General features: G+C 47.2%; 6 protein-coding genes and 1 pseudogene across 13 annotated transcripts; 2 read left to right on the top strand and 5 right to left on the bottom strand.

The window, feature by feature from the left end:
* Nucleotides 1–51,054: 51,054 nt before the first annotated feature.
* On the top strand, nt 51,055–53,754 carry LOC100275547 (uncharacterized). Its single transcript, NM_001149603.2, has 5 exons — nt 51,055–51,576; nt 52,033–52,070; nt 52,257–52,524; nt 52,748–53,031; nt 53,107–53,754. The coding sequence occupies exons 1-5, from the start codon at nt 51,268–51,270 to the stop codon at nt 53,528–53,530; spliced, it is 1,323 nt and encodes a 440-aa protein (NP_001143075.1). The 5' UTR covers nt 51,055–51,267; the 3' UTR covers nt 53,531–53,754.
* On the bottom strand, nt 53,723–56,550 carry LOC100274182 (uncharacterized). Its single transcript, NM_001148556.1, has 8 exons — nt 56,302–56,550; nt 55,861–56,073; nt 55,581–55,784; nt 55,104–55,181; nt 54,875–55,021; nt 54,637–54,745; nt 54,389–54,555; nt 53,723–54,274 (listed from the first exon to the last, which is right to left on the bottom strand). Exons 1-8 carry the CDS (start codon nt 56,542–56,544, stop codon nt 53,900–53,902), a joined length of 1,536 nt encoding a protein of 511 aa, NP_001142028.1. The 5' UTR covers nt 56,545–56,550; the 3' UTR covers nt 53,723–53,899.
* Nucleotides 56,551–59,958: 3,408 nt separating this feature from the next.
* On the bottom strand, nt 59,959–66,790 carry LOC103643309 (golgin candidate 4). 2 transcript variants are annotated; one of them, XM_008666462.3, is made up of 15 exons: nt 66,245–66,790; nt 65,394–65,492; nt 65,078–65,161; nt 64,839–64,982; nt 64,473–64,605; nt 64,304–64,368; nt 64,014–64,184; nt 63,809–63,913; nt 63,426–63,533; nt 62,940–63,236; nt 62,788–62,853; nt 62,403–62,605; nt 60,968–61,022; nt 60,693–60,878; nt 59,959–60,538 (listed from the first exon to the last, which is right to left on the bottom strand). In XM_008666462.3, the coding sequence occupies exons 1-15, from the start codon at nt 66,446–66,448 to the stop codon at nt 60,299–60,301; spliced, it is 2,160 nt and encodes a 719-aa protein (XP_008664684.2). In that variant the 5' UTR covers nt 66,449–66,790; the 3' UTR covers nt 59,959–60,298. The 2 variants fall into 2 exon arrangements, with proteins under 2 accessions (XP_008664684.2, XP_020402291.1); XM_020546702.3 differs by having other exon boundaries at nt 65,104–65,161; nt 66,245–66,584.
* Nucleotides 66,791–69,755: 2,965 nt separating this feature from the next.
* Nucleotides 69,756–80,489, bottom strand: LOC100502509 (Mitochondrial carrier protein MTM1). Of its 4 annotated transcripts, none has more exons than XM_008649562.4 (10): nt 79,994–80,489; nt 79,814–79,888; nt 79,604–79,741; nt 79,444–79,503; nt 78,832–79,002; nt 78,467–78,560; nt 78,238–78,329; nt 77,984–78,133; nt 77,743–77,801; nt 69,756–70,361 (listed from the first exon to the last, which is right to left on the bottom strand). In XM_008649562.4, the coding sequence occupies exons 1-10, from the start codon at nt 80,231–80,233 to the stop codon at nt 70,232–70,234; spliced, it is 1,209 nt and encodes a 402-aa protein (XP_008647784.1). In that variant the 5' UTR covers nt 80,234–80,489; the 3' UTR covers nt 69,756–70,231. The 4 variants fall into 4 exon arrangements, with proteins under 4 accessions (XP_008647784.1, XP_020395078.1, XP_035816079.1 ...); XM_020539489.3 differs by having other exon boundaries at nt 77,743–77,798; XM_035960186.1 differs by having other exon boundaries at nt 77,743–77,798; nt 79,604–79,732.
* Nucleotides 74,400–77,364, top strand: LOC103643308 (uncharacterized). Its single transcript, XM_008666461.3, has 4 exons — nt 74,400–75,165; nt 75,245–76,223; nt 76,295–76,918; nt 76,988–77,364. The coding sequence occupies exons 2-3, from the start codon at nt 75,882–75,884 to the stop codon at nt 76,907–76,909; spliced, it is 957 nt and encodes a 318-aa protein (XP_008664683.1). The 5' UTR covers nt 74,400–75,165; nt 75,245–75,881; the 3' UTR covers nt 76,910–76,918; nt 76,988–77,364.
* A 9,172-nt stretch (nt 80,490–89,661) lies between the features above and the next one.
* LOC103643307 (zinc finger CCCH domain-containing protein 43-like) lies at nt 89,662–97,200 on the bottom strand (annotated as a pseudogene).
* Nucleotides 97,201–100,657: 3,457 nt separating this feature from the next.
* LOC100283067 (beta-1,3-galactosyltransferase sqv-2) lies at nt 100,658–108,941 on the bottom strand. Of its 4 annotated transcripts, none has more exons than XM_020551818.3 (13): nt 108,497–108,941; nt 107,937–108,000; nt 107,788–107,837; nt 107,399–107,592; nt 105,887–105,950; nt 105,743–105,815; nt 105,154–105,277; nt 104,476–104,563; nt 104,315–104,365; nt 104,039–104,110; nt 103,814–103,926; nt 101,363–101,483; nt 100,658–101,137 (listed from the first exon to the last, which is right to left on the bottom strand). In XM_020551818.3, exons 1-12 carry the CDS (start codon nt 108,619–108,621, stop codon nt 101,464–101,466), a joined length of 1,038 nt encoding a protein of 345 aa, XP_020407407.1. In that variant the 5' UTR covers nt 108,622–108,941; the 3' UTR covers nt 100,658–101,137; nt 101,363–101,463. The 4 variants fall into 4 exon arrangements, with proteins under 4 accessions (XP_020407407.1, XP_020407405.1, NP_001149441.1 ...); XM_020551816.3 differs by having other exon boundaries at nt 100,660–101,137; nt 101,374–101,483; NM_001155969.1 differs by lacking the exon at nt 101,363–101,483 and having other exon boundaries at nt 100,711–101,137; nt 108,497–108,909.
* Between the last annotated feature and the right edge of the window lie 33,024 nt (nt 108,942–141,965).

Raw genomic sequence — 141,965 nt, 5'->3', positions numbered from 1 at the left:
TCATCCACACAAGAACATCATGACGACCGACAGGCCACTTGAGCTACTCCACATGGATCTATTCGGCCCGATAGCTTACATAAGCATCGGCGGGAGTAAGTACTGTCTAGTTATTATGGATGATTATTCTCGCTTCACTTGGGTGTTCTTTTTGCAAGAAAAATCACAAACCCAAGAGACCTTTAAGGGATTCTTGAGTCGGGCTCAAAATGAGTTTGGATTAAGGATCAAAAAGATTAGAAGCGACAATGGGACAGAGTTCAAGAACTCTCAAATTGAAGGCTTTCTTGAGGACGAGGGCATCAAGCATGAGTTCTCTTCTCCCTACACACCTCAACAAAATGGTGTAGTGGAGAGGAAGAATAGAACTCTACTTGACATGGCGAGGACCATGCTTGATGAGTACAAGACTTCGGACCGGTTTTGGGCGGAAGCAATCAACACCGCTTGCTACGCCATCAACTGTCTCTACCTTCACTGAATCCTCAAGAAGACATCATATGAACTCCTAACCGGTAAAAAGCCCAATGTTTCATATTTTAGAGTCTTTGGTAGCAAATGTTTTATTCTTGTTAAAAGAGGTAGAAAATCTAAATTTGCTCCTAAGGCTGTAGAAGGCTTTTTACTAGGATATGATTCAAACACAAGGGCATATAGAGTCTTTAACAAGTCCACTGGACTAGTTGAAGTTTCTTGTGACATTGTGTTTGATGAGACTAATGGCTCTCAAGTAGAGCAAGTTGATCTTGATGAGCTAGATGATGAAGAGGCTCCATGCGTCGCGCTAAGGAACATGTCCATTAGGGATGTGTGTCCTAAGGAATCCGAAGAACCTCCATAAGCACAAGATCAAGCTTCATCTTCCATGCAAGCATCTCCACCAACCCAAGATGAGGGTCAAGCTCAAGATGATGAGAATGAAGATAAAGAAGATGAGCCACCTCAAGAGGAGGACAATGATCAAGGGGGAGATGCCAATGATTAAAACAAGGAAGATGATCAGAGTCCAAGACCGCCACACCCAAGAGTCCACCAAGCAATACAACGAGATCATCCCGTGAACTCCATCCTCGACGATATTCATAAGGGGGTAACAACTCGATCTCGTGTCGCTCATTTTTGTGAACATTACTCTTTTGTGTCTTCTATTGAGCCATACAGGGTGGAAGATGCATTAAGAGATTCGGATTGGGTGTTGCCAATGCAAGAGGAACTCAACAACTTCACGAGGAATGAGGTATGGCATCTTGTTCCACATCCTAACCAAAATGTTGTAGGAACCAAGTGGGTCTTCCGCAACAAGCAAGATGGGCATGGTGTGGTGACAAGGAACAAAGCCCGACTTGTGGCCAAGGGATATTCACAAGTCGAAGGTTTGGATTTCGGTGAAACCTATGCACCCATAGCTAGGCTTGAGTCAATTCACATATTACTTGCCTATGCTACTTACCATGGCTTTAAGCTTTATCAAATGGACGTGAAAAGTGCCTTCCTCAATGGACCAATCAAGGAAGAAGTCTATGTTGAGCAACCTCCTGGCTTTGAAGATAGTGAGTACCCTAATCATGTTTACAAACTCTCTAAGGCGCTTTATGGGCTCAAGCAAGCCCCAAGAGCATGGTATGAATGCCTAAGAGATTTCCTTATCACTAATGGCTTCAAGGTCGGTAACGTCGATCCTACACTCTTTACTAAAACCATTGCAAATGATTTGTTTGTATGTCAAATTTATGTTGATGATATCATATTTGGGTCTACTAACAAATCTACATGTGAAGAGTTTAGTAGGATTATGATTCAAAAATTCGAGATGTCTATGATGGGGGAGTTGAAGTATTTCTTAGGATTTCAAGTCAAGCAACTCCAAGAAGGTACCTTCATCAGCCAAACTAAGTACATTCAAGATATACTCACCAAGTTTGGAATGAAGGATGCCAAGCCCATCAAGACATCCATGGGAACCAATGGGCATCTCGACCTCAAAACGGGAGGTAAATCCGTAGATCAAAAGGTATACCAGTCGATGATAGGATCTCTACTCTATTTATGTGCATCTCGACCGGATATTATGCTTTCTGTATGCATGTGTCCAAGGTTCCAAGCTGATCCTAAGGAAGTTCACCTTAGGGCCGTAAAAAGAATCTTGAGATATTTAGTTCATACACCTAAGTTTGGTCTTTGGTACCCCAAGGGATCCGCCTTCAATTTAATAGGTTATTCAGATGCTGATTGGGCAGGGTGTAAGATTGATAGAAAGAGCACATCAGGGACTTGTCAGTTCTTGGGAAGATCCCTGGTGTCTTGGGCTTCAAAGAAACAAAATTCAGTAGCTCTTTTTACCGCCGAAGCCGAGTACATTGACGCAGGCCATTGTTGCACGCAATTACTTTGGATGAGGCAAACCCTTAGGGACTATGGCTACAAATTTAGCAAAGTCCCTCTCCTATGTGATAATGAGAGTGCAATCCGCATGGCGGATAATCCCGTTGAACATAGCCACACTAAGCACATAGCCATTCGGTATCACTTTTTGAGGGATCACCAACAAAGGGGGATATCGAGATTGCTTATGTTAGCACCAAAGAACGATTAGTCGATATCTTTACCAAACCATTAGATGAGAAAACCTTTACCAAACTTAGGAATGAGCTAAACATTCTTGATTCTCAGAATTTTGATTGATACTTTGCACACATAGCTCATTTATATACCTTTGATCATATCTCTTTTATGTCTACGACTAATGTGTTTCCAAGCGTTGTCGGGGACCATAATTAGGGGTACCCCCAAGACTCCTAATCTCAGCTGGTAACCCCCATCAGCACAAAGCTGCAAAGGCCTGATGGGTGCGATTAAGTCAAGGCCCAGTCCACTCAAGGGACATGATCTCGCCTCGCCCGAGCCCAGCCTCGGGCAAGGGCAGCCGACCCCGGAGGATTCACGTCTCGCCCGAGGACCCCCTCAAACAACGGACACACCTTCGGCTCGCCCGAGGCCCAGTCTTCGCCGAGAAGCAACCTTGGTCAGATCGCCACGCCGACCGACCGTATCACAGGAGCATTTAATGCAAGGATGGCCTAACAACTTATCCTGACGCGCGCTCTTCAGTCGACAGATCCAAAGTGACCGCAGTCACTTCACCGCTCCACTGACCGACCTGACAAGAAGACAGCGTCGCCTGCGTCGCTCCGACTGCTGTGCCACTCGACAGAGTGAGGCTGACAGCAGCCAAGTCCGGCCTCGGGCGCCATAGGAAGCTCCGCCTCGCCCGACCCCAGGGCTCGGCCCCCGTCTCGGCCTTGGACGATGGACTCCGCCTCGCCCGACCCCAGGGCTCGGACTCAGCCTCGACTCCGGAAGACGACGAACTCCGCCTCGCCCGACCCCAGGGCTCGGACTCAGCCTCGGCTCCGGAAGACGACGAACTCCGCCTTGCCCGACCCTAGGGCTCGGACTCAGCCTCGGCTCCAGAAGACGACGAACTCCGCCTCGCCCGACCCCAGGGCTCGGACTCAGCCTTGGCTCCGGAAGACGACGAACTCTGCCTCGCCCGACCCCAGGGCTCGGATTCAGCCTTGGCCTCAGACGACGGTCTCCGGCTCGCTCGACCCGGGGCTCGGACTCGTCCTCGACCTCGGAAGACAGACTCGACCTCGACCTCGGAGGAGCCTCCGCCTCGCCTGACCCAGGGCTTGGACCGACCACGTCACAGGGGGGGCATCATTACCCTACCCCTAGCTAGCTCAGGCTATGGGGAACAAGACCGGCGTCCCATCTGGCTCGCCCCGGTAAACAAATAATGATGGCGCCCCGCGTGCTCCATGACGACGGTGGCTCTCAGCCCCTTACGGAAGCAAGGAGACGTCAGCAAGGACTCGACAGCCCCGACAGCTATCCTTCCGCAAGGCTCCAGCGCTCCTCCGACGGCCACGACATCACATGAACAGGGTGCCAAAACCTCTCCGGCTGCCACGATGGCATGTACTTAGGGCTCTAGCTCCTCTCTGCTAGACACGTTAGCACGCTGCTACATCCCCCATTGTACACCTGGGTCCTCTCCTTACGCCTATAAAAGGAAGGACCAGGGCTCTCGTACGAGAAGGTTGGCTGCGCAGGAGGACGGGACGACGAGTAAAGTCCCTCGCTCTCTCCCACGCGGACGCTTGTAACCCCCTACTGCAAGCGCACCCGACCTGGGCGCAGGACAACACGAAGGCCGCGGGTTTCCCCTTTTGCATGTCTCCCTTTTTTCCCCCTTCATGCTCCGTCTCGCGTCGACCCATCTGGGCTGGGACACGCGGCGACAATTTACTCGTCGGTCCAGGGACCCCCCGGGTCGAAACGTCGACAGTTGGCGCGCCAGGTAGGGGGCTGCTGCGTGTTGACGAACAGCTTCCCGTCAAGCTCCAGATGGGTAGTCTCCAGCAACCTCTCCAACCCGGGACGATTCTCCGTTTCGGGAGTCTTGAGTTCATGTCCCTCGACGGCGGCTACGACATGATACTCCTTCCTCCGCCGTGCGACAGCGACAATGGCGGCCGTCAGCCCGCCCGCCGGCGGTGGAATCGACGACGTCTTCCCCACGTGGCGGAAGAACAACATCCGGGTTTGTCCCGTCACCTCCCCCGCCGACGGAGGAGGAGGCGGGGCAACCATGGCCAAGCAGGAGGCGGCACCTCGTCGGCTGTCAAGTGAGTCGACGGCGCCGGCGCCCCAACGGGGGACACATCGGGCGTCGACCTCGCGTCTGAGACGAAGACGAGCGCCGTTTCCCCGCAACACGCCAACTCCAAGCGAACGAACGACGCCAGCACGCTCGCGAAGGACTTGCTGGGCATCACCCTCGTACCTGAGACGACGGTGCAGTCTGCCCCTGACGCGACTTCGTCACCGCCCGTTGACCAAGAGGTACCGACCGATTCCCGTCTCATGCCTTTTAGATCCAGCTGCGACCCACCGAGCGACCCCGCTTTGGTGGACGCTTTCACAAAGGCACGTCCAAACCCTCCGGGGTACCGTATGCGGTCACCCTGGGACCGGCTGACGGTCGTCTCGACCTACGGACCCTCGGGTTCCGAGGAAGATGACGAGCCCGACTTTTGTTGGGATTTCTCCGGGCTCGGCAACCCCAGTGCCATGCGGGACTTCATGACCGCATGCGACTACTGCCTTTCCGATTGTTCCGACGGTAGCCGCAGCTTCGGCGACGAGGACTGCGGCCCAAGTCGTGAATGTTTCCACGTCGATCTAGGGGGTCCCAGCAAAGGCAACCGTCTTGGTATACCGGAAAACGGCGATCCCCCTAGGCCTGTGCCTCGCGTTGACATCCTTCGGGAGCTAGCTGTGGTCCCAGTCCCTGCGGGGGTGTCACACCCGGTTTTAGAAGGCAAACCGAATGCGAACCATGTACGTGCCAGGATCAGCAATTCACGTACACGGCAGTTACATAACATGGACATCATCACACATTGCTCAAATAGTTATAAAAAGGGAAATAATAGTCGATTACATCATGTCTGAGACATCCACATAGTCCTTACAATAAATCAAAGTGCGAAAACGAAACGTAGATAAACGCGGCCTTCACAGGCAGCCGACTGGGGGTTGCCGCTAACCCACGCCTAGAACTCGTCGTAGTCTTGGAACTCCTGGAAGTCTCCTTCCACAGCTTCATCTTCGCCTGAGCAGTGGTTGCAATGCTGACAACCTGGGGATGGGGGGTTTGGTGTGTAGAGCAAGGGTGCCCTTAGCTGAATAATTAGAGGATCCGGGGTGTAGTTCGCTTAGCCGTCGTGCCGTCAATGGGGCTCGGTGTATGCGGCTCGCTCTGCCAAGCTTGGGTTCGCCCCTTGGGGAGGAGTGCGGTGCATTTAGGAAACCTAACGGGTGGCTACAGCCCCGGGGAATCTTTGTAAAGGCTACGTAGTGATGCCCTGCTGGGTCACCTTGGTAGTGATCAATGGAGAGTCATGATCTCCGGGCAGAAAGGGAATCACGGCTTGTGGGTAAAGTGCACAACCTCTGCAGAGTGTTTGAAAACTGATATATCAGCCGTGCTCGCGATTATGAGCGGCCAAGGGAGTTCCAGTGATTAGTGGTACTTGATCAGAGACATTTTGGTTTACAGGTGGCAATGAGATTGATGGTTCTGGTTATGACTATGGTGCTGGTAAGTGGTATTCTTTCCGTTTGGAAAGGGTACATCGGGCTAATAACTTGGGTTAATGCTAAAACCTGGCTTTCTATTAGTAAATAATAATCTGACCAATTAAAAGCAATTGCTTGACTTACCCCCACATAAAGCTAGTCCACTACAGCCAAACAGGATACTTGCTGAGTATGTTGATGTGTACTCACCCTTGCTCTACACACCAAACCCCCCATCCCCAGGTTGTCAGCATTGCAACCACTGCTCAGGCGAAGATGAAGCTGTGGAAGGAGACTTCCAGGAGTTCCAAGACTACGACGAGTTCTAGGCGTGGGTTAGCGGCAACCCCCAGTCGACTGCCTGTGAAGGCCGCGTTTATCTATGTTTCGTTTTCACACTTTGATTTATTGTAAGGACTATGTGGATGTCTCAGACATGATGTAATCGACTATTATTTCCCTTTTTAATACTATTTGAGCACTGTGTTATGATGTCCATGTTATGTAACTGCCGTGTACGTGAATTGCTGATCCTGGCACGTACATGGTTCGCATTCAGTTTGCCTTCTAAAACCGGGTGTGACATAAGTAGTATCAAAGCCGTGATGACTGTAGGACCGCTAACCTAGAGTAGAATGGTCATTCTAAGGACTATAGACCTCTGTCCCTGCCTTGACTTTGATATCCCTTCAAAAGTTGGTCATACCGACCAAACCTATGTTCTACTATATATTATACCTTGCTGAAAATTATGTTTTATTCTAATCCTTCATTTATTTATGATTCATTACTTGCTGGTCATATTAATTCTGTTCTCACTCTTTTGCTTGCGGTGTCTTTTGTAGATGGCTCGACTTAGACAGACTGCACGAAAGTTCGTCATCCCCTTCTTACCCTCCCGCCTTGCTGAGCGTCCGCTTCGCCAACCCGTGGCCGGTCAGTCCAGCCACTTGGAGAGGCTGCACCACCGCCTGCACGAGGAGCAAGAGCGTCGACGACAGGAGCAGGAGTAGCAGGGCTCTTCCTTCTCGCTCCAGCAGGAGATAGAGTCCGTGAGGAGCTGCTCCCCTGTGCTTCCTCTGGAGGCGCCCCCTGCACCACCACTGGGCGCCCCAGCCTCTGGAGTAGCTGCTGGAGGAGACCCAGACGACGGAGGTGGCGACGACAGCTCGAGCCATGACACCGACTTCTCTGCTGACCAGGAGCCGGAAGGATGGGTCGCTCGACCCATCACTCGCGACGCTGCTCGCGGGTGTCACTTCCACGATGCGCTCGACACCCTGCTACGTCGGGCACTTAACCGGCGTACTTGGTCTATCGAGTATCGCTGTGTGGTCTACCAGCATAGTCGCGGGGTCTACCCGGACCGCTGGGAGGCGACCTGCTTGGTGCGTCGTCTGGAGAACAGTCTCCAGGGTGCGGAGGCCTGCTCAGAGCACTATTCTATCTCTGAGCGGGACTCAGCTGAGGCGGCCATGCAAGATGCTGCACGGCGTGCGCTTTCGCACTACTGCTTGGTTCTCGGTGGGGTAGCTGACGGTCTCAACCTGAAGTATTACCCTCGCCGTCCATCTGGCAGCACAGGAGGCGTGATTGTCTCACCTGTTGGTGAGGACAATCCTAGGTTAAGCAGCACAGTCAACCTAGCCGCCGTGCTAAACACGGAGCTGGACCATGCACTAGACGAGCTGAGTAGGGCTCGTGCTGAGATCGCCCTGCTGCGGGCTGAGCGCGCGGAACGTCGTCACCTGGATGATGGTTCCCCCGCCCCCGTCGGGACTCAGCACCCGTACCACTCACCTCGGCGTGGACGCCAGTCTTATGACAATCCCGACTGCAAGACCAAGATAAATCTAGAACCATAGATCGTTAGAGTTGGATCTTGTAATTAATACAAAATATATACGTAGAAGCTACAGTCTTAGCGTTAGTCTCGCTTTTAGTTAGTTTTAGTTAGACAAGGTACTTTGCTATATCCCGTGCATGTATGTTTGTCATGATGAACTATGTTTGATTTGGATCTTTGTAATGACTGTCACCAGAGTGTGGGTACCCCCTACATTTTGGTTTACCTATTATGTTAATGGAGTTAGTTAGCTAGTTGGGAAGCCTTTTATTCCACTTTCCTCTTTATCTGAGAAGCTGTGTTGGTCTGTGTTGGAGATCAGTGAAGATGCTCATCTGTTCAGTGTGGTGGAAAATTCTATACTCTCTTCTTATGCTGCAAGATTTGCAAGATCAGTTCTGATGTGTGGTTGCATTCTGCAGATGTCAGAAAACAGGCGCAGAGGAGGAAGGCGTGCTCAGCAGGAGCAAGCCGCTCAGCAGGAAGAGGTACCCCAGCAACAGCAGCTGCCACCCCCGCCCCCGATGTCCATCGAGCAGATGTTCCTGATGCAGACTCAGGCAGTCCAAGCCATCGGTCAGACTCTGGCCGCCATTCAACAGCAGCAGCAGCAGGCACCACCCTAGCCTCAGATGCCTAGAGACAAGCGTGCTGAATTCATGAGAGGTCATCCACCAACGTTCGCTCATTCTTCTGACCCCATGGATGCTGAAGACTGGCTGCGCACTGTGGAGCGGGAGTTGCATACCGCTCAGTGTGATGACAGGGAGAAAGTCTTGTATGGTCCCCGTCTGTTGAGAGGAGCAGCTCAGTCATGGTGGGAGTCTTATCTCGCCACCCATGCCAACCCCGACACCATCACCTGGGAAGAGTTCAGAGGTAGCTTTCGTCAGTACCATGTTCCTGCAGGTCTGATGACAGTGAAGAAGGAGGAGTTCCTGGCCCTCAAGCAAGGGTCATCGTCTGTCAGTGAGTACCAGGACAGGTTTCTGCAGCTGTCTCGCTATGCTCCTGAAGATGTCAACACCGACGCCAAGCGACAGTACCGTTTCCTGAGAGGCTTGGTTGATCCTCTGCAGTACCAACTGATGAATCACACCTTTCCAACATTCCAGCACCTGATTGACAGAGTAATCATGACAGAGAGAAAGCGTAAGGAAATGGAGGATCGTAAGCGCAAGATTAGTGGACCCCAGCCTGGAAGCAGCAATCGTCCTCGTTTCTCAGGCAATCAACCTCAGCAGTTCAGGCAGAACCAGCGTCCACCTCAGCAGCATCAGCAGTTCCAAAGGCAGTATCCTCAGCACCAGTATCAGAACCGTCAGAGCAACCAGTCAGGAGGTCAGTTTCAGAGGCAGAATCAGCAGGCACCTCGTCTTCCTGCCCCAGCAAACCAGCAGAACAGTCAGACAGCACCAGCTCAGGTTGGAAACAGAGCATGTTTCCACTGTGGAGAGCAAGGCCACTGGGTGATGTAATGTCCGAAGAAGGCAGCCCAGCAGCAGTCAGGCCCCAATGCCCCAGCGAAGCAGAATGTGTCTCAGCCTGGATCAGGCAACCGCTCTCAGCCGCGCTACAACCATGGGAGACTGAATCACTTGGAGGCTGAAGCAGTTCAGGAGACCCCCGGCATGATAGTAGGTATGTTCCTAGTCGACTCCCATATTGCAGAAGTGTTATTTGATACTGGAGCAACGCATTCTTTCATTACTGTATCATGGGTAGAAGCACATAATCTTCCAATTACTACCATGTCAACCCCCATTCAAATTGACTCAGCCGGTGGTAGAATTCGAGCCGATAGCATTTGTTTGAATGTATGTGTGGAAATAAGGGGGATAGTGTTTCCCGCCAACCTCATAGTAATGGGTACTCAGGGAATAGATGTCATCCTAGGGATAAATTGGCTAGATAAGTATCAGGCAGTTATCAGTTGTGATAAGAGGACAATCAAGTTGGTGTCCCCACTAGGAGAGGAAGTGGTGACCGAGTTAGTCCCGCCTGGGCCGAAGAAAGGAAGTTGTTATCAGATGGCTGTCGATAGCAGTGAAGCAGACCCAATTGAGAGGATCAAGATTGTGTCTGAGTTTCCAGATGTGTTTCCAAAGGACTTACCGGGTATGCCACCAGAGCGGAAAGTTGAGTTTGCCATAGAGCTTCTTCCTGGAACCGCCCCCATCTTTAAGAGAGCTTACAGAATATCCGGACCAGAGTAGGTTGAACTTAAGAAGCAGATTGATGAGCTGTCAGAGAAAGGTTACATCCGGCCAAGCACCTCGCCTTGGGCCGCCCCTGTCCTATTTGTGGAGAAGAAAGATGGCACCAAAAGGATGTGCATCGATTATCGAGCTCTGAATGAAGTCACGATCAAGAACAAGTACCCTTTGCCCAGAATAGAAGATCTGTTCGATCAGTTGAGAGGAGCCAGTGTGTTCTCCAAGATTGATCTGAGGTCAGGTTATCATCAGCTCAGGATCCGACCTTCGGACATTCCGAATACAGCATTCATTACCAAGTATGGTTTGTATGAGTTCACTGTGATGTCTTTTGGTTTGACCAATGCACCAGCCTTTTTCATGAATCTGATGAACAGTGTATTCATGGATTATCTTGATAAGTTTGTGGTGGTATTCATTGATGACATTCTGATTTATTCTCAAAGCGAAGAAGAGCATGCAGATCATTTGAGGATGGTATTGCAGAGATTGCGAGAGCACCAGTTGTATGCAAAATTGAGCAAGTGCGAGTTCTGGATCAGTGAAGTTCTGTTCTTGGGTCACATAATCAACAAAGAAGGATTGGCTATAGATCCTGTTGGGCCTATGCTTCGTCACCGAAGGTCTTACAGGGAGAAGCAGTCTTCGGCGGAAGCTGTTTGTATAAAATGGCCGAAGGTTCCTTTTTGTGAAGCTTCGGTATTGCAAACCGACTTAAAGATAGAATGACCTTTTAGTCCATAAAGGTCTGAGTCAATGTTGTAAGCTTTTATAAGGGGCTTACTTGTAATTCCTCACAGGCTGCGTCCTGTGCCTATAAATAGTGAACAGTATTCCATTACTGTTCACGCATTCGAGTTATTGCAATTGCATCTTCTGGAATCCAACCTTTTGCCAAGGCAAAGGTATTATTGTATTCAATGATTCAATACATTAAATAGATACAATGTAATTTGTCTATGATGTATTTATCCTTTTTATACCTTTTTATGTTATCTTATAATTTTTACTGAAATTTTGTTACGAAGACTTAAACTTCGTAATTATGCTCTTATCAGCCTTCGTCCAAGGCCCATTATCCTCAAGGGAATAATGTTTCATGGACGAAGGACATTGACATTTAACACTTTATGTTGTCTTGTTCTTAATTCATAGCATTTGAGAACAAGTCCCCAACATTGGCGCCCACCTCCGGTGAACTCACTTCCACTTTTTTGAGCTAATGGCTTCGTTCAACGACCAAACTGGAGCTGCTTCGGACCCGAAGCTGGTGCTCCCGATCACAGGTGGCTCGTCCTCAGAGCCAGCTAACAAGAAACAAAAGAAGGAAGCACAGAGAAGGGTACAACATGTTGGAGTGCAAGGACCCTTCATCAAGTCAAGATGGTCTCACATTCCTATTACCTTCTCCCAAGAGGACCTTCAGCTCAAAGATTACCCACACAACGATGCCATGGTTATCTCTTGTGTTATCAAAGGATTTCTGGTCCACAATGTCTTGGTTGACACAGGCAGTGCAGCTGACATTATATTTGCTAAGGCCTTCAGACAAATGCAAGAGCCAGAAGATAAGATTCATGATGCTACACATCCTCTCTGTGGCTTCGGAGGAAGACAGATTGTAGCACTGGGCAAGATCACCATGTCAGTGACCTTCGGGTTCATCAACAACACTAGAACTGAGCAAGTTGTGTTTGACATTGTTGACATGGAATACCCTTACAATGCAATTATTGGTCGTGGTACCCTCAATGCCTTCGAAGCAATCCTTCATCCTGCCTATCTTTGCATGAAGATACCTTCGGATCAGGGACCCATTGCTATCCATGGAAGTCAGGAAGCTACAAGAAGGGCCGAAGGCAATTGGACTGACTCAAAAGCAATCCATAACATAGATGGAGCTGAAGCTTGTGAACAGTACAAATTCAGAAGGGAGAAAGCAGCTTCAGCAGATCAGCCGAAGCCTATGCTCTTATGTGAGGATATAGCAGAGCAGAAGGTGCTGTTAGGCTCTCAATTATCCGAAGAGCAGGAGAAAACCTTGATAAGGTTTTCGTTCAATAACAAAGATGTTTTTGCATGGTCAGCCAATGATCTCTGTGGAGTTAATAGAGATGTTATTGAGCACTCGCTCAATGTCGATCCATCCTTCAGACCCAGAAAGCAAAGGCTTCGGAAAATGTCAGATGATAAGGCCGAAGGTGCTCGCAACGAAGTCAAAAGACTCCTCAGTGCAGGAGTTATCAGAGAAGTGAAGTACCCAGAATGACTAGCTAACACTGTTATGGTAAAAAAGGCCAATGGCAAGTGGCGAATGTGCATCGATTTTACAGATCTTAACAAGGCTTGTCCGAAGGATGAATTCCCACTACCAAGGATAGACTCTTTAGTTGATGCAGCAGCTTCTTCAGAGCTCATGAGTCTGTTAGACTGTTATTCAGGCTATCACCAAATTTGGATGAAGAAGGAAGATGAGCCGAAGACTAGCTTCATAACTCCAAGTGGCACATATTGCTATCTTCGGATGCCTGAGGGGCTCAAAAACGCTGGAGGGAGTTTCAGCCGAATGACTGCGAAGGTTCTCCAATCTCAAATAGGCAGAAATGTGCTAACTTATGTTGATGACATCATTGTAAAAAGCACGAAGCAGGAGAATCATATTGCTGATCTGCAGGAGACCTTCGCCAGTTTCAGGCAAGCTGGCTTAAAGTTAAATCCAGAAAAATGCGTCTTCGGAGTAAAGAAGGGGAAATTTCTTGGATGCTTGGTTTCAACAAAGGGAATTGAAGCTAATCCAAGTAAAATTGAAGCTATACTTCGGATGGAGCCACCAACTACAAAGAAGGGGGCTCAAAGATTGACAGGAAGATTGGCATCTCTCAATAGATTCATATCCAGATCAGCAGAGAGAAACTTACCATTCTTCGAAGTGCTGAAGTCAGCCGAAGTCTTTCAATGGGGACCAATCCAGCAGAAGGCTTTTGAAGAGTTGAAACAGTATTTGATAGATCTAACAACATTGACTCCACCAATGCCAGGGGCTCCTTTATTATTATATGTGGCAGCTTCGCACTCAGCGGTAAGTGCAGCGCTTGTACAGGAGAAGCTTGATGGTCAAGTCAAGAGGCAGGCCCCAATATATTTTGTTTCCGAGGTTCTTAGTTTATTAAAGAAAAATTATACAGAGTTGGAGAAGGTACTGTATGCTGTCTTGATGGCCTCCAGGAAGCTTCGGCACTATTTCCAAGCTTACAACATAATTGTTCCTTCCTCACAACCTCTGAAGGATATTATGAGGAACCGAGAAGCTACTGGAAGGATTGGAAAATGGGCTGCAGAGCTCAATGAATTTTGTATTGAATATGTTCATAGATCTTCGATTCAGTCCCAGGCGTTGGCAGACTTCATTGCTGACTGGACGCCAGGGGCTCAGGAGGAAGAAACGAATAAAGACAACGAAGCCTGGACAGTATTTTGTGATGGATCTTGGGGAACCTTCGGAGCAGGAGCGGCTGCTGTGCTGGTTTCACCTTCCAAAGTCAAAACTTGTTATGCGGCAAAGCTTGATTTTAGTTGCACAAATAACATTGCCGAGTACGAAGCATTGCTTCTAGGTCTTCGGAAGTTAAAAGCAATGGGAATCAGAAGGGCCATACTTAAAACTGATTCCCAGGTTGTTTCGGGTCATATTGACAAAAGTTGCAAGGCTAAAGATCCGAAGCTTGAAAAGTATTTGGATGTGGTTCGAAGAGTTGAAGCTTCTTTCGAGGGATTTTCTGTCAAAAATATCCCTCGAGGACAAAATGAGCATGCTGATTTGTTAGCTAAGTCAGCAGCGCAGGGGCTGCCCTTACCTTCGGATGTGTTCTTCGAAACAATAAAAGCACCTTCGGTGGAACTTCTTGAAAGAGCAGTCCTCAGTATATCTCCTGTTTACAGCGAAGATTGGAGAACTGAGATCATCTCTTACCTTCAGGGTAAATTCCTTTCAGATGACGAAGCTTATAACAAGAGGATAGAGGCAAGAGCTCGTCCATATGTCATAATAGAAGGGGAGTTGTACAAGCATGGAGTTTGTGCTCCGCTACTCAAATGTTTATCCAGAGCCGAAGGTATAGAGTTAATGAAAGAAATACATGCAGGCCTGTGTGGATCTCACATCGGATCTAGGTCGTTACTTGGAAAAATTTTCCGTCAAGGATTTTATTGGCCGAAGGCAGCTTCGGATGCAGCAGAGTTGGTTCAAAAGTGTGAAGGTTGTCAGAAATGTGCAAGAGATCAAAAACAACCTTCGTCCTTAACACAGCTCATACAACCCACTTGGCCATTGCAAAGGTGGGGCCTTGACTTGTTAGGTCCATTACCACCGGCCCAAGGGAACCTGAGATATGTTATAGTAGCTGTGGAATATTTTTCTAAATGGATTGAGGCGAAGCCTTTAGCCACAATAACTTCGGCCACCGTCCAAAAGTTTTTCTGGCAGAATATCGTTTGTCGTTTCGGGGTGCCAAAGGCTATCACTGTGGATAATGGGACACAGTTTGACTCCGAAGCTTTCAGGGATTTTTGTGACCAAATTGGTACGAAGATCCATTTTGCATCAGTTAGGCACCCGGAGTCAAATGGACTCGTTGAAAGAGCCAACGGCATTATAATGACAGGAATAATGAAATTAATCTTCAACCAACCCAGGGGAAAATGGCCAGATCAGTTAACCAAAGTGGTGTGGGGCCACAACACAACAACATCAAGGTCTACAGGCTTTACTCCATTTAAGTTGTTATTCGGTGACGAAGCAATAACTCCGGAGGAAGCTAAAACCGGATCAATAAGGATATTAGCTTCGGCAGAATCAGATTCCGAAGCTACTTATTCTATAGAAAAAGATGCTTTAGAAGGGATCAGACTGCAAGCCGTGGAGAATATCAATAAATATCAAGCCGAAACAATCAAATGGCGGGATAGAAAGGTTCGGCTAAAAAATATTGAGCCAGGGCACTTGGTGCTTTGGAGAGTGGCCAACCCAGAAACAGTGGGCAAGTTGCAGTTGAAATGGGACAGACCTTTCTTAGTAGCATCTTCGTCAAGACCCGGTTCATACAGATTGAAGGATATGGACGGCAACGACATTCCTAGGTCTTGGAATGCGGATGAGCTTCGGCGATATTATGTATAACTCGATGTAATTTTTCATATTTTTTATTTTTTCTTTCATGGCACCCTTTTCCTTTCCGAAGGGGGAGAAAGGTTTTTAATGGGGCCAGCACATGTAATTTCCTTTTTTAGTTCTATAAGAGCAAAATCCCCCAAGGAATGTAAATGTAAAAGCTGAGAACGCACCATCGAGTGCCAAAAAGTAAAGGCGAAGAAGCTCCAAAGTCGTTCCTAAGGGAATGCAGAGCTTACAGCGAAAAGTCAACGCTGATTCCGCCGAAAGTAAAGGCGAAGAAGCTCCAAAGTCGTTCCTAAGGGAATGCAGAGCTTACAGCGAAAAGTCAACGCTGATTCCGCCGAAAGTAAAGGCGAAGAAGCTCCAAAGTCGTTCCTAAGGGGATGCAGAGCTGAGGTGTGATTGTTTTTAAGGAAATAATGGCTATGAGTATGGCTTGAAGTGTGATTGTTTGGCCATTCATTTGCACATCGCATTACATCATAACATTTGCATTCATAAACATTCATCCAGGCATATGTAGGATAATCATCTTCATAGCATAAGCGGTTGCTTCGGCAAGTAAAAAAAAGAGAGCTTCGGAAAGAAAGGGCTTCGTATACAAAAAGGAGAGCTTCGGAAAAAAGGAAAATGTTGTTTTCTATGCTTTGTTGTGTACGAAAAGAAGGGAAGGTGTTTTTTCGCCTTCGGCTCAAAAAAGAAAATTTCGTCCACATCAAAGCATTTCTCATACATCAATGAAAGGATAAGGATATATTACAAGGTATGAACAGAATACATTAAAAACAAGTTTTGTTTACATTTACAAAAGTTATCTCAAAAGTTTCTCAAGTACTGTCTACAGTCTACTATTTAATCCCCAAGGAGCTTCGGCTTCGGCGTCATTCTTGATCTTCGGCTTCGGCTTCGTCATCCTACATGAATAAGGTCGTTGTAAGTCAAAATCAAGCTTACAAGAAAAGGTAAGCACAAGGTATGGTTTCTTACTGGTTCAAGGTGGCTACGAGCTTCGTCTCCAGCCTTCTCTCGCCCACCTTTTGTCCATATCATTTTTACAAATCTGTTCGAGATACTTCGGGCAAGGTCAGGAATGTCGTCCAGGATTGATGGTGTTAAAGTGAAATTTGGCCTATTAACAATTTTTCCATGATCACAGCCAGCCTTCAGGAAAGCTGCAGCAGTCCCTCGAGAAGCCACCCAGGCACAGAAGTCACCATGCCCAGCTATGACTTCGTCGAGCTCGTCAATCTCCCCCTCAATATGTTCGAAGGTCTTCGGTAGATCTTCAGCTGAGGGGGTGAATTTTTCACTGCTGTCTCCAACTGAGTAAAAAATCTTTCTTAATCGTTGAATGCACTTGCTGCTAAATTCCAAGCATTTTTCTTGAAGACTTGTCAATAGTTTTCTCAAATCTGAATTTTGTTGAGCTTCGGCTTCAAGTTTTGCATTAAGATCTTGTTTTTCTAGTTCGAACTGCTCAGACTGGCGGAGAAGCTTCGTGTTCAGTTCTGTTATTTTTGCTTCAGCTTCCGCCAATAAACCTTCGGTTGCCTGGAGCTCAAAGTTTTTTTCTCGAAAGCATCTGATTGTTCCTTTATTTTGCTTTCCAAATTTTCAATTATAACTTCATGCTTTTTATCTTCAAAATCTTGTTGCATTTGCAAGGCTTTGCTCAACAGCATACTCTGCACGAAAACAACCTTCGTCAGATATGTTTTTATTATTAGAAACAATAAAAGTTAAGGGACAAGTAGTTCACCTTGAAGTTGGAATAAAATAAACTACCAACGACATGTTGTCGTCGGTAACGGCTGATGTCTGTTTCTAGCTTCGGGAATCCGATACTCTTGGATAGAATACTGATAACTTTGGCTCCTGTTTGATCTCGAATGCAATCTATTTTTTCATCATCAACGCCTCCGAAGAGGAGTGCCCCAGGTTTGTATCCACAGGATTTGGCATACTCTCTAAGCTCTTCTATTTCAGCTTTTGATAGTTGTTCTCCAATTAAGTTCTGGAACATGAAGGTTTCATTTTCTGAAGCTTCATCAGCAATTTCTTTTCCTTTCCCCGACGCTGCGGTCACGGCCTCTTCGGCGGCGGTGGTAGCTTCTTCTGCAGCCATGTCTAGGAGTATTTGGTCAATATGTTCAATTGTGCTCTCCAGATTCAACTCTTCAGCTGAGGCAGCTTCGGCAGCTGCAGCCTCCGAAGGTGTAATTTCAATATCTGTCCCCTCTGCAGCCGCTTGTGTTTTCTGGGCTGAAGTTCTTGGCGGCGTCTTGTCAATTACCTCTGTTACAGTGATAATTCTTTGTCTCTTTGCTTTGATTGTTTTCTTCGATTTTTCGGGCTCCTTGTCCTTCTGAAAAAACTTTGTCAGATGAGGGCCCAGTGGACTTAGCTTCGCAGGTAAGGATTCAGTCATTACCTTCAGAATTTCCTCAACGACAGCAGCAGAAGGTGATGCGGGGGTTTCTTCTGCCTCGGATATTTGTTGCTTCGGAGAAGAAGTTTTCCTCTTCTTCGGAATTTTCTTCTTTGATGGTTCTTTTAAGGCTTCAGTTATCCTTTTCCTTTTTTGGCCTCCGGCACCTTTGTTCAGATTTTCGTAATCAGGGTATTCGAAACCCAGGGCGTCCAGCACTCGGTTTAGTCTTCGCTTCGGACGGGTGCCGAAGGCCGCGGTCATCAATTGATCTTCTTTTTTGGAATAGTTCCCAAGTATTTCGTTGCACATTGCTTCAATTGTTTCCAGCCACTCTTGGCAAGGTGTTTTAAAGTATTTCTTAAATTTGTAATAGTAAGGCAAACGCACAAGTTCACCTTCTTTCTTTTTCCCCTTCAGCTTCGGCATTTCCCATTCTTTTAAGCTAGGAAAAACTTGGAAAGCCAAGAACTCCTGAACCAGGTCTCCTGTACTAATATGATCTGCAACAATTCTGAATTCATTCATTGCTTGTTGTGTGGGACCGTCTACTGACATGTTGCAGAGAGGTCGGGTTTCTCCGAAGATTAGTTCGAGCGGACTTTGCACGAGCTTCTCCTTGTCATCATTAACCTTGACATAGAACCACTCAGACTTCCACCCTGCTGCCCATTTACTCCGATAGCTGATTACAGGAAACTTCGTAGTTTTCCGATAAGCAAAATTGTAGCAACCAAAATTGTCATGCAATCCATCCTTTCTAGCCTTCGTCTGATAATGCAGCTCGTGAACCCGGCAAAAGCTGTCCGCAAATGGCTCCACTGCTTGGCTTCGGAGTGCCCAGATATAAACACTGAGCCTAACGATAGCGTTAGGGGTCAGCTGGTGAAAATAGATACCGAACCTCTTCAGCACCTCTGCAATAATCCCATGAAGGGGGAATCTTAATCCAGCCTTTAAAAAGCTCTTAAAAATAACAATTTCATCCTTTTCCGGCTTCGGGGTAGTCTCTTCTCCCCCGAAGCGTAATAGCTTCTTCTGATCTTCATTGAAAAAGCCTGACTTTACCATTTTGGAGAGATCAGCCTTCGAAACGGTGGATTTTCCAAAGTCCAAGTGGCTGGGCTTACTTGGCATGGCAATACGATAATCGTCTTCGGGATCAGTTTCCTCAATAACTTCTTCTTCTACTCCGGCAGGTGCTTGTTGTGCTTGTTCTACATCTTCACTAGGGATCTCTTCAGACACTACCAGCCCGGATCGTTGCATGGCTTCGGAGATGGGAACAGTCTCCGAAGCTTCAGTTTCGCCTCCCTCACGCTCAACCCTGGCAGTAGAACGCACTCTGGCCATTTAATTATGAATATGTGGAAATTTAACACTTTCTTCTTCCGAAGTTTTTTCTGACGAAGCAGGTTTCAAACTGGAGCTTCGTTCGATTCCGACAGACAAGCTTCGGCGACGGTTAAAAATTTTGGCAGCAAAACAGTGCAAATAGCAATGAATGCTGTGGTAACTTCACACCTACTCGTCTGTTTATATAGTGCTGCAGGTAAGCAGGCGAAGCGCCAGAATTTTTACACCAGGCGGACACCCGCTCGCACTCGCTGCGTGGTGGACCGCAGAGACCGAACAGTAACTCTGCAAAGTGGGGCCGCTACGCGCTGGGAGATTGAATCGTTTCTCGACAACGAGCTCAGGGAAGGTGTTTTTTAGACCTTCGGCACTCCGAAGCTTAAGAGACTTTTTTCACGGATCAAGCTCGTTACGAAAAACGATCTAGCACCGCGAAAGGGGCTACTGTTGGGCCTATGCTTCGTCGCCGAAGGTCTTACAGGGAGAAGCAGTCTTCGGCGGAAGCTGTTTGTATAAAATGGCCGAAGGTTCCTTTTTGTGAAGCTTCGGTATTGCAAACCGACTTAAAGATAGAATGACCTTTTAGTCCATAAAGGTCTGAGTCAATGTTGTAAGCTTTTATAAGGGGCTTACTTGTAATTCCTCACAGGCTGCGTCCTGTGCCTATAAATAGTGAACAGTATTCCATTACTGTTCACGCATTCGAGTTATTGCAATTGCATCTTCTGGAATCCAACCTTTTGCCAAGGCAAAGGTATTATTGTATTCAATGATTCAATACATTAAATAGATACAATGTAATTTGTCTATGATGTATTTATCCTTTTTATACCTTTTTATGTTATCTTATAATTTTTACTGAAATTTTGTTACGAAGACTTAAACTTCGTAATTATGCTCTTATCAGCCTTCGTCCAAGGCCCATTATCCTCAAGGGAATAATGTTTCATGGACGAAGGACATTGACATTTAACACTTTATGTTGTCTTGTTCTTAATTCATAGCATTTGAGAACAAGTCCCCAACAGATCCGAAGAAAGTGGCAGACATTCTGAACTGGAAGGCGCCAACAGATGCTCGAGGAATCAAGAGCTTCATTGGAATGGCTGGATATTATCGGCGATTCATCGAAGGGTTTTCGAAGATTGCGAAGCCAATGACAGCGCTGCTAGGCAACAAGGTCGAGTTCAAGTGGACCTAGAAATGCCAAGAGGCCTTTGAAGCGCTGAAGGAGAAGTTGACTACAGCGCCTGTCTTAGTCTTGCCTGATGTGCACAAGCCCTTCTCGGTGTATTGTGATGCTTGTTACACAGGTTTGGGATGTGTGTTGATGCAAGAGGGAAGAGTTGTGGCTTACTCGTCCCGACAGTTGAAGGTTCATGAGAAGAATTACCCAATCCATGATCTAGAGTTGGCAGCAGTGGTTCACGCACTGAAGACATGGAGGCACTACCTGTATGGACAGAAATGTGATGTTTACACAGACCACAAGAGTCTGAAGTACATATTCACTCAGTCAGAGTTGAATATGAGGTAGCGAAGATGGTTAGAGCTGATCAAAGACTACGAATTGGAGATTCATTACCATCCAGGTAAGGCGAACGTAGTGGCAGATGCTTTGAGCAGGAAGAGTCAGATCAATCTGATGGTCGCTCGTCCGATGCCTTATGAGTTGGCCAAGGAGTTTAACAGGTTGAGTCTCGGATTTCTGAACAACACGCGAGGAGTCACAATTGAGTTGGAACCTAACCTGGAGCGGGAAATCAAAGAAGCGCAGAAGAATGATGAGAAGATCAATGAGATCCGGCGACTGATTCTAGATGGCAGAGGCAAAGACTTTCGGGAAGATGCAGAAGGTGTGATATGGTTAAAAGACCCCTTGTGCGTTCCCAATGTCCAGTCTATTCGGGAGTTGATCCTTAAGGAAGCTCATGAGACAGCTTATTCGATTCACCTTGGCAGTGAGAAGATGTATCAGGATCTGAAGAAGAAATTCTGGTGGTACGGAATGAAGAGAGAAATCGCAGAGCATGTGGCTATGTGTGATAGTTGTCGAAGGATCAAGGCAGAGCACCAGAGACCAGCTGGATTGTTGCAACCGTTGCAAATTCCCCAGTGGAAATGGGATGAAATCGGCATGGATTTCATAGTCGGATTGCCTCGCACTCGAGCCGGCTACGATTCCATTTGGGTAGTAGTGGACCGCTTGACCAAGTCAGCCCACTTCATACCTGTCAAGACCAACTACAGCAGTGCAGTATTGGCAGAGCTGTATATGTCTCGGATCGTTTGTCTTCATGGTGTGCCAAAGAAGATAGTGTCAGACCGAGGAACGCAGTTCACCTCTCATTTCTTGCAGCAGTTTCATGAAGCCTTGGGCACACATCTGAATTTCAGTTCAGCTTATCATCCGCAGACAGATGGTCAGACCGAAAGAACCAATCAAATTCTTGAAGACATGTTGAGAGCCTGTGCGTTGCAGGATCAGTCCGGATGGGATAAGAGATTGCCTTATGCAGAGTTTTCCTATAACAACAGTTACCAGGCCAGCTTGAAGATGTCACCATTTCAGGCGCTCTATGGAAGGAGTTGTAGAACTCTGTTGCAATGGGATCAACCTGGAGAAAAGCAGGTGTTTGGGCCAGACATTTTGCTTGAAGCCGAAGAGAACATCAAGATGGTCCGAGAGAATCTGAAGATAGCGCAATCAAGGCAGCAAAGCTATGCAGACACAAGAAGAGAGCTGAGTTTTGAAGTCGGAGACTTTGTCTATCTGAAAGTGTCACCGATCAGAGGAGTCAGAAGATTCGAAGTCAAAGACAAGCTAGCACCCCGCTACATCGGTCCGTATCAAATTCTCGCAAAGCGTGGAGAAGTGGCCTATCAGCTCAGTCTGCCAGAAAATTTGTCTGCTGTGCATGATGTCTTTCATGTGTCTCAGTTGAAGAAGTGCTTGTGTGTGCCAGAAGAGCAGTTGCCAGTGGAAGGTCTGGAGGTCCAAGAGGACTTGACCTACACAGAGAAACCAGCGCAAATCCTTGAGATTGCAGACAGAGTCACCCGAAGGAAGAACATCAGAATGTGCAAAGTCAGGTGGAATCACCACTCTGAGGAAGAAGCAACCTGGGAGCGTGAAGATGATCTGTTGGCTAAATACCCAGAGCTCTTTGCTAGCCAACCCTAAATCTCGAGGGCGAGATTCTTTTAAGGGGGATAGGTTTGTAACGCCCTGAATTTGGGGGTAGATTTTTCTTCTTTTCCCTCACCAAATTCAGGCGTTACCCTTTCCTTTTCCCTTTTCTCCTCACTAAACCTTGATCTTTTCCAAAGTTATAGCGGGATTCGGCTTGGGATCCCGTGTAAAGCAAAACCCTAAAATACTTTATTTTGTGTGATGCACCATGCCGAACCATGCATACTTTTTGATTGTTTAAAATGTAAATGCATTCATCAAGAGAAAATAGATTTTTAGAAAAAGGAAAACCTTTTTCTTCTCCCTTTCCCCCCTCCTTCCCCATTTTTGGCCCAGCCGCCCCCTACCCCGCGCGCCCGGCCCAGCCGCCCCCCCTCCCCCGCCATGGGCCGCCCCAGCCGGCCCAGCCGCCCCCCTCCCTCCCCCTTTGGGCCCAAGCGGCCCAGCCGCCCCTTCCCCCCCCCCCCCAAATTCTCTCTCTCCCCTCCCCTGCGGGCCCCGCCCGTCATCCCCTCCCCTGCCCTAACCACGCCCCCCTCCCCTAGCGCCGCCGCCGCCTCCCTCCCCCAGCGCCGCCGCCGCGCCGCCCTCCCCTGCCGCGGTGAGGCCCCCCCTCCCATCTCCTCCCCCTTCCCCCTCCCCCTTCCCCGCCGGGCCGCCCCGGCGACCCGCGCCGCCCCGTGCCCGGCCCCCGTCCCGGCGAGCCGCCCCCACCCCGCCCTCGCTCGTCCCTCGACGAGCCGCCCCGCCCCCGCGCCCGCCCGGCCGAGCCCCGCCCCTCCCCGCGCCCGGCCGCCCCCGGCGAGCCGCCTCGGCCCCGCCCCGGCGAGTCCGCCCCCGCCCCGCGCCCGGCCGCCCCGGCGAGCCGCCCTCGTGCCCGGCCCCGCCTCGGCCCCGGCCGCGCCGTCCCGCGCCGCCCGGCCCCCGTCCCGGCCGCGTCGCCCCGTGCCCGCCCCCCGCGCCCGGCCGCCCTCGCCCCGGCCGTGTCCCCGCCCCGCCCGTGCTTCGCCCCGCCCGTGCGCCGTGCTCGCCCGCCCGCCCCGGCGTGACGGCCCCGGCGCGGCCTTGAGCTCGGCTAGCGCGCGGCCTCGACGTGCGCACGGCTAGTTCGTGGCGTGTGCGTGTGGCCTTGCACGCGTGCTCGCGTAGTGCGCAGTGCCTTGGCACGGCCCGTCGTGCCTTCTTCTACCCCCAGACGTCCCCGTCTACCCCCCCCCCTTTTATATTTTATGCGTGCTAATCACATTGTTCATGTTAATAAGATAGGAGTCTCAATTTAGAAATTGGTTACGTTAGTTAATTTGTATAGCTAATTGTCTATCTCATTTAACGTTAATCTACTAAAAGTGGTCACGTTTCCATTAGTGCATGTAGCTAATCCTTATTATTGGAGCTAAGTAGAAATAGAGCACGTAACGTTAAGTTATTCGTCTACCCGTAGTGCGCCTCGAGCATAAGTTTTAACCCCTGCGAGACCTTTCCCCATTTCTTTCTAACCAAGGTAAATGCAATATCGCATGTCATATTCTATGCATGTTTAATCTACTTGTTCTCTTGTATGGTGTACTGTTGGTTTCCTAATTTCAATGGATGGATGTATGTATGTTTGCAACCGCATAGAGAACGATCCGGTCGAAGAGCCCGAGGAACTCGCAGGAGAAGCCCCTGAGCAGCAATCGGTTGGTGGAGACAAGTGTCCCTTGACCTATCTCTGTCATATTCATTCTTTAATTCACCTCCCGCATTACACATTTATGCCTAAGGATTTACTAGCTTTGTTATCCATGTCCTTGTTTACCTATTTGGGTTGGATTATTATTGTTTAGCTTTATGCTATTGCTCAACCATAATCAATGAACATGATGAGATTATCTATGATACGCTGTTTTCCCTTTTGATTATGATGATGGAACTTGTGGCCCTTAAGGGGACTCGAGCGGTTTCTCGAGTGCCTCTCCGTAAGGACCTGTTCTTTGGATGACCGTCCGGGAAAACAGTGCAACCATGAGGGTGGAATGGGGTGCCCTTAGCTGAATAATTAGAGGATCTGGGGTGTAGTTCGCTTAGCCGTCGTGCCGTCAATGGGGCTCGGTGTATGTGGCTCGCTCTGCCAAGCTTGGGTTCGCCCCTTAGGGAGGAGTGCGGTGCATTTAGGAAACCTAACGGGCGGCTACAGCCCTGGGGAATCTTTGTAAAGGCTACGTAGTGATGCCCTGCTGGGTCACCTTGGTAGTGATCAATGGAGAGTCATGATCTCTGGGCAGAAAGGGAATCACGGCTTGTGGGTAAAGTGCACAACCTCTGCAGAGTGTTTGAAAACTGATATATCAGCCGTGCTCGCGGTTATGAGCGGCCAAGGGAGCTCCAGTGATTAGTGGTACTTGATCAGAGACATTTTGGTTTACAGGTGGCAATGAGATTGATGGTTCTGGTTATGACTATGGTGCTGGTAAGTGGTATTCTTTCCGTTTGGAAAGGGTACATCGGGCTAATAACTTGGGTTAATGCTAAAACTTGGCTTTCTATTAGTAAATAATAATCTGACCAATTAAAAGCAACTGCTTGACTTACCCCCACATAAAGCTAGTCCACTACAGCCAAACATGATACTTGCTGAGTATGTTGATGTGTAATCACCCTTGCTCTACACACCAAACCCCCCATCCCTAGGTTGTCAGCATTGCAACCACTGCTCAGGCGAAGATGAAGCTATGGAAGGAGACTTCCAGAAGTTCCAAGACTACGACGAGTTCTAGGCGTGGGTTAGCGGCAACCCCCAGTCGGCTGCCTGTGAAGGCCGCGTTTATCTACGTTTCGTTTTCGCACTTTGATTTATTGTAAGGACTATGTGGATGTCTCAGACATGATGTAATCGACTATTATTTCCCTTTTTAATACTATTTGAGCACTGTGTGATGATGTCCATGTTATGTAACTGATGTGTACGTGAATTGCTGATCCTGGCACGTACATGGTTCGCATTCGGTTTGCCTTCTAAAACCGGGTGTGACAGGGGGGTCAGGACGCACAGCTCGAGCAAATCCGCGAGGTGCAGGCCAGGCTCGACGAGGGAGCAGGACCGCTTGAGCAGTTCTGGCGGAACACCGGGCAGGAATGGGCAGACCGAGCTCCGGCCGGAGAAGCGCGTCATCTGCCCCAGGGCATCCAGCTCCGCATTGCCGACGACGTCAGGGCAAGGCCGCCACCGGCTTCCAGTGGGGTCGGCCAGAACCTGGCTGCGACAGCAATACTACTCCGCGCGATGCCGGAACCATCAACCACCGAAGGGCAGCGTATCCAGGGAGAGCTCAAGAATCTCCTGGAGGATGCCACGGTTCGACGGGCCGAAAGCTCTGCCTCCCGAAGGCAGGGGTACCCCTCGGAGCATCGCGCCGCGACTTCCCGGTTCATGCGGGAAGCCTCAGTCCACACTGAGCGCACGCGCAACACAGCACCTACGGCCCCGGGTCGCCTCGGCAACGAGCACCACCACCACAACCGTCGAGCCCACCTCGACGAGAGGGTGCGCCGAGGCTACCACCCCAGGCGTGGGGGACGATACGACAGCGGGGAGGATCGGAGTCCTTCGCCCGAACCACCCGGTCCACATACTTTCAGCCGGGCCATTACGACGGGCGTCGTTCCCGACCCGGTTCCGAACCCCGACTACCATCACAAAGTACTCGGGGCAGACAAGGCCAGAACTGTGGCTCGTGGACTACCGACTGGCCTGCCAGCTGGGTGGAACGGACGATGACAACCTCATCATCCGCAACCTCCCCCTGTTCCTCTCCGACACCGCTCGAGCCTGGCTGGAGCACCTGCCTCCGGGGCAGATCTCCAACTGGGACGACCTAGTCCAAGCTTTCGCTAGCAACTTCCAGGGCACGTACGTGCGCCCTAGGAACTCCTGGGATCTCCGAAGCTGCCGCCAGCAGCCGGGAGAGTCTCTCCGGGACTACATCCGGCGATTCTCGAAGCAGCGCACTGTAGCATCCCAAAAATTCAAATCTTGAAATTTTCTCAAACTTGCTCTAAATTCAAAATGAATTTCAAATTTCATTTCAAAATGTTTGTTTGCGAGTTGATATCAGCAAATAAATTATAGTGGTCTATATTCTCTCCAAAATCCTCCTCAAAATATCCTACAAATATTTCCTCAGTGACCCCCCTCAAATTTGTTCCAGAAATACTGCCTAGATATTTCCCCAGTAATCCCCATCAAGTTCTTTCTAGAAATACTGCCCAAATATTCCACCGATAATTCTCCAGGTATTTTCCTCTTGAGAAATACCTTCAGAATCATTTTTCAAGTCCCTACAAATATTTTCTTCATAACTTTCCTCATGCTCATACGTATACGTATGCCTCCAGTGTCATACGGTGAGCTCTACAAGCAAATCTCACTTATACAAGGCAAATACATGCTAATCTCCCACTAATCATCTCATCCTCCCACTAATCCTCTCATCCTCCCACTAATCCTCTCATCCCTCCCCCTAATCCCCCCACCATGGCTATAAATAGAGGGGCAAGGGCCTCCTCTCATCCCACCCCAAGCCATTTCATGGCAACTCTCTTCCCTCCCCCCCACACACACCCACTCCATGTTCCACACAAGCACACACTAGCACAAGGATCGTTCGATCGTTCTTCGATCGTTCGTCCCCTGTTCTTAGTTTGTTCGTTTGTTCGTCCGATCGTTCGATCGTTCGTCCGATCGTTCATGGTTCGTTCGTCCGTTCGTCCGATCGTTCGATCGTTCGTCCGTCCGTTCGTCCAAATAACTTTTTTCCTACCGTTATGCTGCCGAAATTCCGATCGTTCGTTCGTTCGATCATTCGATCGTTCATCGTTCGTTCATAGTTCCTATTCATCGTTCATCGTTCGTTCATAGTCCCTATTCATCGTTCGTTCATAGTCCCTATTCATCGTTCTTCCAGATAATCTTTGTCCTGCCGTTATGCTGCCGAAATTCCGATCATTCGTTCGTCCGATCATTCAATCGTTCGTCCAAATAATCTTTTCCTGTCGTTATGCTGCCGAAATTCCGATCGTTCGTTCGTCCGATCATTCGATCGTTCGTCCGTTCGTTCATAGTTCCTATTCATCGTTCGTTCATACGCTATTTCCTGTTACTATTCACCATTACTATTCACCGTTACTATTCATCGTTACTATTCACATACACTATTCATCATCATTACTATTTATCATTACTATTCATCATCGTTACTATTCATCGATGATACCTATAATTACTTTTCCATCGCCACTATTCATCGTTACTGTTCATTGATTAGCCGATCACCCCAAATTTCAACTACTCATACATCATGCTGTCCAGTCCACCTAAGACCAGCCAGACCCATATTCCAGTCATACGAACTCCGGTGACTGTGATTTTCCTTCCAGTAGGGAACTTCCCATCTGGTCACCCATCTCAGGTTTCTCCGAGTTGAGCACGCTTAACTTTGAGATTCCTTCGAACCAGGCTCCCAAACTCATATTCCAATAATTCTCGTTTCTAAATTTTTATCAAACTATTCCCTATCCAGCCATGTCATCCCTTAAGCATGGTCCATATTCCAGAAAACTCCTAAAATACTCTTGTCCCATATTCTGCATATAACTCTCATGTTCATACTAAGTCAGATGATTCATTCGTCACTATTCTCACCTACAGTGAACTTCACTGTGCTACACCACATACACCCAGCTATAAATACACCCAGCTACCCTCTCCCTCTCCACACACACTCAACACCCTCAACCAAGGCAAACACCCCACCCACTCAGTTACTCTGCTCCGCCGGCTACACGCATAGTGTCGCTTCGCCTCTAGTCCACCCTCCTGGTAAGCACCTCCGCTCCACCACTAGTAGTATCTCAACACCACATGACACAGATTCTGCTCAAGACTCTACCCATCCATATATCTCTATTTTTACCACTATACTAAATATTTGTTGGTATACTTGCTTGTTTGTATGTTTGCTTGTTCATGTCGCATAGTTATCGGAGCGTTCGTGCCGTTTCGTGGAGGCTAGATCTGCAAGTCTACGCCAGGCGGTGGAGCCAGAAGCCAGTTCCGCGAGCTCCCCTTCCCCCTTCGCCGGATAAGCACGGCAAGCTCACTGGATCCCTTTGATGCATAAATTACCTATGTTTTACAACCACAACCCTCAGCCTGTTATTTTATGCATGATATGATTTTGAGACAAGTTATTATGGCCACCCAGCCGCTTGCCGCAATCAATCCTTGATATATTTGTTCCAAATGATTTGAGAAAAGGTGTGAGTTTTCAAAAGAAAATGCTTTTCAAAATGTGTATGATGAAGGGTTTTCACCCTTATCACCTTTGAGTAGGGATGATTAGGGACTCCCTGGTTTAGGGGAGGGCCTAAGGTGATGGCTCAGCTGGTTTAGGCGTGAGCAGAAGGATTGTCCCCTCTTATAAGGACCGGTTTGTCATCTTTCACTACCTGTACTCATGATAAGTACAACCACTCGAGACTGTGTGGGCAGTCACTCAATCTGAACTCGTACGGTCCAACCCCAGGGTTATGAAGGCTAGGGAGCACCGGGAGGATAAGGAGGGGGAAAGTTTTGTCCGGTTTGGACATGGTGGTGGCCTGACTCCTTCCGGATAACCATTAAGGTTAGGACGTGCGAGGAAAGAAAGAGATTCGGATTCGGGTCTCACTAGCTATGAGATCGCAGAGCCGGACTAGTGGGTAAAGTGTACACCTCTGCGCAGAGTTTGAAAACCTATTCGAATAGTCTGTGTCCACAGGAATGGATGAGTCTGGTATGGTATGGCAATTAATGTTTTGTTTTCCAAAAAAAAGGGCGTTTGAGAAAAGTGGTTTTTAAAAGGTCCGGCGGTTGAGCCGTGAGCTATGGTGGACGGGAAGTCCAGTAGCTGTTTTTGAAAATGAAAACCAGTGGGAAACTGCTGAGATACCTGGATGGTTTAGTCCAGGGGATTTTGTTATAATACCGAAAAACTTCCTGCTCCTTTTGGAGAGGATGCGCTTTGCAAAAATACAAAATGTTTTTCAAAACAACTCTGCATAAAATATTGCTGTTTCTGCAAAATATCCTGAGCTCCACATATTCCATGCATTATATCTGATTTCCCCATTCCGCGGGTGAAGGTGGGCTGCTGAGTACGTTTGTACTCACCCTTGCTTATTTGTTGTTTTTCAGAAAAAGGAGATCGGGTAAGAGTTACGACTGTTCCCAACCTTGCCTGTGGCTGTTGGACCGCTGAATTGCTTCACTGCGTATATCGGGCTGCTTCAGCCCCACTCTGATGATATGTCCCGAGTTGTGGACCAACTCTTAAAGTTGTTCGCCACCTTTATAGGTTTGTCTCGTTTAAGCAGATCTGGAATCATCTGATGTATAAATGTGTTTACTAGCCTCCTGGGACTAGTAATTGTATCACATTTGAGTCCCAGAGGATTGGGACGCTTCAGGTGGTATCAGAGCTGTTAGGTTGGCCGCAGGACGTAACCCTTAGCCTGATCAAAAGTTTTTGAGTCAAAACGATTTTCTTAAAAAATTCTTGCTCTCATCCCTTCATTTCAAAAATGTTTTCCCCCTTTCCTTCTCTCAGAAGTCAGATGGAGGTTCAGTGCCAAACCAGCTTCTGCCAGAATGAAGATGGTTTCCCCAAGTTGATGAGAGCATGCACAGTCTGCCTTGGAATCAGGAGCCAGCCAGAGTATGATGGTCGTGAATTCATCGAGCATGGCACAGAGAAGTGTGTCGTGACTGTATACATTGGATCCAGTCCGCACCATGCGGAATGGAGTGTCACTACTGCTGGGCACAGATTCAAAGACACCTGCCAAGTCGTCGCTCGCAAGGCATTGAGGGCCCTGTGTCAGATCTATGAAGAAGAAGTGGCCGACACCCTGCTCAGATTCTTTCCGCCCTTTCAGAGAGACCGTCCAGTTTGGATGGCCAAGATGCGTGCATTGGAAGAGCAGCAGCTGCTTGAGGACGACCCCACAGTCGTGTACCTCACTGCATACCTGCTCACCCTGGATGCCCAGTATGATTTCTTGGCCTGGCACCACCGTCAGATGATTGCCCGAGCAGAAGATGCAGAGAAGCTCAACCGTAAGCTCCATGTGGATCTCACCACAGCTCAAGCCCGTGTAGCTGCCTTAGAAAGTCGTGAAGTCATTGCTGTTGAAGCCCTGAAGCAAGCCAAGGATGAGCATGTCCAGAAGCTGATGGAGGCCTACTTGGTAACCCATAACCAACGTAGAGCCCTGCGGATCCAAGAGCCCGCTCCATCCAACCCAGTTCAACCCAGGAGAGCTGAAGATCCCCAGATTCTTGAAGGTCACCCGGTCTCTATCAGAGGAGAGAAGAAGGCTTGGGAACTCCCGGAAGGAACCATAGTCTTGGAAGGAATTCCAGTCTCCCCTAAGGCTATGGATAAACAAGAGCACCCTGAATCCTCCCAAGATCCCCCGCCAGAGTTGTTTGAGCCCCTCACCATGAAGAAGATTCCAGCACAGTCCCTTGAGGTCAAGGAAGAAGCTGCAAGCACCCCGCCAGCACCGCCGCCCTCAGAGGAGCTACAAGAGTCAGTCCAGCTTGAAGAAGAGTTCGACCACGTCTTGCCATCTCAGTCGCCGCCAGAAGAAGTCATCAACATCAGCTCCCTGTTGACCCATCCAGGAGATATCTCAGATTGAAGTTGTGCGTCAGCCTTGCCAGAAGAGAAGCTGCCAGATCTGAGTTAGTTATACCCAGTCCTCTGCGTGCATTGGGTAGTGAAGTTTTTCTTCACTTTGGCTAGAGCCCTGCATGTATGAGAGGTAATCATGTAGTCCCGTGCCTTGAAAAACTCTATTTGTGTGGCCCTAGGGCATTTCAAAATGAATTTCGCTTGATGTTTTCTCCCCTTTTGAGTGCATATGTGATGCTTTAACGTTAGTGCTCATAAGTTGCATTTAGCATAGTTCTCAATTCAGGAGCCAAGCAATAGTAGTTATGCTTAGCCCCCGAATCTGAGTAGCCCGTGCTTTGGAAAAACTCTATTCTTCCCTTATTCAAAACATTTGATTTATTTGTGCTTATCATTGCTGAGCTTGTGTGTTTTCTTTTCGTTTTTCTTAAAAAGGTTTTCTCTAAAAACATAGATCACAAATTAGAGCTAATCCTTACCTTATGCTTCCATTCTCATCTTAACCCATCTGAAGAAAAAAGTGCCTTACCCAAGAAGACACCGGGAAGCTCACCCTTGAAGCCTGTAACAAGCTACAGAAGAAACCAGTCCAGTCGCTCAGTCAAAAGGACCGACCGTGGGAATCAAAGCACTGCCCCTGAGTCAAAGTAAACAGGAAAAGAGGACAGAAGGAGTTATTACCATACAGAGAGGCAAAGATTCTTGGAACCAGAGACCACAAACATCAGGGTCATTGACCCCACCACTCACTCGTGCCCCTCGCACGCATGCCCGCCTCCATGCGCACTACCACTGCCCCATGCCCCCCTTGCAGCGCACTACCGCCGCCCACGCCACCTTTGCAGCGCACCCACCGCCACCATCATCGCCGGCAACACCAGACCCCCCCTCCCCTTGTCGCACCTGCTGCCTCGTGTCACCTGCTCCATCACTACCACTCCACACCCCCCGAGCACCCCCGCTCGCCTATAAACCCCCCCCCCCAGCTCCCTCAACTCCCATCCCAAGCAAAGCACACACACCAGATAAAATACCCTCTGCCAAATCGCAAGCAACTCAATTTTCCACTCCCTTGCCCCTAAGATCACAATGCTTGGTAATTCTTGGGTTGAAGACTGTTGTATATGGTTCAACATCTTTGGTTTCCTCCTCTGTATGATGGTAATACTCTTTGATAGAATCCTCCAGTGGGAAGAGCAAAGAGAAAGAAAGGAGCAGTGAAAAGAGAAAAAAAGATAGCGAAGAGAAGATAAGAAGAAGGTTCTCCCAAAATCAACCCTGTGTCAGTCATCTCTCCGCAGCCTGCTCAAGCAGCAACAACAGAAGAAGGCCCCGTAACACCCTTGTTATGAGGTACTTCAAGGAGTTCAAATCCCCAAGATTCAAGAGATCTACCCTCATTCTTTTTAAGAGGGGTAGTATTCCAGTAAGGTTCCTGCTATGGAGAAAAAGAAGAAGGCTTGTAGTAAGCTTGTGGAGGACCAGATCATCGAAGCTTATAAGTTTCTGGATGAGAAGTGGTTACCCAAGTTTTGTTGATGAAGCACCAGAAGACCAATCAAGGAAGGAATCCATGTGGGAGTTCGCAAGAGAAAGGTTTGTGTGTTGGCATCGATGCTTCCTCAATAAGCTAGCTGCCAAGCGAAAGCTGAAGCCTGAAGATGATCTTTGAGTAGCCAGAATCAACATTTGCAATCAGCAACCGGATGCTCCTCAAAGGCCGGATTTTGTTGAAGTTCCATCTCCTCGAAGAGTTGCAAAGTGAAGATATGTAGCTGAAGTAAAGCTATACCCATAACCCTTCTAAGCCGAATCTCGAGGACGAGATTCCTTTTAAGTGGGGTAGATTTGTAGCATCCCAAAAATTCAAATCTTGAAATTTTCTCAAACTTGCTCTAAATTCAAAATGAATTTCAAATTTCATTTCAAAATGTTTGTTTGCGAGTTGATATCAGCAAATAAATTATAGTGGTCTATATTCTCTCCAAAATCCTCCTCAAAATATCCTACAAATATTTCCTCAGTGACCCCCCTCAAATTTGTTCCAGAAATACTGCCTAGATATTTCCCCAGTAATCCCCCTCAAGTTCTTTCTAGAAATACTGCCCAAATATTCCACCGATAATTCTCCAGGTATTTTCCTCTTGAGAAATACCTTCAGAATCATTTTTCAAGTCCCTACAAATATTTTCTTCATAACTTTCCTCATGCTCATACGTATACGTATGCCTCCAGTGTCATACGGTGAGCTCTACAAGCAAATCTCACTTATACAAGGCAAATACATGCTAATCTCCCACTAATCATCTCATCCTCCCACTAATCCTCTCATCCTCCCACTAATCCTCTCATCCCTCCCCCTAATCCCCCCACCATGGCTATAAATAGAGGGGCAAGGGCCTCCTCTCATCCCACCCCAAGCCATTTCATGGCAACTCTCTTCCCTCCCCCCCACACACACCCACTCCATGTTCCACACAAGCACACACTAGCACAAGGATCGTTCGATCGTTCTTCGATCGTTCGTCCCCTGTTCTTAGTTTGTTCGTTTGTTCGTCCGATCGTTCGATCGTTCGTCCGATCGTTCATGGTTCGTTCGTCCGTTCGTCCGATCGTTCGATCGTTCGTCCGTCCGTTCGTCCAAATAACTTTTTTCCTACCGTTATGCTGCCGAAATTCCGATCGTTCGTTCGTTCGATCATTCGATCGTTCATCGTTCGTTCATAGTTCCTATTCATCGTTCATCGTTCGTTCATAGTCCCTATTCATCGTTCGTTCATAGTCCCTATTCATCGTTCTTCCAGATAATCTTTGTCCTGCCGTTATGCTGCCGAAATTCCGATCATTCGTTCGTCCGATCATTCAATCGTTCGTCCAAATAATCTTTTCCTGTCGTTATGCTGCCGAAATTCCGATCGTTCGTTCGTCCGATCATTCGATCGTTCGTCCGTTCGTTCATAGTTCCTATTCATCGTTCATCGTTCGTTCATACGCTATTTCCTGTTACTATTCACCATTACTATTCACCGCTACTATTCATCGTTACTATTCACATACACTATTCATCATCGTTACTATTTATCATTACTATTCATCATCGTTACTATTCATCGATGATACCTATAATTACTTTTCCATCGCCACTATTCATCGTTACTGTTCATTGATTAGCCGATCACCCCAAATTTCAACTACTCATACATCATGCTGTCCAGTCCACCTAAGACCAGCCAGACCCATATTCCAGTCATACGAACTCCGGTGACTGTGATTTTCCTTCCAGTAGGGAACTTCCCATCTGGTCACCCATCTCAGGTTTCTCCGAGTTGAGCACGCTTAACTTTGAGATTCCTTCGAACCAGGCTCCCAAACTCATATTCCAATAATTCTCGTTTCTAAATTTTTATCAAACTATTCCCTATCCAGCCATGTCATCCCTTAAGCATGGTCCATATTCCAGAAAACTCCTAAAATACTCTTGTCCCATATTCTGCATATAACTCTCATGTTCATACTAAGTCAGATGATTCATTCGTCACTATTCTCACCTACAGTGAACTTCACTGTGCTACACCACATACACCCAGCTATAAATACACCCAGCTACCCTCTCCCTCTCCACACACACTCAACACCCTCAACCAAGGCAAACACCCCACCCACTCAGTTACTCTGCTCCGCCGGCTACACGCATAGTGTCGCTTCGCCTCTAGTCCACCCTCCTGCTAAGCACCTCCGCTCCACCACTAGTAGTATCTCAACACCACATGACACAGATTCTGCTCAAGACTCTACCCATCCATATATCTCTATTTTTACCACTATACTAAATATTTGTTGGTATACTTGCTTGTTTGTATGTTTGCTTGTTCATGTCGCATAGTTATCGGAGCGTTCGTGCCGTTTCGTGGAGGCTAGATCTGCAAGTCTACGCCAGGCGGTGGAGCCAGAAGCCAGTTCCGCGAGCTCCCCTTCCCCCTTCGCCGGATAAGCACGGCAAGCTCACTGGATCCCTTTGATGCATAAATTACCTATGTTTTACAACCACAACCCTCAGCCTGTTATTTTATGCATGATATGATTTTGAGACAAGTTATTATGGCCACCCAGCCGCTTGCCGCAATCAATCCTTGATATATTTGTTCCAAATGATTTGAGAAAAGGTGTGAGTTTTCAAAAGAAAATGCTTTTCAAAATGTGTATGATGAAGGGTTTTCACCCTTATCACCTTTGAGTAGGGATGATTAGGGACTCCCTGGTTTAGGGGAGGGCCTAAGGTGATGGCTCAGCTGGTTTAGGCGTGAGCAGAAGGATTGTCCCCTCTTATAAGGACCGGTTTGTCATCTTTCACTACCTGTACTCATGATAAGTACAACCACTCGAGACTGTGTGGGCAGTCACTCAATCTGAACTCGTACGGTCCAACCCCAGGGTTATGAAGGCTAGGGAGCACCGGGAGGATAAGGAGGGGGAAAGTTTTGTCCGGTTTGGACATGGTGGTGGCCTGACTCCTTCCGGATAACCATTAAGGTTAGGACGTGCGAGGAAAGAAAGAGATTCGGATTCGGGTCTCACTAGCTATGAGATCGCAGAGCCGGACTAGTGGGTAAAGTGTACACCTCTGCGCAGAGTTTGAAAACCTATTCGAATAGTCTGTGTCCACAGGAATGGATGAGTCTGGTATGGTATGGCAATTAATGTTTTGTTTTCCAAAAAAAAGGGCGTTTGAGAAAAGTGGTTTTTAAAAGGTCCGGCGGTTGAGCCGTGAGCTATGGTGGACGGGAAGTCCAGTAGCTGTTTTTGAAAATGAAAACCAGTGGGAAACTGCTGAGATACCTGGATGGTTTAGTCCAGGGGATTTTGTTATAATACCGAAAAACTTCCTGCTCCTTTTGGAGAGGATGCGCTTTGCAAAAATACAAAATGTTTTTCAAAACAACTCTGCATAAAATATTGCTGTTTCTGCAAAATATCCTGAGCTCCACATATTCCATGCATTATATCTGATTTCCCCATTCCGCGGGTGAAGGTGGGCTGCTGAGTACGTTTGTACTCACCCTTGCTTATTTGTTGTTTTTCAGAAAAAGGAGATCGGGTAAGAGTTACGACTGTTCCCAACCTTGCCTGTGGCTGTTGGACCGCTGAATTGCTTCACTGCGTATATCGGGCTGCTTCAGCCCCACTCTGATGATATGTCCCGAGTTGTGGACCAACTCTTAAAGTTGTTCGCCACCTTTATAGGTTTGTCTCGTTTAAGCAGATCTGGAATCATCTGATGTATAAATGTGTTTACTAGCCTCCTGGGACTAGTAATTGTATCACATTTGAGTCCCAGAGGATTGGGACGCTTCAGGCACCGAGCTGCCCAACGTCACCGACTCGGATGTCATCGGCGCGTTCCTCGCTGGCACCACCTGCCGCGACCTGGTGAGCAAGCTGGGTCGCAAGACCCCCACCAGGGCAAGCGAGCTGATGGACATCACCACCAAGTTCGCCTCTAGCCAGGAGGCGGTTGAGGCCATCTTCCAGAAGGACAAGCAGCCCCAGGGCCGCCAGCCGGAAGATGTCCCCAAGGCGTCCACTCAGCGCGGCACCAAGAAGAAGGGCAAGAAGAAGTCACAAGCGAAACGCGACGCCGCCGACGCGGACCTTGTCGCCGCCGCTGAGTACAAGAACCCTCGGAAACCTCTCGGAGGTGCCAATCTCTTCGACAAGATGCTCAAGGAGCCGTGCCCCTATCATCAGGGGCCCGTCAAGCACACCCTTGAGGAGTGCGTCATGCTTCGGCGCCACTTCCACAAGGCCGGGCCACCTGCGGAGGGTGGCAGGGCCCACAACAATGACAAGAAGGAGGATCACGAGGTAGAGGGGTTCCTCGAGGTCCACGACTGCTTCATGATCTACGGTGGGCAAGTGGTGAACGCATCGGCTCGGCACCGCAAGCAAGAGCGTCGGGAGGTCTGCTCGGTAAAGGTGGCGGCGCCAGTCTACCTAGACTGGTCCGACAAGCCCATCACCTTCGACCAGGGCGACCACCCCGACCGCGTGCCGAGCCCGGGGAAATATCCGCTCGTTATCGACCCCATCATCGGCAACGTCAGGCTCACCAAGGTCCTCATGGATGGAGGCAGCAGCCTCAACATCATCTACGCCGAGACCCTCGGGCTCCTGCGGATCGATCTGTCCTCGGTCCGGGTAGGCACGACGCCTTTTCACGGGATCATCCCCGCGAAACGCGTCTAGCCCCTCGAACAACTCGATCTACCCGTCTGCTTCGGGACTCCCTCCAACTTCAGAAGGGAAACCCTCACGTTCGAGGTGGTCGGGTTCCCAGGAACCTACCACGCGGTGCTGGGAAGGCCGTGCTACGCCAAGTTCATGGTCGTCCCCAACTACACCTACCTCAAGCTCAAGATGTCGGGCCCCAACGGGGTCATCACCATCGGCCCCACGTACCGACACGCGTACGAATGCGACGTGGAGTGCATGGAGTACGCCGAGGCCCTCGCCGAATCCGAGGCCCTCATCGCCGACCTGGAGAGCCTCTCCAAGGAGGCGCCAGACGTGAAGCGCCATGCCGGCAACTTCGAGCCAGCAGAGACGGTCAAATTTGTCCCTCTTGACCCCAGCAACAACATCTCCAAGCAGATCCGGATCGGCTCCGAGCTCGACCCCAAATAGGAAGCAGTGCTCGTCGACTTTCTCCGCGCGAACGCCGAAGTCTTTGCGTGGAGTCCCTCGGACATGCCTGGCATACCGAGGGATGTCGCCGAGCACTCGCTGGATATCCGAGCTGGAGCCCGACCCGTGAAGCAGCCTCTGCGCTGATTCAACGAAGAAAAGCGCAGAGCCATAGGCGAGGAGATCCACAAGCTGATGGCAGCAGGGTTCATCAAAGAGGTATTCCATCCCGAATGGCTTGCCAACCCTGTGCTTGTGAGAAAGAAAGGAGGGAAATGGTGGATGTGTGTAGACTACACCGGTCTAAACAAAGCATGTCCGAAGGTTCCCTACCCTCTGCCTCGCATCGATCAAATCATGGATTCCACTGCTGGGTGCGAAACCCTGTCTTTCCTCGATGCCTACTCAGGGTATCACCAAATCAAGATGAAAGAGTCTGACCAGCTCGCGACTTCTTTCATCACACCTTTTGGCATGTACTGCTACCTTACTATGCCATTTGGTTTGAGGAATGCAGGTGCGACATACCAAAGGTGCATGAACCACGTGTTTGGCGAACACATTGGTCGAACAGTTGAGGCCTACGTCGATGACATCATAGTCAAGACGAAGAAAGCCTCCGACCTCCTCTCCGACCTTGAAACGACATTCCGGTGTCTCAAGGCGAAGGGCGTAAAACTCAATCCCGAGAAGTGTGTCTTCGGAGTCCCCCGAGGCATGCTCTTGGGGTTCATCGTCTCCGAGCGGGGCATCGAGGCCAACCCGGAGAAAATCGCGGCCATCACCAACATGGGGCCCATCAAGGACTTGAAAGGCGTACAGAGGGTCATGGGATGCCTTGCGGCTCTGAGCCGTTTCATATCGCGCCTCGGCGAAAGAGGCCTACCTCTATACCGCCTCTTAAGAAAGACCGAGTGCTTCACTTGGACCCCAAAGGCCGAGGAAGCCCTCGGGAACCTGAAGGCGCTCCTTACGAACACGCCCATCTTGGTGCCCCCCGCCGCCGGAGAAGCCCTCTTGATCTACGTCGCCGCTACCACTCAGGTGGTCAGCGCCACGATCGTGGTTGAGAGACGAGAAGAAGGGCATGCATTGCCCATCCAGAGGCCGGTCTACTTCATCAGTGAAGTATTGTCCGAGACCAAGATCCGCTACCCACAAATTCAGAAGCTGCTGTACGCGGTGATTCTGACGCGGCAGAAGTTGCGACACTACTTCGAGTCTCATCCAGTGACTGTGGTGTCATCCTTCCCCCTGGGGGAGATCATCCAGTGCCGAGAGGCCTCGGGTAGGATTGCAAAGTGGGTGGTGGAGATCATGGGCGAGACAATCTCGTTCGCCCCTCGGAAGGCCATCAAGTCTCAAGTCTTGGCAGACTTCGTGGCTGAATGGGTCGACACCCAGCTCCCGGCAGCTCCAATCCAACTGGAACTCTGGACCATGTTTTTCGACGGGTCGCTGATGAAAACAGGGGCAGGCGCGGGCATGCTCTTCATCTCGCCCCTCGGGAAGCACCTCCGCTACGTGCTGCGCCTCCATTTCCCGGCGTCCAACAACGTGGCTGAGTACGAGGCTCTGGTCAACGGGTTGCACATCGCCGTCGAGCTAGGGGTCCGACGCCTCGACGCTCACGGTGACTCGCAGCTCATCATCGACCAAGTCATGAAGAACTCCCACTGCCGCGACCCGAAGATGGAAGCCTACTGTGACGAGGTTCGGCGCCTGGAAGACAAGTTCTACGGGCTCGAGCTCAACCACATCGCCCGATGATACGAGACTACGGACGAGCTGGCTAAGATAGCCTCGGGATGGACAACGGTTCCTCCCGACGTCTTCTCCCGAGACCTACATCAACCCTCAGTCAAGACCGACGACACGCCCAAGCCCGAGAAGGCCTCGGCCCTGCCCGAGGCACCCTCGGCTCAGCCCGAGGCACCCTCGGCCCCCGAGGGGTGAGGCACTGCGCGTCGAGGAAGAGCAGAATGGGTCCCGCCTAATCGAAACTGACAGACCCCGTACCTGCAATATCTCCACCGAGGAGAGCTGCCCCTCGACCGAGCCGAAGCTCGGCGACTGGCGCGGCGCGCCAAGTCGTTCGTCTTGCTGGGTGACGGGAAGGAGCTCTACCACCGCAGCCCCTCAGGCATCCTCCAACGATGCATATCCATCGCCGAAGGCCAGGAGTTATTACAAGAAATACACTCGGGGGCTTGCGGTCATCACGCAGCGCCTCGAGCCCTTGTTGGAAACGCTTTCCGACAAGGTTTCCACTGGCCGACTGTGGTGTCCGACGCCACTAGAATTCTCCGCACCTGCCAAGGGTGTCAATTCTACGCAAGGCAGACCCACCTGCCCGCCCAGGCTCTGCAGACAATACCCATCACCTGGTCGTTTGCTGTGTGGGGTCTGGACCTCGTCGGTCCCTTGCAGAAGGCACCCGGGGGCTACACGCACCTGCTGGTCGCCATCGACAAATTCTCCAAGTGGATCGAGGTCCGACCCCTAAACAGCATTAGGTCCGAATAGGCGGTGGCGTTCTTCACCAACATCATCCATCGGTTTGGGGTCCCGAACTCCATCATCACTGACAACGACACCCAGTTCACCGGCAGAAAGTTCCTAGACTTCTGCGAGGATCACCACATCCGGGTGGACTGGGCCGCCGTGGCTCACCCCATGACGAATGGGCAGGTAGAACGTGCCAACGGCATGATTCTGCAAGGACTCAAGCCGAGGATCTACAACGACCTCAACAAGTTCGGCAGGCGATGGATGAAGGAACTCCCCTCGGTGGTCTGGAGTCTGAGGACAACGTCGAGCTGAGCCACGGGCTTCACACCGTTCTTTCTAGTCTATGGGGCCGAGGCCATCTTGCCCACAGACTTAGAATACGGTTCCCCGAGGGCGAGGGCGTACGACGACCAAAGCAATCAGACCAACCGAGAAGACTCACTGGACCAGCTGGAAGAGGCTCGGGACATGGCCTTACTACACTCGGCGCGGTATCAGCAGTCCCTGCGACGCTACCACGCCCGGGGGGTTCGGTCTCGAGACCTCCAGGTGGGCGACTTGGTGCTTCGGCTGCGACCAGACACCCGAGGGCGGCACAAGCTCACGCCTCCCTGGGAAGGGCCATTCGTCATCGCCAAGGTTCTGAAGCCCGGGACATACAAGCTGGCCAACAGTCAAGGCGAGGTCTACAGCAAAGCTTGGAACATCCGACAGCTACGTCGCTTCTACCCTTAAGATGCTTTCAAGTTGTTCGTACACCTCATTCACATACAAAGTCTAACCATCAAGGAAGGGTCAGCCTTGCCTCGGTAAAGCCCGACCCTCCCTCGGGGGCTAGAAGGGGGCACCCCCTCTGCGTCAAAATTTTCCTCGGAAAAAGTCTTTCCGCCAGAACGTCTTTTGTGCTTTTTGACTACTTCGAAAGTGGGATCCTGAAAACGACGGAGTACACGTAAGCAGCCAAGGCCAACCGAGCCGAGGGACTCCTACGCCTCCGGGATACGGATACCTCACTCATCACCTTCTGCGATAAGTAACTCACGCTTGGATAAGCGATTCCGCTGACCGAACAAGTCTTAATGCTCGAAAACCTTTCTGCCGAAATGGTTTTTCGGGTTTTCTCGACTACATCGATAGCAGAATCCTACGGACGAGTAAAGAGTACACGTAAGCGGCAAGGCCGACCGAGCCGAGGGACTCCTACGCCTCCGGGATACGGATACCTCACTCATCACCTTCCGCGAAAAGTAACTCTCGCTCGGACAAACAATTCTGTTACCGACAAATAAGTCTTGATATTCGAAACAAGAGGAAAAGAAACGCAGTTTTACAACACAACGACAGTATGTTTGGGCCTCGGCGGCCGCAGAAAACATACGCACACTACAAGATAAACCGATCCTGCAGGCTCAGACCTTGACGGAGGGAGAGCAGCAGCACCCTCGGCGTCAACTCCACCTTCGGCGAAGTCCGACCGAGCCTCGGACGGCAACACGGTCGGAGGATCTCCGCTCCGAAGGACGACGTCAGCACCGCGCCCGGGCCATCGCCGCCAGGGTCTCCTCCAGGAACCCGGCCCGAGCAGACGGCTCGGCCGGCCGCCCCGAAGCCTCAGCCAGCTGTCTCCCGAGGACATCAGCCCGGCTCATGGCCTCAGCAACTCAACCCCGGCGCTGGTCCCGCTAGTGGACAGCCCGGCCAGGCTCCGGCCGACGAAGTCTTCTTTTTGAGCCAACTTTGCCTCTGTCCACACTGACACCGCTGCCTCCGGCTCCGGCTCATCGAAGAGCGGCCGAGGGTTCCTTTAACTAAGCAAGTGAAGCCTCGGGCGGCAAGGCCGACCGAGCCGAGGGACTCCTACGCCTCCGGGATACGGATACCTCACTCGTCACCTTCGCACGAGGCAACTCACACTTGGTTAAGCGGTTCAGTTAGCCGATAGGCGAGTCCTAGTGCTCGAAATGAGGAAAAAACATGGCTCCGTGCCGAAAATACATACATGTTTAGGCCCCGACAGCCACAATGAATAGACACCAGCACTCAAGGTGCCATTACAAACGGAACTCTGGTTCCACCCCCACGGGTATGAACAACCTCCACACTGGAGAGCCTGCGGGGCGACAAGCTCCAGGCGACTCGCCAGCGACCTCTGCAGCAGCAGCCATGGTCCCAGGACGGATGCAGCCACCGGAAGGCTCTCGTTCGCGTCCCCACTCAAGGGACGTGAACCAGACATTAAAGCCAAAGAGCCGGAGGTCAGTCCGTAGGCAGCGCTGACGGCCTCGACGGCGGAGAAGCTTTCTCCAGCTGCCACCACGTCAGCACCAACGGTGGCGTCCGCCTATCTACCAACGCCGCACCAGCGAGCGCAGGCCGCTCCAAAGCGCACCGGCAGGCCCTCACTCCCGTCCTCGCCACGAAAGCGAGGACAGAGGACGAAATGTTGCATCCTAGCTGGGCAGCAACAGTTCGCCTTCCCCGGCATGGCTGGAGGACGCCTCCTCCATAGAGCTGGAGGATGGTTTCCACCACCAAAAGCTGGGAGAAGAGGTGGCCAGCCGACCCGTGCGGGAGGTAGAGCCCCGGCTCACCTCGCTCTCCGCCCCAGCAAGGATGATGAAGATCCTTGAAGCTGAGGGTGGGGCAGAGGCCGCAGCACAGCTCGCTTCTCCCCACCCTGGAACTGGTGGTCACCGTCTTGGGTGACCACCGGTGAGGGGATGCAGTCGGGCTGCCTAATGAAAATCCTTGAAGCCGAACGATGGCTGAAAGGTACCAACTTCCGCGAAGTTGCGTTCCTCCAACGACGACAAGACGGAAGAACCGCGGGCGCTCCCCATCCGGGGGCTCGGAAGGTGGAAGGACGCGAGGCATGAAGGGAGTGCGAAGACATGGTTGCCTTCCGAGGGGGTCACCCTCCTTTTAAAGGCAACTCTCCCCACTTGCGTCCTCAGCCGTCACGGGCTGAGTCTTCTCCAACACGCTCCAAGGTCGTCCCCCTACGACACGGGGGCTGGGCCCCACGCGTCATGCAAACTGGCCCAAGGCGGAAGAAGCCAAACCACCGCGCACGGTGCGTGTAACTGCCCAGCGGTTACAAGCGCTTCCCCACTTTCGCCTAGACCAGCGGGTGAAAGAGCGGACCGCCATGCAGGCGGCATGCAACCGCACCAAGGGGGCGCACCCTTTCGACTTCGACGCGTCCAGCATGGAGGCCCAAGCCCACACGTCATGTGACCGGCGCGCCGGTTACTACGTGCGAGAAACTGCACTGCCACTCGCGCCAGTGCCGCGCCTTCTCAACTGCGGAACCGGTGCCGTGACTCGAGGCGACCCTGCGCATGACCCGACAGTGCCAACCGAGCACATCGGTCACGGGACAGTCAGCCGCGGGAGAAGGCGCGACGGTCGATACGACCAGAAATGGACCGGCAGTAATGGCGGTGGCAGGCGGGCAGAAGCAGCGGTCAAGTCGTCACCAAGCTCGCGTCCCCTCCTGGGACAGCGAGAGGACCCTCTCCCACGACGTGAAGACGACGCGCCCGTGTTCCATTCCTCGAACGGCTCGCGCACGCACAACGGCTGCCCCGCGAACCACTCGTCCCGTCGCATTAACTCTGCGACAGGGCAGGCGGCACCTTTGGCAGGCGAAGCAGGCGACGCTTCACCTCCGCCATGATGACCGCGTCAAAAAAAAGGTGTGCCACGTCATTCGATTTCGTATCCTTTTCCACTTCCTCTTTCTCTCTCTTGCCACAGGGACCGGGAAAGGGGACACTCCGAAAGGGATCCTTCTCCACGAAGGAAGCGGGCCCTGAGCCCCCCTACTGATCAGAGGTTCGAAGGCTGGCCCCTCGGAAGGGTTCAACAGCCGCCTCAGAGCACTCGGGCTCCACGCCCACTACTGGTCAGAGGTTCGAAGGTTGGCCCCTCGGAAGGGTTCAACAGCCGCCTCAGGCCACTCGGGCTCCGCGCCCACTACTGATCAGGGGTTCGTAGGCTGGCCCCCGAAGGGTTCGACAGCCGCCTCAGACGCAGAGCGAGGGATGACCCTGGGTACGTTCGATACATAACCAAGGCTCGGGCTACGCTCCCGAGGTACCCTAGGACATTTCCGAGACCAACGGGAACGATTTTGTAATGGAATCCCACCAGAGGGAGGCATAGAGCCCTCGGACCCCGTCAAAAGGGGACCGGGTCCGGCAAATCACCCGCATGTACTTTTGGAGCGCGCCTCCAGGCCACTAGCCGACCCCTAACGAACGGGGCACGGGTGTCCACTCGGATTACCCGTTAGCAACTCACTGGAAACACCATGTTCGGCGCCCTCCGAGGGCAACATGGCGCCTTCCCCCCCCCCTCCTCCTTGCGGAAAGGCGACGCAGGGGCGTATGTAAAAAAGCCAAGTCTGTCCTTGACCGTCCTCTCGCTCTGTGCGGAGGCTCGGGGGCTGCTCTCGCAAACCTAGCTCCGACCAAACCGTTGACAGCGTCAACATACCAGCCCGAGAACTTGGGACTCGACTATGCACCTGGGCTACGGCCAGTTCGCATGAGGGAACAACCAGACCGGCCGAAGCATCGCGAAATGCGCTAAGACCTCGAAGGAGTCAAATCACTCCTTCGAGGCCTCGGGGGCTACACCCGGCGGGTGCGCTCGCGCGCACCCACCGGAACGAAACGCAACTGAGAAAGGCCGGTCCCCTTGCAAAAAAGTGCGACAAAAGCCTCCAAGCGAGTATTAACACTCCCTTCAAGGCTCGGGGGCTACTGTCGGGGACCATAATTAGGGGTACCCCAAGGCTCCTAATCTCAGTTGGTAACCCCCATCAGCACAAAGCTGCAAAGGCCTGATGGGTGCGATTAAGTCAAGGCTCAGTCCACTCAAGGGACATGATCTCGCCTCGCCCGAGCCCAGCCTCGGGCAAGGCCAGCCGACCCCGGAGGATTCACGTCTCGCCCGAGGACCCCCTCAAACAACGGACACACCTTCGGCTCGCCCGAGGCCCAGTCTTCGCCGAGAAGCAACCTTGGCCAGATCGCCACGCCGACCGACTGTATCGCAGGAGCATCATTTAATGCAAGGATGGCCTGACACCTTATCCTGACGCGCGCTCTTCAGTCGACAGAGCCGAAGTGACCGCAGTCACTTCGCCGCTCCACTGACCGACCTGACAAGAAGACAGCGTCGCCTGCGTCGCTCCGACTGCTATGCCACTCGACAGAGTGAGGCTGACAGCAGCCAAGTCCGGCCTCGGGCGCCATAGGAAGCTCCGCCTCGCCCGACCCCAGGGCTCGGCCCCCGTCTCGGCCTCGGACGATGGACTCCGCCTCGCCCGACCCTAGGGCTCGGACTCAGCCTCGACTCCGGAAGACGACGAACTCCGCCTCGCCCGACCCCAGGGCTCGGACTCAGCCTCGGCTCTGGAAGACGACGAACTCTGCCTCGCCCAACCCCAGGGCTCGGACTCAGCCTCGGCTCCGGAAGACGACGAACTCCGCCTCGCCCGACCCCAGGGCTCAGACTCAGCCTCGGCTCCGGAAGACGACGAACTCTGCCTCGCCCGACCCCAGGGCTCGGACGCAGCCTTGGCCTCAGACGACGGTCTCCGCCTCGCCCGACCCGGGGCTCGGACTCGTCCTCGACCTTGAAAGACAGACTCGACCTCGACCTCGGAGGAGCCTCCGCCTCGCCCGACCCAGGGCTCGGACCGACCACGTCACATGGGGGGGCCATCATTACCCTACCCCTAGCTAGCTCAGGCTACAGGGAACAAGACCGGCGTCCCATCTGGCTCGCCCCGGTAAACAAATAATGATGGCGCCCCACGTGCTCCATGATGACAGCGGCTCTCAGCCCCTTACGGAAGCAAGGAGACGTCAGCAAGGACTCGACAGCCCCGACAGCTGTCCTTCCGCAAGGCTCCAGCGCTCCTCCGACGGCCACGACATCACATGAACAGGGTGCCAAAACCTCTCCGGCTGCCACAACGGCATGTACTTAGGGCTCTAGCTCCTCTCTGCTAGACACGTTAGCACGCTGCTACATCCCCCATTGTACACCTGGGTCCTTTCCTTACGCCTATAAAAGGAAGGACCAGGGCTCTCGTACGAGAAGGTTGGCCGCGCGGGAGGACGGGACGATGCGTAAAGTCCCTCGCTCTCTCCCACCCGGACGCTTGTAACCCCCTACTGCAAGCGCACCCGACCTGGGCGCAGGACAACACGAAGGCCGCAGGTTTCCCCTTTTGCCTGTCTCCCTTTTTGTTCCCCTTCGTGCTCCGTCTCGCGCCGACCCATCTGGGCTGGGACACGCGGCGACAATTTACTCGTCGGTCCAGGGACCCCCCAGGGTCGAAACGCCGACAAGCGTATTCTTATGCTAAGTCATAGATTGAAAGGGAAATGGAGTCTTCGGCGAAGACAAGGCTTCCACTCCACTCTACCGGTATCATTTACCCTTCCCCGTCACTCCGCGTCACTCTCCACTTTGGTATAATATTCACTCATATTTACTTGTACCATTGAGGAGAAAGTAAAAAGGGCTCTAAAGCCTCCGTTTTTGGCGTTTAATGCCAAAGGGGGAGAGAGTATAAGCCCAAAGCAAAAGGACCGCACCACCACGCCAATTTCAAAAAATTTCGAAACAAAGTTGTTTTCAATTGGTATCTTTGAAATTAGTATTCCTCTAAGAAATTCTATCTCAATTGGTATCTATATTTTAAGGAGGAGTTTTTCAAAAATTGGTATCCAAAATATTTTGATCTTCCTTCAATTAGTAAAACCCTCTTGAACAATAAGAGGAGAATTTTATTTAGGGGGAGTTTTGTTTAGTCAAAGGAAAAGCTTTTGAAACAGGGGGAGAAAATTTCAAATCTTGAAAATGCTTCTCGAAATCTTATTCATATACCTTTGACTATTTGCAAAATGGACTTTGAAAAGATTTTCCAAAAGAATTTGCAAAAACAAAACAAGTGGTGCAAGTGTGGTCCAAAATGTTAAAAGGAAGAAAGTAATGCATGCATATCTTATAAAAGTTTAAAATTGGTTTAATTCCAAGCAACCTTCGCACTCACCTTATGTAAACTAGTTCAGTTCTGCACTTATATATTTGCTTTGGTTTGTGTTGGCATCAATCACCAAAAAGGGGGAGATTGAAAGAGAAATAGGGTCAAACCTTTTCCTAAATGATTTTGGTGGTTGAATTGCCCAACACAAATAATTGGACTAACTAGTTTGCTCTAGATTATAAGTTCTACAGGTGCCAAAGGTTCAACACAAACCAATAAAAAGGTCCAAGTTAGGGTTCAAAAAGAAAGGAGCAAAAGAAACCGAAGGCTGCCCTGGTCTGGCGCACTGAATTGTTCGGTGTGCCACCGGACAGTGTCCGGTGCACCAGGGTGGATCAACTCCAACTTGCCACCTTCGGGTTTCTGGAAAAGCCACTCCGTTATGATTCACCAGACTGTCCGGTGTGCCACCGGACCGTCCGGTGTGCCAGCGGAGCAACGGCTACAGCGCAACGATCGACTCCAATGGAAACCTGAAAAGGGCTATAGTGCGTGGACAGTCCGCGCAGAAGTCAGAGCAGCACCAGAAGGCGCACCGGACAGTGAACAGTGACTGTCCGGTGCACCACTGGACTGTCCGGTGGCCCAGGCTGTCAGAGCTCCAACGGTCGAACCCTAACGGTTGGGTGACGTGGCTGGCACATCGGACAGTGTCCGGTGGCGCACCGGACTATCCGGTGCGCCCATCGATAGAAGCCCAACCCCAACGGTTGGTTTGGTGGTTGGGGCTATAAATACCCCCAACCACCACCACTTCAAGGCATCCAAGTTTTCAACCATTGCACTCAATATAAGAGCTCTAGACTTCACTCCAAGACACAAACAAGAGATCAAAACCTCTCTCAAGTCTAAAATCACTCCAAACACTTAGTGGCTAGTGAGAGAGAGATTTTCGTGTTCATTTGAGTTCTTGTCGCTTGGATCACTTTTCTTCTTCCCCATTCTTGTTCTCAACACATTTGTAATCAAAGCAAGAGACACCAATTGTGTGGTGGTCCTTGTGGGGTCTAAGTGACCCATTTGATTGAGGAGAAAAGCTCACTCGGTCTAGGTGACCGTTTGAGAAAGGGAAAGAGTTGAAAGGGATCCGGTCTTTGTGACCACCTCAACGGGGAGTAGGTTTGCAAGAACCGAACCTCAGTAAAACAAATCACCGTGTCATCCACTTTCATTTGCTTGTGATTTGTTTTCACCCTCTCTTTTGGACTCGACTTTATTTCTAACGCTAACCCGGCTTGTAGTTGTGCTTAAAGTTTATAAATTTCAGATTTTCCTATTCACCCCTCTCTAGGCGACTTTCAATAATCATAATACGGAAAGGATGACAATACGAATTGAAAAGAGAATGAACATCGGCTCTCACCGGCAACGAACAAAACATCAGCGAGGTGCTGCAACAGGGAGAGGCATAGCCTGGCTGCAACATCGGCGCGAGGAGGGGAACATCGAGACTCTAGGCTTGGGGGCGAGCTCGACCATGGGGTTGAGGGCAGCCATGGGAGCAACCGTGAGGGGGATGCCTTCCTGGTGGCCGATGTGCAGGAGGCTAGAGATGGCGTGATGGTGGGGGGGACTGCAGCATGCCATCAATAGAAAGGTGGGCTGGGGAAGAACAAAGGGGGCGCCATGGCTGAGGGCAGGGGCGAGCTCGCTAGGAACCGAGCAGCGAAGGCGCGAGTGCAGGGGCTATACTCGGCTACCAGGGAGGGAGAAACGCTGAGCACCACAGGGATGGGTGCCGAGCACCATAGGAAGGAAGGGAGACGAGGCCGCTGACGTACTGTAGGAAGGAAGAGCGGCATCCATGGCTGATCTGCCAGAGGGAGCCGAGGCGAGCTCTGGGGAGCAGCGAGGACGAGCAGAGGCGCGGTCACCATGGCGGGGAGGGTCGACGGCCATGGAAGAAGAGAAGGGAAGCACACGATGGGATAAGGGATAGGGAGTTAGACGGTGGAGAAGATAAGGAGAAATGCTGATTTTTCTTCTCCAAGCCTTAAACAAAAGAAAAATGTAGATATTTTAGGGTTCTGAAATCTGGGTCTAAAAGAGGTATGAGCAGGTCGAATCAAACAAAACCGACGACAAAATTTGAACCAGGTTTGATTCAATTTAACTTGAAATCTGATAATTCATCCGCAGTCTGAACAGAGAAACTGATAATTACGAATACTCAATATCGGCTCTAATTATCTCGGTCCAATTTAATCTCGCATCAACACTCTTGTCGCCGAGCTTCTAATAAAATTTTACTAGGGTCAAAAATCACAAGAGTGGGTCGAGGTTCCAAATTCGTATTCGCTTAATCGATAAATTTTAATTAGGCACAAGACTCAATAATTCAGAAGATTAACTAAAGTCTGAATTTCGCGAAATTTTTTGGGTAGTATAGATTCATGGACAAAAATGATTAGAACTTAGCGACCTTTATATTCATTGATATCCTGTGCTTAAATTCATACTCGTTGTCGGACGAGAAATAAACACCTGGGGTGTTACAGGTGCAGTCCATGCGCTTCCACATGGTGTCGTTGGAGTGATCGTTGTCGGAAAGCACATGGTCAACGAGCGCATAGCGCTCAAGAGTGTTGAGGAAGAGACCACGCCATCGGTTGTAGTGGGTCGACGTGAAGTCGAGGACGATGGGGACGAGAGACTTGGCGTTGAGGATCGCCGCGACTTGAGCATGAAGTGCGGCAGTAGCCACGGCAACCTCACCGGCGACGACTAGCGCATGGGCATCGGCGTTACGTCTTTCCTGCTCCAAGCGTGCAGCCTCCCGGCGCTCGGCCTCAACGCGCGTAGCCTCTAGGTGTGCAGCTTCTTGGCGAGCAGCCTCACGATGTTCTTCAGCAGTAAAGGCAGCAACACGCTGCTCCAAGGCACGACGAGCGGCGACAACAACATCATCGTCGGCCATGGCAACGAGGTGGCGAGGTAGCGTGGCTAGAAAATGTGGAAGTTGGTTCGGAACGAACCCTCTGGTACCATGAAAGATTAATAATCCATATGTATTCTGAGAACCAGCCAACTAATCCATATGTATTATAAGAACCAGCCAACGTAGATTTGGCACAGCTTATTTTCAAGTTCTTCGTAGATTTAAGCAGAAGTTGTGCTAAACAAGCAGCTTCTCCAGCAACTTATTAGTTTAGCTGCTTCTCATAATGAACTAAAAGCAGCCAACAAGCAGAAGTTGTTTTTCACCAGCTTCTCAGATAAGCTGCTTTTCTGTGCCCAAATATAGGCAGGCTAGACTATATTTAGATTAAGTGGGCTTGCATGCCACTATTGCTGCATACGTAGATTGATCCTTTTTTTTGGTGTAAGGCTTGCATGCCACTAATCCTGGGTGCGTGCATGTCCATGGTTAGATTATCCTAATCAGACAATCATCTCCCCGATATACCGGAAACTGTTTCTATAAATCAGTTGTCTACTGAAGGAGTCTAGTCTGCCTGTATCTACGTTGGCTGGTTCTCTGAATACATATGAATTATTAATCTATCAAAAAGATATATAGCTGAAGATTGTCTCAAGTATTAATCATCTTATCGTTGTTAATTTTCAACCGGTAATATAATTGTTAGACAAGGACCAAACAGGGTCTTATTCACGTCGTATATGATATAACAGTGTTTATAACGCAGTAAAATCGGTGCACTACACTACTGATTTATAGACTGCCACGCTGCCGAGCGGAAACGTTTCCTAGGCGTTCAAGAGGTCGTGGCCTCGCGCCAGCCAACCAAACAACCTCGGTGGGCCTACGTCTCGGTTATCTTCCTGGACGGAGAGACAGGGGATTAGGGGAAGGCCGAGGCGAGGCAGCATCCAGCAATCCGCCACGCTCGTCGCTCGCCCGGTCGCCCCCTCCACCCACTGCCGCTTCAACTCTCTCGCTCCCTGTCTTCTCCAAAACCCTAACCGCCGACGGCGATGCTCTCGACGGCTTCGGTGCCCTCCACCTCGTTCGCCGCCGCTTTCCTCTCCTCCCGCGCTCGCCGCCGGCGCCGCGCCCCCTGGCTGCGGTCCGTCGCCGCAGCCGCCACGTCCGGGGTGGGGGACGGAGAGGTGGAGAGGTTCGCTACCAGCAGCTCCATCACCGACTACCTCCGCTACCGCCGCCCCGAGCTTGGCTGTGCCGGAGGGGCAGGCGGAGGCGGGCTGCCAGGCGGGGAGCTGCAGACGGCGGTGGTGCGCTTCAAGAAGCGGTTCCCGTGGTCGCTTCTCCACCCCTTCCTCCACGTGAGTCTGCCGGCTCCTTGTGCGTGTGTCGCTCGCCTGCTTCCTTCGACACTCAAATCCGATGTGCTAGCGAGAATTGCACAAAAATGTTTGTATAAAAAAAATGCACAAAATGGATGTTAATCCCCGCCGTTTAATTGGTCCTCTCAACTTCCCTGCAGAATTAGTAGTCATAGTGAGGAATTTCCCGCGTTAATGTTATCCTTTAACAATAAATAGGGAGACTGGCTTAAATGCTGTTACCACTTCAATGCCTGGATTTTGTGGGCTTCGCATTAGCAACACTCTGATGCCCACTTCGCTCTGGAAGTTTTAGCACTTTCATAAGTTTTTTGATTGCCACTTAGCTGATAGAAGAACCCAATAGGTGCAAAACAGTGTTGAGTCAATGTCCTAGAACTTTCTAATGAAATTTCTCTAGCTTTTATTCAATTGTCAACTCCTGTTATGCTGCAGGTTGATTTGGTTTCTACAGTCCACATTGCAGACAAAGAGTATGTACGCGTTTCCTCTGTTTCATGTTAAAGTATTGTTTTCTCGCATTAAGTTTTGCTGTCATGTTGATGTGCATTCCCTGTGAATTATCATCATTCCCTTGTTCAAATGTCCTGCCATTCATGAATGTTTATAGCTACTATTACTATAGAGAATTAGCTGAGATCTTCAGTTTTTTTCTTCAGATACTTTGATAGACTGCAGCGAGAGCTTGAAGATTACGATTGTGTCCTGTATGAAATGGTTACAACTCGGGAGAATTTGAGCAATCCGAAAGGTCCAATGGCTGCTAAGAAGATGAAATCTTCACGCAGAGGATTTAGTATTATTGGTTTCATACAGAAACAAATGGCTCGGGTCCTTTCGTTGGATTATCAGTTAGACTGTCTTGATTATGGCAATGAGAAATGGCAACATGCTGACCTTGACTATGAAACATTCAAACAGCTTCAGGTAATTATTTCATTTAGTCATGTCATTAGTCTTTTGCTTTTTGAAATGTTTGGTCACCACCACATTAGTAGGAAACTAGTGTCACATGGTACCAACTGTTTTGCTGGTCATACTAGGTATGGAGTATGAACCAGTTAGCACTCATGTTCCCTGACTGTACTACCCTGGCCATTCTTATTAGAGTATATTTTAATTACAGTGTTTTTTCTTCTTCTTCTTCCAGAGTGAAAGAGGTGAAAGTATTCTCACGTTTGCCATAGACATGACACTGAAATCAACCAAAGCCTTGGTGCAGCCAAGTAACATGCCAGATGGCCTTAACTTTTGGAGGTCGAAGTTACTATGGGCCTCGCGTGTGCTACCAATGCCACTTGTTGGGCTACTCGTCATCACTGGGCTGTGTCTGCCAGTGGAAAAGCAAGATGGGTTTCCAGAGCTGGAGGCATTGTCCAGGCTAGATTTTGGAGCTGCACTGAAGATTTTCTTGGCAAAGCAACTGACATCTGAGTGAGTAATCTGAAACCAATCAGGCAATTGAGGTTCTTAGTATTCGCTGATTTACTTCTCTTTTTTTTATTAAAGATTCACAGCTGTGCCTACACCCGTTGAGGAGAAATCAGTTATCATTGGGGAGAGGAACAGAGTTGCTGCCGAGAAGATCCAGGAAGCAATAAACGGTGGGTACAAGAGAATAGCGGTCCTCTACGGCGGCGGACACATGCCAGACCTGGGAAGACGCCTTCGAGAAGAGCTGGACATGGTCCCGGCCGATGTGCAGTGGGTCACCGCGTGGTCAATAAGAAGCCGGGAGATAGACAGCGAATCCCTCCCCTTGTTGAAGACGCTGGCTGAGGCTTCAGGCTGGCCTTTGAATAGATACGAGACGCTCGCCCTGCTCATCTTCTCTTCGGTTCTCGCGGTGGATCTTTGGTTCTGGGAACTCTTCTTTGGCACCGCGGTTAATTGTGCATCTCTGGCTGGTTCCTGGATTGGCCAGCTAGCTTAGCGGCACACTACTATATATAGAAATGGCAGTATAAAGAAAAATAGAACCCCCCCAGTTTAGTTTTGATTTGTCCAGCTGTTGCTGGAGTACTGCAGCAAACCATTGTAGATAAGACACTTCATTTCGATCAAAGTTGAAACGAGATTGACTGCTTTCTCTAGTCATGTGATTGGGTTTTGCTGAATGATGCATGTTTGACTCGGCAGATAATGTTTACTACTGCAGATTTGCCATTGTATTTAATTATTTATTTATCTCTTCTTATCAGGATGATCAAGAGTGGTAGTGGGGGTAGGGGCCTTGGGATGTTACACAAAGCGATATCATGGTTTGGTTGCCCGCCCTTGCATACTCCTCCGTTGTAGCTAGTTACATAACATCACTGTGGGCTGAGGCTGTTTCGTCCACAGGCACCTGCTGGCTGCGCCCCAGTGCAGCAGCGCAGGCGCCCACAAATGCCGCGTTGATGTACGTTGCCGGCTCGGAGTGCGTGGAGTCCTCCCTGTTGTCGCCGAACTGGTCGTTCCCGTCGGGCCCGCCGACGATGGCGCCGACGTGGACGTTGGGGTTGGGGTTGGCCGTCGGGAACCACGACGAGAAGCCCTCGCTGCAGGTGACCTTCCGGGGGAGGACCTTGATGGACGGAATGGAGGAGCCGCGGTGGTGGATGCGCCTCGGGAACTTGGAGCTGAAGCCGACCATGTAGGACGCGCTCCTGGGGTTGTCTCCCAGGATGTAGTCCACCTGCAGGAAACGAAAGACCAAGACGAGAGTCCGATCGATGAGCGAGGTTCGTTAATTAGCTGGCGCTGCATGCAAACTGTGTATATATATGCTTTGCTTTGCTTGCTTACGTACCTGTGACGTCGCAAATGAACTGATCTGGTCCGGAGAGAAGGTCGCGGCGCTGCACTGGACTGCTCCTGCTGCAGAAGCGAGGAGGGCCTTCGCGTAGATCGACAGCAGCAGGGTGGCGGTGGTTGTGTACTGCAGGTTAACGGAGTCGCGGGTGAAGAGAAGCCCTCCTGCATGCGGTGTCGTGTCGTGTCAATCAGATCATCAGGTTGCAGCAGCAGATCGTTATTTACGGCCGGACGACGACGGACCAGGGGTGGTGCGGATCTGCGTGTTGCCGCTGTTGGGCATCACGGCGCAGACGAACGAGTCCAGGCCCCTCTTGTAGCCTTCCAGCTCTGTCCTTCCAGCCAAGTACTCCTGACGACCAAGGATAGATGATGATGATGGTTCATGCATGCATATGCGTCAAGTTAGTACACGTGGTTTCTGAGTGATATATATATGTATATGGTTCATGTGCATGCAAGATCGATGGCCGGGGGTGACCTGTGTTGCAAGCAGCTGAGCTCCGGGATACTTGTTGTCCCAGCTGAACTCGGTGGCGCTGCCGCCCTGGTTGTTCTGCAGGAAGTCGAGGTACTTGCTGTCCTTGGTTGCCCGGTAGAGCCATGCCGACGCCCACTGGAGCTCGTCCTGGTACAGTCACAGAGGAGAGCCGAGGAGCTGAATTAATAAAGCCTAGTACGGATCGATGTTCTTGCGTGCATGGTCCAACCTGGTAGCCTGAGTAGGAGCAGTAGAATGGGCAGGACAACTGGTAGGATCCCCTGTAGTCGTTTGCGAAGTCGAAGAGCTGATGTATATCGTACGTGTTTTGGTCAGCATGCATGCATGGCCAAGATTCAAAACAAATTCAAAAGGAAAAGAAGTTCAAAAGTGCAAAGGCCAAGATTAATTCAAAACACACTGAGAGAGAGAAGAAGAAGAAGAAATGCACCACAGGCCAGATCGATCGATTAATTAGCAGTGCGCGCACGCAACGCAATAAGATGCTGCTGGATCCCTAGTGGGAAAGCTTTGCTCACTCTGGTCACGTGTTATCAAACAAAAATCAGACGAGACAACACACTATGCAATTAAAGGAAAATCCGGATATGTGCGTGCATGCATGCATGGATCGGAGAGGAGCCAGCATGGAGTGGCGGGAAAGGAAAAAAAATAAAAGATGAGGCGTAACGTGACGACGACGCACGGATCTGGACGCGGCCAGGAGCTGCGTGGCTAAGGTCTTGTCCCGGTCGTCCCTGAACACCAGGTACGCGGCGGCGAGCGCTGCCGCCGCCTCGCCGGCGGCCTCGGACCCGGGCGAGCTCCGGGTGATCTTGTACAGCGTCCGCGGCGTGTCCATGTCCTCTGGCCGCTCCCAGCATTGGTGGTCGGCGTTGCCGTCGCCAACCTATAGAAAAAGAATGGAATTCATTCATCAGCTGTACTATACGTATATATATATGATGACTGTACCGTACGTATACCTGAGTGTAGAGGGTGGTCGGCGTGGTGTGGGCACGGAGAAGGAAGTCGGCGCCCCACTGGATGGCGGACCGGAGGTGGCGGAGCTGACCCGCCGCCGCCACCTCGTCGCGGTACTCGACGGCGCTCCAGCTCAGGAGGGTGACGCTGAACGCCATCGGGAAACCGAACTTGACGTTGTCTCCGGCGTCGTAGTAGCCACCCGTCAAGTTCACCTACATATGGAGCAGCAACGACGACACGAACACAATGAGCTTCAATTCTTCCTTCTTTCTTTTTGAAAAAGAAAAAAGAAAAAAATTGTCAAAAAGGTCCGTCGTCAATATAATGCATGCATGCATGCGTCCTAGCTAGCTTCCTTGTGTAAATTTATTAGAAAAATATGGCAATAATAATCGTCGATATGCTAATAGTAATAAAAGAAAGAGCGAGAGCTAGTGCACGTTTTCGGGTTGGCCGTCGGTGAGCGCCGAGTCCCCGCGCCACCTGACTCTCTGGTTTGCCGGCAGCCGCCCCGACCGCTGCCCCTCGAAGAAGAGGATGGCCTTTGCCAGGGCGCCGCGGTAGTTGGGCGAGCTCAGACGACAGCGGCTAATAAGGCGGCTGCCGCCGTCGTCGTCAGCTCCAAGCCCTACACCAGCGCACATCATCAGTGCCACGGCGAACACCCACACCTTCACCGCCATGCTAGCTTGATCGATTGCTTGTGATGCGAATTTCCATGGCTAGGGCAGCGTATTTATAGTGTGAAAAGGCAAGCTAAGCTGACCGTATATGTAGTACATGTTGCGTCGTTCTACAGGAGCTAGCAAAGCAACGAGGGCAGCACTTGTGGACCATTAATCTGCCTTTCTTCTAGCTGATGATGCGAACAGTTGATCTATCGATCGACGACCCTCTCACATGTATGACAGTTGCCCATACATACATATATACATAGATACAGAACAATTGCGCCCATATATACCTACGCAAGTTAGGCCGAGCAATGGATCGATCTGATATTCATTCACGCTACAAGCAGGTTTTATATTTGCTGCTGTTGTGTAGTGTAACTATGTATGTAAGAGAGAAAAAAGATGGCTGTCAGTGCCAGATTAATGGTCCCCTAGTCGATCCCACAGGCGCGGCGTCGCTGGGCAAGGCTTGATCACTTCATCTATGTGCATGTGAAGCAAGCAAAGCATCTTTGGCTTGCTCATGCAAAATTTGCTTCGCACCTATCGTTTCCTTTGTTGCGGAACACATGGATATCACGTACTGCTGGGCGCTGGCTCGAGGTAGCAAGAGATATGAACTGGCGGTTTCTGGCCATCCAATGGCGTATTGGGTGCGGCCTGTGTCGTCCTGTGCAATCATTGGCGATAACAAACCGTGACAGCATTGGATTTATTTATACTATAAGGGCTACTAGGGCTACTTTGGGAACCTAAAATGCACTTCGGAATTGGAGGGGATTGTGATGGAAATGAACTAATTTTCTCTCCAATCTCTTTCAATCCCGAAGGTGATTTAAGTATCCAAACTAGCCCTAATCGGTGAGCAAGAACCTTAGTGGGCGTTTGGCAAAGCTTTTATAGCTCCGCTCCCAGCGAGAATCACTCCTGCCGAGCCACTATATCAGCTCTCGAAATCACTCGGAATCACTATATCAACTCTCGGAGCTAGAGAACGCTACAGCCCTTAGATTTTACACGAAGCTACTGTTAGGTTAACTCAACAAATAAATTAAACGCCATCTCTATTTTCTTATTAGAAATGAAGATATCACTACTGCATAAATGCGTTTCAACACGAACCGGGAGTTTTTTTTTATAGAGTCGGAGCTGAATTGGTCAAAACCGAGCTGCCTCTAAAAACACGTACATTTGTAGAGAGAGAGAGGGCTGTTGTTGTTTCTAGACGCCTCTATAAATGACTGTCGTTTTTATAGGCAAATATTTCCGGTCACATCTAAAAATCAAGATGTCTCAGCTGCTGCATGCTTCTAAAATTAGGAGCGCTAGCTGTACAGTATAAAAAAAAATAAACTTTTTTTAAATGGCCATGAATAGAGAAATAATCAAAACCGAAGTTATTAAAAACTTATACAATAACTTTGTAATTGATAATATTTTCACCGAAATTCATTCATTAGGGTCTCAACTACGTACTAATTTCGAAATCAGAACAAGCTAGGCAAGTGATTATTGATGCATGGATGTAGTGGTTTGAGGAGGTATAGATGCACATGAAGCCGCCTGAGATCGCAGAAAATCATATGACTTGTGATATCGTGTGTCTCTGTGGCTGCCTAGCAAGTGAAGTACCGATTTTTGGGGCCCAGGTTTGTGATTTCTGGACCATGGTTTTATCTCGCGACCGGCAATTTATAGATATGATGACTCATGTTTCTAACTGGCTCTAAAAAATATGGTTTATAGAGACAGGTGGATATATAACAGTCGTCTCTACAGATACATCCATCCAAAAAAACATGAGTGTGCTAAACTAAACAAAAAAGACCGGCAATCTATAATCAAATCAATGAGTAGCGCGAAGATTCCCTCCTTGTAAAAGACCGTCACTTGATATGACAACGGAGGGAAACGAAATTACGGCCAGGTGTCGCACACGCACCATCCTTATTATTATTATTATTATTATTATCTCTTGAGATTGATTTTGATTTTCCGTAGAATTAAACCAGCGCGATGTTTCAGTCTTTTTTTTCTTCTTCCTCTGTGCTTGTTTGCTTGACTTGATGCTGACCTAGTGATGGTCTTTTACAAAGAAGGAAATGTCTGGATCTAGTGATGGTCTTTTACAAGGAGGGAAATGTCAGGCTGGAAGAATCCTTTCTACTGCTCATTGATTTTTTAGCACACTCGTGTTTTCTGGATGCATATGTAGAGAACACATGTCCGATGACCGGCGGTAGGGGATGGTAATGGATCGTGATTCAAATACTTCTTCATAGAAGTGATAGAACCTTAAATAAATTTTAATTAAAAATAAATATAAATAGGATCTGATCTTAATCCGATTCGATTTTTAAATTTTATAATATAAAATTTAGAGCTCATAGTCACCCCAACCGGCAGTGGACATCACTGCGAGGAAATGCATACAACACACGAGCCAAGGAAGTGCGAGATCCAGATACAAAGTGGGATGTTGTAATACACGCATAAGCAAATCCACGCAAATCGTAAATTCTAATAATGAAGGCTTGTTAATTACTCAGGTCACAAGTCCATGCAGGCATACGTAAGTGTGACTGGAAAGGCAGCCTGCCCAACATGCTGAAAGTGCCGATGCAGAGGACAAACAATTGAATCGCACAGGACTGGCCGGATGCAGATCTATCATCTATCTCTGTACACTGGCATATATAGGGGCGTCTGTATCCGTATCTATAAACTTCGATCGAATGTTTACAAGACGTATGATATTTGCTTGTGCAATGGACCAAACGGCGACAGACTTTTCATCTCCTATTTCAAACTTCACTCTAAAAAAATCCAGTTTCATTAGAAAAAAGATATCTCGAACTAGAAAAGACATTTTGACGAGCTGGAGCCGCAAGGCAAATCAATAATAACAAACAAGATCATGAAGAGGACACATGTTTTGAAAGCTGAACAGGACAAAACGAAATGTTTGACAAAGAAGAAGGTCGCTGGCTGCACTGTACCCAGGTCATCTACTCTTCTCCCTTGGCAAGGAATTCACATTTTTGCTGTAGTACTGATCCCGATCCATGCGATTCCGATGGTTTGTGTTTCGGCAGCATGCACGTGATGGCCTTTCTGGGAGGGTTTGTGCAGTCGTGCTGGTGTAGGAAATCACGCGGCTTCTCATAAATTGCAGTATGGCCATAATTTTAGGGAACACCACACGCAAGCTCGGACACACGGATTAGTGGTTGTCGTCCTATCCTACATACCACCATGTCGACTTGAGGAGCAGGAAAAAGATCACATGACTCCATTAAAAAAATTCAGACGGAATTATATATATATATATGTGTGTGTGTGCCGGAGATCGAACCCGGGCCATCAGCGTGACAAGCGGGAATATTCGGTAGCAAGTATAGAAAGAAAGTATAGCAGTTTGGATGCAGATCAAAATTCTTACTTCAAAACATACGTATAACCAACTCCCATTTTACCTCCATCTGTTGTCGAGGGTAGGAATCCATTTTACATATCGATCTCTTTACATGCTCCAGGAAGGAGGCCAATTTTTGAATCTACTACTATCATCATCGCATTGTCAACGAATGGAACAAATAGCCTTGGCGTCCGCATGCGGGATCACTCCCAGCACAACAAAAAGGTATCCGATACTGTACAGTGTGCACTTGATTTCTACTCCATAAAAAGAAAATTGGCATCGTCGAGTATCATCTTAGAGGTGGTCTTGGGGATGGAGCCAGCACGGACGAGCATGATGATGCTAGCGGAACTGTTGAGGATTCCGATTCTGGGAGACCCAAGCGGTGTGTGGCATTGTGGATGGGCCAGGTGCAACGTTTGAGGGGTTGTGCTGTGATGGCTGTTGGATACTCGACGATGTACTTGGACCGGTGGTGGTGTGGCTCTCTTGCTGTGATTGCCTTGCAGCTTCTGAGGCTTCCCGTTTCTCCCTTTCTTCCGTCTCCTTGAGCAGGAAGTCCACCCATAGGTCCGCGAAGGACTGCACATGATGTCACAGGGAAACCAATACCAACCGTCAGGTTGTAGCATAATGCAAAGCACAGCTTAGTGCTTCTTGTTGTCTGCTCAACTTCAGAGGTGAAAGGAATAGGATCATGAGAAGAAAAAAAGGGTATCAGGCATAAAGATCCCACCTGGCTATCCTGGGACGATTGAGTAGATTTGCCAGATGGACCTCCACCAACGATTCCTCCAACTAGGCGTCCCGGGAGACCCAAAACACCACGAACGACACCCCTACCAGCATTACTTTGTGCAAAGCCAATCCTTTGCTTGTCTTCCTCGGAGAAGCCAAGCATGCGCACCATGAGATCCAGAACCTGCCGTTATCCAACATCGGCAAACTATTTTATAACAAAACTTTATTTTGCGTGTATATGGCACTAATTGATTTGGACGAGCCACACACCTCTTTGCTGTGATTTCGTTGGAAGTAGGTGACTAGCAGTTTTATCACAATGCGCCTGCAAGCAAAAGTTTGATTATTTTGTAGATGTAGCATACCCTGATATGTCGGATGAGGTGATAAAAAGTGCACGAACAAAAGAAAATTCTGTTACAAGATATATCTTGTGAAACGGAGAACTTTGGAATAGAGCAGGATGGTAAAAATTGGAAATGTTAAACTGCAGATAGCATGCATCTTTCAAAAAAACATAGAAAACATGGCAAAACCGTGTATTACCCAGCAGTCAAGTTTTGACCATCAATTCTTAAATCAAAAGAAAAGGAGAAAAAGTGCAAACGAGAGGAACAGAAAACACAATTGGGCTTTTTTTATCGTACACACAGGAGGGAAAGCTGCACATCTTTATAATAAGCTGATGAAAAAGGGGGTTAATGAGTCCCAACAAAAGAAAACAAGACCACACTCACGCATAAGGGGATGATAAGCTACAATTGCGGCTAGGGGTGGATATCGAGCCAACCACACTTTTTTTAGCTTTTTTGGAAATTGACATAATCTTATTTATCAGTCTCCTGGATTGTTTGAAACCCAGCTTCATGCTCAGCTTAATGAGCTGAGCTGAAGTCAAAAGTCATTTTCATTTCAAAAGAAAAATGAGTCCAATCAGAACACTTCTGAAACGAGCCACCGAGCCAACTCAGCCCTAATTGTGGCTTTTACTACGTAAGAACAAAACGACCACAAACACGGCCGAGGCCTGAGCTAAACAGCATCAAGAAGCGGGGCAATCAATGAATTGATGCCAACGCCAAAACATTTCACACATCAGGTACAGCCCCATCGAAGACACATCTTTTGTGTTGATTCCAAAGGAGACCAAGGTCTAATATTCTACTTCTGGTATCTTGTTCTTGTGTAAAGAGTTGGGAATGAATGAATGACCATGGCCTCATTTTGAAAAGTCATTTCAATTATTACTCTTATCATGTATTGAACAAAAGCCTTTGCCAGATAACACATAGCTACATCATTGGTACCAAGGTTTTTTAGGCCTTGTGGTGCTAGTAGTACATGCCTGAATGCTTAGATGCCTAAGCAACATGCTGTAACTAAAACCTTGTGGTGGCCAGTGGTGCATGGGATATGCCTGGACGCCTATGCAATGAGTTGGTACAATTGTTTTTGAGGCATCGTGGCGTCCTGTAGCGCTAGGAGTACACCTGAATGCCTAGACGCGTTCTAGGCGATGCCTAAGCGATATGGTGTGACTAAAACCTTGTGGTACCCTGCAGCGCTTAGGGTATGCCTGGACACCTAAGCAACATACCAAGTGATGCTTCAAAAACCATGATTGGTACATAATTATATAAACCAGCTATCATCTATAGATGCATTCACTAGAATTATTACAGAAGAAAAAGTAACCATTACCAACCTGTCAACGGAGTTATCTGAATCTAGTGACATCCTATTCACAGTTGTCATGCTTTGTTCTAGCGCTCTTCGCAATCTTGAATTGTCATCCTCAAGCTTCTGCATGGATCGTTTCCCATCTGCCAACATCCTCTCTGCTTGTGAAAGTTTGGTAGCCATATCTTCCTTTTCCCTTCTTGAAATCTCAATGGTTTGATTTGCCACCTGCATAAAAGAGATATGCCTTAGGAATGTCACTGGGCACTATCAAAGACACAGTATGTGGGCACACCATATGTTTAGACATTCATGAATCCAATAATCCAATAAAGATAAGAGGAACAACCATAAATACTGAAGTTGGTCAATGCTTGCACAAGCATCAATAAGGTATGCTCTGTTTTTACCTTTAATGACTCTGACAATTTAGACAGTTCTTCCCTAGCAACAGCTAAATCACCTCCAAGTCGGTCCTAGATACAAATTGAAGACCACAATCAATCTGACAATTTGTGAATTCGTAAACTTCAAATAAATAACACCCCAAGAATTCAATCACCTTGGCTTCACTCTCAGCATAGTACTGTCCAAGGGCAGTCTGAAGATTTAGCAGCTCCACATTTTTTGATTCAAGTGCACTCATACAGCTTGCAAGCTTGTAGTTCAAATTTTCTATTTGTTCATTTGACCTCTGGTGCTCTTCACTTATGACCTTTTTGTTCTCCTCCTGCTTTGCCATCTCGACCTTTAAAGCCCTCTCTAACTGCATTATATGAGCCCTTTGCTGCTCGCATACTACCCGCAACTCTTCAATGAGTTTACTATCTTCATCCATCTTTTCTTGGTCTTCAAGATCCTAATGGAAGTGAATTGTTAATCAATTTGCACATCATATTGTCCAGTAAATAAGTTATCATGTTAAACACAAAGATATTGCACATAACTTGTATGTAGGTAGTATAAATGAAGAGACCACATGATATTTTGCTTGTCTCACTAGTACAACAAAAATGCAAGAAATGACAAATACCAATATATGGGTTACCTTATCTAACAAATGCTGCTTCAGCCGAGCCAGATCCTGCACTGCTTTGTCTCTCTCACGAGAAGCATCCTGTAATGCTCTTTTCAAAGAGTCCATCTCTTTCTTAACCTTCACAGTAGAACTACAAGCACATCAGTACTTTTATTCACTTTGTCATTAAGTAGTATCACAAGTAATATATGCTACAAATCCTTGTTTTGTTGGCCTATAACTCTTAGGTAAAAAGTAATCCATAGTGAAATTTACACTCTATGATCTTGACAGTTTTCAGATGACTCAAACTAGCAAGAGCTGTGGAAACTTATTTCAGCACATTAAGCAACATATAATGCAATGAGGTATTGATTTAACATCAAAGTTCTGAATAAAGAGCAAGATCGTACCTTTTCCAAGTCAGAAATCTTGTTAGCATCTAATGTACTGTCAACAGTTTTTTGTGAGGTACTCTTCATACTCTTGAGATCTGCATCAAGCTTGACTTTCTCTATCTGCAGAAGCAAATATTATGTTGTCAAAATCTGTTGCGACATTTACATATGATCATTGTATTAGCACTATTATTACAGTATATGCATGATCTATTGAGACCTTTAGGCTAGAGTTCTCCTTCTGTAAAGCCATCAACATATTTCTTAGGCTCTGAAGAGATCCGTCCGAGACGTGCTCCTTGTCCCTTTTGCTTTGCTCATCCTGAACACGTCTAAACTCTGATTTCTTCTCACTCAGTTCCTTTTGTAGCTCTTCCATGCTAGTTGTCATCTGCAGAAGTACATAAGAAATAATTTTCACACCCATAGAGTCAAATCTATTACCTTAAACATGTTGATGACAGTGGATCAAGATACACAGGAATGTCCTACATAGGTAGAAAAACTTACCCTCTCTTTGTCCATCTTGAGCTCATTTAGTTGCTGCTGAAGAAATTCACTCCGCTTGGTTTCATCTAAAATGTGGAAACAGAAAATTTAGAAAAATAAAGCTCACTGAATTTTAATATAGGCTGCTAACTGTTTAAGATCTAACAGTTTGGACTTAGATCAAGCATACCTTCTAGCCTCCTCCTAATTTCAGTTTCTTTCTCAGAATTATTGCTGAGCTGCTGTTTCAATTGTTTGATTTCATTTTCAAGACTAGCCTGCTTGGTAGTAAAGGATGATCTCTCTTCCTCCGATATACTTCCCTGTAAAATGATTTAAATTCAATGAAGAGTATTAATTATTTTATCTAAGTAGTAAGTACATGGTTTCTTTGCATGTAAAAAATAAATATATTAAAGCTGTTCTTTTGAACACTTAAACATAGGACAAAACAATCACATCGACAGTTTTTGAGTAGGATGAGGGTGGAACACAATACAAACTAGTAACATATAATATACGCAAATAAATGAAACTAATTATAAGTAATAACTACCTTCTGATAACCTGCCATTGGATGCAGACCATTTGTCTGGGTACTGTGAGAAGAACCACCACCATATCCGTTCTGCTTGGTGAGATTCAATGAATTTTCCTGAACTGCATTCCTTTGCACTCTAGGTGATCTTTCCAAAGTGCCCTGTAAGATCTTATGTTAATAGTTTATCATGGTAGCATGTTGCATAATAGATGACACACAGTAACACTATAAAAGTGAATAAAACACATGATTACATTAGAATTGGCTGAAACTGCCTTACAGCTCTCCAAGCTTCTTTTAAGAGACCCATTTTCTTCACGAAGTTTTCCCAGTTGCTCCTACAAAAAAAAAACAATACACCCCAAATATAAGCAAACTTGTAAGCCTGCCACGTAAAATCAGTAAAATTGTCTATGTTTTAATGAAATAAAAATTGTACATACTAACCTTATTATGATGTGAAAACCTAACTAAAATTGATTATGGCATTCAAAACAAGGTATCCAGTAAAAATGATCTGGCAAGCAGATAAGTGAGAAGGGAGAAACAGGGACTTTAAAGAAGGCATACCTCTTTTTCCTTCAACATTGCAGCATAATTGAAAGATAGTGCCTTTATTTCAGCCTCAGAAGCTTGAAGCTTTTGAATGTCATCCCTCAGTTTAGAAATCTGCAAAGGAAAATGAAATTACATCAATTCATACTTATTACACTGCTTTCACAATTTGTCATGTGGGAATGGAACCAGTAAGATCTGTTCTTAGAACAAGTAGAACCTCATGCAACATACCAAATAATAGTTCACTTTACAGTTCAACATTTTGACGGATTGACAGACAATCAACAAGTTTCTTATAGTCCACCAGTCCCCAGGTACAGCTTCTGTGCAATATGCGTTGTCTAAGATCACAAGTAACCAGCCCCGTTTTTGGTTGCATGCTATCCCAGGAAAGAGTTTACTTCTCACTGCTTTTAACCATCTATTAGAACAGACTCTTGATATAATACGCAACATTTCTGTTTGAAGTAGCATCGGTAAACTGATATATCATCAGTTTACCAACTTAGATGAACTTATGCACCCTAACTCGAAGCCACGTTAACCACAGGATCAATTAATCGGAGGTAGAGGCTACATTAACCTACAATGATACCTTACCCACCTCGCTATCAGCACCCCCTTAAACCCGGATATCAACACTCTATATACTGGTTTTTCTTCCAACATCAACATCCTGCTCATCAATGTGAATTTCCCGTAATAACTTGGCTACACGCGCTGGTTGAGTGATCGAAACCATACTATCTAAAAGGCGTCGGTAGATGCACTCTCAAAAGGATCCCGAGAACTTACCAGGCACACCTGAACCTCTATTTGAACCAATCCACCTGAGAAATTTGCGGCGGGGAATGGGGGTTTACCTCGTCGGGCTCGGTGGCATCGGAGCCGGGGCCAGGGCGGGAGTACCGTCGGCGCCTTCCCGACGACGGTGGTGTGGCGGATATGTCGACGCCCCTAGCTGCCGGGGCGAGCGGCGGCCCAGGGACCTCGTCGGCAGCGGCGTCGTCGACCTCGCCGGCGAGCCGAGACAGGCTCTCCCGGTAGGTCGCGATAGAGCTCCGCATCGACGCAGCGGGCGCCACCGCTGCTCCTCGTGGCGTGAAGCCGAGGTCTGACCCGATCCAACGAGGCGGGGATAGGGTTTGGGGGCGGTGGCGACACGAGACGGGGAGGGGTGGGGAGATCTGAGAGTGGTGGGAGGAGAGTAACGGAAGGAGGCCACGCGACGCTAGGCTGGGTTAGGGACGAAGACATTTTTTCCCATTTATTTTATTTCGATTTGATTCTTCATTTAAAGTTTTCCGGTCTTTTCGCCGGCTCGACTTTGTAGCGCGAGCCATGGTGGATCCGGATCTCGAGCATGGAGCCATGGACTGCTCTTACTTTCTTCTCTTGCATCCTCTCCTAAAAAGCACTGGATTGTTCGCTTCAAATTAAACATAGTTGTTTAAATTGGTGCAGCTACAAATATTATAAAAATAGTAAAAGTCGATACAAATTAAAGACAAGCGAAGAAATTAACTAGTTCTATCATTTCTAATCAAGCTCCAAGTAGGGATGAAAACGAACGAAAACAGTCGAAAAAACCCCTCACATTTTGGTTACCATTTTTTACTGAAAACGGGAGCGAGAGCGGGAGGAGTATAGCCGAAAACAGAAGGGTTACGGTTACACGAAAACGAATTAAAACAAACAGATGTGCAACAAAAATGGACTGTAATCAGTAGGGTCGTTCCTATGGAAGTGCAACCGGTTCAATAGAACATGGGGCCCAAATTCTAATAGCCCTTAGGGATGAAAACGAATAGGAAAAATCTCGTCCCATCCCGCACAGTATTCTCATATTTTCCCAATCATTTTCGTATTTTCGCGAAAATATGAAAACGATACGAAAACGGGATGAGAACAAACGGAAACGGGTGCGAAAACAATTAAGATTGTTTCTCGTCCCTATTTCCGGTATCCCGTTTTAGTGGGTATTTTCCCATTTTATTCTGGTTTATATTAGCAAGGAAATTAACTTGTCTGGCCCAAAGAGGCCACGCAGGCCAGCCACCGAGCAACAGCAGAGATGAAAACGGTTGAAAACGATCGAAAAACAACTAAATTGTTTTTGTTTTCATATTTTTTTGACGACGAAAACAAACACGGAAACCAACTGTCGAAATACGGGATTGAAATTGTCGATTGTTCAAAAATGATAAACTCTAGTCAGAAAGATAAATATATTGTAGTTTCCATAAAAAACAATGGTTCAAATCACTAGATAACCATCTCTCTTACTTCCTCAAATCCAATAAATAATATTATTTAGATCATCTATCATCTCATCTCTCTCCCACACCTGCAATCTCGCCGCCCCCAACCTCGCTCCCTTCCCTTCACTTATGCCGCTGCCATCGCAGTTGTCAACCCATCCCATCCTATCGTGCCGTCGTCATCGTCGATCTCTCTCCTACTTTTCGTAGAATAGTAGCGTTATCATGAAATATATGGTAGTACGAGAAGTGGAGGTGATTTGCCTGCAGGTTGTACATTGTGCACACAACACACTGCTCACTACGCCTGCTCCCTGCACAACACAGGTACGATTTGATCATTTCTTTATTGGTTCAATTCTTCAATGTTGTCCCTGTTATCTTACGTACACATAGTAATACATGTGCATAATGCAGTGCTTCATATTTCAGAATTCAAGCCATGTCTTCTGCAAATTGGTCTAGAAAATATGACTCGGGTTCTCAAAAGCGTAAAAAGAGGTAAAGAATATAGGAGTTAACTCAATCTCAAAAAAAGCTATGGATAGATATATTAGAAATGTGTTGGGCACCATTTGTAGCACGGGGCATAATCGGACAGTCCGCCATTAGATCAGATCAGGCGGATTAATTCTTATCTTCACGCGAGTTTATCTCTCTAAAATCATGGGAGTTGTTGGAGGACGCATAGAAACGGATCCAGACCCCCCTTATATATTTGAAGATGTACGACCGATTGAAAACCAACAATCAAACCAAAATCAATATATCTTCTGTTCATTTACTTTTGCCCTAAGAGTAGACAGTAACATAGTCTTTTTCACCTCTCTACAACTCTACGTCGTCTGGAGACGTCTTGGGTGGACTGTCGATCCCAAGACAAACCCTAGTATCTCTCATCCCTAACGGGGTCCCTCCTAGAGGGTCAGATCCAGATGTTGTTAGCAAATGTCGCCGCCTCTGCACACACACAGACCGTTTGGCTTGGCGCAAAGAAGACTCAACTCCTGTTGTAGGTCACAGACCGTCCGGCCCTAGGCTACGGACCGTCCGCGCTACCGCAGAGGGCACCGCTGTCGGCACACTTCGCGGCGATTGGCGGCTACATTGACGTCAACATACTTTTTGGCGACTCCGCTGGGACATGCGCGAGGATCCATCAGATTGATTCTCAATGGCCAGTTCAAAGGATAACTCCAATATCTCTCCCAACGACATCATCGAGTCGACTATGGAGACTCTGACAGCTAAAGATCAGCAGGAGTTCAACGAACACAAGGAGCAGCTGATCAAGAAAGCACAGGCGAAATTCCTGGCCAACTTTAAAGTGGACATGAATCACATGGTCGTCTTGCAGCGGGTGACTGATCTTGCTTCGCTCCGACCTACTGCAGCTACCCCAAAGTAAGTGAAACAAACAAAATTCAATCTTTTAGATCTTACATAGATGAGCAACGAGAACAAATGCAATAAATCATATGAGGTATGCAAGATGATTACAAAAGGTTAGCGCGTGCATTTGATAATATGTGGTTGCTAATTTCCCTACACAAGAGGTTGAATCTATAGGGAAAATGCATAATTCATCGGCTGCAAATTGACACGACCATCCCAACCACTTTATGGGATGCCAATGAACACATATTCCGAGCAACCACAATCTTCTGCACAAATCGGAAGTAAATCCAACGATCTACGCACAGACAGATGAATCATGCAGCCTAAACCCTAAACAAAAGCACATAATGACACGGGTTTAGGGTCTACGGATGCCAAGTTGTCAACAAAAAGACTTTCCGTCCTATATTAGTATCCGCTTGTAATTTAAATTTAGAACAGATAAAGTAACAAAATGATATATTTTGGAGTAAACTTCCGTAGCAATTTGAAGGCGTCACATGAGCTGGAGGTCCCCATGCCATTTGCGATCAGAGAGATCCCACAGATACCAAAGGCCATTAGCTGAAAGTCACATGAGCTGAAAGTGCTAGTTTAGGAGCCACAAACAAAACCGGCTCCTCTCCAACCCTCCTCCGGTCCGGTTTTGTGGCTCCCAGACTGTCCTAAAAACTTCCAAGCCACCCGTGCAAAGGTACTTTGCTGCAAACGCTTCTTTAAGCAATATAAACTTTGTTGAACAACGATCGTACACGCATATAACATCTAACCGACAAAATAACCTAGTTGCAAACTTGAAACTAAGACATGGTTGGGAGAAAGCATCAGACTAGGATGTGCAAGATTTCTTCTGTAGTTCCGAGGGTATTATTATTTGATCAGCGTATGCGCTACTACACCTTCAATTACAGAGACTACCTAACAAGTTAAACAAAGCAGCTTCAGATCCGCCCAAACATAAGATTAGGCAATGATCCAAAACCTGCCAGGCAAAACTGATATGTTATCCTCCACCGAGATGGACATTGTCGACGAAAAAGGCTGTTGAGTCGACTGTTGAGCACTCTGATGTTACACCTAGCCCTGACCGTCCAAAAGGTCAGAGTAACGAGGCCTACTTTCGGAAACCGGGGTCGGTGTTGTTTTTACAAAGTGAAAGGGCTTCCATCCCTTTTTCAACTAAAAACTGGATCATGAGGTGTGCCTTTGATGAATAGCATACTTGACAACCTCGTAGAAGGAAACGACGATACCAACTGATGGACCAGCACGTGCAACACGTGGGCCGACGCCGGTGAACAGCCCTTTCAAGCCTCCAGACCTGCCACAGACAACAAAAATATAAGCGAGCAGCAAATCAGTTACGAGTATATTATATATCACCTTTATCTATACCACTATATAATCTATCAGTTAAAACTTTGCAAAACCCACCCAACCCAAAGCACCCCCACGCCCATAACCTCCACTAAATCCAACAAACAAATTACACCTAGACTTAATACACCATCAAAACTAGACCTGTTCAAACGTCGGGTCGGGTTCGAGTCGGGTCAAGGTCGTGGGCCATTTATCATTGCCCATACCCAACCCGTGTCGAGTGTCGGGTTGGCCCGTGTCTCCTGTTTGACGTGTCAGGTCGGGGTTTTTTCAGATTGGATCGGGTTTTTTGGCTTTGGGTCGGGTTTTTTCGGGTTGGGTTAGGTTTTTTGGCTTTGGGTCGGGTTTTTCGGGTTGGGTCGGGTTTTGGGTCAAAAATCATGGCCCGTGAATTATTACGGGTAAAAAACTATGGCCCGTACCCGCCCGTTGCATTGGTCGGGTCGGATCGGGTGGCCTATAATCAGATCTAATCAAAATCAACGGTTCAGATCGCTAGATAACCCCCAAGTTGTAAGACATATCCCTCAGGGTCCGCTGATTTCATGCTCCACAGCAAGCGCGCATTCGTGCCGACATAGCTCAACTTGCGCCAACAGATCCTTGTGTTGGGGCCCATACTGCTAACCATGAAGGATAAATAAGACTCTATAGCGTCTGCTCGTGAATTTCTGCATCTCCGACGATCGAGCACTCATCAAAGACTACGTCTATGTGCGCACCACGTGCAAGCGCAACAAGACGCCGACCTTGTAGTCGATCAGTCTCCTTTAGTCGCACGACGTGTCATCCTAGGTGTGGGCTAAGATCTCGATGGACTTCATTGAGGGCCTCCCAAAGGTCCACGAAAAGTCTGTTGTTCTCAGGATCTGTTTGGTTGGGTTGTGACTGTAAAAAAAGCTATTGTGGGTTGTGAGCTGTGAAAAAAGATGTTGCGAGTTGTGAGCTGTAAATGCTAAAAAAACGTTTGGTGAAAGCCGCTAAAACCACTAAAATTTCTTCCATATATATTTGCACAGTTCCATCCAAAGTCGCTAAAAGCAGGTCCAGAGGTGCTTTCAATTTTCACTGTGCGAAAGCTAACTTTTGGAGAGAAAAAAAACTGCTTCCTAGATTGGGCCGTTTGGTTTGGCTTTTCGCTTTTGGAGGAACAAAAGCCAAACCAAACACACCCTCAACGTCGTCGACCGCTTCTACAAGTACATGCACTTCACCGCCCTCATCCACCCATTGCCCGCGCCTTCTTCGAGGCCATTGTTCATCTGCACGGCTTCCCCACCTCCATCATCATCAACCCCAACCCGGTCTTCACCAGTCACTTGTGGCACGATCTCTCCAAGATGACCAGCGTCAAGCTTCACTTAAGCACGGCGATCCACCCTCTAACAGACGATTAGTCAAAGGTTGTCCACAAAGCGGCTGATTGGTTGGACTGTTGCCCGTGGCCTGCCTCAGGCGAGCATGGCCCGTGCGAAACAGAAGTTTAGCGTACCCGCCCATGCAGCCTGAAGAGATATTTTTTTGCCAGCGTTGCATCTGCCGGTACAACTTGATCTCGTTTTATATGCACTTAACCAAACAAAGGCTAGCGTCGGGTCAACGCACGCGCTCAAACGGGACGGACATGTGCAGCATACCAATCAGAAGGAAAGTGATGGTCATGTATCTCCATTGCGCCACGGGGGACTGTTCGTGCACCTAGATTGACAGGCTTCCTTCGGTAAGGTATTGCTACAATACTTCGCTCCACATGGAGCTACTCAAGTTATTTTGCATGGGATCCTCCGACAACTCCATCACTCATAACGCCCGTACAAGACCAACGACTACGGCCAGTGCCAGAGCATGTGTTGCGCACCCAACTACATCGAGACACCTTGCACGTCCTCTTTTAGTGGTGTGGCCTGCCCAACAACGACACCACTTGGGAGCTACTTTAGCACTTCAAGGACCTCTACCTGAGGTTCATCCCGAGGACGAGCTGCTCGGAGAGGCAAGCAGAGATGTGATGACCGACATCACATATAGGTGTCGAGGCCACGCCGTCAGTTGGGGTGAAATGTCTAGGATTTTCCTTAGATATGTTGCTTTGTTTCCATAAAAATGAATCATGATTGATTCTTGTTAGGGGAGGACAAATACCTCTAAATAGTTTTGGGATAAGACAAGCAAGGCAATTATCTTGTTTGGCCTTAAGGATCGTCTCCCACGTCTCTCCCTCTCTCGCTCGCCCGCTCCATGTGCACTACCACGACTCCTATGCGCCGCCGAGGGCACAAGCCACAGCCATCATACTCGTCCAACCTATGCAATCAGTATCACGATAGGATCCTAGATTGTATCACATAGTCAATGATGAGTTCTAAAAGAATTCTAGTCTCAGGTCAACCTATATGCAAGGTTTTAAAGTCGGCTAGTCGACTCTAGTCGCCTGAGCACCGATAAGGTACTAATCGTGATTGATCGTCGATTTGCTCGATTAGTCAAGCCTAGTCGACTTCTAGTCGTCCTATAGTCGTCCACCTATAACAAGACCATATGCGTGTGTATATCAATATATATATGAATATATATAGTTGTAGCTGCCTAGCTGGACTGCAAGACTGCATGAACTGTATCAGTGTGACTGCCATCGTTCTGGGGCTGGGGCAACACAGATTCTGGAAAGATGACTTCAACATTATTACACCACCTCCTATTCTCATCTGTAGTGGCACAACAATCAAGTGAAGCACAACTCAAGAGGAGGCCAAGGCGGGCAAAATACTGCTCTTTAAGTGGACAGAGAACATTGAACAACCAAAATATCAGAGCAATTACCGTCTTAAGAGGTCCTCAATCCTCATCTCGGTCTCTGAATTCTAAACAGAGGAGTGATCGCCTACTTGCATGTTCAGCCGCTGAACAGACAACAGAGGAGGACGGGAGCGCGCTGGAGAGGGCCTCTGCAGACTATAGTCGCCGCGCGATGGAGGGGGCGTAGTTGCTGCTCGAGCAGAGGGCCACCAGAGCACAACAGGGCGGCAGGAGATGACGGCGTTGGTGATGAAGAAGGGATGACGACACTGGAGAAGGGGTGGCTGCGATGGGGAAGAGTGCACACGCATCAGTGCGTACCGTATTGGTACAGGCATGGGTGTAGGGCAAAATAGTGTTTGTGATGTGTACAGATCGTGGGCCGACCCACATAATATAGGCCGGATTAGTGGCCCAAAATAGGCATAATTAGTCGACCATAACCCCTAGTCGGACGAATAATCGCGATTAGTCGGCGACTAGGATGACTAATCACTACCTAGTCGCTCTAGTCGAGTCAGAGACCCTAATCGAGCTCGGACTAGCGATAAGGCCGACTAATCGTGATTAGTCGGACGACTTTAAAACCTTGCATATATGTCATATACCTAGGGTTTGCAAACTGAGCTATAAAAAGAAATCAATTAGGTGGTTGGCAGCGATTCTATTGGGGCACGGTGGACAACATGGTAAAAGCATGATTCATATACCCAATTGACTAAGGGGATGTTTGGTTTATTGCCTAGGGCGCCACGACCTAAGATTAGGCATGCCACACTGTCTTGGTCATGTGTTTGGTGTTTCCCTAAGGTTAGGCCGCCACAAATTCTTAGGCATGCGCCACACCACTCGCCACACCAAAAATTCGCCACAACTGCGGCGTCCAAATCGAGCGCCTCAACTCTACGCCAGACGCTGCCGCAAAAATCTGCTCGTCGCTGCCACAGGTAACTGGCGATTCCTCTCATCTCTCCTCTGAGTTCGTCGCTCCTGTGCTTGGGTTTTTGAGGGGGGGGGGAGAGAGAAGGCGAGGGACGGTCACCTGGTAGGAGCTGCGCGGCGGCAAAGACGAGGCCATGGTGGGATTACTGGTGGGGATTAGGGGGTATAGCTGCTAGATTTTTCTTGTGCGCGGTGGGGGAGGTGGAGCTTTCTTGGTCGCATGGAACTGGAGTTGTTCCGTTGGTCTGGATCCGTCGCTCCTGCGCATGGTCTGCGCATCTCATGCTTTCTTGGCCTGCGCATGGCCTGCGCATCTCATGGAACTGGAGCTTTCTTGGCCTGCGCATGGTCGCCGCTCCTGTGGCCATCGTGCCTGGGTGCCATGGTCCCTGGGTGGCTGTCGTGCCCCTGGGCGGCCAGGATGCCAGTGCCTGTACCAACTTCTTGGATGCTGATTTCAGGACCAAAATTGATGTATTGTGTTAGCTGTTTCAGGGCCAAGACTCATGTAATGTGTAGCTGTTTTTAGGACAAAAAACTCATGTACTGTGTTGCTGTTTTGTGGACCAAAATTCATGTAATATGTTGCTGTTTTCGAGTACTATTTCAGATTGCTTTTATTTCAATTGTTGCAGCTAGACAACATGATTTTTTTGCTACAATAGATTTCTAGTTACAGTATAGCATATTTAGTAGGAGACCATCATTAATATTTTCATCATCTTTTTTAGGGACTTGTTGCAAGCTGAGGGCACTAGGAGACCATCATTAATGTTGTTAGAAATGTATTGGAGCACTAGATGGCACACATATACCAGCATGGGTTCCTATTTATATGCAAGATAGGTTCAGGGGTAGAAAACACTACCCAACACAGAATGTATTAGCTGCGGTGGACTTTGATCTTAGGTTTACGTATGTGTTGGCTGGATGGGAAGGATCAGCTCATGATTCCTTTGTGCTCCAAGACGCATTGTCACGCCCTTCGGGCTTAAAAATTCTTGAAGGTATTAGTAAAGTCATAAATATATATATCATATTTTCTCTTTTAAATGCATAGCTAATTATAGTAAAATCCAATTGTAGGTCATTACTTTCTAGCTGATGCTGGTTATGCAGCAAGACCTGGTATACTACCCCCGTACCGTGGTGTTCGGTACCATCTTAAGGAGTTTCAGGGTACTAGACGACCAGAAAATCCAAAGGAAGTGTTCAACCTACGTCACTCATCTCTTAGAACAACAATTGAACGGGCATTTGGCACACTTAAAAATAGATTTAAGATACTAACAAGTCAACCATTCTTCCCTTTGAAAACTCAAGTGAAGATAGTTTTGGCTTGTTGTGCATTACATAACTTTATAATAGATGATGGTCCTGATATTTATGTATATGATGATGAGACCTGGTTTCAAAGCCTTCCAAGAAGCAATCGTTCCCATGTTGACATGAATAGAGACAACCAACAATGGGCTAACATGCGTGATCAGTTAGCTCAACAGATGTGGGACGATTTGGATCACAATTGATGTATTTGTGTGGCTGCTTTGTAGTAATGTATTTCAGACCTATTTTTTGTATTGTGTCGTTGTTTGTATTGTTGTTTTGGACCTTAAGCAGTTGTTTTGTATTGATATTAAGACCTAAAGTGCCTATTTTGTTATTGATATTTCCAATCTTAAGTGGTTAGTTTATACTGCTACTATATTGTTGATGCCCACAGATGGGCAAAGGGAAGGATAAGGTTGACGGTGACAACTGTACTCGTGAGAGGACCATTCTATGGGATGAGGATCAAACAAAGTTCATGCTTGGTTGGTACATGGACTTCATAAAGGATCAACATGCCGGTTTTAAGGTTAAAAAACAGCACCACTTTAAGTGTGCAGAATCATTGAATAGACAATTCAATATGGGGGTAACAGCAACTCAAGTGGAGAGACATTTTAGGCATTACAAAGAAAATTGGAAGTTCATTGCAACAGCCTTAAACAAGAGTGGTAACACTTTTGACACAACAAGGTCTATGGTAATCATATCAGAATCAGAGAAGGAAAAACTAAAGGTATTCTGTTTTAATTTTATTTTCACAGCATGGTCCATGAATATTACTAACAAACATATAACCGGATGCAGGATAGAGCAAGGAGGCTCCTTTCAAAGCCCATCAAATTCTTCAATGAAATGCAGGAGTTATTCCTTGACAGTAGTGCTGATGGATCTCTTGCCATGGATGCTACTACTTGCCTAAATGAAAGTCAACCTGTCGATGATAATGATAATGATGATGACATATGCAATGATGTCTCCAACTATGGTCAACCTGAGGATGACCTAGGTGATGACTCTGACACTTTACCATCTCCTAAAATTCCATCTCAAGTTATCGATCAGAGCTCATCTAGCTCTGGAATCAAGCGTCCAAGAGGAGATGCCATACCAGTCAAAAGAGATGTGAGACCACGGAGCCGCATGGCAAAGATAGGAGATGAAATCAACACTACTTTGATGGATCTCCGGAACGAACTTAAACAACCACCACCTCCACCTATTATACCTTCTTTGAACTCTGATGCCGAATTATGGCAAAGGCTTGAAAAAATGACATTGACTACTGATCAAAAACTGATAGTTGGGACATTTCTAGCATCAAAGGATCAAAAGGGCATGCGTGGTTTCTTATCCGCTTCAGCTGAAACAACATTTCAGTCATGGGTATTCAAGTTTTTGAGTGATTCAACACTACTGTGAAGTGATTAGGTGATTCACATATCATTAGTTTTATTGTTTCAACTTGTACTTAGCTGATATGTTTTGCACTTGTTTTAGGCTCAACCAGGTACTCTTTTGTGGATGGAAGGGTGGTGTTGTTGGCTGGCTGTTTTGGTGTGAATTCCTTAGGTGGTTGCCTGTTATTTTGCTCAGTGGCCAGGTGATGTTTATGGCGGTGGTGATGCCTGATTCTTTTGCACGTCTTCTAAGCTGATCAATAAGGCTTAAGGAGATAGATGGTGCTGCTCATAGCTGAATGTTTAGCACCATTATATATACATATTTGTGTGTGTATTGTAATAGCAACTACCTCAGACTGTTTCGAATCTATTTTAGACCTATTAATCAGCTGTAATGAACATGTTGTGGAGCTATTATGAACTGATTATTAGCTTATCATGCGCATGTGATTATAGTGGTGTAAGTTTTTTATATTCTTATATATGTGTTCATGTGATGCACCTGTTTAGTTTATGTGGCGTGAATGGAGTTTGGTGAACAACCAAACAGCTGCCACACATTGACATGTATGCCTAAGTTTAGGCGTGGCAATAATCCAAACAAGTGCCACAGTTTTTAAAGTCAAGCCTAATCTTAGGCGAACACATGAACCAAACACAAGCTAAGCTAAGGCAGATTAGGCAAGCCACAAATGTGGCAGCTAACTAAGCTTAGGCGTGGCATCCTAGGCATAGAACCAAACATGCCCTAAATCATTAGTGTTCAAAACTGAAACCAACACAACCACAATAACAAATGTACAGCTCATTGAGCATGCTACTTTATCTTTTGGGAATGAGGAATTTCCTTACCTCCATATCTCAGTTAACGTTTGCCTTGTAGTCATCCTCATTGCCTTTTCAGTATCCTTCTGAAATTTAAACAGGAAGGAACAAAAAATAGAAACACGAAAAAGAAATGGCAATAAATTAAAAAAAATAGAAAGAGGGACAAGAAATGGCAATATATGTAGAGTATGCTCGCATAAGGAACAGGTAACAGGTGAAAAATAATGGAACGTGAAGTATACAGAGTACCAAATAATACACAAACCTCTATCTGTCTCCTTGTTTTTGCAACATCCAACGGGCATGTAGCACCAGCAGCAAGACTGCCTGCTACAAAACCAGCAGCAAAATTTGCACCCAATACACTGGCTGCATTGCCGTCTTCTCCAAGAAGACCAAGCAGTTGTCTTCGAATCTGCACATGGTGTTAGCAAAGTGAGATCGATGTCATGGAACTCTGGAAGTGATGCATGGATTTAACAAATAGGAGTTTCCATGACCAAGAAGGCAGAAACTTACAGGCTCAAGAGTTGACCAGCATATAGCGGAGAAAGGAACATCTCGAGCCAGTTGTGCACCCACCCCAGTCCACAGAACACGATAATTTTGTACTGTTTCACCAATCAAAACAATAAGCCGTTAGAACAAAGACAAGAATACGGGAAGTTGACAAGTGCCAAAATGGCAAAGATACGACATGTCATCCAAAAAAGATATGAAGATACAGAAACAGTTAAAACCAACATACCATTCTGACTAGAACCTGCAAGTGGTGGGAGAACACCAACCAAGGTTTTCCACATTCCAGGAGGCTTTAATCCAGGACGAAACTCTTTATATGCCTGTTACCATAGACTAGTGACTACTTGATATTTTGATTTCAAATGGAGGAGAAAGAGTTACACAAGACTAACTTGTTTACAGAAACGATGATCTGAGATGAATGCATTATAAGACATAACTAAACTATAAACTATATATAAGGCAGAAAAGTTACATAAGACTAACTTGTGTGCAGAAATGATGATCTGAGATGAATGTGTTATAAGACATAGCTATAAACTATATATATGGCATGAACCCACATACAAAACACTTCACATGGAGATGTACCTGCATACGCGTCCTTGCCAACTCAATTGGAGAACAAGCAATGCATGCTAACGAACGTGCAACTGATCCTGCTACTAGTGGGGCATATGGTGTCAAGCCAGGAGCATTACTTCTTGTGAAATCCTCAATGCCGTTGCGGAATATATCATAACAAGGCAAGTATATCCCAACCTGTTCGTGATCAAAGAAATTAGTAACAGGTGCGATTGGTTTAAACATGCAAAGTGATATGGATTTAATATTACGTTGTACAAAAGGGAAAAATAGAAAAATGGAGATGTCAAATTATACAGAATTGCTGGGAGGGATATGGTTAAAAACTCAAGTACTCAACACAAATTATAATACTACAGGCCTCAGTTAGACAGGTGCAACTTAGTCCAAGAGGTAAACCCCATAAAGCTTCTTCTACAAACAATGAAACATACATATCTCATCATACAAAAAACAAAATAAAGTGATTTTGTTTTCAAAGCTAAGTGAACATTATATGAATACTTCAGATAGCACAAATTGAAGCTACTAAATAGATGTTCTGCAAGCAACAGAGCAGTATAGAACATTTAAAAACAAGATAATGACCACAAAAATGGAGTGTAGCAGATAACTTACAGTGGGTACAGCTAATGCTAAGCCTGCATTTGTTCCTCTCCATAGTCTACTGAAACCCTCCTAAAACAACCAATTAAGCACTGCTGTGAGTTTATCTGTCCATCATATACTGCCACTTGCTTAAAAGACGAGGTACCAAAAAGAATGAACACTTAGCTACCTGTCTAACCACTTTCAAGAATACATCAAGTGTTCCCTTGTACTGGAAGCAATCAGGAGGACAAACTGGCTCACTTCCTAGTAAGAGACCACGTGTGCATGAAGGAGAACATCTGAATTCAGACAGGATCTGGAAACACTGAAAACACATCAGCAGCAATCCTCAAGTCTAATAAACTTGAAGCAGGACAGAATGAACCGGATTTCTCACTGCATCGGGGCCGAGCGCCGCCATCTGGGCAGGCTGGTGGTACAGCACCCCTGCGGCCTGAGCCTGCAGCCTCGTCTGCATCGACACAGGAAACGCATTAGACGCCGAAGCGAACGCATAACACTCCACTCCCGTGGGAGGAGAGGCCTGCATGAGTGAAGGAGTGCCCCGGGAACCGACCTTGGCAACATCGAGAGGGTTGACGATGATAGCTGAGACGAAGGCGGCGCCGGCGGCGGAGAGCGCGCGCTCGAACAACCCAAGCTGCTGGTCCGCCCCCGCGGCCGGAGCGGGACCCGAGGAGGAGTGAGGTGGAGAGGGCGAGCCCTGGTGCGAAGGCGTTACGCCGCCAGAGAGGTCGACCCGCGCGGCGGCGGCGGTCATCCAGGTGGGGAGGGAGCCCCTAGAGCAGCCCACCATGGCGCCGGCCTGGCTCAGAAACCCTAGGCCACGTCCGCTCCTGTCTCGATCAAGGATTCTGCCGGCGTAGGTGGCGGTGCTGCCGCGGCTGTGGACCTGTGGTCCCTCTTCACCTCTAGAAGACTCCTGGAATAGAGGAGGCGTGGCGGGCGGAACCGCGGGAGGGAGAGGGAGAAGACTTTGGTGTCGCTTTCTAGAGAAGTCCTGTGATGGCGTTAGGTTTCCTTTTTCTCGTGTGGAGAGGTTGTGTTGTCGTGTGTTGATTTCCATCTTCGGTTTCGACAAAACAAAAACGCTTTTGAATTCCTACGACTGTTCTATTCTCACAAGTCAGACTTGTCAATTTGATATCTTATTAAATTACATGTACCAATCAATTTAATCTAAACGATTAAATTGATAAAAAATAACTATTCATTTATCTTGTATTCCAATAACATAAATCTTCAACTAGGGATGAAAACGAATGGGTCGACGAGATAAACCTCTATCTCGTTCTCTTATTTCACGTCTTATTTAAAAAATGGGATTAGAAACAGGGCCATTGAAAATAGATAAAAAATGAAATTAGTGGGGTGATGAAAATGAACAAAACCAACGAGACAAATAGATAACGAGTCAAAATCGAACGTACATGCGAAAATATCATTGCATAGAGTACAAAAATAAAGTGGTATTGCAATCAATTAAGGCATCTCATCTAGACATGAAAGCAATATATTATAATATACATTGTCAAAGAAAAAAATAGTTATGATTTAGTTTGTTGTGACGCGACATAGGCATCTATAATTTATTTATTATATTATGTAAAACAAGATAATATATACGAATAAAAATGAAATATGTCGACTAAAAAAGAAAAACCGAAAACGGTCAGAAGGTAATTATATTCTCAATTGTTGTACACAGTAAAAACAAAGCAACACAATATTAAGAAGGTAGTTAATCTTCGTCCACAAACAGTTATCCCTTCGAAATAACTCCTTCGGGGACAAAGGTTGAGATTTTGATCGAATAAATCATACAGAGGTATAAAAGTAAATATACAAGGAATGTAGAGGGGTCAAACATATTAACTCATCTTCAATGTCTTAACATTCCATTTCTCCCCTTTCATATAATGCATTTACAATCGTACATTCGGCTCTATGGAGTGAGTTAGAGCAAAGGAGCTTCAAAGAAAGGAAAAGAAGAAACAATTATCCAGCTCCCCTAAAAGGTGCTTATGCAGGGCACTATTCATCTATTTATAAAGAAAAGTACAGCTTCGTATGAAATTATAAATATGTCCACAAAGCCGATACATATGATTTTTAAAATAATGCGAGGGCAATATTGTCTTCTGCCTTTAGTGCTTCGGCCACATAATCATGTGGACACCTTCTCCTGGCTTCGTCGGTCATCTGTCCTTGTTTTTTTGTTGTCATGACGAAGCTGACATCTTCGTCTTTCTCTACACATCCTGCTCCGAAGGCATCCTAGCGTCGAAGCTCCTGCAATACTTGAGGATATGTTTGTCGGTGTTTTGGGTCCGATCGCACACCCGGGGTTGCCCCTCTAGGTGTTTTAGGAGTAGGACGGTGTCGCCGACTGTAGCAAAATGGTTCGTGCCAGATGCACGAGGGACAATGGACAATGTTTACAGGTTTGGGCCGCTTAGAGATGTGTAACACCCTACGTCCTGGTGAGTATGCTTTGTGTAATGGGTTACAAGGTAGCTCTCTAAAGCGAGAACGTGGGGAGTTGGGGTGGATGGCTGAGTGATGGTATCGATCGTTCTGAAGGGGTGCCCCCTAGGCCTTATATATTCGACCGTGGGGCGATACACGTGGATATGATAACAATGTGCACCTAAAAGATAGTGAACTGTTTGAGTCTATCTTCCTATGATTCTGCCGACCTATCCTCGCCTGGTTCCGCTGCATGGGGCTCCAGCGCGGGAAAGTCGGATCTTCTGTCGTGGTCGCTTGCTCAACGCTGTGGGGTCGTCCGGGTTTGCGCCAACCCGGCCTTATGTCGATCTGCTTCACTGGTCGTTCCTCCCCAGGCCCATGAAGGAGTGACCTCACGAGCTATTAGGCCCTTGGGCCTTTCGTGAGGTCTTTTATCCTCCCAGTGGACCCGGGGGATATCTGTCCCCCACAAGCCCCCGATCTTCGGGCTGATTTTGAGATAATCAGCCCAAAGATCCTAGGTCCAGCTTGCGGTCTTTGTTTGTGATAAGAAATGCTTTCCAAGCAGTCTGGTAAAAATGATTTTTTACTGTCTCCTTCTGCTTTGATCACTCGTAAACTGGAGCTTTGTTTCATGCTTGTGCCTTAGAGGTCGGCATTTTAAATTGTAGGACCCTAAACTTCATTGGGTGCACCGGGTGTAGCCCCCGAGCTTCGAGTAGATTTTGGAAAATAATCTGCTCGAAGATCTTCATCAGAAATTATTTTTATTTTACTCTTGTACTTTGGTTGAGGGCCAGCCTTGTCTTTAATCTTGTCTTATGCCTTAGAAGTCGGCACTATCTTGACTTGAAATGGTAATTCATGGGGTGCACCGAAGGTGCACCCAATGCGTGTAGCCCCTGAGCTTCGAGTGGATTTTTGAGGATAATCCACTCGAAGGTCTTCCTTTCGTGTCTTTTTGTTGGAGGTTATCTTTTCTGCCTTAGAAGTCGGCATTATGTCATCCACATTATGCTTTAGAGGTCAGCATTATGTCATCAATATTATGCTTCAGAGGTCAGCATGTATTTTGTCTTTTGCAGCCGAGTTCGCGATCCGCCCATATCTTGCTAGGTGGTGCAATTTATTTGCTCTGCGACTGATTGGGCATTTGATGGACGTTCCCTGGCTAGTCTTCACGTCGCTTCTGTCGGTTAGATTTTGTACTTCCCCGGCTATATTTGGCTTTCCTCTGATACTTACTGATATCTCATTTTTGTCTTGAGGTATTCATTACATGCCCTGCACGGATGTGGCAGTTTTGAAAAATATACTGATAATTCCTGGGCGTCCCCCCCAATGGGTGTGGACAAGGGACGGTTTGGTACGCTGAGTATTTTAGCCGGCTGCTTCTGAGTAGTAATGTGATGCGACAGCGGGCGTAATCATATCATCCACGCTGTTGACTGGAGTCCCAATGGGTGTTGCGTTGCGTGAAACGGCGTCAGCCGCCTGACGTGTCTTCAGACGGGTTGAAGTGTGTATTGAATGCTTCGCGACTGTTCAGTGACCGTGGTTGGAGGTGATCGGTTGCCTTCTTCTTCTATAAATAATGCCTTTGTCTCTCCGGTTTTTTCACATCTCTTGCTGTTCTCTGCTGTTTGCTTTCTTCTTCTTTCTTTACTTCCACCATGGGCAAGAACAACAAGCGCAAGCGTGAGCCGACTCCTCCATCAGAGGACTTCGGTAACTCGAAGTACTTAGAGGAGGAGTTCTCCTCTGAGTCCGAGGGGTCTCCGGCTTCCATCCCTCTGCGTGAGTCGTCTGACGATTCAGACGACTCCCAGGGGCTTGCGGCGGAGGTCTGGACTTACATCCGGACCGTCGAGCGCTCCGGGCTCGAGGGCTCGGATGAGTCGGAGTACTCCTCGGACGAGGAGGACTCATCTGAGGAGGACGGTGGCGGCGATGGCGAGGACGACGACGACGACGACGGCGACGACGAAGGCGGTGGCGGCGATGACGGTGACGGCGGCGGCAGGGGCGACAGCAGCGGCAGCAAGGATGGCGACGGCGGCAGCAGCAGGGGCGGCAGCGGCGGCGGCGGCAGCAACAAGGGCAGCAACAAGGCCAGTGGCTAAATGCCACTGGTTTTTAGATATTAGTATAGATTAGAAGTAGTATAGTGAAATAATGTAGTAGTATTAGTAGTGTAGAGTAGTATAGTGTAGCGTAGTAGTAGTAGTAGGGAAGTATCAACTCATAATGATTTGATTTGTAAGTATTGTTACTTCCCTTTAATGAAGAATGATGTTGCCTTCTCTGTGCCGATTGTTTTGCTTCGTAATCAGTTAATTTTTGCCGTGATATTCACTGCCCATGATGTTCTCTATCTGTTATGTTTGTAGCATAACTTAGAGTTCTTGAATCATTCCTCCGCCCACCTTATTTGTGAAGTTGATTCTCTTGGAATAGTAAGTAAATAACTCGGGCATCATATCGACGCTTTTAGAGGTAGCTGCCGAGTGACTTGAAGACGACGTCGGAGTTTTAGAGATAACTGTCGAGCGACTAAAGACGACGTCAGCGTGTTAGAGGTAACTGTCGAGCGACTGAACACGATGTCGGAGTTTTAGAGGTAACTGCCGAGCGACTGAGGACGACGTCGGAGTTTTAGAGGTAACGCCGAGTGACTTGAAGATGACGTCGGAGTTTTAGAGATAACTGTCGAACGACTAAAGACGACGTCGGCGTGTTAGAGGTAACTGCCGAGCGACTGAACACGATGTCGGAGTTTTAGAGGTAACTGCCGAGCGACTGAGGACGACGTCGGAGTTTTAGAGGTAACGCCGAGTGACTTGAAGACGACGTCGGAGTTTTAGAGATAACTGTCGAACGACTGAAGACGACGTCGGCGTGTTAGAGGTAACTGTCAAGCGACTGAACACGACGTCGGCGTGTTAGAGATAACTGCCGAGCGACTGAAGACGACGTCGGCGTGTTAGAGGTAACTGCCGAGCGACTGAGGGTAACATCGGCGTTTTAGAGATAACGGTCGAGTTAGAACGGGCTGTGCCGGCCATGTTGAGGGTAATAGCCGAGTGATGATGTGGAAGTGACCGCCGGGTGACAACGTGGCGCGCTGGTGTTTTGAAAGTAACTGTCGGGTGCTGACTGGGCGCTTTTAGAAACGGTATCTGACTCGGGAATATCCCATAAGTACTGCGCTTTTAGCCGCCTCTGCTTTCCGTGCCCTAGTTCTTGCTTTCCTGCCTCCAAATCCTCTCTGCAATTTGGCTCCCGCTCTGTTCGCTAGTAGAGTTGAGATGGCGCCCAAGAGGAAGGCCTCGAGTTCATCCGCCGCGGTGATTCCCCCAATCGACCCCAACAGTCAGTTGCCTTTCGCAGGTAACCACATGTCTATTGTCTCCGAGCCCGACCTTCTCCACCTCGTGTCCATCGGGGTCCTTCCCCCGAGGGAGCTCTGTTCTTGGCGGGTTTGTCATGGGGTCACTGTCCCGACAGATGATACCCATGAATCCGTAATTTACGTTCCTTTTCTTCACCGCGGTCTCGGTCTTCCCATTTCTCCCTTTTTCCGCGGCCTCCTTGATTTCTATCGCCTTAACCTGACCCATCTGAATCCCAATTCCATTCTGCAAATTTCCATTTACATTCATTTGTGCGAAGCTTTTCTTGGCGTGCTGCCACATTTTGGATTGTGGAAGTACTTGTATCACTGTCGCCCTGGGATGGCCGGGGGGCAGCATCAGCTGGTTGGGGGTGCTAGTTTAGAGATGCGTCGCGGGAGGAAGACTGAATATCTTGAAATCCCTCTCAAAGACAATATCAAGGGATGGCGCTTGGAGTGGTTTATTGTTGAGAACCATGGAAATTCTCTCCCCCTAGGTCGGGAAGACAGCCGGATGTTCGTACTCCAAGTTGGACCGAATCCCCCACTGATCAGGAGGTAGCTGAGGCAGGTGCTTTGCTAGCTGAAGTTGGGCTGTTGAAGGAGAGGGGTCTGACTGCTGAGGCTGTGGGTGCTGATTTTGTTTTTAAGAATATTCAGCCGTTGAAAGACAGGGCATACCCGGCTTATCTGTACCGAGGCCTAGCTGACTCAACTCGGGTTACCAACAGAAAAATTCCCTCTGTAGACTTGGTGAACCGACTTGAGATGATTCTTAGAGGGAAGGTGTCAAATGCTGGTGCCCCAGTGGCATACTCAGCCTGGACTTTGCCTCCTCCCAAGGCCTTCACTCTTTTTGTGTCGAATCCACCTGTCACTGATGGCAGTTTGGGCCTTAGAGTGCGACCCTCTGCTGAAGAAGTTAGCGTCTTGGTTGCCTCGCTCGGGGAAATTCCTGATGATGAACGACATGTCCATTTTGAGGTGCCTTTGGATCCTAGTGACGCAGAAATAAGTGCTATGCTTGATTTGCTGGCTGAAGACTCTTCTGATGCTGCTCCTGCTGGGACATTGGTGGTGGCGCCTCTCCCAGAAACTGGTACAACCTTGGATATCCAGAAGCCTGTCAGTACTCGCCCGAGACGCCCTTGCCGAGCCAATCAACTTGATCCTTCCGCAGATGAGCAGAAAAAGAAAAAGAGACGCCTCCGGCGAGTATCTAGTTTGGATCGGGACGTTGGTACTTCGGTTCCTGCTGCTGAAGAAGTGCTTGTGCCTGAATTTACTGACGCTGGCCCCGATGGGTGTGCTCCATCTGTTGCTGATCTCAATGGGGGTGCTCCATCTGTTGCTGATTCTAATGTGGGTGTTGTCTGTGTTGCTGGTGAAGACGACGGGGAGGAAGAGGACGAGGTCCCTCTGACTCGAAAGAACAGTCGGCAGTACGTCGCCAGTGGTGAAAGTAGTGGAGTTCCTTCTCCTGCTTTGTCTGCTCTCATTGGTCTGCAAGAATTGTCCCTTGCGAATTTTGATCAGACTCTTGAGGATATGGTTCCAGAGGATCTGTTATCAGAGCCAGCAGATGATGGTGTGATGGAGGTTTGTGCTGATGTGCTCGATGCTGGGTTGAGGTCATCCCGTGCCTCATCGACCTTAGAACGCGGTCTTGAGGGTCAGGAGACTGACTTGGATCATCTTGGTCCCATGGAAGTAACTGAGGGTCCATCAGCCTTAGAGGCGTCTACTACAGAGAACTTGGTCCTCAAGGACGGTGTTGACACTTGCCCAGCCCCCGAGGATGTTGCCGGGGGTGACTCGGCTCGGGGGGGAAGCGCAAGCCACTGCCCAGCCCCCGAGGGTACTGCCGGAGATGATCCGGCTCAAGTGGGCAGCGCAAACCGTGACCCAGCCCCCGAGGGTGTCCGAGTGGGGTTTCCCTCTTGTACTTCCATGGACGTTCATGCGGGATCGCCTCCGCACTCCGGCTGTATGGTGGTAGCCCAAGCTTTGGACCAGGGAGTCGCTTTAGAGGGCAGCGTCCCCGCTGACCAAGTTTTGGGCTCTGTTGATGGCACTGAGTTGGTTCCTGCTGGTTCGTTGCAAGCTGCTTCGAGTGGCGACCTTACGCCCGGTCATCAATTGATCTCTCATGATTTGGGAGTCCCTTCGTTCTTTTCCAACCTCCAGGTACTGTGATATATTTTAGCTTGATTTTTACACCGCATGAACTGCTATCATTACACTCATCTGTTCTCCTTATCAGGCTTTGGTGGACGGGATGGCTAGCCAGCTGAGGTTGCAGGGTGCTTCTGTTCCAGAAGGAGCTTTGTCTCTTGCACGTTGGAATCCAGTGTTACTTCAGTATCGTGTCTCTGACTTGGAGGCGACCAACGCTGGTTAGTGCTTTTTTGCTTCTCTTTGTCTTCATTATTGAACTACCTTACATTCTGACCCCTTTTGTTTGATTGTCTCCTGCTAGATATGACTCGGCAGATTTCCACTCTTGAAGAAAAACATTATCGAGATCAGGCTGAACTGGTCCAGCGGTGCTCTGATTTTGAAGAAAAGTATTCTCAAAGCCAGACTGAACTAGCTCAGGTCTCTGCTGCCCTAGATGACGCCAATGCACTGAGCTCTTCCCTTCGCACTCAGCTTGATTCTGAAAAGGTGACTTATGGAACTGTGCCTCGCATTACTGTGTTCCTATTGCTTGCTTGATATTTGAAGGAGTTGATTTTTGTTTGCAGGAAGAAAAACGTACCCTTGCTGCTTCTCGCGACAATCTTGACAGACTGTATCGCGACTCTAGCAACTCGTTGACCATCCTGGAGAGGAGTCATCGCTTCACCATGGAGGAGTTAGACAACCATCGCTGTAAGCTGCAGGAGTCCACAGATGAGGTGATCCGGCTCAAGCAATTGATATCGGCGAAGGATGCTACTATCAAAGAACTCCGTGCTTCCAAGAAATCCATCGCCCAAGAGCTAGAAACCGCTCAGTTGGCTGCCAAGGTTGCTGAAGAAACTTCCATTACTCTGAGAGCCCAGTGCGACAGAGCCATGGATAAGGCCATTCGGGCGGGGCGAATCTTGATGAGGAGACCTGGCGTGGTTGTTCCTGAAGATATAAGGGCTGATGTGAATGCTGCTCCTGATTCCTCAAGTCGCCCTTCCTCGTCGGTTGCTCTTGAGAAAGATATCGCGAAATAGAGAAATATTTTGCGTGCTTTGAGCGCGCGGTTAGCATGGTCAGACATTTGTTAGAGGACACCAGTTTAGCACTTGAATGATATTGTTATTCTCCTATTGTTTCAGAATTCGATCAGTACGTAAACTTGCAGTAGTAAAATGATGTGTAATGGTTTTGAAACTTGTTTGCGGGATATAGAAGTCATCCCTATATGAGTAATCGTAAGCGCGTCAGATCGCCTTAAGTTGCCGCTGACTTAAATCGGTTGCTTCTGTTAATAGGGCATAGTGGTCACCCCGAGTTACGTAAGCGCGAGCATGTTGCATCGGCTTAAGTCGCTGCTGACTTTAGCCGATTGCTCTGTTAGCAGGGCATAGTGGTCACCCCGAGTTAAGTAAGCGCGAGCATGTTGCACCGGCTTAAGTCGTTGCCGACTTAAGCCGATTGCTCCGTTAGCAGGGCATAGTGGTCACCCCGAGTTAAGTAAGCGCGAGTATGTTGCACCGGCTTAAGTCGTTGCCGACTTAAGCTGATTGCTTCGTTAGCAGGGCATAGTGGTCACCCCGAGTTAAGTAAGCGCGAGCATGTTGCACCGGCTTAAGTCGTTGCCGACTTAAGTCGATTGCTCCGTTAGCAGTGCATAGTGGTCACCCCGAGTTAAGTAAGCGCGAGCATGTTGCACCGGCTTAAGTCGTTGCCGACTTAAGTCGATTGCTCCGTTAGCAGGGCATAGTGGTCACACTGAGTTAAGTAAGCGCGAGCATGTTGCACCGGCTTAAGTCGTTGCTGACTTAAGCCGATTGCTCCGTTAGCAGGGCATAGTGGTCACCCTGAGTTAAGTAAGAATGCAAGTCGACCATGAACAAACTGAGTATTCTTGAAACCTTTTTTATTGATGACATATTTCCCACTTTACAGAGTACATTATTGTCCCGATAGCTTTTGAAATACAGCTAGGGATAAAACTTCCTGAGGTGTTCTATATTCCAGGAGTTCCCAATTTCTGTACCGTCCATCTGAGTGAGGCGATATGATCCTGGCCGAGTGACTTCTGCTACTATGAAGGGTCCTTCCCATAAGGGCGATAACTTGTGTCGTCCCTCCCCCGTTAGAATTCGGCGGAGGACGAGATCTCCTACTGAGAAGGATCGTTATCGCACGACCTTGTCGTGATAGCGTCTTAGAGTCTGCTGGTATCGTGCTGATTGGATTACTGCATTCAGTCGTTCTTCCTCGAGTACATCAATGTCCTCCATCCTAGTGGCTTCGACTTCTGCTATGCTTTCGAAGATCAGCTTTGGTGCCCCGAACTTGAGGTCGGCGGGTAACACTGCTTCTGACCCATAGACCATGAAGAAAGGAGTGTTTCCATGCAGAGCTCGGCTAGGCTGGGTTCTTAGGCTCCAAACGACGTAGGGCAATTCCCTTATCCATTTTCCTGTGAACTTTTCATTTTTATCGAACACCTTTTTCCTGAGTGCCTCCAATATCATCCTATTAGCTCGTTCAACCTGCCCGTTGGCTCTCGGGTGTGCTACAGAAGCATACTTGATCTGAATGCTTTTTGCTCGCAGAAATCGAAGAATTCTGAACTTGTGAAGTTGGATCCTAGGTCAGTTATGATGTTGTTTGGTATCCCGAATCTGAATATTATGTCTTGTATGAACTCCACGGCCTTAGTTGAGGTTAAAGAAGCAATGGGTTTGAACTCTATCCATTTAGTGAATTTGTCGATTGCTACCAGTACGTGAGTGTATCCTCCTTGAGCTTTCTTGAAAGGTCCAATCATATCCAGTCCCCAGCATGCGAAGGGCCAAGTCACTGGTATGGTCTGCAGTTGCTGTGCTGGTAGATGTTGTTGCTTTGACAAGTACTGGCAAGCTTCGCACCTCTGAACTAACTCGGCTGCGTCATTCTTCACTGTTGGCCAATAGAATCCTGACCTGAAGACCTTCCCGACTAGTGTCTTGGATGCTGCGTGTATTCCACATTGCCCAGCATGGACCTCATCCAGAAGTCGCTTCCCGGTAGATGAGAGAATGCACTCCATGAAGACGCCCGATACACCCCTTCTGTATAATGTCTCCCCAATGAGTGTGTAGTGAGCCGACTGTCTGGCGATACGCTCGGCTGCATTTTTGTCATCTGGTTCCTCTTCATTCTTTATATACCTGATGATTGGCCTTCTCCAGTCATCAGAGTCTGACTCTGGTTGATTCACGATATTACACTCTTCTGCTTGATCCATTGAGATGCTTGGCTGTAGTATTTCTTGCACAAAGACTCCAGGTGGGACCTGAGTTCGACTGGATCCTAGCTTGGACAATACATCGGCCGCCGTGTTCCGATCTCTTTCTACATGATGAAATTCCAGACCTTCAAATTTATCCTCTAGTATTCGGACGGCAGTGCAGTACTTTCCCATTGAATCGCTTGAACAATCCCATTCTTTGTTTATCTGGCTTATGACTACCAGAGAGTCTCCGTACACCATCAGTCTCTTAATGCCCAATGATATGGTGATGTTCAATCCATGGATCAGAGCTTCATACTCGGTCGCGTTGTTGGAGGCTGGAAACAGCAGCTGGAGGGCATATTTGAGGTGCTCGCCCCCAGGTACGGTGAAGAGAATTCCTGCTCCTGCTCCCTGTAGCTTCAGCGAGCCATCAAAATACATTCACCATACTTCTGCAGTCTCTGGGTTATCTGGTACTTGTTGTTCAGTCCACTCTGATACGAAGTCAACCAATGCTTGAGTTTTGATGGCAGTGCGAGGTCGAAATTCGATGTCATGAGATCCTAGTTCGCAGGCCCACTTGGCTATTCGGCCAATGGCTTCCTTGTTGTGAAGAATATCCCCTATTGGAAAACCAGTGACTACTATGACTTTGTGGTCGTAAAAGTAGTGACGTAGCTTGCGGGCAGTTAGAAGTACTGCATATAATAGCTTCTGAACTTGAGGATACTTTTTCTTCGAGGGACCCAGAACTTCACTGATGAAGTAAACAGGATGTTGCACTGGGTAAGCATGTCCTTCTTCTGCTCGCTCGACTACCAACGTCGTGCTTACCACGTGAGTCGTGCAAGAGATATACAACAGCAGATCTTCAGCTGGTTGAGTTGACGTGGCTCGCCGTGGCGGCTTTAGTACTGGTGGTGTTGTCAAGAATTTTTTCAGTGCATCTAGAGCTTCCTGTGCTTCTGAGGTCAACTGAAACTTATCCACTTTCTTGAGTAGCTTGTAAAATGGTAAACCTTTTTCTCCCAGCCTGGATATAAATCTGCTCAGAGCTGCCATACATCCAGTAAGTCGCTGAACCTTCTTTTGCGATCGTGGTGCTTCCATTTTCATGATAGCTTCAATCTTATCCGGATTAGCCTCAATTCCCCGGTGGCTGACAATAAATCCGAGTAACTTTCCTACTGGTACCCCAAAAACACATTTTTCGGGATTAAGCTTCCATCGGTACCGCCGTAGACTGTTGAAAACCAGCTGTAAGTCTTCAATGAAGTTTTCCGAGTTCTTCGTTTTGATTACCACATCATCTACGTATGCTTCCACACACTTGCCCCAGTGATCGGCTAAGCATGTTTGAATGGCTCTCTGATAAGTTGCTCCAGCGTTTTTGAGGCCAAACGACATGGAGGTGTAACAGAAAGCACCAAACGGAGTGATGAACGCTGTTTTTCCTCGTCTTCCCTCGCCAGGCTAATCTGATGGTATCCGGAATAGCAATCCAGGAAAGATAGCACAGAACATCCAGCGGTGGAGTCTACCACCTGATCTATCCTTGGGAGCCCGAAGGGATCCTTTGGACAATGTTTGTTGAGATCAGTATAGTCGACGCACATGCGCCAATCCACTTTATTCTTTTTGAGTACAAGAACAGGGTTGGCTAACCACTCGGGGTGTAACACCTCTCTAATAAATCCAGCCGCGACCAAGCGAGCTAGCTCGGCGCGAATGGCCTCTCTCTTGTCGGGCGTGAAACGACGTAGTTTTTGCCGGATCGGCCTTGCCTGGGGATAGACCTTCAGTTTATGCTCGACCAGTTCTCTTGGGACTCCCGGCATATCCGCAGGTTGCCATGCGAATACGTCTCGGTTATCTTGCAGAAACTGGACGAGCGCGTCTTCCTATTTGTCGTCCAGGCTGGAGCTGATGACGGCAGTCTTGCGCTCATCAGCGAACCCCAGGTTGATCCTTTTAGTTTTTTCAGTCGGCCGCATAGAGGTTGTGGCCTGAGCTTCATTCGTCGGTGCTGCAAGGTCCTCCTCAGGCTTAGAGTTCGCCTGTGTTGAAGAGGTCGTCGACGGCTTGGTGGTGAGGGCCGCTTGGATGGCTACTCGGAAACACTTTGCGGCGCCTTGGAAGTCAGCGCGCACAGTTATGATTCCTTGTGGTCCTGGCATCTTCAGTATCATGTACGTGTAATGCGGAATGGCCATGAATTTTGCCAATCCCGGCCTCCCGATGATGGCGTTGTACCCGCAGTCGAAGTTCGCCACTTCGAACCTCAGGAACTCGGTTCTGTAGTTATCCGGAGTTCCGAAGGTGACGGGCATGTAGATGTGGCCCAGCGGGTATTCTCCTTCAGTCGGCACGATGCCGAAGAAAGGAGTGTCGGACTCGTGGAGCTCTTTTAGGTGAACTCCCAAGCCTTGGAGTGTCCGGGGGAAGGTGACGTTGATGCTGCTCCCCCCGTCCACTAACACCTTCTTCACCCTGCTCTCTCGGATCACCAGATCGACGAGGAGCGGGTATTTGTCTGGATGGTCGAAGTTGAGCCATTGATCCGCCCGAGTGAAAGTGATCGGGTGCTCCGACCACCGGTATGGGGCGGGAGGACCGGTGGTCGCCACCAATATCTGGCGATCGTTGAGCTTTTGTTGTCTTCTATTCTCCTGCGATCCGTGCCCGCCGAAGATGACGTTGACCTCCCTGTCAACGCGCGGGAAAGCTCCTCCTCCTCCCTCCTCCTGCTGCTGGGGTTGTCGTGGTTCTTCTGGCCCTCCCCTCGGCGGAGGAGGAGGTAGAGGTTGGAAGGGTCGGTCGTGCCCGACGGAGTGCTTGAAGTCCCGACAGTTCCGAAGAGTGTGGCGCATGTCCTTGTGGTACGGGCACTGAGCGTCGAGGATGTCGTCCAGCGTGCGCTCGCCTCCGCGAGGTCCTCCCCGGGCGCGAGAGGCTGGTGGTCCGGCAGCGTGTACTTCTTCGCGAGGTCTCTTCTCCCAGCGTTTGTCGGGTTGCTGGTTCGCGTCGCGTCGTGGTGCTGCCGGTGCGGGCTTCGCTCCTCCAATGAGGTCCTAGGCTCGATCGTCGGCGGTGATGTAGAGGTCGGCTTCCCGGAACAGCTCCTCGGAGGTAGTCGGCGCCTTCTGCAATATGGCTCGGACGAAGGTCGAGTCATTGGATCCTCTGTAGAAGTCCTCGATCACGGCCGCCTCCGTGACCTCAGGGATACGATTTCTCATGGTCTGGAACCTTTTGAGGTATGACCGGAGAGTTTCGTCCCCCCGACGCTTGATGGATTTGAGGTCCCACGGTCGCGCCGGTTTGTCGGAGAGGGACTGAAAATTGGCGGTGAAGCGTCGACTGAAATTGCCCCAGTCGTCGATGCAGTGTCGGGGTAGATGTCGCAGCCATTGCAACGCGTCTTGCCCGAGGACAATGGGTAAGTACGCGGTCATCACGTCCTCGGACGCCCCGACGGCCCGAGCAGCGGTGGTGTAGACGGCTAGCCAACCCCCTGGATCCTGCTTAAGTTCATATTTATCGACATTGGATACCTTGAAGTTAGGGGGCCATTGGATGTCCCTAAGGCGTAGAGTAAGAGCAGACACTCCACACGTGTCCTCCTGTCGTCGGGGATGATGTCTGTCCCGGGGAGGGGAGTAGTTGTTGTGGTTCCTCGACCGTCCCCGGGTAGTACCGCTAGTTGAGGCCGTTGCCGACTCAGTCCTGGTGGCCTGACTCCGAGCCGGATGCCATGATCCCTGTCGTACTCCTCCCGGCGGCGGATCTCGTTCTCATGCCGTCGTTCACGCGAAGCATTGATGGAGCTTCGCGCGTCCCGACGGCTATTGATAGCGTGTCGTAGATCGTTCGGCGGGTGAGCAAGCGGTAGAAGATGGTTGGCCGCCTGAGTGAACAGTCGTCGATAGCCCTCGGCGTCAGGAGTCCGAGGGAGTCCATCAGCTATCCGAGCTAGTACTCCTCCGACTTCACTCGGCGTGTTCATGGCTCGGGCGAAGTCGGGATTCAGGTTGCGCCCGAAGAGTGGATTCTCCCGGCGTTGCCTTGCATCTTGCTCGGCTTGTTCCTGAGCCCGGCGGCGATCACGTCGTCGGGAGTTCCTTCGTTCTCTGAAGACGCGTTCCTCCGGAGTTTCTCCTATCTCTGAGACCTCGTCTCGCGAAACAGGTTGCTCCGGATCCCGTTCTCCGGCCTCGTGGTGTCGCCGAATGTTTCGGCGCCGGTTTCTCCGTCGGCGGGATTCCCTCTGAGGTGGTTCTTCTCCGGGCGCGGTCGGCTCGTCGTCGGAGACGGGGGGCGACTCTACTCTCCTGATGAAGAGGATGTCGGGGTAGAATGGTACGGCGGTCGTGAGGATCTTTTTTCCGTTCTCCTTTGAGGGCGGAGGAACGGAAAGAACAACTTGCTTTCTCCCGGCCTCTTTCTTCCTCGCGACCTGTGTCCATTCTTTCGTCGGGGAAGTAGACAGTGGAGTTCTCCGGGTCAGAGGGCCCTCAGCCCCTGACTTTCTGAAGGCGATCTTTCTTCAGAGAGCTGGAGGTTGCGCTTCTCCGGTATTTTCAAAGTTTGTTGGAGGAGACTTCTTTTTCGGCGGATCTGCAATGCGGTGTAGAGTTCCCTCTTCATCTGCTATGGACGAGATTGTTCCAAAGCAGAATACGGATCCGGGACAGAGAGTGATCTTGTTGTGGAAGGTGACGGCCATTGAGCTAGCTTGGATCGTCGACACACCCCCTACCTGGCGCGCCAGCTGTCGGTGTTTTGGGTCCGACCGCACACCCGGGGTTGCCCCTCTAGGTGTTTTAGGAGTAGGACGGTGTCGCCGACTGTAGCAAAATGGTTCGTGCCAGATGCACGAGGGACAATGGACAATGTTTACAGGTTCGGGCCGCTTAGAGATGTGTAACACCCTACGTCCTGGTGAGTATGCTTTGTGTAATGGGTTACAAGGTAGCTCTCTAAAGCGAGAACGTGGGGAGTTGAGGTGGATGGCTGAGTGATGGGATCGATCGTTCTGAAGGGGTGCCCCCTAGGCCTTATATATTCGACCGTGGGGCGATACACGTGGATATGATAACAATGTGCACCTAAAAGATAGTGAACTGTTTGAGTCTATCTTCCTATGATTCTGCCGACCTATCCTCGCCTGGTTCCGCTGCATGGGACTCCAGCGCGGGAAAGTCAGATCTTCTGTCGTGGTCGCTTGCTCAACGATGTGGGGCCGTCCGGGTTTGCGCCAACCCGGCCTTATGTCGATCTGCTTCACTGGTCGTTCCTCCCCAGGCCCATGAAGGAGTGACCTCACGAGCTATTAGGCCCTTGGGCCTTTCGTGAGGTCTTTTATCCTCCCAGTGGACCCGGGGGATATCTGTCCCCCACAATGTTGATAACCAATGGTTAATTTGTGTTCTTGAGGACCTTCAAAAGACACATATGATGAAACAAAAAATAGCAACAAACAAAGAGTCTTTAAATGAAAGATACAAGTCATAACCATGACCACCTCTAATTGCCATATTTGGCTATATATTTCATTTAAGCCAGTTGAACCTAATATCAATATTAGGCAAGGTCATAACATCTCTCTTTGCTCCTTTTTGACAAATAATTTAGTAGCAATGAAATGTTCATTACTACCATAGTTAGCACCACAAGCAAGCATTTGTTCCATCACTTCGTCAATATCAAATTTGCCCGCTTTTTTTGCAGCAAATGAGCTAGCTGAAGTAGCCATAGATGCTACTGCTTCTTGTATGATAAGGGCAGTCCATGTTTTAGCCTTTTTTGCTTTTATCTTGAGTGAAACTACAAGGTCTCTTGCCATTTGCTGCATTGACCGGAGAAACTTCTTCACATTCATTTGTACTTCCATCTTCTTGTATACCTGCTCTTGTGTCTCAAAGTTCAATGCTCCTCTTGTGTACCCCTCTAGTCTACATTGATTGAAGCATTGGCCATATGAGGAGACCATGGTCCATACTAGTATTAGTGATGCTTCCAAAATATCATTCTAGTTCTTCTTTATTTTTAAGACCTTGTTTTCCGAACTTCCCACAACCAGGAATTTCGTGAAAAGCAATAAGTACACATGTTAGTAAAATAAGTAATGCGAAAAATAACACATAATCACATAAAGCTACACTTACAGCTTTAGCTTTCTTCCACCAGTCATCAACCATAACGATAGTGCCTTTTATTGGGCACCATCCAGTTCCAGTTTGCCTCATCATTAATTTCTTCCATGCTTTGAAATCTTCTTTCAATTTGTCCCACTTATTCTTGATTTGTGTTTTGTTTAACTCAACACCAAGCACTTTCATTCCTTTTTTCTACTTCGGCATACCCAACCGAATTCCAAGCAAGTGTTGGGACGAAACCCACTTGCAACTTATTCGTCAAATAATTTGCAAAGGATTTGTGTGTTCTCAGCATTCCAATCAATCTCAACCATCTATAACAGCTCACAACAATGTCTCAGACAATATGCAATTTTCTAGACATTATGCAATGTCTCATACGGCCTATGCAATTTCTTCATAACAAAAAAGAGAGCTCACCTTGGCGGTCTCTAGTCACAACGTCTTAGTTCTTCAGAGAATGGCGTTCGATCGTGAGCTCCATAGCAGGTGAGGACTGGAAATGACAAAGAAGGAATAAATACACTGGAATGTAGTATTACTCTATTCTACAAATATTACTTCAACAATTTAATACCACTGTTTTCTAAAAAAATATATAGCAGTCTACAGTACAAACAAATAGAACATTTGTCTTCCAATATACTAACACGTACTGACAGCAATTTTCAGCGGCAAGATCATTCAAGTTCTTCTTGTCAATAAAATAGATATAATATTATATTTAAGGGAAATTTGGATCATACCATTAAAAGATTACCACTTTGAATCCATACCATTACTATCTCACTTACATGTGGGTCCACATGAGTTAATGACATGTGGGGTCCATGGTATATATCTAAAGTTTGGATCTTTTAATGGTATAGATCCAATTGTTCCTATATTTAATGAATGACCAATCAATACAACTTGACGAGAGTGCTACTATAAAATGAATTTACCCGCAAATGTCATTAGTTATGAGATAACTTTTCGTTTCTATTCTATCACAACATCGTGTACCATCTCCGCTAACCCTGTCGCCGCTATGAACAGGGAGTCGGCAGCCAAGGACGAGCGCTGCACCCGCGTTGACTCAGTTCTCACCGCCCGTCCACCCATCGCCTGAGGTTGAGTGCTACATCATCCCCGCCGCAACTCCGCTACATCAGTCATCGTCCTCCGTCTGAGCTAGAAATTTTCAGTCCCCATTGCGACTCTATCTCCGTGGATCCGCACCAATTCGTAGGTGAAGATCGAGGTCGAGTTCCCCGTGAAACCGCACCTATCCCGTCTGTTCTATTGATGTCGTGAGGTAGTTGTGATGGTGCCGCGAGTTCAGTCTGCTGACGTCGCGAGGCAGCTCTGCTGATGCACAACCAACTATGCTGATGTCGCGAGGTAGGCTGGCTAGAGAATGAAGCCATTTGTGGGGACTCGGCTGGTAGGCCTGCAAATGGGATGGGTGTAAATGAGTATTTTAGGTGGGTTTAAGAAATGGTTTTGTTTTGGTGGGTTATGATGGGTTTTAATTATTAACGGGTTGGGTTGGGTGGGTTTATTTTATATTGCGGGTCAAAATAGTGGATACCCATGTGTATAAATGGATTTGTATAGGTATGGGTTTCCATGGGTATTCACCAATCAGACTACCACCTTAATCAGTACCATTTTATTTCAGGTTTAGAGAAGTCTTTGATTTCTTTAGTCACACACAGCACACTATACTATACCATTTTATCAGTACTATTTTTTTAAAAAATGTGACCAACTATAAAGTTGCATAACTTTTTGATATCTATAAATTCTATTTTAATAGTTTCTACATCCGAGACCGTTTACAAAATTTGAATTTTAAATTTGAAAACTTTACACGAATTTTTCAATGATAAGATGATTTCAAATAAAAAAGTTGACAATTACAAAGTTTCATAACATTTCAAGACATACAACTTTTATTTTGGTGGTTTTTCCATCCGAGGTAGTTTGAAAAATTTAAAATTCAAACATAGTTTTGCATGGCAAGATGATTTCAAACCAAAACATTGTCAACTACAAAGTTTCATAACTCTTAAATACCTACAACTTTCATGTTGGTGGTTTTTTCTTTCGATGTTGTTTTCAAAATTCAAATTTTACATTTTTTAAATTCAGGCATAGTTTTCGTTGACAATATGACTTCAAATGAAAAGTTGTCAACTAAAAACTTCTATAACTTTTCAAGATCTACAAAGTTTATTTTGGTTGTTTGATCATTTGTTCATCTCACATGATAGTTCTAACAATATGCACAAATTTTATACATATCTCTCGTAGTTCCATAAACTATGAGAGAGAGATAGGTTTTATGAACAAATTTATTTTTAGTCTATCATATGAAGAAATGTTCAAAATATAAAATGTACATCATGATGAGTTATACAAATTTGTAGTTGAAAACTTTTTCATTTGAATTAATTTGCTGCTTTAAAATATGTATGCAGTTGGCTTGATGTGAGACAATAAGCTAAACCCACGGGTTTTCCATGGGTTTCCACCCAATTACGGGTTGGTTTGGGATCAATAATGTTATTGGATGGGTTGGGTTTAACTTCCCTCTAGTATTTTTGGTTGGGTGTGGGATGGATATCAAAGTAATTAGATTTGGGTATGGGTGGGAGTGGATTGGATTTTTTGCCATTTGCAGGCCTATCGGCTGGGCAACTATGACGCCGTTTAGCACAGCTCCGGCTCCTTTAAAAATGACTAGGGCTCTGTCCTCTCTTCAAGAACAGCTCATTTGTAGGAGTCAGTGTTTTTTTAACAAATCGTTTGATAAAACGGCTCCTCTTGACACGAGAGAAACACGAGAGAAGGGGAGTGAGAAGAGGAGCCGCTAGGACCTAATTTTGACCTAATTTTTTTAGCTTCGGCTCTTCCCTATAAAAATGGCTTCGACTAAATGGCTTCGGCTCGTCGGTGCTCTTTGTTGGGAACTCTTTCAAGAGTCGGTTTGTGATAGAATAGAAACGAAAAGTTATATCATAACTAATGACATTTGCGGGTAAATAATTCAAAACTCCACATCTAGATTTGTTTTGACTGTTTTTGGAGCAAGAAAAGAGGTAATCTAGTTTTCTATACTACAGTTCCAAAAACTCTGCGGAGTTCTTTGCTCTAGAGTTGTAGTGTTTGGGTAGAAATTTTTTACTCCAACGTAAAGTTATGTTCCAGAGCCATACTAAACATGTCCTAAATGGAGTTAAAGTTATGCTCCAAAGTCATGCGAAACATATTCTAACTTGACTTTTCCCTTGTCTATTTGCTCTAACAAAGACTTTTTTTCCTTCCCTTGTCTATTTACTGCGCGACGCCAATGCAACTGTCAGCCGCAGGAACACCGGACCAACCAAAAACCCCTATAATTTATTCTTTATGTTTTTAACAAAACCTCCTATAATTTCTTTTTGGTTTTCAGATCCACGTCACATGTCGGGTTCAAAATCGTATAGGATTTGGCTAAACTCTACAAGAAATAGTTTTATTTCCACAAGCTTAGGGGATAATTCCCGATTTGAGTAGAACCTTTGAACTATTCCACTTCTTGTTAAACGTGCTTCGAAAATAAGAACATGTCAATGATGAGAACTCTTTTCCCCGTCAAAAAAAAAAATGGCGAGAATTTTTTGGTCGCCATGCATTTAAGATGAAGACTTCCATGCGATACCATCTACAATAATGACCTGCATGGACTATAGGACTTCTTCTGTAAGCTCAAAACAACCAGAGAGTGTACATGGCAGATTCTTGACTTCAAGAGGGCATCATTATGTATGTGTCAAAAAATCACAACCATGGCAACAGGTCTGAAGACACGCATTACGCATAAATGTATTCTGGAGCAAAGTAATCTCCCGAATTGCTATTGATTTCTGTCACTCCAACAATGGCAGTGTCTGTCAGAAAAAAGAATGGTAAAGGGTGGGGCATCTACAAATGGCACGCGGAACAGGATACAATCTGCAGAGGGCTTTTCGTCAGAACTCATGATTCTAGTGTAGTGGCCTTGCAAAGAAAATATGCAAGACCTTTCCTTTGGAAAAGAAAAACAAGATATCCGATCCAGTAATCAGTATGAACTGGCTCGTACAAGCCTCCTCCAAAGGACTACACAAGATGGCAGAAGAAAACAAAATTTTCCCAATACCGATTCGATCCAACAGGCACAGTGTTTGCAAAACTCTTCCTCATTAAGCATTGTTGCTCGTTATAGCGCTGAACATAACGCACCTGCAAAAATTATCTTAGTGGTTAGCCCTGCAAAATATCTAGGAATTTGTGGTGAAATCCAGCAACTCATTACATGAATAATACACAAGCAAAAATGTGTTCATTTCTCCAATCTCAGAAGTTCAATATTCACCATCTTTGGTTAATCATATCATTTATCCACCAATATTTAAGATTTAATAAAGGTGGTAAGCCATGGAATAGATTGAGCGAAAGATTTAGAACCTAAACAGGACCTTGATCAGGACCAGTGAGGAACCTCAGGGCATGTTTGGATGCCACCTATGTATGTCGTGCCAAAGTTCAGCGGAACTTTGGCTGCTGATTCAGCCGTTCCGAATCAAGCCTGGGAGGGGCATCAAATTTGAAACTGGAGATTAGTCATAGCAGTCCGATAACCCAAAAAAACAGCACACATCCAAAAGCGGCAGAGCCTCCTCGGTCAACGGATGAAATTTGGCCTGGCCAGCAGGGGTATCCATCCAACAGCCCCTTAGTCCAAAACATAAGCAAACATGAAAATAACCAACTGTTTTTTTTTACAAAACAAGCTAATTTGCATCCATTCTATTTTCCGCTGAACCATGAAACCCTTGCCTTCTGTCCCAAACATAAGCAAACCATAACTAGGGAAGCCTGCTATGGTTTGTAGTCAAAGGTCTAAGGAAAACTGAACCTAAATTTTGGGTTAACTTGTTACAAATGAGACAATAAATATCCGCTGATCATAAACTGCTAACTCTAGCAGGTTCATTTCTGAAATTCGTATTCCAGAATACATGCTGAAGGACATGCTTTAGCTTTAGTATTCATAGGTCATTTGCAGTTGTAGCAACTGCAAGATAACTAGTTAAGTTGAACATACCTACCCCCCTCCATGGCTCCATTCGAAATCATAAGGCGTTTTGGATTTTCTAGATGCATTATTTTACTATGTATCTACCTAGACATAAGTGTATATCTAGATACATAGCAAAATCTATCGTCCTGTTTGTTTCTGCAGCCATTCGGTTGTGCCAAATAAGCTAGAAACACCAGGCAACCACACACTCATCACGACCGCGCGTCCGCGTTGGATTCTCTCCCGCAATGGCGGTTCAAAACGCGGAGCTCAGGCTATCCGCACTGACGAACTCCACGCTGAACTCTACCGCCTTGGTGGCATTTTGGAGTTCGAAAACAGCTGCAGCGGTGAACTCTATCCTAAACTGCATCAAGCCCGACGCACCTTCGAACTCTATTCCTAGAGACTTGGCGTTTGGACTCCATCTTCTCTCTCACATCCACGGTGGCAGCGGATCGTTGGTCCCGCTGTGGTTCGGATCGCAGGGCCACTGTAGACGTGAGTTGGTATTTGAAAAGAAATGATATAATATGTGGTAGTTGGTATAGAGTTGAGATATAGAGTAAACATGACTGCGGAGGATTGTGGTATAGAGTAAAGAATCTTGCTGACGAGGATAGAATATTTCTTTTAGAGTACAAATTTAGAGTAGTATGAGTGCGGATAGCCTCAGGCTGCGCTTTGCGATTGTTCCTTGTGTCTCCCTGCTTGCCCCTGCCCCTTCTCGAGCACTCACCCCTCAAGTCGTCCTCCTCCACCGGTGCCGGTCCTGTACTGTACAAGTGTACCACCATCCCTCCCTCCACCACCACCACCCCTCTGTCCCCCAGATCCAGCGCCATCGGGCGGATCTCAGCCGCCGCCACATTCCTCCAGGCACGCCACTTCCCTCTGATCCCATCCGCTCATCTCTCTGCAGAGGCAACAGTGGCGGTCTGGTGCAGGGGAGCAGCGGAGCCAGCATCCGCTCGTCCTCTCTGCGGCGGCAGCAGCAGGCTGGTCGTGAGCAGGTGGTGACGGGCTGGTGAGGAAGAATCACATAAAAGTCCTTTTACACTCAAAATTGCTATGATAATGAAGATTGCCGAACACCCTGATTTTTCATGCTTAGATTTTTTGGACCACAACTTATTAGAAAATCATGATCAGATTATAATCGCTTGTCCTATAAGACTGTGCTCAACAAGCCGTATATATGACCATGCAAAACACTGTTATGCACTACAAACAACATTTTTTCACAGAGTGGAGTTTGAAATAGGAGATGGTATAGGTAAGACTGCTGGAGATAGCCTAAGCGGTTCTAAACATGGCCTATGTATCTAGAAATGCCAAAACGTCTTAGTGGAATGGAGGGAGTAGTTTTCATTGGATATGCTCCCTAGCTCCATCCCCTGTTTTACTTCTACACTGAACAAGGAAATTACACATTTCTTGTTCATGTGTATCTGCTACTTCTCTCATCCTTGAAGTTTCAGTACTCGCAAGGTTGTCCAAATACAGGATTAAAAATCAAGACAATCAAGGATCTGACAAAGTATGCAAACAGAGGGACTAATCACATGGAAGCAATCATCAAGATTCAGATTTGACCAGTAAGAAAAATAGATCATTAGAATAACGTAAACATATAAAAGGGCGTACCCAGTGCCATAGGCTTCCCGCACTGTGCGGGGTCTGGGGAAGAGTATCTTTAAGCGCCAAGCCATACCCGCATAATATGCAGAGGCTGGGGCTCGAACCCAGGACCTTCCGGTTACAGACGGTAGGCTACGTAAATATATATCAAACAAAAAAAGAATCAATTTCAAGGTCCAAAGATGCCAACCAACCTGAGGGCCACGATGAACAGCACAGTTTTGCTTCATTTACATGATTCACGGCAAGGCCAATCATCCACGATCCAACACTAACATCATCATGGGCATATGTCCGGAGAGCGGACCTATCGAAAAAAGATCCATAAATATAATTAATGAAATTACTCATTAAAATATTCTTATTCCTTTTCAGATCCTTGTGGGAGAAGGATATAGAATGTGCACAAGGTTGCATACTTGTTTATAGAAATGAACTGAGCTATGGCCCTGGATATGACAAACATTTCACCAGAAGCGTGTCGAAAGTACCTATTGTTTGATAAAAGTAGATGAGTTGATTCAAATGTTAAATCTAGCACAATACTAAATGTAATACTCCATTATTTCTAAATTATAAGGTATTTGGTGTTTCTAGATACATTGTAAAAAGCAATGTATCTAGAAAAGTCAAAACATCTTATAATTTGGAACGGAGGGAGTAGAAGCTAAAATTGCTAAGGCAAGCATACATACGATTTCCCATCACCAAATTTCCACCAGTCTGATTCGTACCACTTGTGGGTTCTGTGTTCAATGGAGCTCTAGTTTAGTTTGTCAAATGAAGAAGCACTCAAATGGGGAAAAGAAAACTATCAAGTTCCTAAAATGAATTGTTGTAAACAGTAAACACTCACAAGTCAGAGAAAACCTCGCCCGATTTCATGCAACCTATATAGACACGAGGCCTGTCCCAGTGAGTTTCGAGCATTGCACTCAAAGTATCTACAGAAACACAATATGTTGTTCCATGTTAAGTACAGTTCCTGTTAATATATTTCGAAACCACATCTAAACAAACACAAGACTACAAGCAATTGTTGCCAGAGGCAATCCAGTATTCCAGAACACACAGAATGAGTGTCTTAACAAGTCAGAGGAGTTCAAAAAGTCCATGTATATATATCATAGGTAATTGAAGTTGTTGCATGCAGAGACAGAAAACGACAATAGCCTTTTGTAAATCTCATTTCAGTGCACAAGGAGAATTTCAAAACCTCCCGACTTGAAAAGGAGGAACTTATATTTCCAAAATTGACAAATGATTGTCCAGAATTAATCTGGTTCAGGTTTCATAATGTTTTAAAAATTAAAATCAGCCTAAATTATTGGATTTTTTTGAAACTGTGGCACCAACTGCTGAAAATTAGTTTAAATGATTTCACTGGCATATCTGGTAAACATTAACAGAGTCAAACTTTAAGAAACCAAAAGTATCTGGAACATGAGTAGTAGCAAAGATCCTAAAATTTACACCCTTGTAATAAAACACAAACCACTAATAGAGCCCCTCAAAGTTAACACATGGCACATACCGACATTTATGTATATATCATCATTGACCTTAGCATAAAATGCAGCATTGAATGTTTCTGCTGCATTAGCAAAGAAACTTTTTGTCTTCTTAGGAAGCTCTTCATCAGATTCTATATGATCATCCTGCAAAACCACTTAATAGTCAAGTTCCAAAACTAAATCAACAGCATGAGCTAAAATACAAGCAAGAGTTTTTAGTTAAAAAATTCAAGTCGACCGACTAGTCGTCCAAGGAAATTTGGAAAAATCGTGATTAATCGCCAAGTCGTCCGACTAATCGTGATTAACCGCCCAAGTCGGTTAGCCAGAACGACCAGCAAGTCGTCCGACTTGAAAACATTTTTTATTAATGGAAATATTCATCTTAACACCTTTTTGTCAGTTACGTCGAACTTTGACGCTAAAAAATCCAAAGTACTGTACTATAAAATTACTAATGCCATATAAAGATACACATGAACTACCAAAGTATATGAATCTTCTATCAACATTAAGCAAGGAACACAACAAGTACATAAAAGAAAGTTATCATTGAGTCCATCAACATAGTAGATAGTACTACATAATAAATTGTTCAATCAGGCTTACCAATATCAAGAAATCCTTGGTGCTCCTATTTTCGTCATCAATCTCCCTATCGAAAGTATCACCTCGATTTGCACTACATATGAGAAAATATCAGAAATCTAAAGTTTGTAAGTTTATTCCAGCAGGGTAATGGATATCAGGTACCTTCTTCCAACAACAAAACGTACTACAATGCCTTTTTCTTCTTCTAGTTTCTTCAGCATTGAACCTGTGCAGAGAGGTACAATTAAACTACACAGAAAAATATGATATTATACACAACAGTAGGTTTAGAACAATAATAAAATAAGAAGTGTATTTTTTAAATTTATCAACAGAAAGGTAATTTAAAGGTAAGGGTACCATATCCATGGTACTACAACGGGAGAATAATCAAAACTGGGTCATTTGTTTCAAAACACAATCAAACAACTAGAGGGCAGTCGTAGTGCCGGAGGCTAGTGGGGCCTACAGAAGGGATAAACTGAGACAAGCCTTCCTCACGCAAATGCGTAGAGGCTGCTTCGAACCCATGACCTCACCACTACACCAGGTCTGTCCATCACACAATCAACCACCTACAAGATGAAAAATGACTAGGACCGAATGGTATTAATTAACATTGCAAAACGCAGATCTGCATCCAAGTTTTTCATACTGTGATGGCTAATCTTCAGGATATCATTTAAAGTTGTTAGAAATTTTAGGTGTTTATACAATCCAAAACTTAAGCACATGTATCTGACTTTACTTAGAACATTACCTTGCATCTACCACAATTTCGCACAAGTGCTGGGCCCTGGGGGTATCTGTTTTCCAGCAGATACACCAAAAACAAATACATTGCTAAACTTCCTTAAAATTGGCAAAAATACTGAGTTTTGTCCAACAATCTATCCGGCGAAATAGAAACAAGCATCCTTATTTTAGAGTACTATAAGCACTCTGTAACATAACTATTAGAACTAAAAAAACACTTTCTAACATAATAAGGGGGTGTTTGGTTTCTAGGGACTAATTTTTAGGCCTCGTTTGGTTAGAGGGACTAACCTTTAGTCCCTCGTTTTTAGTCCCGTTTAGTCTCTATTTTGTCAAACGGAAGGACTAAAGTAGGGACTAATTGGCTTTAATCTCTAGTCCCTCACATGGGTGCTAAAAGGGACTAAAGGGCAACATTTACTCCAATTACCCTTGCTAGAAAATTGGTGTCAAACAAAAAAATGGGCATTTTGGTCTTTATGTGTTGCATTTAATGTATTTAGAATCTATTTAGTCCCTACAACCAAACAGGGTAGGAACTAAAATTTAGTCCCTAGACTAAACTTTAGTTATAGGACTAATGGAACCAAACGGGGCCTTAGTCCCTCCATTTTATTCAATTTTAGTCCCTAAATTACCAAATACGAAAATTTTAAAGTTTCCGTATTTGACAATTTAGCAACTAAAATGGAATAAAATGGAGGGACTAAAAATTAGTCCATAGAAACCAAACACCTAAAATGGAATAAAATTGAGGGACTAAAAATTAGTCCATAGAAATCAACCCCCCCCCCCCTAACTACGAGAAGTGAATTACCAGATTTTAATATTAATATTCTTTTTATGGAATTATTAATATTGTTGTCTGTCAGAATACAAAAAAAATAGATGCAAGAAAAATGCAAGCATGAAGTGTACCTGTTGGAAGCCATGATTTCCTGACAGCATCACGGTAGTTTTTCCTCCCAAAGCTACTCATTATTCCAATAACAATCAGTGGCTTTTTCCCAGAATGAGTTCCATTTGTCTCAGGAGTATATTTGCCAACAAAACCTTTATGCTTTGCTGCAGCCAGCTCCATCTCAAGTGATGCCAACCGCTTCCCTTGCTGCCTAAAAAGTGGAGGATGTTTACACAGAAGCAATTAGTACAGCTCCAAACTCTGATATATAACAAATTCTGCATGTTTGGAGCACTAGCTCCAATTGGACAGCAAATACGTCTTTCAAGCACGTTAAGAAAATTGTTAGATTGTGCATTGGAAGGCAATTTTGGCATAACCTGAAAGGTTACAGATTTAGAATTACCTGCATGCAACAACCTTCAAGGTATCATCCACAGATATTGCTGATTGCCCCTGAATCACATGCACAAACAGTTAATAGAGCTCTTTAAGCCCGCAGCACTGTTGGATAGTTCCGCTAGAGAACAAAAGAGCCAGATCTCTGGTGCCTACCTGGCCTGTTCGTCTGTCGAGCTCCTTAATGAGATGAAGTCGGTTCTGAGCATCCTGCCACAATCTGAAATTCCAGAAGTCAACAAAATTTCCTCTACAAACAGCAACAAACCATTTCTACAGAGGAACAGTTCCCGTTACTATGACAACCCAGATCAAGCTAAGAGGTAATAAGGTGCCTGAGAACTAAGATTGGTTTTCACCAATACTAGCAGAAAATGTAATACTACAATAATGAACTGTGAACTGCAAAACCCGAGAGGCGAGAGCTGCAGAAACAAACACTAACGTCGCAACAAAATGTGAGCCTCGCACTGGATTTCGTTTGAGAGATTAAAACTTCACTCGCTGTTCTAAAATATACCACCGGCTGGATCAAAACTTCCCTAGCAATATCACCATGAGCATCTCCCGCCAGAGAAATACATGGATCTAGAATCCCCCACGGGCGATCGGTAACACTAACACATGCAAACCAAACAATCCAAGAGAAGAACCCAAGCAGGCGAGCATTCTCACGAAGAAACTAATGCCGGAAACCGGCGGGCGGGCATACTCACCGACCGGCGACGTAGAAGGAGGCCATAGTAGCGAACATAGCGAGCATCATGGCGGACATGGGCGACCGCAGCGCCCCAGCGGCGGACGGCGCCTGCCGCCGCGCCGGGCCCTCCCGAATCTGCATCGAGATCTCGAGCTCGGAGACCTTCACCTGCTCCCGCCCCGCACTCAGCACGGGCCCGCCATGGCCGCCCACGACGAGATATCCGAAGCCGCTATCAGAAAACTCAGCGCCTAGGGGTTGTCTGGTTCCGGGAACTTCTACAACTACAAGCCGCCACGGGGGAGTGGTGGCGCAGCGCAGACGAGGGTTGTGAGTACAGTTTTGGTGGTTTCGCTTGCAACGATTTAGAATTTGGAGAACCCTATGAGCCTATGAGGCGTCGAGGAAGAAGACGACGGTTGATTGCTGTGTGCTATTTGTCTGCAAGGCAAAGAGAGGAACAAATATTTGCTACAAGTAATAAAGCAACAAATAAAGAGTTAACATATGGGTCTAAAATGATTAGAGGTTTAGAAATAGAAAGTAATAATAAATCAATAATTCTCTCATTTCTTTATATACTACTAAAATTTGTCTTAGCAATACCGCATAGGATATTATATTGACACGTGTCCAGATATTATTTATGCATACCATAAAATAGCTAAGACGGTGTTTATTTGAAATTATAATCGGATTATATAATTTGGAGAGATTATAATACAAGAATTAATTAAAATTTGTTAGATTATATAATCTAGACATATTATAATCCCAAACAAAACACCTCCTAAATATACCTTCATAGATAATCTATCTATATTCTATATCTATACCCTATATAAAACTAACACCACTTCGAATTTAGTAGGGGTTGAAAGGGAATAAAAATGAATTGATAAAACAATCCTAGAAAAAAATTCTGCCACTGAAACTTTATGATATTCTAAAAAGATTAGATAACAAAGATTTCTCGTTTTATCTCCTTTCTATGAAAGGGATAAAGCCATGAGAATTTATAAGCACTAGAAAGTTTGACTTTAGTTCGATTTAGAATAGCACCTTAGTTTCTTTTTCAAAAATAATTTGAAGGATCTTTTTTGTTTCGTAGTAGTAGAATTGCTAGAAAATAAAGGATTTCGTTGTAGAATCCTAAAATAAAGATAAAGTACTTTATTTTTTAAGTACTTGCCAATCTAGTTATCCACCTATCTACATATCCTTTCTTTTATCGTAAGTGCACTTAGGTGGGCCAAGAAGGCCTGGCTATAATCTATATCAGAACAAATTCCCTCTTTTTTTATTCAAGATATTTAATACAATGAAAAATTAAAGCACGATTCCCCATAGAAATATGTACATAAGGGGGATTTGTAGATAAACTTTGTAACACTCACTCAAACAAATGCACCTAGAACCATCACACCTTTAAAACTAAGGGACGAAATCTCTTCTTTTTTTACTCACTCAAATCCAACGATATAACTTATTTGGATCATCCCTCCCTCATCAATCACGCTTCCACTTGTGACCCACTCACAGAGTCGAGGGTGTTGAGCCCATAGCTGGCGGCGACGTATAGGTTGGAGGTGGCGCGGGCAGCATGCACGACGTCGCCTATCAGGTAGAGTACGCTGGAGTGCGGTGTGGTGGACTTGAGGCTCATCCCCTGAGATGCCCGCTGTTGTCGAGGGTGAGGACGTTGGGGAAGTCACTTTGGACAATGGTGGCGGTGACCATGGTGACTCATGGCACGACGTTGATGACAATGTCATCGTAGGGGTCGAATTTGCCGGTAAAGCAGACGAGGAGACTCCGTAGATGGGCGGTGTGGAGGGAGCCGAACGTGATGGGCTCGTGGAAGAGGAACTTGCATCGTTAGCGAGGGGCGTGTCCTCGACGAAGGAGACGAAGATGACATTGGGGCCATTGTGGATGCCAGACTCGAAGCCCCTGAGGACGTCGATGGCGGTGCACTCCGTCGACCAGCAGACACTGTAGGCGGCACAACGGCGGTGGTAGTAGCATAGTCCAAGAGGTTGGTGTGGGGCACGAAGCTGACGGCGGTGATAGAGAACCCAACGTCGATAAGCTTGCGATTGCAGGTGACGTCGTGCTTGACGGAATCTTGGCAGGAGCCTTTCCAGTAGGCTAGCACCTGGTCGTCATCGTCTTGGTCTTGAACGAGATATTTTTACTAGTGAAAATAAAATAATAACTTGTTATGGCATTGGATATGTGTGGTATGAAATAGTGTTTTCCTTTGTGGTGTTTACCATAAAAAATATAAGTGATTAGCTAAGGAAAAAATATAATTGTGTTTAACTTATATTAATGTGTATTTTTGGTTGATAGAAGAAGATGAAATAAGAGACAAACAAATCTAGGTAACAATAAGTGATTTTATTTGTTTACAAAGAACAAAATAGTGTCGTCAATAAGTTCCACAAGTAACTCTCACTCAATGTTTGATAACAGACAATGAGTAGGGAAAAGGGAACCATGGATTTTGGACCATACAAGGGTGAGGTTTGGATACTTCAAGCCAAGGGGTGCCCACCACAAGTTTTTATTGGCTAGTACAATGCATGTACGTTGCAACGACATATAAAAATGCTAGTGTATGATAATTACATAAAACCAAACAACATATATATTATCATCGGCGTCACCATCTCACAATTTTTGCCAGAAAATAAATGTGTAGCAACATCGAAGTTTTGAAAAAGTTAACATCAACTCTCATAGGCCATCCTAGCTAGAAACAATCAACTAACCTAGTAAGCCATACAATAATGTTTTAGGTTTCATTAAGAATCAACTAACCTAGCAAGCCATACAACCAGGATAGAAAAGTATATGTAAGTTATATAAAATTATAAAAAAAGGAAACAAAAACATGACATATAAGGATCGAAGAGAGCACCGTCACCTGCTTTAAGGACACGTGATTTTTCCACAAAACTCTAGATTCCTAACAATCTCTTTGCATATCTCCCTAGGTTTGACAAACAACTGCACAAAGAGCCTACACTCTTCCTGTTAGTCCATGTGGCTTCACTGGCCTCCAAGGCTCCAACCTCTCGATCACATCTTAAAGCAGTTCATGGGCAAATTAGCCCAACAACTGCTCTGAATAACTAGGGCTGGATCATGCATCTCATAGACAACACCATAGGATCTCCCTTTGCGGTGGCCTAGAAGCTTCACCTTAAACCCTCTTCGAGACAAGCTCCCAAAGCCATCCCTTACATCACGTGTAATGCTACGAAGAGACATCTACTAAAGGCCACAAGTGCAGAAACATCAAACGTCCTCCAATGATTGTGGAAAGATGAGCATGCCTAACAAGGGGAAAAAACTCGTGTTATCCTCAAAAATTTCTTTCTGGTAAGAATATAGAGATATTGCTTAATTCAGAATAACAGAGAAGCAACACCCAGAGATAAAACTTTGCACCTTGTACAATATTTGAAGCTCACCATACAATTTTTTCAAATAAATTAATACAATCAATCATTATAAACAAGGGAAAACGTATCCTCCTTGCATTTCTTTCACGGGGCGTTTGGATCCCTTCATTTTAGAGGAATTAGAATTCACTCAATAAAATAACTTATTTAGTTTGAAATTTGATATTCCACCACTTTCCAAAGTTCAGATATAAGTCTATCTCAAATTCATGGGGTGGAGGATGAGAAATGATTTTATGCATTAGTAGAATTTGTTTCTACTCTGTAACTTAAATGACACTCTTCATCTATAGTAAAAATGTAGCACATAAATATTTTCGACATCTTGCTAATAATAGTATACAAATATATTTTACATAAAATCCAATTAGCTTAATTAATATATGCCTAAATTACTATTATTAGTTCATTTCAATACACACATACACTGTCTTAATAATTATGAATGCAGGTACATCTCTCAATGTTATTATATTTGAACAAACAAAACAAATACATACGAAGAGACATGAACTTTTGCACAAACATGCATGATCAGCTCGATGCACCTACCTAGATCTTGAACTTCAATAAAATCAAGAAAAAAGTGAATATGTTTTGCAATGAGTATGCTACAGTTTCCATGAGCCGTACTTGGTAATTCTTAAATAACCCGACAAAATAGGATGATATTCTCAAGCGTGCCATACATAGCATAGAAACCTGCTCATGCCACCGGCGCCCTCGCCGGCGCGCATCCTGTCGCCCCTACAACCAGATCCCTTCACCTAGTGTCGGCGTGCACCATGCGCACTCCACCTCGTGTCGTCGCCTCCCTCACTTGTGGTCGCCTGCCTAGATCTGGATGGCAACCACATCGCGTCCCTCACCATCTACATGATCGAAGTAGGGGGCTTCATCGGCTTAGCCTTGAGCTCGTCGATGATTTAGTGACAACCACCGTAGCGCGTGCTAGGACTGGGCCTCCCATGGTATGGCCATGTACGCCTCATACTGGAGCACCACCATGCACTGCCCCATGAAGTGGTCCCACGTCAAACTCTACCACACATGTATGGTGAGGGGAGGAGGGTGACGGGTCTCCTGAGCGGTTCAAAAAATATCGTAGTCTAGAAGCCGAATGGAGGTGAGGAAGAAGGCAGCTGCAGTGAGGGAGCTAGTGCAGCGGGGGATTTTTACCGTGTTGTTACATCTTTCTAGAGATATCCGAGCGGCAGTGAAAGTCACCTAGAGGAGGGATAAATAGGTGAAACTTGAAATTTACAAACTTTAAACACAAACTTCATCCCGAGTTAGTGTTAGAACGAGTATAAAGAAAAGTGTAGTGTGGGAGAGGTGTTCTTTCTTAGAGTTGCTGAATCGATTACGGATTACTTTGGGAGCCAACTCAAAAGCGATCACAAGCAAGAGAACAAGAGAGACTGGAGAGGAAGAACCAAATCACAAATTAATGATCAACGCAAAGAACACAACGATTTATTTCCCGAGGTTCTACTCTAAGAACATGTGTCCCCGTTGAGGAGTCCATTAAGGACGAGGTCTCTTTCAACCCTTTCCCTCTCTCACACGGTTGCAGAGACCGGATGAGTTTTCTTCACTATCTCAGGGACACCAAGTGTCGCAAGGACCTCCACACAAAGAATCGGAGCCTCTTGCCTCGCTTTACAACAAAGAGAATGGGGACAGAGTGAGAATGAAAACTCATGTCAAGATCACAAGAACTCGCAACACTCGAATGTGCAAGCCACTAAATCTCTCAAACTCAAAACGATTGAATGCGGCGCGGAATAGGCTTTGGAAGCTTTGGAGATGTTACTCTTGATGTGTAGTAGGTTGGAGTAGTTCTTATGCCTTCAATGTGCTGGTTAGGGGTATTTATAGCCCCAATAACCAAAAGAGCTGTTGGAGAAAAGTGGTAAAAACTCCTATCTCGGGTGGTGCACCGGACCCCTATAGCGTCAGTCGGGTGCACCACTGGACCTTGTCAGCTTGTCCCTACAAGAAGCCACATTTTGTCTGACAGAGCCGATCGTTGGCGATGTTACTACCAAGTGCATACGAGGTGAAATTTTGGAATGGCTTCTAGAGACAAGTGAAGTTGTCGTGCATCTTTAAACAAGCAATGATACTACCAAGTGATGAGATATAATACTGGAAAATCAAGGTTAGGAGGACCTTTAAATCTTTCTTTTGGAGGAATTAGAATTTTATTGATGGATTAGACTTTTTAATTTAGAATTTAATATTTTTATTTTAAAGTTCAAATATAAATCTATCGTAATTTGATAAGACAAAATATAAAAAATATTCTAGATCATATTATTTTTACTTTGCAACTTATGATATACTTTTTAGCTTACTTCGATATTCATATAACTGACAATAGTACATATAAAATCATATTAGCTTCTATGCCTGAATTATACTCCCTCCATCTAAAAATAGTAGTCGTTTTAGTCCTTGGTTTTATGTCTATATTTAAATGGATAAAGATGAACTTAGAAACATACTAGTATAATACCCGCGCGTTGCAACAGATGGGGATAAGAGAGGGGAGAGGCGGCAAGCAGAAAGATGGGAGAGGGCAAGGAGAGGTAGCGAGTGGGGACGCAACACAGGCACGAGGGAGGAGCCAACAGTGGTAGGGATGTTGAGAGCGAGCGAGATGAGGTAGTGAAGGGGAGGGGAGTGGTGGCGACTGTGTAAACTATTGAATAACCAATACTGCAATAACCAAACTGGTAGTAACGAAGAATATTATGATTACAAGAATATGTCAGTAGGTCATATATGATAACAAACTAATACTAAGAAAAAACAAAAGAAACATTGTTTACAACTTTAACATGTGTTAGATACAAAAATAAAGCACACCAAAACCCATGTACAAGTCATAGATAACAACAATAAAAAATGACTAAGAATTCTAGCATGAATGAGAGTGCAACCTGACGCTTTTGAAATTCTTGTGCAATCTTACCGGTCAAATTTCTGCACACAATAATTCATTTAAAATCCATTAGTTTTGCAAAGAAATAGAATGCAAACAATATATTTATAATTTAAAAACGAACATATCAAACAGGTAAAATAATCTCCTCAACAAGCGCAGTTAAATCAATCGCATTTTAGGAAGAGGTTACTTTATGCAGAAATTTTTCCGAGTGAGAACCGAGTACAAAAAGGAATCATGCCTCTGTCATGTCGTTTAGTTGAACAGGATGTGACAAGTTTGTAAACAATATATACTTGTATTAGCAGGGGCGAATTTAGCTAGGTTTGTCGGGGTCAGCCGACCCCCATAAAATTTCAAAATCCTTTAGCAAAACATCGTTAGAGTTCAAGAAAATTTATGTCATATAGCAAAGTTAATAGTGTTGATCCCGACAATATTCTCGGTTAGATTCGCCACCGTGTATGAGACCACTTATTGTTTCATGATAATAGTGTGATATATTAGTCCAATAAATGCTCACTGACTCCTTATTATTTGTGCATAATACTGCATGAGTAGCATTACTAATACAACACGATACAAAAGTCTAGACTTCACCAATCGAAGGTGCCAGGAAAAGATGACATGAAAACCTCACATATTTAGATAAAATTCAGGTAAAAATGAAAACATCACTTTCAGGACTTCTACATACAGGTTTCAACATAGCACATGACGAATTAGATAGAGGTAAATGTTATCTTGCATAAAAAGATAGTGATTAATGAATAAAACCAAAAAACAAGGTCTAAGCTTTCAACGGTACCAAAAAAGATACCCCATTCAAATATAAGACTGTTCAACTTTACTTTTAAGTGCAAACAATGCCAATTTCATATTGGTATGAAGAGCATGCTGAAAATAAGAGTGCATGAAACCACTACAAAATAATTTAAGCAGGCACCGAAGCATCGACAATATATTTTCTTTTACTACTAGACTAATCATATGAACATCTATGTATCACATACACAAAGTAATTTCATTTAGTTACCTTGTGCAATGTGAAAAGCAAAGATGAGCTATTACCAGCAGTATAGAAAGTTGTGAAGGGAAAATAGCCATGAATACCGGTGTCATCGAAAACTTTGGTGAACTTCATTGATTCAAGTTGGATCATGAAGACGCTTGTCCAAAGGAAAAATCACATTGTTATCCTCATCATACCCCGTTATTGATGGTTTATGTGTCGACCTTAGTGAAAGGAGATGCTCTAGCTCAACAGTTCCCTGTAACACCCCTCTAACAACATGGTTCAAAATGACAATGCAAACAATTACATACACGCGTGCATACTTACATGAACATAAGTGTGGGCGCTCTACCTCTATCAGCATCTTCAAAGAACTAAATCGATAAATAATTAAGATTGATAATGTTATTGCGTAATTACTACACACCTCTAAATTGGTCATGTTATATATATAAAGAGAAAGAGACTTTCGATATTCTCACCTCGAGAAGTCTCTTAGACAGTTTCGGTATTCTCACCTCGAGATTGTGGATAGGTGCACCCCCTGTCTCCCTCTCTGATACCAGGCACCAACAATAGCTTACAACCCATCCGTTCTCAATTTTGCTAGCAGCAGCAGCCCATCACCAAGGAAATAATATTCAACAAACAAAGCAATACAATAATTGTGCAACGAACAAAATTTTTCAGCTAAATTTTGAATAATATCTTTTGAGCAAACACATTCTAGTGCAGATGAGCAGTCTGCTGACATGATTGTGCCTCATTGCCATGCTTGCCTGAGATGTTATTATGTCATGGTGCTGCATGGTAAGGATCGATGGATGCATGTTGACTGAGATGTGTGGTGCTGAAACAATAATCACTGTTAAAAGTCAATCTAGTTGTAGCTACACAACGTGTTGTATGCATGTGGGGTGAATAAATTGAAGAGCAAGAGCTCGTAAGAAATGAAAATGGTTCTTTGGTTCAGTATGTGTGGCACGAAGAAGATGAGGCTAGCACTGGTTGACTCACATTATCTGGTTACACAACCAGTGTAGGACAACAGACACCAACTAACAACATCGACGATCAGGATCAGCTAATGTGATGCCACTTTGAAGGTGACTGATACACTATTATAGAACTTTTACGTTGCTTATTGTAACTGCTTACGTGTTTGTGTAGGAAATTTCCATTTTGAATCAGGATGTCATAGATTTTGTCAAGGAAAGGAGGATACAAATTTCTTGTACTAACGAATCACCTCCCATTGAAGTGTTAAAACACAAAATAAATCAAGCAGTACCACACCAAAGCTAGGATAATGTAACTGTTCCAAGAAAAAACAGCCTCATCGCAGCTAATCCTAGAAAAAAATAAAGCTATAGAATCAACTCAACCATAGGTGTTTGATGTTCTTGTAGATCTGAACCGTAAACCATAAATCTGAGTGTGATTTACGGCCAATCCCTAAACTCCCCAACTGCTACGTCTGACTTGGGCTAAATTAGGATTTGGACAGGGAAAGACCAATATCTCAATATTAGGACTAAACGCAAGGTTATAATTCAAACAAACATGGATGAGAGACAATGGGGATTTCATGTGCCATCGTCCGCAAGAAAAAAATCGATACCCAAGTCAAAACTTACCTTGAAGGGAGTGTCGCTATAGAAGATCAAGGTTCTACGATGCCCGAGCGAAGGATGTCGTCCCTCTCATCCAACGGACGCAAGCGTTTCCTCAACTGTGTTGCGGTTGTACACACATAAAGCGTAGTGGGTGAGTGGAATGGGACCAAACAACCAACTGTTCAATATCTTTACTTATATCAAAGACTAAATCTTGTTCATGACACGACAAATTAAAACATATAACCCAAGCAACAAATTCATGGAATCACAACTCGAATCTACAAGGGAGATGAATAAGTAACAGAGACAATCAAAAGAACTTGAACAAGGGAGTGAAAATTGCTGGGTCACTTCTTGTCTTCATCCTAAAAATTTCAGCGGCGGCTACTAAGCAACACATCTCATCTCAGAGGAGACCAAAGTCCACGACGATCAACAAACCGTCTCAAGTCCCAATCATCGCCGTGGAAAAGTTCATCAGAGCAATCCACTCCTCGATATGATGCTGCTGGTCAGTCCCTCTAGTACTGTCAACTATGGTCGTCGGTACTGAAAGAAAGTTCACGCCTTTTTCTAGGAATAGGATTCGAAACACAAAAAGAAGAAAAACAAATTCGCCATGAAACACAGATGAACTGGTTCGGGAGAGAAAAATAGAGCAAGAAGGGAACATATACCATGGTGAGCCTAGCGGCAACGGCGGTCCTGATCCTGATGACGTCGCTTTCTCTTCCTGCTCCATGTGTATCTCCTGTTGTTGATACCGCCACGGCGGCAACGGTGAGGGCCGGTGTCAGGATGATGGAGGTGAAACAGAGAACATGGACGACTATGCAGAGTTGTAGGCACCGACATCCGCCACCGCGTCACTAACGTCCTCGTCGGTGTGGCCGTCGGACGGAAAATGAGAGACAGGGAGGGCGAGAGGCACATACCCTTCTCCGCGTGACGCGGGGAACAGGTTGGGGGAGAGCGTTGCCTGACGAGGGGACATGTTGGGTGGAGAGCTTCGTCGAGGTCTAGGGGCTTCCGCCGGTGGAGCCCTACATGGGTTGGAACGATGTTGGAGACCTAGGTATTCCACTAGTGGAGCCGGACGCGGGCTTGATCGACGCTTGGGTCGAGGAGGTTTCGTTTATGGAGCTCGGCTAAGGCTGGGACGACATTCTGAAGAGCAACGAAGGCGTGGCAATGGGGAAGAGACAATGCTGGTGACGGCGACAAGCACGAGAGGAGCGGCGCGTTGTGCGGAGGGATGGGTGGCGGTGAAGCGACAGTGTTGCAGGCGGATGCCGCGGGCTTGGGGTTTTGCTTGCGGTTGAGATAAAGATGGATAGATAGGGTCATAGGGAGCCGTGGGGTGGTGAGTTGATACAACGAAAAGTAAGGGGGGTTTGTGTAAAAATGTCACACAGGACGACCGTCGAAACTGGTGCTTTAATATAGTAGAGATAGAGATATAAAACTAATACATCAAATATTGTATGAACCCATTAATTAACTAAAACAACTTTTAATTTGGGACGAAGGGAGTACTTATTAAAATATATTCCAATGCCAAAATCCAAGTGATAGTCTTATTAAATATACTTATTATTGTTACTATTAATGTTACTTTATTTGTTCAATTGTTCTCACACCATCTCAATAACTCCTAATATTTGTACCCCCAATATCTATATATTGGGCTCCTCCTAAATGTCTAAAAGCCCAAAAAACATATCCAACTCAAACAGCTCCTTAAAATACCCTAATATGCAGCCAATCTAGCTCGGTGCATCTAGAGCTAGGGCAGGTTGGCATCAATGGTGCGTGTCCGAAGTCAGGGCGAGTCGACATCATCGGAGTACGTCCGAAGCAGGTGCGGGAGACCGGTGTCGGCACATGTCTGGAGCGAAGGTGGGAGGGCATCGACGACACGCGTGTGGAGTGGAGGCGGGACAACAACAGCGGGTGTTCGGACCGAGGCCTTGATATGGGTGGTGGCGAAGGAGAGGATGGAGGTGGCACGAGCATATTCTAGAACGACAGACGTCGCTTTTGGACGCAGGAAACAAAAACACGCTCATAGGGGGCGACAGTGGCTCGATTCCAAATCTGTACTAAGAGTGTAAGTGCAATCAACCCTAATTGAGGGTTTTGGTGATTAATGACAAAACAAACTAAGATTCTAACAAGTTTGCTCCTAGTGTGTACACAGTATTTCTACAGACAGGAGAAGCACAGATCCTACGAGCATAAAAGTATAAAGCACAGCGGATTTAAAATTCCACATCAAATGGCGTGCTCCAAGTGCTATGAATCATCGGCGGTGCTAAGTTTATAATTCTTGAGTCATAGGAATCGCCGTACAATTAAGAGGGATCCGCGACGGTTAAGTAAGTTGTGAAACGAGCCAAGTTCAATTCTTTTGAAAAACTCCTTGAGATCATTTTTTTCTCAGATCATGAATGCTCTTGAGAAAAACAAATTTCACTTCCCACAAAGTCTCCCCCTTTGTTCTCTTCAAAATTCTCAAATTTTGGTTTCAGCCCCCAAAACCGGTTCAACCGGTCCTGAAACCGGTTCAACCGGTTTTGGTACTGTTCACCCTGCCACCTCTGCTCTGACCTGTCTGACAGTCAGAGCTGTCAGAAAAGTCGCAGCAGATATTTTTCTGAAACCGGTTGAGCCGAAATTTGACCCTACTCAGCCGGTTTTGAAACTGGTCCAGTGTCCGGCTGAGTAGACCAGTGGACCGGGATCCCCCTGGTAGAAACCGGTTCAACCGGTTTGAAAACCGGTTCAACCGGTTTTTGCCCACTTTCTCCCAACGGCTGCCAGCTTTTGGGGGATCCTTTATATACCCCCTCACACTCTCTCTCTCATTTACTTCGGCCTCTCCCTCGAATCTTTGGCTGACCAACCCTCAAACAAGAGCATTCACTTCACCTCTCACACCCGCAATCGCATCTCCTTCAATCATTTGAAGGACCCTTGGTGTGAGGTGAACTCGATTAAACTCGCTGTCAATTTCATCTCGATTCTCCCATTCTCTTGTTCTTGAGCTCGTTGCAAACTTAACCGTGTGCGGATTTGTTACTCTTGGAACCTCGTGTTCCTTGACGGTTAGAGGTTGCTTGGGAGTCTCCAAATTTGTGGACGACCCCAAGAAGTTTGTATCACCCGCTCCTTGAGCAGATTTGAGAAGAGATTGCCTTGACCTTTGTGGTCGGCTTGTGGAGGATTAGGGTTGGAAAAGACCCGGCCCTTTGTGGGTTCCTCAACGAGGAGTGGGACACCTTTGTGGTGGTTGCCGAACCTCGGGTTATATCGCGTGTTCTTGTGTGTTCTTGTTAAGCACTTCATATTCGGTGGTTGGTTCATATTATTCATTTAAGTAGTTCTTGTGTAGGGCAAATCTTTAGCTATTGTCTTTACTACTTCGCATTTGTTCAATAGATTATTAAATTTAAGTTGAGTGGGTTCAAACTTGTTCAGTTGTGATTAAAATCGACTGAACCGGTTTGCACCTGTGCAACTTTAATTTAACCTATTTCGAAGTTTTTAGTGAAAATTTTCAGGTGTAGCCTATTCACCCCCCCTCTAGGCTACTTTCAATTGGTATCAAAGCTTCGTGCCTCGTTTTACGCTTAACCGCGTGAGGAAACGATCATGTCTACACAACGGGACCATGTGGATCCTCTCCTCGAGGAAATCCCCGTCACATCTTCCGGTGAGGAAGTGGACCCCAAGGTCCTCGACCTCGCCATGAAGATTGCCGAGAAAATGTTCCTCAAAATGAAAGAGGAAGATGCTAGGAAAAAGGCCGAAGAAGAGGAATCAAGAAGAAAGGCCGAAGAAGATAAAGGTAAGGGAACATTTGATTATAATGACGATCTAGTGGATCTTTTGGTGTCTAAGGTATTGAGCAAGGTAAGTCTCAACACCGAAGGATCATCTACCAAAAGCAAAGGTAATGACTTTAGCAAAGTTCAATTCGATTACTCTAGAAATTATATTCCCAACTTCTCTTCCGCCCCACTTGGAAAGTTACCAACTCTTAGTGAGTTGAACTATGATGAGTGGGCCGACAAGATGAAGTCGCATTTAATCGGTGTGCATCCTAGTCTTTGGGAGATTGTTAATGTAGGTATGTATAAGCCCGCCCAAGGAGAAGAGATGACTCCGGAAATGATGCAAGAGGTTCATCGAAATGCTCAAGCAGTGAGCATAATCAAAGGAAGTCTTTGTCCGGAAGAATACCGGAAAGTTCAAGGAAGAGAAGATGCTCGTGACATTTGGAACATTCTTAGAATGTCACATGAAGGAGATCCCAAAGCTAAAAGACATAGAGTTGAAGCTTTGGAAAGTGAGCTTGCAAGATATGATTGGACAAAGGGTGAGTCGCTCCAATCACTCTTTGATCGATTGATGGTATTGGTCAACAAAATAAGAGTTCTTGGGAGTGAAGATTGGAGTGACTCCAAGGTCACAAGATTGTTCATGAGAGCTTATAAAGAGAAGGATAAAAGTCTTGCAAGGATGATAAGGGATCGTGATGATTATGAGGACATGACGCCTCATCAATTATTTGCAAAAATTCAACAACACGAGTCCGAAGAAGCCCCCATCAAGACAAGAGACTCTCATGCCTTGATCACAAATGAACAAGACAATCTCAAGAAGAGCAAAGACCACAAAGCAAAGAAAGTGGTCGAGACCTCAAGTGATGAAGATAGCTCAAGTGATGAAGACACAGCTATGTTCATCAAAACTTTCAAGAAATTTGTAAGGAAGAATGACAAGTTCCAAAGGAAAGGAAAGAAGAGGGCATGATATGAATGTGGCCAAACCGGTCATTTCATAGCGGATTGTCCTGCCAAGAAGGAATACAAGAAGGATAAGTTTAAAAAGGGAGGCAAGACCAAGGGATACTTCAAGAAGAAGAAGTATGGACAAGCTCATATTGGTGAAGAATGGAACTCCGATGATGAGAGTTCTAGCTCCGAGGAAGAGGAAGTGGTGGCAAATGTGGCCATCCAATCTACCTCAAGCGCGCAACTCTTCACCAACCTTCAAGACGACTCCTACATTCCAACTTGCCTCATGGCAAAGGGAGATAAGGTAACTTTATTTAGTAATGATTTTTCAAATGATGATGATGATGATCAAATTGCCATGAAAAATAAAATGATTAAAGAATTTGGCTTAAATGGATACAATGTTATCACAAAATTAATGGAAAAGCTAGATAAAAGAAAGGCAACTCTTGATGCTCAAGAAGACTTGCTTATCCTTGAAAAGGAAAGAAACCTAGAGCTTCAAGAGTTGATTCACAATAAAGATATAGAAGTAATTAACTTGAAAACCTCTATTGATAACCTTGCAAATGAAAAGAATGCACTTGAATCAAGCATGTTAAGCTTGAATGTTCAAAATCAAGAACTTCAAGTGCAACTTGAAAATTGCAAGAACATCAATGCCCCCACTTTAGTATTTGAATCTAAGTCTAGCTCTAATGATAATTCCTGCAAGCATTGTGCCAAATATCATGCTTCTTGTTGTCTAACTAACCATGCAAGGAAGCATAGCCCACAGGTGAAGGTCAAAGAAATTTTGAAAAGATGCTCTAGCAATGATGGGTTAAAGAAAGTTGAACCCAAGTACAAGTCCCTTAAGCCCAACAATGGTAGAAGGGGGCTTGGGTTCAACTCATCCAAGGAAAACCCTAGCACAGTGCATAAGGGGTGGAGATCCCCCAAGTTCATAGAGGGAACCACTCTATATGATGCCTTGGGGAGGATCCACTCCTCAAATGACAAGTCATCTCAGGTAAAGGTTAACTTGAGTTCCACAAAGAGTAAGATGAAGGAAGTGGGATCCTCAAGTGGACAAAAATCTAATGCTCCCATTTCCCACTCATATCTTTGTGATTATATGTTGACTTGGGACTCAGGGAAATTGGTTGTGAAATATGTGGGTGCCTACACTAAACAAAAAGTCATGAAAAGAAGTGTGTGGGTACCCAAGGCTATAACTAACACTGTAGGACCCAATTCAATTTGGGTACCTAAAAGTATAGCCTAAACTTGTTTTGCAGGTCTACTCCTCTGGTGGGTCAAGTTGGGTGCTTGACAGTGGATGTACAAATCACATGACCGGGGAGAAAGACATGTTTCATACATTGCAACTAACTCAAGAAGCACAAGAAATTGTGTTTGGAGATAGTGGCAAGAGTAAGGTGATTGGTATTGGTAAAATTCCTATCTCTGACCAACAATCACTTTCAAATGTTTTATTAGTAGATTCCTTGAGCTATAATTTGTTGTCCATTTCACAACTTTGTGGAATGGGTTATAATTGCTTATTTTCGGATGTGGATGTGAAAATCCTTAGAAGGGAGGACTCCTCAGTTGCCTTTACCGGTCGCTTGAAGGGTAAGCTTTATCTTGTTGATTTCACAACAAGTAAAGTGACGCCTGAGACTTGTTTAGTGGCAAAATCCGACAAGGGTTGGCTATGGCATCGCCGGCTAGCCCATGTCGGTATGAGGAATTTGGCCAAACTTCAAAAGGATAATCACATCATTGGACTAACAAATGTTGTATTTGAGAAAGATAGGGTTTGTGGCGCATGCCAAGCAGGAAAGCAACATGGAGTCCCACATCAATCAAAGAATGTGGTCACAACAAAGAGGCCATTGGAGCTTCTTCACATGGACCTCTTCGGACCTGTGGCCTACATTAGCATTGGTGGTAGTAAGTATGGTTTAGTTATTGTTGATGATTTTTCTCGATTCACTTGGGTTTTCTTTTTGAGTGACAAAGGTGAAACTCAAGAAATTTTAAAGAAATTCATGAGGAGAGCTCAAAATGAATTTGAGCTCAAAATCAAGAAAGTGAGAAGCGATAATGGGACGGAATTCAAGAACACAGGTGTCGAAGAATTCTTAGGAGAAGAGGGAATCAAGCATGAGTTCTCGGTGCCTTACACTCCACAACAAAATGGTGTTGTGGAAAGAAAGAACCGGACTCTAATTGAAGCTGCAAGAACCATGTTGGATGAATACAAGACACCTGACAACTTCTGGGCAGAGGCGGTCAACACCGCCTGTCATGCAATCAACCGCCTCTATCTTCATAAGATCTACAAAAAGACTGCTTATGAGCTTCTCACTGGTAACAAACCTAAAGTTGATTATTTTAGAGTATTCGGTTGTAAATGTTTTATTCTTAACAAGAAAGTCAAGAGCTCAAAGTTTGCTCCTAGAGTGGACGAGGGTTTCTTGCTTGGTTATGCATCAAATGCGCATGGATATCGTGTTTTCAACAATTCCACCGGTCTTGTTGAAATAGCGATAGACGTGACATTTGATGAGTCTAATGGCTCGCAAGGGCATGTTTCTAATGACACTGCAGGAAATGAAAAACTACCTTGTGAGGCCATAAAGAAACTTGCCATAGGTGAGGTGAGACCTCAAGAAAGGGATGATGAAGAAGGAACCTTGTGGATGACCAATGAGGTAGTTGATGTGGGTGCAAGGGTGGTGAGTGACAATGTCTCCACCCAAGCAAACCCATCAACCTCAAGTCATCCAAACCACGAAGAAAATCATCAAAGGATGCCAACAGTGGTAGAAGATGAACAAGAAAATATTGATGGTGAAGTGCCTCTTGATCAAGTAACTGATGAGGAAGAGCAAATACAAAGACATCCATCAGTGCCTCATCCAAGAGTCCATCATACAATTCAAAGGGATCATCCGGTGGACAACATCCTGGGTAGCATCAGGAGAGGGGTAACGACTCGATCTCGTTTAGCTAATTTTTGTGAATTTTACTCGTTTGTTTCCTCTCTTGAGCCACTTAAGGTTGAAGAAGCATTGGGTGATCCGGATTGGATAACTGCGATGCAAGAGGAGTTGAACAACTTCACTAGGAATGAAGTCTGGTCCTTAGTCCAAAGACCCAAACAAAATGTGATTGGGACTAAATGGGTCTTTAGGAACAAGCAAGATGAAAATGGCGTTGTTACAAGAAACAAGGCAAGGTTGGTTGCCCAAGGCTATACTCAAGTGGAAGGACTTGACTTTGGTGAAACATATGCGCCGGTAGCAAGGTTAGAATCAATTAGAATATTAATTGCCTATGCTACTAACCATGATTTCAAGCTATATCAAATGGATGTCAAGAGCACTTTTCTAAATGGACCACTACAAGAAAGAGTATATGTGGAGCAACCACCGGGCTTCGAAGACCCAAAGAAGCCAAATCATGTTTATCTTCTTCACAAGGCACTCTACGGGCTTAAACAAGCCCCTAGAGCTTGGTATGACTGTCTTAAAGAATTTCTAATTAAAAATGGGTTTACAATAGGAAAAGCTGACTCTACTTTGTTTACTCGAAAAGTTGATAATGAATTATTTGTGTGCCAAATATATGTTGATGACATTATATTTGGTAGTACTAATGAAAAATTTTGTGAAGAGTTTAGCAAAGTAATGACGAACAGGTTTGAGATGTCTATGATGGGCGAGCTTAAATACTTCCTGGGATTTCAAGTCAAACAACTCAAGGAAGGTACCTTTCTATGCCAAACTAAATATACTCAAGATATGCTCAAGAAGTTTGGCATGGAAAAAGCAAAGCACGCCAAGACTCCAATGTCATCAAATGGACATCTCGACCTAAATGAGGAAGGTAAACCTGTAGATCAAAAATTATATAGATCAATGATAGGATCACTGCTTTACTTATGTGCATCTAGGCCTGATATAATGTTGAGTGTTTGTATGTGTGCACGTTTTCAAGCAAATCCTAAAGACTGCCATCTTGTAGCCGTTACGAGAATTCTAAGATACTTAGTCCACACCCAAAACCTAGGATTATGGTATCCTAAAGGCTCCTTTTTCGATTTGCTTGGCTATTCTGACTCAGATTATGCCGGTTGCAAAGTAGATCGAAAAAGCACTACTGGGACTTGCCAATTCCTTGGGCGGTCCTTAGTGTCATGGAGTTCCAAGAAACAAAATTGTGTTGCACTCTCCACTGCAGAAGCTGAATACATAGCAGCTGGGGCATGTTGTGCACAGTTGCTATGGATGAAGCAAACCCTTAGAGATTTTGGTTGTGAGTTTAACAAAATTCCTCTTTTGTGTGACAATGAGAGTGCCATAAAACTTGCAAACAATCCAGTGCAACACTCTAGAACTAAACATATTGACATCAGACACCATTTCTTAAGAGACCATGAAGCCAAAGGAGATATCGAACTATTTCATGTGAGCACCGAAAATCAACTAGCCGATATCTTCACAAAACCCCTTGATGAGACTAGGTTTTGTTTTCTTAGGAGTGAGCTAAATATCTTGGATTCTCGAAACGTGACTTAATAACTAAAATTTTGATCAAATTTGATGATTGAAAATTGATTGTTTGAGCAATATGAATTGAGAAATGTCATTTTTATCTTTATAATATCTCATGTCATATTTGCTAAGTGCTATTACAGCCCCTCCGGGCAATATTTGAAATCTGGTTGAGTAAACCGGCTGAGTAGACCACTCAACCGGTTTCTTCCTGGTGGAAACCGGTTGAACCGGTATAAAAACCGGTTGAACCGGTTTTGGCCGTCGCGCCGTTAGTCCGCGCGCAGTCTGCGCTGACAGCTGCGCAGTCTGCGCTGTCAGTTTTGCAGTCTGTGCTGTCAGACTGCCAGGTTTTTCGCGCAGTCAACACTGTTTTCTGTGCGCTTTTACTGCGCCGTTTGACCCGAAACCGGTTGAACCGGTTTTGAAACCGGTTGAACCGGTTTTCGGTTTTCTGGCGGCCGACTCCTCTCCTTTTTATACCTCTCCCTCTCTCCTCTTCCCTTCTGAGTCTTGTTACCAGCCGCCGCCGCCATTTCTGTTTCTCCTCTCTCCTCTCCAAACTCTCTCGAGCTCTCACCCTTTTGGAAGTGTGGTTGGAGATCCGTTCTTCCCGGCGTGTTTCCACCATCTTCCTCCATCTCGTTGGGAGATCTTGACCCCCATCTTCGGATCGAGGTATTGTTCTATGTTATTTCCTTGTACTCGATCCTACGCGTTCTTGATTATCTTATGTATCATTCGTTGGGTACATTTTAGTTTAAGAGATTGCATCACTTAGACTATCTTCATTTTGTCACAAACACTGTTTGAGATTAGCGATTTGATATTGTTCGTTGTAGTTGAACCGCTCATATGAACGGTTGAAGTGCATGATTCAATCTCTTATGCGTTTCTTCTCAAACGTGGTTGATCCTTGCTCATCATAGGTTCTATCTATTATTTCTTATTTCTTAGAATGGTGCGTCGAAGGAACCCGTCAGTGGTCGAATCCGACTCATCGGATGAACAGGAGATCCATGGTGATACCCCTCCTCGCTCTCGATCCAAGCGAGGGCGCGGATGCGGAAATGTCATGCCGGGTACTGAGGCCTCCGGGTCTCAAAGTGCTCGCGGTCGGACTTCCCGGACTCCTTCCGGTCGGTCTCGACCTGCGACGAATCCGCAGGCGTGGGAGCCTGCAAGTGATGATGATGGTGGGAAGGACGATGAAGTTGATCTTCCCCCGGCTCAGGCTCCTGTGATTCGCGGCTTGGTGCTCCACCGGGCCGAGGCTCGGCGGGCTGGCAATGAGCCAGTCACTGACTTCACGGCCAGTGGAGGGTCTGCTCTTCTCCAGGATCTGCGTTTCCAAAATCCGGTATTGCGTATTCGCGATGCCAGGATCGATGGAAATCGCTTTTGGACTCTTCACCACGTGGATTTCTATAATTCAGTTATTCTTCCCAAGAAGCATCAACCCATCCTTCATCAACGTTATATTAACTGGGAAGGTTGCGAAGCAATTGGGGACCCAGAAATGTCACAGGCACTGAGGGCCTGTGAAAGGAAGCAAATGAAGAACATCATGACATTCCAATATGATTGGAATGATGAAGTGATTGCACAATTTTACTCCACTCTCTGGATAAAGCTTGCTGACGAGGAGAGCCATTACAACTACCCCTATCTGAACTTCTTCATTGAAGGTAGTTGGTACAAGGTGAGCTATCGTCGATTTGCTCACATTCTTGGCTTTTCTGACGAGGATATATCTGGAGACAAGATCAAGATTCATGATTTCCGGCAGCCCACAAGAGATGAAGCCAAGGACCTTCATTTGTCTGAGTCTGGAAAGTATTGGGAGTCAACCAACATTCATAAGTATTATCGTTATATCAACTCCCTCTGCAGGATGACTCTCATTCCAAAAGGGGGAAATCAGATGAACATCCTTGGGGAGAGCAAGGTCTTGCTCTCTTTTACGAAACCAAACAGCTCAGAAAGGATTAATGTCTTTGACATGATATGGCAGGAAATTATTCATGCATCCTGCTTTCCTTTGAAGGGGTGTCTTCATGCTCCATTCATTATGAAGATGATTGAGGTCGTGTCCCAATTCAGATTTGAAAAAGGCACCCGACATCAGTCATACACTCCTTTCTGGATTGATCCCAACAATCCAGCTGGGCGCCTCAGGAAAGCCCCCTCCAGTTCTCGTGGTCATACATCTGCTGGTCCGTCTGCCGGTGCTGGTGCTGCTGCTGCTGCTGGTGCCTCGCGCCCTTCTCCTGGCCGCGGATCTCCCACACCACGTGGTCGTGGTCGTGGTCGAGGTCGTGGACGTGGGATGGGTGCCCGCCTGGCCCACGGGTTTGCGGCCTTCTTCTCCATGTGCCGAAATATTGCTGCAGATGTCCATGAGGTGGCTCGACGTCAGCGGGAGACCGACGACAACCTTCGTCGTCAAGCTTCCGCTTTGGGTACTCCCTTCGCCCCTCACTCTCCTGATGTACCTCTTCACCCTCCTCCTCCAGATGTCAACGAGTGGTACCAGCAGGCGTATGGGGTACCTTTTTCTACAACTGATGACGTCGAAGAAGAAGAAACTTTCTTTGATGATCCGGAGCAGTTTGTCCCGCCCCCATATCATGGGGATCCGGGCCAATCGTCCTCTTATCCTCCGCCCCAGGACCCGTCTGGCAGTGCTCCTCCTCCGGCCCAGTCTGGAGAGGAACACTTTGCCTACGACCTGGCGCAACACCTCTTCGCTCCTCATCATCCTCCTCCCCACTGGTGATCCTTGTATTGGCGCTTCTCTCTCTCTCTTTTTGGTTCTTGGTGCCAAAAAGGGGGAGAACGTTTATTATTCAGTACTTTATTTTTGTAATGAACACTTGGTCTGTAATAACTATTTGCTGCATGCATGGCTTGAAAGCCATAAACACTTGATGATGTGATGAGACGAGCTCTCATTATTGTAATAGCTGTAGAACTTTTTCATATCATATGCTATGCAATGATGAGCTTGAATGTGCTTTTACTCTTTATATTCAATTATGTTTCATATCTCATCATTTTTGTGTATGGTGTTGATTGTTCTCTCTCTCTAAATATGTTGCAAATTGACATATCAAGTCAATGTTAATATCGCAAAACTCATGCACATATTTAGGGGGAGCTACACATACACAAAAGATTTTTTATCACAAGTATTTGTAACTTTTAATTATTATTTCCATTCTAGTTTGTTTTGGCATCAATCACCAAAAAGGGGGAGATTGTAAGTGCAATCAACCCTAATTGAGGGTTTTGGTGATTAATGACAAAACAAACTAAGATTCTAACAAGTTTGCTCCTAGTGTGTACACAGTATTTCTACAGACAGGAGAAGCACAGATCCTACGAGCATAAAAGTATAAAGCACAGCGGATTTAAAATTCCACATCAAATGGCGTGCTCCAAGTGCTATGAATCATCGGCGGTGCTAAGTTTATAATTCTTGAGTCATAGGAATCGCCGTACAATTAAGAGGGATCCGCGACGGTTAAGTAAGTTGTGAAACGAGCCAAGTTCAATTCTTTTGAAAAACTCCTTGAGATCATTTTTTCTCAGATCATGAATGCTCTTGAGAAAAACAAATTTCACTTCCCACAAAGTCTCCCCCTTTGTTCTCTTCAAAATTCTCAAATTTTGGTTTCAGCCCCCAAAACCGGTTCAACCGGTCCTGAAACCGGTTTTGGTACTGTTCACCCTGCCACCTCTGCTCTGACCTGTCTGACAGTCAGAGCTGTCAGAAAAGTCGCAGCAGATATTTTTCTGAAACCGGTTGAGCCGAAATTTGACCCTACTCAGCCGGTTTTGAAACCGGTCCAGTGTCCGGCTGAGTAGACCAGTGGACCGGGATCCCCCTGGTAGAAACCGGTTCAACCGGTTTGGAAACCGGTTCAACCGGTTTTTGCCCACTTTCTCCCAACGGCTGCCAGCTTTTGGGGGATCCTTTATATACCCCCTCACACTCTCTCTCTCATTTACTTCGGCCTCTCCCTCGAATCTTTGGCTGACCAACCCTCAAACAAGAGCATTCACTTCACCTCTCACACCCGCAATCGCATCTCCTTCAATCATTTGAAGGACCCTTGGTGTGAGGTGAACTCGATTAAACTCGCTGTCAATTTCATCTCGATTCTCCCATTCTCTTGTTCTTGAGCTCGTTGCAAACTTAACCGTGTGCGGATTTGTTACTCTTGGAACCTCGTGTTCCTTGACGGTTAGAGGTTGCTTGGGAGTCTCCAAATTTGTGGACGACCCCAAGAAGTTTGTATCACCCGCTTCTTGAGCAGATTTGAGAAGAGATTGCCTTGACCTTTGTGGTCGGCTTGTGGAGGATTAGGGTTGGAAAAGACCCGGCCCTTTGTGGGTTCCTCAACGAGGAGTAGGACACCTTTGTGGTGGTTGCCGAACCTCGGGTTATATCGCGTGTTCTTGTGTGTTCTTGTTAAGCACTTCATATTCGGTGGTTGGTTCATATTATTCATTTAAGTAGTTCTTGTGTAGGGCAAATCTTTAGCTATTGTCTTTACTACTTCGCATTTGTTCAATAGATTATTAAATTTAAGTTGAGTGGGTTCAAACTTGTTCAGTTGTGATTAAAATCGACTGAACCGGTTTGCACCTGTGCTACTTTAATTTAACCTATTTCGAAGTTTTTAGTGAAAATTTTCAGGTGTAGCCTATTCACCCCCCCTCTAGGCTACTTTCAAAGAGGCTTTGGTTTTAGGACACCAAATAAATTGGAACCACAGATCAGGAATTGTTGGACTATGTATTTTCACCTTTACCCCTAAATTATTGTTTTGTTAGTTTCAATTGTGAGCGGAGATGCTCTCATATACTATATGTTTGGTTACCCGCACCGTCTCGTCTTGGACCACTGTATGCGTTGACTCTGTTTGAGCTCTTGTTTAGTTGGCTACACACGGGAGACATAAGCTATATGAGTGGATGCAAAAGTTATTTTATAGCTATTTGGTTGCATCCGCTGGTACACAGAAAACTGTCGTATGTAGTCAGCCATAGGGATGACAATTTGACCCACGGATTTGGATATCCGTCGGATATCCGATCCGACGGGGCTGGATATGGATACATTTTTTTACCCATGGGTCAAAACCGTATCCGACCCAAAGTTGGACAAGCACAGATTATAATATTATCTCCCACCCGTGGGTTATCCGTTAGATATTCGAAATCGACATATAGTTTTTTTGCCTAACCCATATTACACAATAAAAAGCAAACCCTAACTCCATGAACCCCACGTCTAATGCTCCCAATTCCCCACTGTTGGTCGCCCATTCTAGCCTTGTATCTTCCTGCGTTGTGCCTCGGGCCCCTTCCAAGTCCCATAAGCCGCAACACGGCTGGCAGCTGGTCGGTAGCTACCCCTTTCTAGCTCCAGTGTCCTTGGTCGCACCCTAACCTAAGGCCATAATAATTTTATTAATTTTTTAATTGTGTATGATGGTGAATTGGATTTTTTATTAATAATGCTATTGAATCGTTGAAAAATGATTATGTCTGCCATATCCAATGGATATTCGAAACTCGTTGTCCGAAATACGATGGACACGGATATGGATATAATTTTCTACCCGTAGGTATGATCGTAGACGGATATTAGTTGGAATCGTGAATATGATTACGGGTGAATATTTGCAATTTTTTATCTGAATCCAATCAATTGTCATCTCTTAGTGAGCCATTCCGTGTTTCTGCCTTTCCCATTCCCCCTTCTCGCAAAGCCCACTCTCATTCTCATTCCCCGTACAACCCACGTCTAGCTAAAAAACACAAATGGCTCTAAGGGGATTTGAACCCATGACCCCTTAGGCAAATGTGAGTAGTAGCTACCGCTACACCATATGTGTGTTTATGTCTACATCTATAACAGAAAAAATATCTACTACATCTCTCCCCAAACCCACCTGCTACCCTTGCATAATGTTTAGTAGTAGATAAGTATCACCAAGATTCTTGAATTAAATTTTTGGAAGGAGAGAGTAGTATTTAAAGAAGAGTCATGCATGCAATTTATTTTGTCTGAATAATGTTTTCAACTTAAATTACTTTTTTTGGTATGCGTGACATTTATTCTCCGTAATATTTTCTATGGATCTGACTTGTGAGTCATTTTCATAAACCAACGCCAAACAAAATCCATGTTTCTTACTTGGAAACCCCGAACAAACACCACTAGCAGGAGGCGCTCGCGTTGGCGTCGCTCATCGACGACGAGAAGAAGCTTGGCGACTGCCAATTCAACTTTTGGAAGCAGTCCTACGTGCCCGCAAGTGTCGTTGTGTACAACAAGCTCTGACGCAGCCGTCGCATATAGGGATGAAAACGAGACAGATACAGCCGGATACAGGGTCATCATGTATCCTACCCTAACGTATTTCTCTCGGATACGAGACCGGATACCGGTAGTTAAGATTCGGAACGGATACAGGACGGGACCGGGTAATAATCGGGGCGGGTAAGAAACGGATAACAGATACTACTCGGGTAGGTACCGGATAATTGTCGGGTAGTTCGTCCCGATGATATTAATTGTCCAACCACCCAACAAATATATAAATTAAGCAATACATAATCATGTATATGATAGATCAAATGTAAGAAAGGAAACCAATAAAATTGACATCATGCAGTTCAAAGTTACTAATTACAAGGACACTGTAGAACCAACACCGCAATATTAAAAATTCATAAAATATTCTAGTTTCACTAAAAAATTGGAAATAAGTTACAAAACAAATAAACATTTTATATGAAGATAACTCAAGATCTCATATGAAAATGATAAAGTAAAGTACTGATTAAGTTGAAACTTGGATACTTATAGTGATTTTACATATAACTCATACAAATAAGTGAATGTGAAATGGAAGAAACGAGAACATCTTATAGTTCTTATGATCCAAACATTTTTTATGGTTATATAGGAACATATGTTGTGCCTCCGTAAAGTTTCATGATTTTTTGAGACTATTTATATATTATTAATTTCTTGTTGTAGAAAATCATCAAAATACAATTAAATCCATCAAATAACGTAGCGTCGACCGAAAATTACAAATAAGTTACCAATACTAATAAATAGTCTATACAAAGATAACCTTAAGTTCCCACGTGGAGATAACATTAAGCCCTCCACATAAAAATGATAAAGTATATTAATTTGATATAAATTTGGACATAATTTTAATAATTTTGGCCTAAATATATGTTTAAACAAAAAATTGATGTACTACAAAGTTTTAGATCACTTTGAGCTCTACAATTTTCATATAAACTTTATCTTCATCCGATTTCATATGTAAAAGTTATGATTTTATAACTATATTATTATGCAGAAAAAGAAAAAACGGGTACCCGAATTCCGGGTACCCGTATCCGACCCGAATATTCGGGTATTTACCGAGTAGTCCTCGTTCCGTATCCGACCCGTATCCGAAGCTACAGTATCCGGGTACTACCCGTATCCGTCCCGAATATAAAACTACCCGAATCTGTATCCGGAAGAACGGGTATTTGCACTATCCGTATCCGGTACCCGACGGGTATACCCGACCCGTTTTCACCCCTAGTCGCATATATGGAGATCTAGACCGGCTGCACCGCGCTATCTATCGTCAAGGAGGGGACCTCATGATCGTCTCCAACGTCAGCGCCTCTCAGGTTGTTCTGGGCACCGCATCAGACGATGGTGTCATCACGTCGTCGAGCTCATCGTTCACCTGAAGCCCAACCTGACATGTAAGTTGCTACTGATCAACCATGAATTCTTGTGCGCTATGACGACGATGGTTGCTGACGATGTGTGAGTGTCCTCGAACATGATGTATGTAGAGGTGTAGCGCATCCGGTGGTGCAATGACCATGTGTACTACCTCGCTGATAAGCCCGAGGTGTACTTCGTCGGGCAGCCCAGCCAAGAGTCATCGATACTCTACATATCGCGCGCGTTCGATGACTATTATATCAAGGACTGTGACGTCATCTCGGCACCGGGGGTGACACAGACGAGGACTGACATCAATGACCAGTTCGTCATTCGCCACCGTCAGAGTAGCTTTTGTGCCAACGTGCCTTTAATTCTCTTCGCAAAACACACTTGTCTTTTTTGTTTAAGCAAGTGCATATGGTGGTGCATGCCTGATGACTGACGATGTACGAGGGGACTTCTTCTGACAGGTGTGAGACATGCTTTACAATGATGAGACCATGCAAATCGTGTCATATATCGAAGTCTGTATGATACTGATGATTGCAATATAGTAGTAAAACGGCTAGATTAAAATAACGAAATTTATGTATGGATATGATCACAAATGAGTTATGAAATTTTTTTCTCGTAACAATATAATACATATTATATATATGTCGGCGTTTCGAGACAGGGGGGTCCCTAAGCCGACGAGTGAGTGTGCTGCGTGCCCCAGCCCAGATGGGTCGAGCGCGTGGGCGAGCGCGAAGGGGGGAGAGGCGAGGTGGCCGGAGTCGAGTGTGAGAGAGGTGGAAGTCCCGCGGCCTTCGTGTTCGTCCCGCGCCCAGGTCAGGTGCGCTTGCAGTAGGGGGGTTACAAGCGTCCACGCGGGTGAGGGAAGCGAGCGGCCCCAAGAGAGCGCCTGTCCCGTCCTCGGTCCCGCGCGGCCAACCTTCTCTAAGAAGGCCCTGGTCCTCCCTTTTATAGTCGTAAGGAGAGGACCCAGGTGTACAATGAGGGGTGTAGCAGAGTGCTACGTGTCTAGCGGAGGGAGAGCTAGCGCCCTAGGTACATGCCAATGTGGCAGCCAGAGAGATCTGGGCACCCTGCTGGCGTGATGTCGTGGCTGTCGGAGGTGCGGCGGAGCCTGGCGGAGGGACAGCTGTTGGAGCGGTCGAGTCCCTGCTGACGTCGTCCTGCTTCCGTAAGAGAGCTGGGGGCCGCCGTCGTCATAGAGCTTGTGGAGCGCCATCATTGCCCCTCCGGCGGAGCTGGCCGGATGAGACGCCGGTCTTGTTCTCCGTGACCCGAGTCGATTCGGGGTAGGATGATGATGGTGCTTCCTGTTGACGTGGCGGTCTGTGCCCTAGGCAGGGCGACGTGGGGGTTCCTCCGAAGCCGAGGTTGAGTCTGCCTTCCGTTGCCGTGGCCGAGCCCGAGCCAAGGGGTCGGGCGAGGCGGAAGTCGTTCGGCCGAGGCCAGGGCGGAGCCCGAGCCCTGGGGTCGGGCGAAGCGGAGTTTCGTCGTCTTCCGGGTGTTAGCCCGAGTCCGAGCCCTGGGGTTGGGCGGAGCGGAGTTCGCCGTCTTCCGGGTCTTAGCCCGAGTCCGAGCCCTGGGGTCGGGCGGAGCGGAGTTCGCCGTCTTCCGGGTCTTAGCCCGAGTCCGAGCCTTGGGGTCGGGCGGAGCGGAGTTCGCCGTCTTCCGGGTCTTAGCCCGAGTCCGAGCCCTGGGGTCGGGCGGAGCGGAGTTCGCCGTCTTCCGGGTCTTAGCCCGAGTCCGAGCCCTGGGGTCGGGCGGAGCGGAGTTCGCCGTCTTCTGGGTCTTAGCCCGAGTCCGAGCCCTGGGGTCGGGCGGAGCGGAGTTCGCCGTGGCGCCTTTGGCAAGGCCTGACTGCCTGCCAGACTTACTCTGTCGAGTGGCGCTGCAGTCGGAGTGGCGCAGGCGGCGCTGTCCTTCTGTCAGACTGGCCAGTGGAGCGGTGGAGTGACGGCGGTCACTTCGGCTCTGCCGGGGGCGCGTGTCAGGATAAAGGTGTCAGGCCACCTTTGCGTTAAATGCCCCTGCAATTTGGTCAGTCGGTGTGGCGATTTAGTCAAGGTTGCTTCTGAGCGAAGCCAAGGCCTCGGGCGAGCCGGTGATGTGTCCGCCATAAAAAGGGGGCCTCGGGCGAGACGGAAGTCTCTCGAGGTCGGCTGCCCTTGGCCGAGGCTAGGCTCGGGTGAAGCGTGATCGAGTCACTCGTGTGGACTGATCCCTGACTTAATCGTACCCATCAGGCATTTGCAGCTTTATGCTGATGGGGGTTACCAGCTGAGAATTAGGCGTCTTGAGGGTACCCCTAATTATGGTTTCCGACAGTAGCCCCCGAGCCTCGAAGGGAGTGTTAGCACTCGCTTGGAGGCTTTTGTCGCACTTTTTTGCAAGGGGACCAGCCTTTCTCGGTTGCATTTCGTTCCGGTGGGTGCGCGCGAGCGCACCCGCCGGGTGTAGCCCCCGAGGCCTCGGAGGAGTGGTTACACTCCTTCGAGGTCTTAATACCTCGCGTATCGCTTCGGCTGGTCTGGTCGTTCCCTCATGCGAACTGGCCGTAGCCCGAGTGCACGGTCGGGGCCCAAGCTCTCGGGCTGGTATGTTGACGCTGTCAACGATTTGGCCGGAGCCGGATTTTGCGAGAGCAGCCCCCGAGCCTCTGCACAGGGCGAGAGGACGATCAGGGACAGACTCGACTTTTTTACATACGCCCCTACGTCGCCTTTCCGCAAGGAGGAGGGGGGGAGTGCGCCATGTTACCCTCGATGGGCACCGAACATGGTGTCTCCGGTGAGCTGCAAGCGGGTAATCCGAGTGGACGTCCGTGCCCCGTTCGTTGGGGGTCGGCTAGGGGCCCAGAGGCACGCCCAAAAGTACCTGCGGGTGATTTGCCGGACCCGGTCCCCTGGCGACGGGGTCCGAGGGCTCGATGCCTCCCTCCGATGGGATTCCGTTACAAGATCGTTCCCGCTGGTCTCGGAAATGTCCTAGGGTACCTCGGGAGCGCAGCCCGAGCCTCGGTTATGTATCGAACGTACCCCTGGTCATCCCTCGCTCGGTGTCTGAGGCGACTGTGAACCCTTCGGGGGCCAGCCTTCGAACCCCTGATCAGTAATGGGCGCGGAGCCCGAGTAGCCTGAGGCGGCCATGGAGCCCTTCGGGGGGCTGGCCTTCGAACCCCTGACCAGTAGTGGGTGTCGGGCCCACGCGATCTGAGGCGACTGTTGAACCCTTCGGAGGGCCAGCCTTCGAACCCCTGATCAGTAATGGGAGGCTCGGAGCCCGGTTCCTTCGCGGAGAAGGATCCCTTTCGGGGTATCCCCCTTTCCCGGTCCCTGTTGCAAGAGATGGAGAAAGAGGAAAACGGAAAAGGATACGAAATCAGACGACGTGGCGTACCTTTTCTGACGCGGTTATTACGGCGAAGGTGAAGCGTCGCGCGCTCCTCCTGCCAGAGGCGCCGCGTGTCCCGCCGCGGAGTTAATGCGACGGGGCGAGTGGTTGGCGGGGCGGCCGTTGCGCGCGTGCGATCCGTTCGAGGAATGGGTCACGGGTGCACCGTCTCCACGCCTTGAGAGGAGGCTCTCTTGCTGTCCTAGGATGGGACGTGAGCCTGGCTGACGACGTGACCGCTGCGCCCGCCCGCCTGCCACCGCTATTACTGCCGGCCCACTTTCGGTCGCTTTGACCGACGCGCCAGTCTGGCGCTGTTGGGTCGCCTCGAGTCGCGGCATAGGCTTCGCAACCGAAGAGGCGCGATGGTGGCACAAGTGGCGGTGCGGTTGCTTGCATGCAGCAACTGGCGCGCCGGTTGCTCGACGCGTGGGCCTGGGTTCCCAAGCTGGCGTGTCAGAAGTCGGAGAAGCGCGTCCATCTGGCGCGGTTGCATGCCGCCTGCATGGCTGCTCGCCCCTTCTGCCCGTTGGTCTGGGCGAAAATGGGGGGTCGCTTGTAACCGCTGGACGGTCGTGCGCACCATGCGCGGCGGTTTGGCTTCTTCTGCCCTGAGCCGGCTTGCATGACATGCGGGACCCAGCCCCCGAGTCGCAGGGGAGGGCCTTGGAGCGTGTTGGAGAAGACTCAGCCCGCGGCGCCTGGCGGCGCACGTAGGGAGAGTTGCCTTTAAAAGGAGGGAGACTCCTTTCGGAAGGCAACCATGTCTTCTTCCTCCCTTAAGCGTCGTGTCTTCCCATCTTCCAAGCCCCCGGATGGGGGGTATCCGCCGCCTTTCCGCCTCCTCGTTGGAGGAACGCCACTCCATGGGAGTTGGTACCTCTCAGCCATCGTTCGGCTTCAAGGATTTTCATCACGCAGCCCGGTCGCACCCCTTCACCGGCGGTCACCCGAGATGGCGACCTCCAGCTTGATGGTGGGGGAAAGCGAGCCGGGCTGCGGCCTCTGCCCCTTCCTCAGCCTCAAGGATTTTCATCACCAAGGCTGGGGAGGGGAGAGTGCCGAGTTGGGGTCGGCCCCTGCGTGGGCGGTGGCCCGCTCCTTCACTCAGTGATGGGGGGAGAAGCGGGCATTGCCCGTGGCGTCCGGCAGCTGCAGCGTGCCCGGTCTTCAGCCGCGAGTGGCTTCGAGGCCGCTTGCGGCGCCGGCGTCCGCCACAGCAGCTGGAATAGGTTCTTCCGCCGGCGCGGCGGCCGGGACCGGCCACGGGCTGACCTCCAACTTCTCGGCCTTCTGCCCGTCCTTGCCTCACAAGTTTTGGCATGGGCGGGGGCCTCCTGGCAGCGGCATCGACCCTGAGGTCAGTGCTGCCGCTGTTCGGCCCCCTGGAGCAGAAGTCGTCGTTGTCGCCGCTGCCGGAGCAGGTGACGGCGCGCCGTTCGTCGGCCTTCCGTTGCTCCGCAGGCCTTCCCCCTCGGAGTGGGGTTGTTCGTGCCTGCGGAGGGGGAACCGGAGTTCCGTTCGTAGTGGCATCTCGAATGCCAGTGTTTTTTGTTCATTGCGGCTGTCGGGGCCTGAACATGTATGTAATTTCGGCACGGAGCCGTGTTTTTTCCTCATTTTCGAGCACTAAGTCTCGCCTGTTGATTATCTGAACCGCTTTACCAAGCATGAGTCACCCCGTGTCAAGGTGACGGGTGAGGTATCCGTATCCCGGAGGCGTAGGAATCCCTCGGCCCGTTCGGCCTTGTTGTCTGGGGCTCCTCTAGCTTAGTTAAAGAGACCCCTCGGCCGCCCTTCGGTGGACCGAGGCCAGGGGTAGCGATATCAGTATGAACAGAGGCGGAGTTGGCTCGAGAATGGGAACCTGGTTGGCCGGAGCCTAGCCGTGTTGTCCGTCAGCGGAGCCGACGCCAAAGTCGATCAGTCGAGGCCTCGGGTCGGGCTGGCGCCCTTGGAAGCCGGTTGACCGAGGCCCCAGGGGTAACCGGTTGGGCCGCCTGCTCGGGCCGGATTCCCGGAGGAGTCCCTGGACCGCGTCGCCGCCCGAGGCTAGGTCGGACTTTGCTGAAGACGTCGTTGATGCCGAGGGTGCTACGGCTCCCTTCAGCGTGAAGACCCGAGCCTGCAGGATCAGATCATCTTGTAGCGTGTGCTTTCTGCGGCCGCCGAGGCCAGAAAAACACACCCTCGCCGCGCTTGCGAAGCTGCGTCTTTTTTCCTCTTGTTTCGAGCATCTGGACTCTGTCGGTAACAGGGATGTTTGTGTGAGCGAGAGTTGCTTTTCGCGGAAGGGACGAGTGAGGTATCCGTATCCCAGAGGCGTGGGAATCCCTCGGCTCGGTCGGCCTTGCCGCTTACGCGTACTTTCACCCATCCATGAGGCCCTGTCCCCGACTTAGTCGAGAAAGCTTGAAGGACTGCTTCGACAGGAGAGCTTCCGAACGTGAAGACTTGTTCGGTCCACGGAGTCGCTTTATCCGAGCGCAAGTTACTTATCGCAGAAGGTGATGAGTGAGGTATCCGTATCCCGGAGGCGTAGGAGTCCCTCGGCTCGGTCAGCCTTGACTGCTTACGTGTACCCCGTCGTTTCCAGGATCCGCTTTCCGAAGTAGTCAAGAAGCACGAAAGAAAACCTGCTAAAAAGAGATCCTTTTTCGAGGAAAAATTCGACGCAGAGGGGGTCTCCCCCCTTTTAGCCCCCGAGGGAGGGTCGGGCTTTGCCGAGGCTAGGCCGACCCTTCCTTGACGACTAAACTTTGCGTAGGTGCGAGGTATATGAACAACTTGAAAACATCTTAAGGGTAGAAGCGACGTAGCTGTTTGATGTTCCAAGCGTTGCCGTAGATCTCGCCTTGATTGTTGGCCAGCTTGTATGTTCCGGGCTTCAGAACTTTGGCGATGACGAATGGCCCTTCCCAGGGGGGCGTGAGCTTGTGCCTCCCTCGGGCGTCTTGCCGCAGCCGAAGCACCAGGTCGCCCACCTGGAGTTCTCGGGACCGGACCCCTCGGGCGTGGTAGCGTCGCAGGGACTGTTGGTACCGCGCCGAGTGTAGTAAGGCCCTGTCCTGAGCTTCCTCCAGCTGGTCCAGCGATTCCTCTCGGCTAGCTTGGTTGCTTTGTTCGGCGTAGGCCCTCGCCCTCGGGGAGCCGTATTCCAGGTCAGTGGGCAAGATAGCTTCAGCCCCGTAGACCAGGAAAAACGGCGTGAAGCCCGTGGCACGACTCGGCGTCGTCCTTAGGCTCCAGACCACCGAGGGGAGTTCCTTCATCCATCGCTTGCCGGACTTGTTGAGGTCGTTGTAGATCCGAGGCTTGAGCCCTTGTAGAATCATGCCGTTGGCACGCTCTACTTGCCCATTCGACATGGGATGAGCCACGGCGGCCCAGTCCACCCGGATATGGTGATCCTCGCAAAAATCCAAGAATTTTTTGCCGGTGAACTGGGTGCCGTTGTCGGTGATGATGGAGTTCGGGATCCCGAAGCGATGGATGATGTTGGTGAAGAACGCCACCGCCTGCTCGGACCTGATGCTGTTCAGAGGTCGGACCTCGATCCACTTGGAGAATTTGTCGATGGCGACCAGCAGGTGCGTGTAGCCCCCGGGCGCCTTCTGCAAGGGACCGACGAGGTCCAGACCCCATACAGCGAAGGGCCAGGTGATGGGTATTGTCTGCAGAGCCTGAGCGGGCAGGTGTGTCCGCTTCGCATAGAATTGGCACCCTTCGCAGGTGCGGACAATTCTAGTGGCGTCAGCCACCGCCGTTGGCCAGTAGAAGCCTTGCCGGAAAGCATTTCCGACAAGGGCTCGGGGCGCTGCGTGGTGGCCGCAAGCCCCCGAGTGTACTTCTTGCAGCAGTTCCCGACCTTCGGCGATGGAGATGCATCGCTGGAGGATGCCC

Source organism: Zea mays, chromosome 1 (genome assembly GCF_902167145.1).
Source record: "Zea mays cultivar B73 chromosome 1, Zm-B73-REFERENCE-NAM-5.0, whole genome shotgun sequence".
Taxonomy (NCBI): domain Eukaryota; kingdom Viridiplantae; phylum Streptophyta; class Magnoliopsida; order Poales; family Poaceae; genus Zea; species Zea mays.
Note: the sequence above shows the minus strand (reverse complement) of the source record. Positions and strands in the feature narration are given on the sequence as shown.

Excerpts from the sequence above, each read along its gene's own strand:
- LOC103643308 (XM_008666461.3), top strand. The coding sequence starts at position 75,882 with ATGGGCAAAGGGAAGGATAAGGTTGACGGTGACAACTGTACTCGTGAG. Across the intron at positions 76,224-76,294 it reads CAGAGAAGGAAAAACTAAAG|GATAGAGCAAGGAGGCTCCT; the intron begins GTATTCTGTTTT and ends AACCGGATGCAG.
- LOC100275547 (NM_001149603.2), top strand. The coding sequence starts at position 51,268 with ATGCTCTCGACGGCTTCGGTGCCCTCCACCTCGTTCGCCGCCGCTTTC. Across the intron at positions 51,577-52,032 it reads TTCTCCACCCCTTCCTCCAC|GTTGATTTGGTTTCTACAGT; the intron begins GTGAGTCTGCCG and ends GTTATGCTGCAG. Across the intron at positions 52,071-52,256 it reads GTCCACATTGCAGACAAAGA|ATACTTTGATAGACTGCAGC; the intron begins GTATGTACGCGT and ends TTTTTTCTTCAG.
- LOC103643309 (XM_008666462.3), bottom strand. The coding sequence starts at position 66,448 with ATGCGGAGCTCTATCGCGACCTACCGGGAGAGCCTGTCTCGGCTCGCC. Across the intron at positions 64,983-65,077 it reads CAGTTTCAGCCAATTCTAAT|GGCACTTTGGAAAGATCACC; the intron begins GTAATCATGTGT and ends AAGATCTTACAG. Across the intron at positions 60,539-60,692 it reads AATCGTCCCAGGATAGCCAG|TCCTTCGCGGACCTATGGGT; the intron begins GTGGGATCTTTA and ends CATCATGTGCAG.
- LOC100502509 (XM_008649562.4), bottom strand. The coding sequence starts at position 80,233 with ATGGTGGGCTGCTCTAGGGGCTCCCTCCCCACCTGGATGACCGCCGCC. Across the intron at positions 78,134-78,237 it reads GCTGGTCAACTCTTGAGCCT|ATTCGAAGACAACTGCTTGG; the intron begins GTAAGTTTCTGC and ends CACCATGTGCAG. Across the intron at positions 70,362-77,742 it reads ACGTTAACTGAGATATGGAG|GTCTGGAGGCTTGAAAGGGC; the intron begins GTAAGGAAATTC and ends TGTCTGTGGCAG.
- LOC100274182 (NM_001148556.1), bottom strand. The coding sequence starts at position 56,544 with ATGGCGGTGAAGGTGTGGGTGTTCGCCGTGGCACTGATGATGTGCGCT. Across the intron at positions 55,022-55,103 it reads GCTCCTACTCAGGCTACCAG|GACGAGCTCCAGTGGGCGTC; the intron begins GTTGGACCATGC and ends TGACTGTACCAG. Across the intron at positions 54,556-54,636 it reads GCAGATCCGCACCACCCCTG|GAGGGCTTCTCTTCACCCGC; the intron begins GTCCGTCGTCGT and ends CACCGCATGCAG.
- LOC100283067 (XM_008678875.3), bottom strand. The coding sequence starts at position 108,621 with ATGCAGATTCGGGAGGGCCCGGCGCGGCGGCAGGCGCCGTCCGCCGCT. Across the intron at positions 105,816-105,886 it reads CGTTTTGTTGTTGGAAGAAG|TGCAAATCGAGGTGATACTT; the intron begins GTACCTGATATC and ends TCTCATATGTAG. Across the intron at positions 104,111-104,314 it reads AAATTTGGTGATGGGAAATC|GTACTTTCGACACGCTTCTG; the intron begins GTATGTATGCTT and ends ATCAAACAATAG.